Source organism: Perna viridis, chromosome 12, assembly GCF_037379345.1.
Source record: "Perna viridis isolate PV_CMFRI_1.1 ecotype Kerala chromosome 12, ASM3737934v1, whole genome shotgun sequence".
In the NCBI taxonomy this organism is placed as follows: Eukaryota; Metazoa; Mollusca; class Bivalvia; order Mytilida; family Mytilidae; genus Perna; species Perna viridis.
Window position 1 is genome coordinate 2,269,921 of NC_142456.1, and position 144,179 is coordinate 2,414,099.

Here is a 144,179-nt window from a genome sequence, read left to right on the forward strand (position 1 = left end):
ATCCGTAACAACCCATCCACACCCCACACCCCCCAACACACACACACACAACTGAATGGAATTCAACGAAACGTATAGAGAATCTTTATTACAACATGTTCCCATTGATCACCTCCCATTTTAGATTTTAAATTTGGAAGTCAAAAGGTGCATGTTATCAATAGGACCGTAGGGTTATGGTCAATTTAGTGATTATGCTAACAGAGTTTCTTGTTTTATTTTGTCTGTATTTGAATTTGAGACAATTTTAAGTACAAAGGCAAAACAGTCCATATAGAAAAGAAGGACGAGAAAGAGTGTGCCAAGTCATGTAGGGAGGAGAAAGAGTGTGCCAAGTCATGTAAGGAGGAAAAAGAGTGTGCCAAGTTATGTAAGGAGGAGAAAGAGTGTGCCAAGCCATGTAAGGAGGAGTGTGCCAAGTAATGTAAGAAGGAGGAGAAAGAGTGTGCCAAGTCATGTAAGGAGGAGAAAGAGTGTGCCAAGTCATGTAAGGAGGAGAAAGATGGTTGTCCGGCATTATTTCTGTCAACCAAGAAAATGTGCTTCATCCCTAAAGTTTAACTGATGCAAAAAAAGGACATTGGTATAAATTTTGTGGAAGCCTTGTTTCTTTGGTTATTTTCTTGTTGATTATGAGATGTTTGTTTTATTCCCTATTTTACAAACAGCGTGGAACTGTTATAAACGTAAAGAAGTAGATTTGTAAATGCAAGTCTAAAATATTGTATATAATAAATAATGATATGTCAAATATCTTTAATTATGTATTTGAAATATAAAGTTCATTATAATGAAGCAGAATATGAGTTTCAAGTACTGTTTTCTGGTCGGACCCAGGATTTCAGTTGAGTAAGGCGAAAATAGAATGGAAGACCGAGGAAAGCAAGGAAATGGATTTTTGAGGGTAGAATTTATGCAAATTTTAGATTTTATGCCAAATGATTTCTTCCCAATATAGTGGGGGAATGAATCAGAGATTACTGTTACTTATTAGGTCTATATATTAAATGAAAGCTGTAGTTTCCGAACACAATGCATCATATACTCTTGCAAATGCAATATAAGATCTAATAAGACTTTAGGCCTAGTATTTTGTGGAAATGCCTACTTCCTATTCGGAAATATGACATCGATTCCTAGCATACAATTAATAAATGACGACATTAAAAACTACCCTTATATATAGTTTTTAAAAATTTCGTATGAAAATAAGTTTTCAATCAGACAACATACATAATTTTATTTGAATGCAAGCTTGGACAACAAAATATTTAGCCGGAAGTTGTAGCAATAAAGGAGGTTGTTTTTGTGTAATAATTTAATAACAGTGCTCTATTTTTTCCTGCATAATGTCTTGTGAAATACACCTGTTTTCAATAATTTGTCTGAGTTATCCAATTTACTTCATTTGCGTCTTAAGTTTCAGTGAAACATGCACAGCAATAAAACTTTGTTTCCAATGAAGACACATATTTTACAAGTGAATTATGAAATTTATAGAGTACTTTTGTTTGGGGGCTGATTTTAATACTTCCTGAACACACTGCAGTTAAAGTGTTTATTTGTAGTTGTATCATGACATTTAACAAAGTAGTTATAAATAACGTTTTAAAGTAGAATTCTTTATGTCCAAGGTCGGTAATAATGGCCCTCGGAAGATTGTAATAGTACGAGGCAATGCCGAGGGTCATTATGTTGGTTAATAAAACTTCGGCAGATGTATGCATAATGTAATCAACTTGTTAGTATCAGACAGGGGTGAGTCATGTGTGTCAAAAATTATTTTAATTCAAAAACAGTTATAGACCACAAAACGGGAAGTTCTATTTTGTCTTTTTATACAACAACGTACTTAAATAATGATTTTATGTACAAATATAGATTGTACATGAAATTGACACTTAGCAGTAGTTATCGTACTTGATTTTGTTGATACTGTACATTTTCTCCCATATACATGTACAATGACCCATAATTAGTGGTGTAGAATTAGTCGGCAGTATTGGAAACAGAGCAGAAATAGCATTGTGGGGTCATGTCTTATGACAAATTTTATAATTAGACTTTATGCAAAAAAGGTAGATCAGTAGGACCATTATAGTTAAATGACGTATGTTGTTCCAAAAGGCCTTTTTTTTCATCACTGCCTTTGTCATTGTTTGAATCATAAAATAACTTGGCATTACTTTCCAATATTCACACTGTCAACCAGAAAATGTAACAGAAAATCCAGATTTGTAAAATTCATAGTTAAACCAATTGGAAATTAAGTAGCACTCCAGTTAAGACTCATACAAAATGTGATTCATGGGTGAAAAGCCTACATATTTTTATCTTTGATATTTTGTTTAAATTGCCATAGTAAACAGAAATTAACATTCGGTTTTTCATATAACCCGTGTTCTTAGGAGATAAAAATTATGTAGAATGCACTGTAGATTTCAAAATTAAGGAAGATAACTCTCCAAATAACACTCAAATACAATGGATTTTCAGTGTTGATTATCTCTTAAGAGCAGACATATTGGAATGAATAATTACACATTTCATTATATAGACCCATAAGACAACTTAATTACAAAAACAAAAATATGTAGCCCTTTTTTTTTGGGGGGGGGGTGTATCACATTATTCAGACTTTGCATGCTTCTTACAAAGTCTGCTATTAAATCTTTAAAATACTTCAATCTAAACATACTAAAAATAAATTGGTCATTTTGTTATCATAATATATAAAAAGAATGATTGAGTGTACGTCAAAAAGACAATAACCCCTCCGGGCTGAAAACAGTCAGTTCAGGGCCACCCATGGGTGACAACGAGGTTAACCTCGTTGTGTTCGCAGAACGTACTAACCTTTTCACAATATTCAAGTTTAGTAAATCTATGAATCAACTGAAGCCATGTAAAATTAATCCTGAGGTGTAAATAAATACCATCTTTTTGACATATGACTATTGTAAACTGTTATCGCAGAGGTAATAAAAGGTCAACAAATAATCATAATACACGAAAAAAGCAGATGATCATGTTGGTACAAGAATAAAAAAAAAGACCACAACAATGAGTAAGGCATTGGTAAAACATCTTAAAATAGTTGATCAATTAAAGAAAATTAGACAGAATTTCATTAAGGTAGCCCATGTAAATTTTCTCTGGTATAAATAGCCTCAGTAATATCGAAGATGCGTTCCATTAAATCAGCGGTCTTGCCAATACACTCTAAAACGTCGTCATGATCAGCGTTTTGATCGGCAAGTTTTTCTGAAATTTTTTTTCTAGTTGGAAGAGTGAAGACAGCCGCGTGGACAGCTTTCCTAATAAGCCAAGGATGGTGCATGGCTAGAGTATCTTCGTAAGCTCTTTTAGTGATTCGAGACATTTTTTCATGCTCTTCTGTCACCTTTACATCACGCAGTAGTCGATAAATAAATTTTAATGAACGATGAAGCCGCAGAAGTGTTCTTGACCCCGATGCTTTTTTCTTGTTATTGGCTATTTTGTTAGCGACTTCATACTGGATCATCGTTTGAAAAGTTTCGTAATCAACTGCTACTTCGGATTTTCTGTATTCCCTCATAATGCCAACCTTTTCAACCACATCTGATGTTACAAAGTTAAAGACTGGCCCAAAGATTATATCAATCCTGAAAATGACAAAACAAATACATGAATCTATTTAACGCACATTGATTTATGACAAGCTTGCTCAATAACCTACCAAACATTTCGTTTTGGAACACGTGGTACTTTGAGTTTGTAAGTCTCGTTCTCAAATTATTTTTCATCTGGAAATTTCTACTGTTGATAGCATTCAACGTACAGACCGATTTGTAGTTAGATCGCTCCTTTCGGTACGTCAACATTGGGCTTTCTATTTTGATCGTTTGGTTGTTGTTGATTTTTTGTTTTTTGTTTTTTGTTTTTTTGTTTTGTTTTGTTTTTTGTTTTTTGTTTTTGTTATATTTTGTATTGTTTGACAAGTACATGGAGCTGTAGCTAGGACACTCATACAATTCATAAAAGCAAAATCTGAATTCGAGTTTGTCCATCCAACAAATACGACACATAAAGAAATCACTATATGATGCATCAAACATACAGTTATTGCTAAAATTAGATATAAGTGTTTACATCAGGCTTACAACTTAGAAATGCTTGTAGAATGGACTCTTTTGAACAGTTTCTGTATTTTTACTATTATCAATTGAGATACCTCACTGATAAAACCACCGAACTAAAATGTTAATGAATACCCTGCTTCTGCATTTTTTAAAAACTCATTGCATTAGATATCGGAAGAATATACCGAAGCGTCAACAGTGGGATAATTCAAATAAGTCAATAAACATGGCCTAATCGTGAACACAGGAAATAAAGATGATATAATCCACAATGTAGTGATCCGAATAAATAAATTACATATTAACACTGAAGAAAAGGAGAACAAAAGGTCACATAAAGTGTAAAGCACTTGCAGCATGAATTCCCACAAACTTGAAACGAAAGTGACATCAGGTCCTCCGAAATGGTAAGTGTGGTTCACTTTACGTAAAAGGCAAACGAGGAAAAAATCCCAACATCAGAAATCGCCTCGAAGCTAGGTAAACCATAGACAGTACAATACCGATGTACGAGTGTTTCATATGATGGTATGGCTTAAAATATGGAATCTGAGCTCTACGGGTTCAACTGATCTGACAAGATCGCCTAATGCATTGCTTGAGTGTTGTCCGCTTGAATGACTAAGATCATGATTAGTCTTGTATCTATCACCAAAACAAAATTAAACTAATAAAAACTAAAACTACTTCATAAATCCAACATCTTCCAGCTCGCTCTGCTGCAGCTGGCTACGTATCTCACTTACTACACGACAAAAACATGTCCACTAAAAGTAAATGCAGAAACCACAACTTTGTCCAAAGCATGGCGCCAAAATATAATTCTTAAATACCTCTCTGTCTAAGAATCATGCAAAATGTGTACACGGATCGGCACATCAATAAAATACGCAGAGATTTTATTGCATTATCCAAGTATTTAAACTTCATATTCTTCAGAAATAACCATCAAAGTGTTTGTAAACTGCCTTTCTAATGTATTGATAGGTCAAAGCTCACCAAATAATATAACCAAACGGTTGAATAGGCTCATTCGTGAGGGATATAGTCATGATACTGCTGTCAAATCGTTAAGGACAGCATTTTTTGGTATTAATATTGATTTACTCATAGGGTCTAAACATAGAAATTAAAACATTGAATTCTAAAGCAGTTTTTAGCATGACATGTGGGTTGTGTCCTTATTGTACAAATATACGATTTATGATGTACCGTGATTCATAACCCCGCATGGGAAGAAGTGGGATTGATTTTACATACGATGGGGACATAACGTTTTGTAGATTTAAACGTCTGGAGTTGGTATGTAAGCTAACTGCGATAGTAGTCTTTAGTTTGTACATTTGTGTAATTTATATTCAGTTTCTTTGTTTCCGTTGTAACATGGGATTCATACCTTTTTGAACTGATTTGTAGGTGTGTTTATTGTGTTCCACACTAGCCCGGTTTTAAAGGGGGAGAGTTGTGATGACGCCAAAGTACCGTAACCCTGCTGCATTTGTTTGTGTCTGTCACAAGTGAGGAATTTCTGGCCTCTGTATGTCTTGTTTCGTTTTCATCTTCAGTTTATCTTCATGTTTCTTGAGTATATATGGGCAATTGTTTCGCTATGCCTGTGTATAATGTTGTTTTGGGACCAGCTGCAGCCCACTCTGTGGTATGAGGGTTTCCTCGTCGTTTATTGAAGATCAATGGGTGGCCTTGAGCTGACATTTACATTCTGGTGGGTTTGTTGCCTCTTTGGCATATTGACCATATCCATTCGTGATATTTTTTATACTTTTTTTTATATAACTATCCTCTCAGGGCCCTTATATTTTGCTGTCTTATAAATATTTGCTGTTTCACATTAAATAAAAAATAACTAATATAATTCATAATGGTTCTATTCTTATTGTTGAGCTAAATCATCCACACATTCGCGAACAGATTCAGTCGCTTTTTAATGTGATCCAATTTCATCCTTTGCCAGTGGGAAATGTCTTGATTTGAGATTATCATGCCCGGTTACTTGACTCTTAACTGTTTTCAGACCCACTACGTATATTTGTGCTTGCTTATATACATAAATATACTCTGCATAGCAGAAGTTAAGGTATGAGGACTCCTTACTTAAATTTTAAATATAGCTGCAGCCTGCTCTGTTATGTGAGGGTTTCTTTGTCGTTTATTGGAGACCAATGGATGACCTGAGCTGACATTCCGGCAGGAGTTGTTGTTTCTTTGACATATCCACCATACCCATTCTCGTTACAAATTTAGTTAATATGCACAATGGAAAATTTTCCCGTAGGTTTTCCCTATATAATCGTAAAACAATATCTATGTCACAGATTTAAATAACTTTTCAGTTGTTTTCTAGATGTATTGAATATATTTAGTCATGTGCATGATCCCTGGATAGTTTCGCTAAAATTCTTATAATTTCATCCCATATGTTTCTCTTATTCTATTTTCATTTCATAACAAGGCAATACATTATGTACTTAGTGCTCAATAAAAGTAGTCGACTTAATAACTCGAAGATATTGTTTGTCAACTATTGATACATTACGTATAAAGCCGAAAATCAATTGAAATTAGCGTATTTTAATGACATGCACGGACAATCGTATCACATTTTGTAAAAAAAGTAATATTAGTATAATAACAATTGTAAATACCAGTCAAGCGTTTTTATTACAAAAAGTAAATATTATTAACCATTAGCAAAAACCTTGGTTGTGTAATGTTTTTAACCACTAGCAGAGAGCCTCCGTTGTGTAATGTTATTAACCACTAGCAGAAAATTTTGGTCTTGTAATGATATTAACCACCAGCAGAGAGCATTGGTCGTGTGATGTTTTTAACATCTAGCAGAGAGTCTTGGTCGTGTGATGTTATTAACCAGTAGCAGGGAGTCTTTGTAGTGTTATTAACCACTACCAGAGATATCGAGCATTGGTGGTGTAATGTTATTAACCACTACCAGAGGTATCGAGCCATGGTGGTGTAATGTTATTAACCACTACCAGAGGTATCGAGCCTTGGTGGTGTAATGTTATTAACCACTACCACAGATATCGAGCCTTGGTGGTGTAATGTTATTTAAAAATAGCGACGAAAGACAGACATGCAAAACCTGATTGTTATGATTTAATTTGAAAAAAAAAGAATGACAATGGAACATTCAGTATAATAAAATAAATACCACATTGCTTAGAGGACTATAGAGGGTTTGGTGTATCCATCAGCACCATGAGAACTGATTTATTCAACGGGTCATAGTTTTCCTTCCCTCGTTTGTCTACCCCGGACTTGACTTTTTATGAGCAACTCGGCGGGTGTTTCTAGAAAAGCAGAGGACGCTTACTCTACCGGTGCACCTAGTCCATGCTCCCAGTTTTTTAGTGGAGTCCGAGTTGCTCATTTACTTTTGTTACTTTGTATGTATGATTTTAGTAACTTCATGTTCTTTGTTATGTATGTCTCTTTTCCATGTCTGGTCTTTGTCCCTGGATTACATTCTTTTGATTACCGCTATAACCTTGGTTCCCTTGATTACTCTTGAAAATTCTCGGGTACGCCTCTGGATGACGACGATTTTCTTGTGGTAACAAACTGCTCAAATAGTAGTGGTGGCAAAGGGAACAGAAAGTTGGTTTCATTTCACGAATATTTTTGACTTTGATTATAAAAGTATTTCAGATATTATCGTGTTCGGAGACGTATTTCCGCATTATCTATTATCACTACAGAACTTCTATTGTCGTGATCATGAACTCGTGGATCGTTACGGTGTATCGATCTTCATCATAAGAACCGATTTGTTTCCCTTTCCTCTTTCGTCTACCCTGGGCTTGACTTTTCATGAACAGCTCGGCAGTGTTTCTAGAAAAGCAGAGGACGCTTACCCCACCGATGCACCTGGTCCATGCTCCCAGTTTTCCGTTGAGTCCGAGATGCTCATTTACTTTTGCTGCTTTGTACGTACTGTTTTGGTTATTTTATGTTCGTTTTCGTGTGTGTCTGTTTTCCAGTCTGTTCTTTGTCCCTGGATTACATTCTTTTGATATCCGCTAAAATCTTGGTTCCTTTAAATACTGTTTCAAAGGCATGTAAATTTGTACAGAGCCTTGAGTACAATATTAAAAGCAAAACATCTTTCTTTAAAAATATCGATAATACTTATATGTATTCTTAAAACAAATATATATTTTTAAATGAAAAAGGGTGTTCAGAAACGAAATAAAACACTTTCGAGATCCCATGAGTTAACAATTTCGGTAACTTCAAAGGAAAACTCCTAGTCCGAGACATACAAACCCATGTACAATAAAATTAGGTGTGGATTAAAGAAGATGTCACGACTAACATTTCAAAAACAATTTAAAGAATCACTTTCTGAATTATATACCTAGATAATTCTTCGAATGCATCCATGTAATCGTCCGTGTATATTGTATCATCTTTTGTCACGCATTTGTTGAACAATTTATACAATACTTCGAAATCAAAATGTTTATGGTGTTTCCGTGACATTTTTAGACAATGAATGTAGTGTCAAAAGTAATATTTTGTCCAGGCTGTCACAAAGTAAATAAATGCACAATGCTCAACATGGTGAATGGGGAAATAAAGTGAAGGAAATCACTACTTAAACTTCACTTTCCTGGCTTAGCTAGAATAAGGAAACGTTCTTCCTGACAAAACAACAACATACTAAAAATGGTGGTCTTTGTTGTTTTTAGTAATCTTTTTAAAAGTTTTTTTTTTACTTAACTTCATTGTCTAGGAAAAATTTCACCCTATATTCTTGCTCTAATTTGCATATATTTAACACTGTGTTATAAAGTGTGTGATGGTTACAAGATTGATTGTTCACCTCTAATCACATGTAATTTATACAATTTATATACCAGTAAATGTTCTTTATAATTTTATGACTTTCCCTAATGTGTGTGCATAAAGATTCAATACAAGTAGTTTAATGAGTGTTGAAATTATTCCCTTTCCAATTGGCCATTAGCAAATTAGGTCCGATTTTGTTTTTGTTTTTTTTCAGTCGGAATTGAGTTTGCTTTGACATCACGTGATACCCACGAAGTTTAACCATGGCAACGAAACCGATTGAGCTTACAGGCCATTGGTGTTCGGAATATTTTCAATCACGTACATACATTGAATCTTTGATATCTTTTAATAACTGGAAATAGCTTACCTGTACTTGTTGAACCAAGTAAATTGAATTACTAAACGTAGCACAAAGCGAGAAAATGTGACGGCTATCTTTTTTTAAAGGTAGTACTTGTTCCTTTTCTCTTCCGTCTACACTGTATGTATCATTTTATGATCACAGTTGATCTTTTACTGTTGTGCATGTATTAATGTTCCTCAAACGTAATGGGTGACACTTTGGTTTTTGTTCTAACTTTTATATTGTAACGTGTTTCCTAGGCTCCATACCAGGCCAATTACTGGGTAGTTTATGACTATCTTGATTAGAAATGTATGATTAGCTATGCCACCTTACTGTGATCTAACGCCATTAAAATGTGCCTCTGGGTGCCCTGCGCTCTAACGTGCGCCCTTCCAATGCGTCCCTAAGTAAGTGATGTGTAAGGATATGCCGCCTTCAATATTCGGTTATAACTCTAAGCGTTATTCAGGCTGTGCGATGATACCCAAATATAACAGTGCATCCTATCCTTCGAAACGTTGTATGCCTAATCAGATACAAATCACCTTTAATAGATATGAAAATTAGCTAACTACAATCACTATAACCAGCTTGCTTTGCTAACGTGTAACAATTGCTTTTATACTACATTTGGAAGAGTTCATCTAATCATTTGGGCGGTACCAAAAGTCATAATCATATGTACGTTTCATTCGATATATTTTACTATGCCAGGGTAAAGCTTATCACTTTGTATTATCTATAGTCAGTTTCCGCGTTTAGTTATCGTATCCTATCCGGGTGTGTCTTACATACCGGGTTTTAGTTTTAGAATCTCCACAGTAATGCGTAAACAAATCAAAACCGAAAGTAGCACAATTAACTTGAATATATAACTATTATGTGGTTGTATTTTCTATTTAAAAAAATGAATGTCTAATGTTCTGCATATATATATATACAACGTCTCAGAATGTGACGACTCTATTTGCTACACTGCTCCATCGGATCAAATTGATACCGGGAAGATATGTAACTTACTTACCATACATCGTGTACTAAGTTACAGCCCTAGATTAACCCTACGAGGAGGAATGACCCGGCCAGCGAAAGCTATATTTTTATATAGCCTAGCTGGCCGAGTGGTCTAGGGCGCTGGACTTTGTGCAGGCGGTGTTGCCATAGATGTCACAGCGGTACGAGTTCGAGTCCCGCGGAGGGAACGACCAAAAATTTGCATTGCAAATTTGACAGTTCTAACATCGTTGGGAATTTTTCAGACCTTTCTATATATATATATGAAGTCTGATCTCATGATAAATCTATGAATTAAAGAGGTTATTTATGCATAGAAAATACGCCTACCTTGATACAGTTAAAAGATGTAAACGGTGACAGTGGAGAAAAACTGCAATCAATCTCATCCCTTGAAATTTTCGTCACAATATCCGCGCCTCCCAAGAAAATGCGTTCTCGCATTTATGTATATTCAGCGGATCTATCTTGCCAACAAATAAAGGTGATAAACTTCGATACTATAGTCCCTATTTCAGACCCAAACTCTATCAACATGCAGTGCAGAGGTTAAGCATTCAGGAACTGATCTCTAAAACAAAGATTACCCATTAGCATACACAGCTCGAATCCTTGTTCATCTTTAAGCACTTGTAGAACCCAATGCTGCATACCGTTCCGGTTCCAACACAGCTTATATTTCTTGAACAGATTGGAAGCAACTTATACTCCTCCATACAAAATGTATCTAAATTTCAGGATCACTGAATGAGCCTACTCTTAATGTTTTCATTTATATTGCAACTGTATACGTAATTCCGCATGACTTTTTGACCAAATAACCATTCATCAAACTAAAACTAACACATTTAAAGAGTGCCACTGGAAAACAACAAAAATACCAAAAAAACCTGTTCTGAAAGAATGTGCGTTGAAACTGGCCACTTACGGACCACTTTAAAGAAAGAGCTGTTACTAAGGGATCTTTTACATACACAGGCCGTGACATTTCCCTGCACATGGGACTTCGGATTTAACGTCCCCATCTGACGTACAACAGAAATTTGCAGTATTTAATTTGGTAATATCTTTACAACTTCAGGCATACATGTTGGACTATACACAGTAGTGAACACAATACATTACGATTTAGGAATGAAGATAACAGTCACATGGTTAACTTTACACTGTTCCTACAGTAAATATCATAGGTAAACATTGCGTCAAAAGATACTTAGAGTCTTCGTAAATTGCAAATTCGTCCTATACTCTGTGTGGACCGTCCTGATAAGTTCTTGTCACCTTCCTGACTCGTCTGGCTAATTATAATTTCCAAGTTTTGCCACACTGTGGAAATTGTTCATCACAGTTGCACATGTCCTTACCATCTGGTAATTTTTGAATGACTGGAACACATTTCATCGCACCTGTTTCAAAATGTTTCACTTCCTTACTGTCTGCTCGATCTTGTTACAGGAATCTTCTTTGGTTGAAGACTTTTTGGAGCAACAAGGGGCTTTTTCATTTCGATTATTTTCTTTGGCGACAGCGAATTTTTCCTTCTGTTTTGTTTTGATTTTCTAACAGGAAAGGGCAAAGTCGGTTTCCTTATAACTCTTCATATTTGCAATCCCGTGTCGGTTGACGCAGATTTCGTCACTTTCGATGCCACCGCCTTGTCATTTTTCCTTGATCTGCAGTCCCGTCACCCGTTGCGGATTCTTTTCTTGGATCATCCTCGTATGAGCTTTCATCGGCATCAGAGTCTCCAACTCCTATAATTTTGTCCATTGATCTAGAATATTGTGTTTCCAAATCACTAGGGCTATCTTTCCCTTTCTCATCATCCTCAGATATTTTTGTTATTCTGATGAATTCTCTTGTTGTGACGGTTTTGGTTACTAGGCTTGTACGTCGCGAAGATACATTCTTGACACCTGAACTTTTTGAATCCCTTTTCCTTCGCACAAATGGGCGTATGTTTGCCCCATTCATCCTCATTCGGAAATACTTTATTGCAAAATGCGCATCTCGGTTCATCCTCCTCCACTCGAAGCAGTTTAGAGTCATTTTGACTTTGCTTAACTTGGCGTGGTCTTACTTGGTGCCATCCTGTAACAGCAAAGAAAAACATTTTGTTGTCCACCTCAACTAGATCGAATAAAGGTCACAAAAAAGAGTTTGATCCATAGTTGACGTTAACAGTTTCAAATGAATTTAGTCCTTTAAGTGAAATCATATTATTAATTCCCCACCAGTTTTTTTTTATTTGATTATGTTCAAGGTTGGATTTTGGAGCAGGAACGTAAGTTATGCACTTCTGATTGTCAGAAAGATATTTGGAAATCTCGAAATCTTTAGTTCTTGTTATACATGTCTTTTCTGTACAAGAATGGTATTTATGCTAACTCTGCTAAATTCTGTTATACCTGCATCTTGTTCAACAGTAGCAAATATATGGTTTGCTGATAGTGAATTCAGTAAAATGATTTCAAGACAGATTTAAAAACTTCTGATCATTAAAAATTATATTACATTAATGTTTGCTTCTTTTTGAACAATAAGATTCATTTGATATCGGTTAAAGAATTGTCTTCCCTTTTTTATTAGTATTAAAGTATTTGCTTAGAAAATTACTATTTTTTACCATTTTTAATTGTCTGTAACGAAATAAACCTTTACAATTAGAAACAACCTTTGTCAATCTAAGTAAAACTAAATGTTTAATTACCCACATGGCACATGTAAGATCGGGTAGTTTAATCAGATCGTCTGAAATCAATATTTAGAAATGAAATTACAATATTAACCTCCTAGTGATCGCAGAATTTACTAATCAACAAGTTAAAACGTTTGTGAAACAATAAGTCAAATCTGACCATGTGAAATTAGTCCTGAGATGTAAATAAAAACGGTCCAATGAAAACTGTAATCGTAGAGGTCATAAAAGCTGAAAAACTAATCATAATGCAGAAAAAAAACATTATGATCATGTTTGTACAAGAATAAAACACGATCATATCAATGAATAAGGCAATGGTAAAACATTTAAAATAGTTAAAACAATTTCAGAACTAAGACAGAATTTCATTAAGGTAGCCCATGTAAATTTTCTCTGGTATAAATAGCCTCTGTAATATTGAAGATGCGTTCCATCAAATCAGCGGTTTTGCCAATATACTCTAACACCTCGTCATGGTCAGCGTTTGGATTGCCAAGTTTTTTTGAAATTTTTTTTCTAGTTGGAAGAGTGAAGACAGCCGCATGGACAGCTTTCCTAATAAGCCAAGGATGGTGCATGGCCATATTATCTTCGTAAGCCCTTTTAGTGATTCGAGACATTTTTTCATGCCCCCCTGCCACCAGTCCCTCACGCAGTAACGGATAAAGAAATTTTAATGAACGATGAAGCCGCAGAAGTGTTCTTGACCCCGATGCCTTTTTCTTGTTATTGGCTATTTTGTTAGCGACTTCATACTGGATCATCGTTTGAAAAGTTTCGTAATCAACTGCTACTTCGGATTTTCTGTATTCCCTCATAATGCCAACCTTTTCAACCACATCTGATCTTACAAAGTTAAAGACTGGTCCAAAGACTATATTAATTCTGAAAATGACAAAACAAATACATGAAACAGAACACCTATTTAACGCACAATGATTTATGACAAGCACATCAATAACCTACCAAACATATAGAACAAGTGGTACTTTGAGTTTGTAAGTTTCGTTCTCAAATTATTTTTATCTGGAATTTCTACTGCTGAAAGCATTCAAAATTACAGACCGGTATGTAATTATTTCGCTTTTTTCGGTACATCAACATAGTGTATGTTTGTTTGTTTATTATATTTTTGTATTGTTTGGCAATACATGGAGCTGTACGTAGGACACTCATACAATTCCTAAAGGCAAAATTTTAATTCGAGTTTGTCCATCCTACAAATACGACACATAAAGAAATCACTATATAATGCAGCAAACATACAGTTATTGCTAAAATTAGATGTTAGTGTTTACATCAGGCTTACAACTTAGAAATGCTTGTAGAATGGACTCTTTTGAACAGTTTCTGTATTTTTACTATTATCAATTGAGATACCTCACTGATAAAACCAACGAACTAGAATGTTAATGAATACACTGCTTCTGCGTTTTTTTAAAACTCATTGCATTAGATATCGGAAGAATATACCGAAGCGTCAACAGTGGGATAATTCAAATAAGTCAATAAACATGGCCTAATCGTGAACACAGGAAATAAAGATGATATAATCCACAATGTAGTGATCCGAATAAATAATAAATAAATTACATATAAAAACTGAAGAAAAGGAGAACAAAAAGTCACATAAAGTGTAAAGCACTTGCAGCATGAATTCCCACAAACTTGAAACGTAAGTGACATCAGATGCTCCGAAAGGATAAGTGTGGGTCAATTTACGTAAAAAGCAAACGAGGAAGAAATCCCAACATCAGAAATCGCCTCGAATCCAGGTAAACCATAGACATTACAATACCGATGTACAAATGTTTTATTTGATTGCATGGCTTAAAAGGCAGTTTGCACAAATATGAAATCTGAGGTCTACGGGTTCAACTCATCTGACAAGATCGCCTAATTCATTGCTTGAGTGTTGTCCGCTGGCTTCGCATCTCACTTACTACGCGACAAAAACATGTACACTAAAAGTAAATGCAGAAACCACAACTTTATCCAAAGCATGGCGCCAAAATATAATTCTTAAATACCTCTCTGTCTAAGAATCATGCAAAATGTGTACACGGATCGGCACATCAATAAAATACGCAGAGATTTTATTGCATTATCCAAGTATTTAAACTTCATATTCTTCAGAAATAACCATCAAAGTGTTTGTAAACTGCATTTCTAATGTATTGATAGGTCAAAGCTAACCCAATAATATAACCAAACGGTTGAATAGGCTCATTCGTGAGGGATATAGTTATGACACTGCTGTCAAATCGTTAAGGACAGCATTTTTTGGTATTAATATTGATTTACTCATAGGGTCTAAACATAGAAATTAAAACATTGTATTCTAAAGCAGTTTTTAGCATGGCATGTGGGTTGTGTCCTTATTGTAAAAATATACGACTTATGATGTACCGTGATTCATAACCCCGCATGGGAAGAAGTGGGATTGATTTTACATACGATGGGGACATAACTTTTTGTAGATTTAAACGTCTGGAGTTGGTATGTAAGTTAACTGCGATAGTAGTCCTTAGTTTATACATATGTGTAATTTATATTCAGTTTCTTTGTTTCCGTTGTAACACGGGATTCATACCTTTTTGAACTGATTTGTAGGTGTGTTTATTGTGTTCCACACTAGCCCAGTTTTAAAGGGGGAGAGTTGTGATGACGCCAAAGTACCGTAACCCTGCTGCATTTGTTTGTGTCTGTCCCAAGTGAGGAATTTCTGGCCTCTGTATGTCTTGTTGTTTCGTTTTCACCTTCAGTTTATCTTCATGTTTTTTTAGTATATATGGGCAAATCTTTCGCTATGCCTGTGTATAGCTGCAGCCCACTCCACTCTGTGGTATGAGGGTTTCCTCGTCGTTTATTGAAGATCAATGGGTGGCCTTGAGCTGACATTTACATTCCGGTGGGTTTGTTGTCTCTATAACATATTCACCGTACTCATTTTTGTTATATTTATACTTTTTTTATATAATTATCCTCTCAGGGCCCTTATATTTTGCTGTTTTTTAAATATTCGCAACTGTACATTAAATAAACAATAACTAATATAATTCATAATGGCGAAAACCTGGTTACATTTTCTATTTTTATTGTTGAACTAAATCATCCACACATTAGCGAACAGATTCAGTCGCTGTTTAATGTCTTCCCATTTTACCCTTTGCCAGCGGGAAATGTCTTGATTTGAGATTATCATGCCCGGTTACTTGACTCTTAACTGTTTTTCAGACCCACTACGTATATTTCTGCTTGGTTATATATATAAATGTACTCTGCATAGCAGAATTCAAGGTATGAGGACTCCTTACTCAAATGTTATATATAGCTGTAGCCTGCTCTGTTGTGTGAGGGTTTCCTTGTCGTTCATTGAAGACCAATGTGTGGCCTTGGGCTGACATTCCGGCGGGTGTTGTTGTTCCTTTGACATATACACCATACATATTCTCGTTACAAATTTAGTTATATGTACAATGGAAACTTTTCCCGCACTTTTTCCTTATATAATCAGTTAAAAAATATCTATGTCACAGATTTAAATAACTTTTTGAACAGTTGTTTTCTAGATGTATTGAATATATTTAGTCATGTGCATGATCCCTGGAAAGTGTCGTTAAAATTCTTAAAATATCAACCCATTGTTTCTTTTATTCAAATTTTATTTCATAAAAAGGCAATACTAAGTGCTCAATAAAAGAAGTCGGCTTGATAGCTCGAAGATATTGTTAATAATATATTAATGATATGCACGGAGTATCAGCAATTCTTTTCACATTTTGTTAAACAAAAGTATTATTAGTATAAGAACATTTAAATTTTGCAGATACCAGACAAGCGTTTTTATCACAAGAAAGTAAATATAGTTAATCACAAGCAGAAGCCCTGGGATGTGTAATGTTATTAACCACTAGCAGAGAGCCCTTGTTGTGTAATGTTATTAACCACTAGCAGAGAACCTTTGTGTTGTAATGGTATTAACCAGTAGGAGAAAACCCTTCGTCGTGTAATATTACCAACCGCTTAAATGAAGCAGAAAACTTAGGTTGTGTAATGTCATTCACCACGAGCAGAGTGCCTTGACCATGTAATGTTATTAACCACTAGCAGAGAACCTTGGTCGTGTAATGTTATTAACCACCAGCAGAAAGACTTGGTTGTGAATTGGTATTAACCGTTATCAGACAGCCTAGGTCGGGTAATGTTATTCACTACTAGCAGAAAGTGTTGGTCGTGTAATGGTATTAACCATTAACAGAGAGCCTCGGTTGTGTAATTTTATTAACCACTAGCAGAGATATCGAGCATCGGTCGTGTAATGTTATTAACAACTAGCAGAGAGCCATGGTCGTATAATGTTATTAACCACTAGCAAGGATGTCGAGCCTTGGTCGTGTAATGTTATTAACCACTAGCAAGGATGTCGAGCCTTGGTCTTGTAATGCTATTAACCACTTGCAAAGATGTCGAGCCTTGGTTGTGTAATGTTATTAACCACTAGCAAAGATGTCGAGCCTTGGTTGTGAGCCTTGGTTGTGTAATGTTATTAACCATTTGCAAAGATGTCGAGCCTTGGTCGTGTAATGTTATTTTCTTATTTTAAAGGATATTCGTATTGATAGACGACTTTCACGTCTGAGATCAATAGATGCCTGTGTTTGTAGATATAGTACCAAATCTACTATGAAACTGTACCCAAACATTTCTGTTATCAAGTTAAAAAGTGATTGCTCATCAAGAAAGAAATAATAGAATTATGTCATTGTTATTTAATTTTCTTACACTGAATTCTTGACTTTTTTTGTTTTTGTTTTTGTTTTATTTTGTTTTGTTTTGTTGAATTTTTAAAAAAAAAAGTTTTTTGGTCAATTCTGTCCAGTAAAGACCTACTGTAACAGTCGAATAATGTAAGCATATACAAGAAAACTTTAAATACATAAATGCAAACTTGAAAGAAAATAAGAAAAATATTAATGAAAAAAATAGCGACGAAAGATAGACATGCAAAACTGATTGTTATGACTTAATTTGAAACAAAAGAATGACAATGGAACATTCAGTATAATAAAATAAATACCACATAGCTTAGAGGACTATAGAGGATTTGTTACCCTTGAAAATACATTGTCATTCTCGGGTACGCCTCTGGATGACGACGATTTTCTTGTGGTAACAAACTGCTCAAATAGTAGTGGTGGCAAAGGGAACAGAAAGTTGGTTTCATTTCAAGAATATTTTGAACTTTGATTATAAAAGTATTTCAGATATTATCGTGCTCGGAGACGTATTTCCGCATTATCTATCATCACTACAGAACTTTTATTGTCGTGATCATGAACTCGTGGATCGTTACGGTGTATCGATCTTCATCATAAGAACCGATTTGTTCAACGTTTCATAGTTTCCTTTTCCTCTTTCGACAACCCTGGGCTTGACTTTTCATGAACAGCTCGGCAGTGTTTCTAGAAAAGCAGAGGACGCTTACCCCACCGGTGCACCTGGTCCATGCTCCCAGTTTTCCGTTGAGTCCGAGATGCTCGTTTACTTTTGCTGCTTTGTACGTACCATTTTGGTTATTTTATGTTCGTTTTCGTGTGTGTCTGTTTTCCAGGCTGGTCTTTGTCCCTTGATTACATTCTTTTGATATCCGCTAGAATCTTGGTTCCTTTGAATACAGTTTCAAAGGCATGTAAATTTGTACAGAGCCTTGAGTACAGTACTAAAAACAAAACCAAATATATATTTTTAAATGAAAAAGGGTGTTCAGAAACGAAATAAAACAGTTTCGAGATCCCATGAGTTAACAATTCCGGTAACTTCAAAGGAAAACTTCTAGTCCGAGACATACAAAACCCATGTACAATAAAATTAGGTGCAGATTAAAGAATATGTCATGACTAACATTTCAAAAACAATATAAGGAATCACTTTCTAAATTATATACCTAGATAATTCTTCGAATGCATCCATGTAATCGTCCGTGTATATTGTATCATCTTCTTTCACGCATTTGTTGAATAAGTTATATAATCTTTCGAAATCAAAATATTTATGGTGTTCCTGTGACATTTTTAGACAATGAATGTAGTCTCAAAAGTAATATTTTGTCCAGGCTGTCACAAAGTAAATGAATGCACAATCCTCAGCATGGTGAAGGGGAAATCACTACTTAAACTTCACTTTCCTGGCTAATTACCTAGAAATAAAAACGTTCTTCCTGTCATAAAAACAACATACCTAAAATGGTGGTCTTTGTTGTTTTCAGTGAACTTCTTAAAAGTTTTTTTTTACTTAACTGCATTGTCTAGGAAAAATGTCACCCTAAATTCTTGCTCTAATTTGCATAAATTTAACGCTGTGTTATAAAGTGTGTGTTGGTTACAAGATTGATTGTTCACCTCTAATCATATGTAATTTTATGTGCTTATTGACTGGGTATGAGGGAAATAGCAAGTTTATTGTTCCCCAAGACTGTCACTATTGACCGAGGCGTAGACGAGGGCAGTACTCACAGTCGAGGGGAACAGAACAATAAACTTGCTATTTCCTTCATACCCAGTCTATAAGTATTTTATTATACCGAACACATCAGATTTGTAATACATTTACTCCATATCCCTCCATTGTTCATAGTTGAATTATCATCTCAAAATGATAACCCAGAAAACGTTTTTTTTTTACAATATCTTCAATTTGAATGTCACTGATATTTTCCCCTCATCACCTCAAAATGTTCAAAACCCAGAAAACCATGCATCTTTTGGCAATATTTTAATCTGAATGTTGTCTCATTGACCTTTTCACCAGTAATTCATAGGAGTTTGAACTTGCAGAAAGTAGATTTCAACATCAATTACATGGTGTCTGTAAGATAAAGAGCGGCAACAATGCACACATTTGAATATTGTCTCGCAAACACTCAATTTCATCTGTATTAAAGTGCAAGACTTGTTGAAGAGGGCGCCAGTATGCAGTATTGAGTAAAATAAAAACAATAAACGGTTAACAATATTATTGAATAACCTTATGGAATAACAATAAGTTAAGGAGGCAAACCTTGCCATTTGTGATTCAGCAGACAAAACGAGCAGACGTGATAATTTCGGGGTTTTCATTAAGAGAGGGTGAAGTCCGAGCGTTCCGAATAAATATGCAACTTTTGTCCAATACGGTGACGGAACTAAAATTCCGCGAAAGCGGTTGACATTGCCGGTCAATAGTCTGAAAACTATGGACTGCTCAATAGTCAAACACTGAAAAAGGAGAAAAATAGCAATTTTACTGTAGAAAATTTTGTATTGATGTTTATATACTGAGGTATAATAAATACAATTTATATACAAGTAAATGTTCTCCATAACTTTATAAGACTTTCCTTAATGTGTGTGCATAAAGATTTGGAACAAGTAGTTTAATTAGTGTTGAAATTATTCCCCTTTCTAACTGGCAATGTACCAATTAGAATCGATTTTGTTTTTCCTTTTCTCTTTCGTCTACTTGTAAACTTGTAAACTTTAATGATAACGCACAGACACATTATATGTGTAACATGACGTCAAACATATACACATATCATACATGGCAGAAAGAACAAACAAACAATGCACATATTCAGATAATTGACTAATTTTTCTTATAAAATGAGCTAGTTTTTTGTAAACATCATTATGACAGTAGGTAAGCAATTTTGTAAATTTATCCACTTTTAGGTACTATATATAATAGTACAATGTACGTGTCATTTTATGAGCAACTCAGTGAGTGTTTCTAGAAAGCAGAGGACGTACGTTTATCCCACCGGTACACCAGGTCCATGCTCCAATTTTTTTTTAGAGGAGTCCGGCTTGCTCATTTAATTCTGTTTCTTTGTGCATGTTATTTCATATTCTTTATTGTGTGTGTCTATATTCCCCTCGTTTAGTCTTCAATAATTGCTACATCGCCACTGGAAGCGACATCTCTTGTATGGAACGTCTAGAAACTAAACGTATAGAAAGTTGATCGTCTTATAGTTGTTTTTCACCGTTCAACATTCCCTAAAATGACATTAGGTTTGTGACTTTGCCTATTTGACGATGTACAATGCGTTCGCCAAAATATTTTTACGTCGAATAACAAAATATGAATGACTGTCTTTTTCACATGCATGTTGATTACGTGTATGAAATACGTCGATCATTAAAGTTTGACTATTACTTCATTGAAACGCATTGACAAATAAATAACAGGATGAAGGTGAAACCTTTTAACGCTCCCGAAGAAACTTTAATCAAAAGAGTAATCAAGAGAACCAAGATTCTAGTGGAAATCAAATGAATATTATCCAGGAACAAAGACCAGACATGGAAAACAGACAAACACAACAAAGAACATAAAGTAACTAAAATAATACAAGTAAATGAGCAACTCGGACTACTAAAAATTGGGTGCATGGACCAGGTGCACTGTTGGGGTAAGCGTCTTCTGTTTTTCTGGAAACACACACCGAGTTGCTTATAAAAGGTCAAGTCCGGGGTAGAGGAAAGAGGGAAGAGGGAAGAAAAACTATGACACGTTAAACAATTAAATCAGTTAAATTTTCATGGTGCAGATGGATACACCGTAATGATCCACGAGTTCATGATAACCACCATAAAACTTCTGTAGTGTCTTGTAGTGACGACTTAATTCAATCTCGTAGCAACATAATCCTGTTCCAGAAGCCTAAGTGTAAGAAGTCTAGTGCGATACAAAAAGTCCTGCGTAGTTACGGCAAGCTCTGGCATAATGCATGCGACGTGATATGAAAACTCCATACGCAGGTGTTGAAGGGACGTTGCCACATATGAAAGGAAAGTTGACAATTCTGAATGAAAAGTCATCACGTTTGTCGTTAAGTTTGGTCAATACTTTTCCTTTAACATCGATCTCTAAGTGTATATCAAGATATAAGGCTGACTTCCCGAGTTGCTCATAAAACGTCAAGTCCAGGGTAGACGAAAGAGTAAAGAAAAACTATGACACGTTGAACAAATCAGTTTTCATGGCTCAGATGGATACACCGTAACGATTCACGAATTCATGATGACAACCATAAACCTTTTGTGGTGATGGCAATCTTGTAGCAACATAACCCTGTTCCAGAAGCCTAAGTGTAAGAAGTCTAACGCGATACAAAAAGTCTGCTTAGTAACGGCAAGCTCTGGTACACAATGTATAACGTATGAGTTGTGATATGACAACTCCATACGCAGGTGTTGAAGGGATGTTGCCACAGATGAAAGGAAAGTTGACAATTCTGAATGAAAAGTCATCACGTTCGTCGTTAAGTTTGGTCAATACTTTTCCTTTAACATCGATCTCTAAGTGTATATCAAGATATAAGGCTGACTTCACGAGTTGCTCATAAAACGTCAAGTCCAGGGTAGACGAAAGAGGAAAGAAAAACTATGACACGTTGAACAAATCAGTTTTCATGGCTCAGATGGATACACCGTAACGATTCACGAATTCATGATGACAACCATAAACCTTTTGTGGTGATGGCATTCTTGTAGCAACATAACCCTGTTCCAGAAGCCTAAGTGTAAGAAGTCTAACGCGATACAAAAAGTCTGCTTAGTAACGGCAAACTCTGGTACACAATGTATAACGTATGAGTTGTGATATGACAACTCCATACGCAGGTGTTGAAGGGATGTTGCCACAGATGAAAGGAAAGTTGACAATTCTGAATGAAAAGTCATCACGTTTGTCGTTAAGTTTGGTCAATACTTTTCCTTTAACATCGATCTCTAAGTGTATATCAAGATATAAGGCTGACTTCCCGAGTTGCTCATAAAACGTCAAGTCCAGGGTAGACGAAAGAGGAAAGAAAAACTATGACACGTTGAACAAATCAGTTTTCATGGCTCAGATGGATACACCGTAACGATTCACGAATTCATGATGACAACCATAAACCTTTTGTGGTGATGGCAATCTTGTAGCAACATAACCCTGTTCCAGAAGCCTAAGTGTAAGAAGTCTAACGCGATACAAAAAGTCTGCTTAGTAACGGCAAGCTCTGGTACACAATGTATAACGTATGAGTTGTGATATGACAACTCCATACGCAGGTGTTGAAGGAATGTTGCCACAGATGAAAGGAAAGTTGACAATTCTGAATGAAAAGTCATCACGTTCGTCGTTAAGTTTGGTCAATACATTTTCTTTACCATCGATCTCTATGTGTAGATCAAGATATGAGGCTGACTTCACAGTATCTGTAGTGTCCTTTATCTCAAGTTATTTGGCAATACCAACTAGATGTACATTTCGGCATAGCGTAGAACCATACTCGTTATATTTTTTTTAATTTAAATAAATAATTAAACAAAACTTTAAATAAATAAAACAGTTCAACTCAGTTTGTTTCTCGTGAACTCCATTTACATGTATACTCGAAATCGCTTTTGTGAGGCGCCTTTATATTTTTACCACATCAAGTTTACTATTAATACTATTTTGTTAAATCACAAGTCTTTTTCTCCGATACTCAGGCTTTATGGTAGGTTTTATGGCAAACAAAAAGCTCTCAAGAGCCGGACTCGCTCGCCTTGTTTAATAGCTTTATAAAGTTGAATAAAACCTAAAAATGATCAAAAACCTTTGACCAAATTTGCAAAGATAATATTTGTCATGATACTGAACATTTATTATTAATCATCATAATGATTCTTATATGAACTGAATAATATGTTAATAGTGCAAACAATCATTTTAAAAAAATCAATCGACAGATTTTTTCACAAATTTGCACCAATTATAGATCTTAACATACTTTTACATATATGTTTTGCAATTTTACATTAATAATCAATCTGGTATTGATTTGTTAACAACAAGCAAAAACTGGGAAAATGGTCAAAATGACAATTTCAAGGGCCATAATTCCAAGAAGGGTCGACAGATTTTTCGGAAATTTGCACCAAAATAGATATTGAAATACTGAACATTTTATCAATTTAAATTTATCATCAATCTTCTTTTGTTGTCTGAATGATTGGCAAGAAGTGATAAAAATGGCACTTTCAGAGGCCATAACTCCAAAAAGTGTCAACTGATTTTCCTGAAATGGCCACCAAAATTAGATATTGAAATACTGAACATTTTATCAATGAACATTAACCATCAATCTGCTTTTGTTTTCTAAATACAGGCAAAATCTGCCAAACAAGAGGCTCCCAGGAGCCTGAATCGTTCTCCTGGTTAAATTTTGTCTTTCAATGGCGATAAATTTAACAAGACGTTGTCTAACAATTTTGAATCAAGAAGACTTTGGTAGGACTTACCATAGGATCATTTCAGCAATTGAAAGTTTCTTTCTATCTATTATAGTTTTCAAGATATTGGCTGAAAACTAAAAAAAAAAAGAAGTCATTTTTCATCTTTCAAGGGCAATAACTCTTACAGTTGTCTGACAACTTTGATCCCTGGAGACTTTTGTAGGCCATATAATAAGGATCATTCCAACAATTGAAAGAATTTGGCTAAAATAAACCGTTTTGGAGATGTAATATGAAAAAAAAACTACTGTCTGACCCTATGTTCTATTTTTAGTAAAGGCGGTCATGTTTTTGACAGATCCGATCAAATACAGAACATTTGTGCAAGATACCCCAAGGAACATTCATACAAACTTTGGATCTTATTGGTCAAGTAGTGTCAGAGGAGAATGTCTTTGAAAGAAATAACATCAAAAATAGCAATAAAAAAACATCGAAAAAAGGCAAGAACTCCATACAAATTGAAATGAAAATTAGACCACAGATAGATCTCATCATGCTGAAAACGTTTATAAAGTCAGATTTAAATAAACCTAACGGTTTTGGAGATATGTGTGAAAAACTATTGTCTGACCCCTATGCTCTTTTTTTTTAGTAACGGCGTCCATGTTTTTCAACAGATCAAAAATCCCCACATCAGTTCTATGCAGGACACCCAACAGACAGATCTCATCATGCTGAACACTTTTATGTAGTTAGAATTTAAATAAACCTAACGGTTTTGAAAATATACTAGTATGATAAAACCTACTGTCTGACACCTATGTTTTATTTTATGTAACGGCCGCCATGTTTTTTTAGATGAATCAAAAATCAAAACACAACTTTTGTGCGAGTACCCTAAGGAATATAAGTGCAAAGTGTCAAATTCTTATGCTCAGTAGTTTCAGAGGAGAAGACAACGGGCACCAAGTGATGGCAACAAAAAGGTAAAATTAGCCAAAAAAGGGCAATAACTCAATAATTAAAGGAACCATTTTCTTGAAATATTCAGGGAAGAGAGACCTCTTTGAGTCAAAGAACTTTAAGATGTCTCAGATTTCTTCTGTTATGGTTTTTGCGATATAACAAAAATATACCCGTATGTTCTATTTTTAGTGAAAGCTGCCATCTTTTTCGGGGAGGGATCATAACGGATACAATTTGTGAGTAGGCATGCCAAGAGTGATTGTCACCAAATTTTATCAAATTCTTTACAGTGGTTTCAGAGGAGAACATTTTTAAAGAAAAGTTAACGACAAACGCCAGACAGCATGCCGCCATTGGGCCAACGTTGACTGATGCCTGGATCATTGGCTTTTAGTTGGCGTTGACAGGACAACGTTGGCTGATGGTTGGATCGTTAGCTTTTAATTGGCGTTGGCAAGACAAAGTTGGCCAAATGTAGTAGTCCGTTGTTAGGGAAATATTTCTTCTTGATTTATTTTTAACCAAAATGATTTTTACTTGACAACCAAAATGATTTAACACGACATTTTGAAATTTCAAATACTTTCATATCAATAAAAGGTTCTACGTTGGTCCTACTATATTTGAACAACCATTTCATTTTATGTTTCTCTTTAAAAACTTGTTTTAGAAGCGAATTCTGCGTGAGAGTATTGTTAAATTTTGATTTTCAAATCAAAACCATGATTAGACGATTTGCATTATACTACGTTTGTCCAACCAAGAGCCAACAGTGAGCCAACACTGAACCAACATTGTACCAACGTTGAAACGACTTTAGTAAGTAACATGTTAAAAAGACTTAAATTATTCATGATGCAAAAAGTATGTCGGTCTCAAGAAAGGAAAACTAGAAAGCAAATCCGGATGTATGAAAGCAAATATTGTATTGCATCTAATCTGCGATACTAAGTTGAGCCAACGTTGAAACACCAAAATATATATATTTATTAATATAATTGTACTTCTATCAAAAAGTATTGTTGGCTCTGATCTCGAATTCTGTTAACTGCATGTTTAATATTCATGCAACACGTATTGGCGTTTAATATTTAGAACTTAATAACACAAGAAAATTATTATGACTAACCAAATCTAATTTATGAAAAAATAGTGTACGTGATTATCCCCCCTCTTATGCAGCTTTGTAACGGAGAGCGTAATACACCTTTTACGAAACAAAAGTTGTCTTTTATTTTGATGAAATGTGTACATATTTTCAATGTAAAGTCATTCTAAACACAAAATAGTGACAGGCATTATCATATGTCTATTCAATGCAAAAAATTGCAAATTTTCAATATTTAGTATACCAATGCTCGTAGTATCTGCTAATGTTATAATTGATTTTCTTGTTTCAATCTTGTAAACTACAATCAGTTTGTCATTGGTATAATCTTACTGTTAAGAATTTATATAATAGACAGAGGGGAAAGTGAGCACTTACTATAAATACAAGTGCACATCATCAGCATTCAGGACATGACCAGGAAATACATAAAAAAATTATGTTCTAATATCTTAAGGAATACAATGGTCTGACCATATGGTTGGGTTAATGTAGAGCTTATGTTGGGCCATTATTGGAGATTCGCTGGGTCAATGTTGGCATTACGTTGGGGCAACATTGGCTCAACTATTGTTTGCCTCCATTGGCTCTCTTTGCACTTCCAACGTTGGGCCAAAATTGGGTACCCAACTTTGGCCCAACATATGAATGCTGTCTGGGTAATGAGAAAAGCTCACATGGCCTTTTAGGGAAGGTGAGTTGAAAATGAAAATACATCAAAATCTTTCAATGGATTTAATACATTCATCATCAAATTGCACAAGACAATGTCTTAAATCCTCATTACATCTGAATAAACTAGTATCACACAATACTATTAAGAGATATAAAATTATAACAGTTTGTTCCTTATCATAATACCTGTATTAGTGGTTTTCAATGGTTTATGTCATAACAACAAATTTTTATAGCAAGGCATATTCTTAGTTTAAAGCACGTTGATTTCATGGCCTCATCTTGTTGAACTTAAATGGCCCAAATCAAACACCAGTTTAACAACTAAACTGGTTAATCTAAAAAAATTGCCACCAATGAATTTAGTACTTTAATTGAAATCATAGTATTCATTCCCCATCAGTTTTATTATCATTTTTTGATGTTCAAGGTTAGATCTTCCACCAGGAAAGTAAGGTATGCACTTCTGATTGTCAAAAATATATTTGGAATTCTCTAGTTCTTGCTATAGATATCTTTTGTGTACAAGAATGGTATTTATGCTAACTCTACCAAGTTCTGTTAGACCTGCATTTTGTTCAACAGTATGGTTTGCTGTTTGTGACTTAAATAAAATGATTACAAGGCAGATTTCAAAAACTTGTGATTATAAAAAAAGACTATATTACACTAATGTTTACTTCTTTTTGAACAATAAAATTCATTTGATATCTGTTCAAGAATGGTCTTCCTTTTTCATTAGTATAGTATTTTTTTTTTTTTAATTGCTTTTTTAAAGGAAAATTTTGAACCATTTTCAACTGTCTGAAATGAAATAAATCTTTACAATTAGAGACACCTTTTGTCTGGTTCTTAATCACAATCTAATTACATCTACTGAAGCATGAGCATGTATATATGAGCTGCACAAATCAATACTGTGAAAGTACTATTGTTTGTGGGGTGTCAATTTTCATGGTTTTCGTGGGTAGACAAGACCACAAAATTTGGTTTCCAAACAGAAAACATTGAACCCTGTGAAGTATCAGAGCTGCTGAAACATTGGGAGCAGAAATTCATCAAATTAAAGCAAATAAACATCTAAAGAAAAGGACATTCATAAGTATAATACAGACTTGAAAAAAAAAATGGAATTCAAATCAAAGCAGATGGATGTAAGGTCTGAAGAAATCGTTATTAACATATTTCAAACAAACTTTAAAACATGTCATGTTATGAGTTATAATTACACTATACATACATACACTACTGTCAACACAAGTTTTAATTTTTCCATTCTCCATAGTGAAGATATTTTAAGTGTCGCACAGTGTCACCACTTCAAAAATTATCTGTAATAAACTTCCCCTGTCTTTAAACCAAGGTATATTTAATGGCTAAGGAATGGGGCATTTTATTCTGGTTTTTACTTTGGTGGAGTCACAGTGGAGGACATCAGTGACTGCCAAGAGTGGAGAAATTAAACTTTTGGTTGACTGTAGCGTACATACATACATATATACACTGAAAAAAAAACCAATAAAGTAATGATTGTTCATGTATGTGTATGTTACATTTACACACGCCAAGATATAGTCCTTCTAAAATTTGTGAAAAGTCCTGAAACATAAAAAAATTGGTCCCTCTACCAGTATTAGTGAACAGAGCATTGTTCCTTACACATAGTATGTGAGGATGTGGGAAATTTCACTTGTCCATCTAGCAATAAAACTAACAATAAATAGTATAACCACAGCAATTCACAACCCTTTTATAAAGAAAAAGCTTGTTAAACTTAGGAACAAAAAGTCCAGGAGTTTTAATATTTCTCCTAACTGACCTCTGACCTGAACAGATATTTTACCCAAAAAAGAAGCAGGTAGTTCAATGTAACCTAAAACAAGTGATCCATGTAACCTAGAACAAGTGGTCTAAGTAACCTAGAACATGTGGTCCATGTAACCTAGAACATGTGGTTCAAGTAACCTAGAATAAGTGGTCCAAGTAACCTAGAACAAGTGGTCCAAGTAACCTAGAACATGTGGTTCAAGAAACCTAGAACCCTCATCGACAAAACATAATAAAATATGATTGTAAGTTACTTAATTAATTCAAAGCTTAGGCCAGTATTTTTTAACATCCCTTATTTCCTATTTTGATAGCTATACCAATATGTAAAAAAAAACATTGTAGGTCGATCACACAGGGCTTCGCCAATGCCATAATTTGCATTTTTTTTTAAATCTGGCAACAAAAATAACTTATTGGTAATTTTTTTGGTTAACTAGGTTGTATATATTCAAATTGACAGGAAGCATTTCATCAACAGGACATCCCAAAACCCTGATATCGAGAGTGAATCTGGGGATAATGTATGTACGTCATGAATGAAGGTTTATTATCAGCAGACTACTTCAAAATATCACTTCTGGTCCGTACATTGTACGTTGTATTGGTGATTTTTATGGTAATGAACAATGTATACAACACTCTCATCACTTTACAAAGAAATCAAAATATATAAAGACTTGGCTTTCAGGAAAATGGCATATGAGAACCAAGAGATTAAATTTAAATGACCTTCAAGCATTTATTGTAATTTCAATTTCATGGCAGAACCTTTGTAAAATACTCACATTAGGAAACTAATTCTCACATTTAAAAAAAAAATATGCATATATATATTTTTGTGTTACAAATTTACTTACCATTTAGGATTTTTTCAAAGGAAAAAAATAAGTAAATTCTTTGATATGATAAGGAAAATTGGAAAGAAATAATAATAATAAAAAACCCACATATTTTTAGTTTGTGTGAAGTGTGTTCCTACTACTAGAAATTGCACAAAAAATGATATCACAGAAATTACATCAAGCAAACCATTGTAAATCTGATTTACTATTTTAAAAATAACAAGACAGTACAAATACCTTGAGGTCAAGAATAAGATCACAACAATAAATAAAGACAATGGTCAAAAATCTAAAAATAGTTAACAATTACAAATCTAAAACCAATTGTCATTAAGGTAGTCCATGTAAATCTTCTCTGGTGTAAATAGCTTCCGTAATATCAAAGATACGTTTCTGTAAATCAGCCGTCTTACCAAGATACTCTGACGCCTTTTCAGCATCCTGAACACCTAATTTTTCAATGAAATGTTTTCTAGTTGGAAGAGTGTAGACAGCAACATGGACACCTTTCCTAATTAGCCAAGGATGGTGCTTTGCCAGGGTTTCATCATAAGCTACTTTAGTGATGTGGGACATTTTATCATGCTCTTCTGCTACTCGAATATCATGCATTAGTCGTGATGTAAATTCTAATGCACGATGTAGACGAAGAAGTGTTCTTGATCCTGAGGCTTTCTTCTTGTTATTGGTTGTATCGTTAGCAACTTCATATCGAATCATCTTTTCAAAGGATTCATAATCAGCTGCTTCTTCAGATTTTCTGTATTCTCTCAAAATGCCAATCTTTTCCACCACATCTGAATTTACAAAGCTAAAAACTGATCCCATTATTCCAAACATCCTGAAAAATGTCAATAAATAATGACACTTGTGAGAAATTAAGAATCTAACAGGGTTGAAAATGCAAAACAGAGAAATCTAAAATTCCAAACCGTAAGATTTTAAGTCCTCTAATGACGCTCTATTGATTTAAAGAACATTAAAATCTTAATACAATGTAATTACCCGAAGGTGTCTGAGATTTTCTGGTTGCATTTTCTGACAGTTTTTGATCCTTTTTCTCCATTTAAAAAATTAATTTTGTGCTCAATACGCTCTATTTGCTGAAATTCCTTTGTATTTACAGAATGTCACAATTGTTGCATGCTTGATCTCAACCGTGGATGAGCAGTGTTCTAGGATTCCAATTTCCTGTTACCTGGGGCAAGTGAAATTTGGGTCAGGGAAAGTTAGGTACTTAGTTACACTTTCCCATGGCAAGTTGAAAACTTCATATGCTGTAAGGATTTGTTTTGTTAGAAAAGCAGTCATTGACTGTGGGAAAGTTGATTTTATATGGATTTTTCCCGAGGAAACCTCAATTTCTGAATAATCCTAGAACACTGATGAGATAAGGATATCTCACATGGATAAAAATAAGAATATGCTGGTCTCTTTAGCGAGAAAAGATTTATACTGCAACATAAACTACTTGTTTACATACATACATGTAGGCTTGCACAGTAAGAGGAAATCCAAATACATTTTACAAAATAGTAATAATACAAGTAACCAAGGGAACCAAGATTCTAGCGGAAATCAAACAAACGTAATCCAGGGACAAAGACCAGACATGGAAAAAAGACACACACAACAAAAAACATCAAATACCGTAACCAAAATAATACATACAAAGCAGCAAAAGTAAATGAACAACTTGGACTCCACTAAAAACTGGGATTAAGCATTGACCAAGTGCACTGGTAGGGTAAGCGTCCTCTGCTTTTCTAGAAACACCCTTCAAGCTGCTCATAAAAAGTCATGTCCAGGGTAGAAAAAAAAAAGAAAACTGACATGTTGAACAAATTAGTTCTCATGGTGTACTCTAGCACTGCTAGAGATTGTCTGGCAAGCTATTTTCTGACTTGGTGCCATCCTAACCTCTAATATCTGACATGTTGAAAGCCACCACAAATGTGAATTAGTTAAACATGTGTTTTAAAATATTTTAAGTCTTTTATTTATATAAAAGAAGTTTGACCTACTGGAAATCAAGCAACCATAATCCTAAATTTTTATTAAATACCCAGAAAACATTTGTAATGAAGACAGTTATCAAAGTGACTAGTACAATATATTTTTGACAAAACGAAATTAAAGTTGGTAAAGGCTATTCGTTGGTTAATTTAGTATGTTCGTTTTGCAAATTTTAATATCCATAATTTTATCAACCTGAGTTACACATTCAAAAAGCCAAAAACCCAATGTGAAGTTCCTTTAAACTGCTTTTACAAACGATTTCCAGGATTGCTGGATTTTCTAATCAGGTAGGTCATTTGTTTTTCTTCAGACACAAAGTTCAGTTTATTCATCTTCTCCTGCATTATGGGAAAGAAACTGTAAAAAATGTTTTAAATGGTAAATATTCTGCAATAATTCTGCCGATTTCAAAGAATGTTGGAATGAGCAGTATGAAGTAAGAGGTTGGGGTATGGAGGAACGGAATTCCAACCTCTTATGTTGTAGGAGTACTCATAGTGCAGATGGTTACATCATAAAGTTATGAAGAAAATAAATCCAAATAAACTGTAAATGGCATTATCATCTTTAAAAAGTGCCATTATTCAACTTTGTCCAGTTACTGATTCTATTTTAAACAACGGAGTGGAGATTACCTGCTTTTACATTGTATTATACATTTATATAGTTAATAAATATTGTGGTGGAACAAAAAAGTGTGGAACCTATACAAAAGTCATATTTTGCACAAATTGTTGATTGAACTGATTCAACATACATGTACATGCATGTATGCATATTACAATATGATATTTACCTTGAGTTGAAAGCTTTAAAAATGAAACCATGGTAACATATGCATGATATGGGACAATTTTTTCTCCAAATTATGTCAATAAAGATAATTTACCATAACAGTGACTAAACGAAAAAAATTACCAGAACAAAGTGATATGTAAAATCAAATTAAGTGCGATTTACTAGAAACTTCGACAGTTTACTAACATTTAACAAATTAAAATGAAAGCATAATCTAATATGACTGGTCTACATTTTACATACTTAGATAATTCTTCGTATGCATCAACATAATCGTCCATATGAATGGTTTCATCTTCCTTGAGGCAGTCGTTGAACAATTTGTATAATCGTTCGATGTCAAATTTTTCGTGGTGGTGCGATGCCATTTTTAAACAATGATCAAAGTTTGAAAAATACCTGATAAAACAGTGTTTTATAGAACGCGCGACTGACCTGACAATTAATTTCTTATCTGATTACCTATAAACAATCTTTCTTCTTAATTTAATAACAACGTACTTATCGTTATTTTCATAAAAAAACTTTTGATTAATTTATTCTTGAAAATCTTTTATTTAATGGTTTGCTGTACGTATAAAATTTCATAATAAATTGTTGTTTGAATTTGCTCTAATTAATAGTCATGAAATGACAAACGCCATTTATGTACAAGACAAAATTTTCACTTGGTTATAAGATAGATTATTCGTGATACCTGTAAATTGCGAAACGAAAAACAATTTATCAATACAAAACGAAACAAAAAAATTATCGATGCGAAACGAAACAAATCGAAAACGAAATGAAACAAAATGAAATCTAAACAAAAAGAAACAAAACTAAATGAATCGAAATAAACAGTGGCGCAATATACTCAAGTACCATAAAAATAAACTAAAGGTGAAAACGAAACAAAACATGCAGAGACAAAAAATTCCTGCATTTAGACAGGAGCAAAAATCGAACGGCATGGTTAAAGTACTTAGGCGTGAACACAACCCTCCCCTTTAAAATCTGGCCACTGTGGAAAAAATTACATAATTGAACACATCTAAAAATCAGTTCAAAAATGTCTCAGTCCTTTATTACCACGAAAAAAGAAACTGATTCAGAATATAAATTACACAAATGTACAAACAAAGGACCACTAGCAGTTGACTTACATGCCAGCTCCAGACCAGTTTAAACCTATAAAAAGGTATGTCCCCATCGTATATAATATAACTCTAAATTCTTCCCATGCGGGGTTGAGAATCACTGTACATCAGAATAATATGAATGGAAGAACATTTTTGTTTTGTTTTGTTTTTTGTTTCTTTGACATGGGAAGTTTCCGTTTAGTGTAATGTGCACCCCAGCTCTCTGTAAAAGCTCCTTTTTATACATTCTGAAAGACACAAATAACGCTTTTTTTTACCTCGACTGATCGTTTAGGGAAATAACAGACTCCTTGCTGTCATTCTGAACTACATATAATACAATAGAATACGGTGATCCTACAAATTTGACAACAATACAAGTTGGTGATCGAACCCAGGACTCCTTGTACTATAAGCCCATGCCCTAGCAACTAAGCTTAAGAATTACTAACTCCACTAGCACAGCTAATGGATCGAGTGTGTGGTAATAGGAAGCCTCCGCTACATACATGTAGATGGTGGTATTATTCATCGCAATATATACAACTTATAATTAACAGAATAAATGAGCTATCTGGATTCAACTTATTTACAGATCAAGTTTCATATGTTTATTGTTTTGAAACACAGTCTTAATAAAAAAGATTACTTGACTCAACTAAACACTGCTTCTATGCCAGTTGCATAACAATAGAATATTTGATGTACACATTGAATCATTATGTCTATTTTGATTTATTTCGTTTCGTTTTGCTTTCGTTTCGCATTTTACAGGTTCATATTATTTTCAATATGTCAGCGCCCAGAGGAGCAAGCAATTTTAAGTGAAAGGCTAATACTTTTTAAAAAACATGACAGAGATTCGTGTTACCCCGTTAGGTAAATGCCATTTTAAACTATATAGTTCAAACAGGCAATTTATAGACACACCATGTATATATATGTCATAAGTTACCTGTGATTTTGTTTTGGACTTGGTTGTTGGCAAAATTGAAAAAAAAAACAGCCCCTACACCCCAATAAAAATATGTCTGTTTCCTTCTACCCTTCTTACCCTACTCTTAAACATTTTATATTGGTTTTGCTCAGGTGCTGTTGAAGTCTAAAGTCAGTAAGTGACCCCAAAAACTCACTTGTAAAATGTTTTTGAAAAAAAGAAGTTCCCTACCTACAGAGAAGAGCCATCAGTACATGTATTCTGTCACTTGTAAATTTTCCCTTTGTTTCTTTACAAAATTGCTTTAAAAAAATTATAGGAAGGTTATTTCTAGATAAATTTCCATGAATTTTCACAAATAAGGCAAAAAAAATTAGTTTTCTGTTATCAGCCAGAAAATCAAAGTACTTATGTACCAAATCAATTTATATTAATTGTTTGAATTTTTACGCTTTAAATAATTGTCTAATCGCAAAACAAGGGATAAGATAAAAGTAAAGAACTGTGATTGACTTCAAATGAATCTATAAACACAAGATTGTTGTTGAAATCAAACTCTTTAATTTAAATTCACCATTCTGATTACCATTGATAATAAATTTATTGAATTCACATGGTATCATAGCACTTTGTCAGTTCACATTGTATTCAGATTCGTCGTTGGTTTACATGCAGTTGAACACAAAACTTTCATTGATGTCCTGCATAATTGACCTATGTACAAACTACTATTTTTGGCCTTTTCAAGTTTCTAAATTTTCAGGTCAAATTCAATTTAGAGAATTCCAGATCTAAATTGTCTCTCAAATTATTCAAACTAGTGTCACAGTCGTTCAAATAAGCTTGCTCTTGTCACTTCTCATCTAGCTGCAGTTAATTCTCAGTTTATAAGTTATACATATAGTTCAAGTGTTATAGACTTGCAGAGACACTTACATTATACAGTTATTAAATGGGTTGGATGCAATAGACAAGAATATTTGTCCTGAGGTACTGAGAATGATCAAGTGTTCTATTGCACAAGGCCAACGAGTGCAATAGAACACTTGATCATCATTCTCAGTACCTCAGGACAAATATTCTGGTCTATTGCATCCAACCCATTTAATAACTGTTATATTACCTAATTTGTCTATGAGATATGATAAAGAATGGAAATGGGGAATACCTTAAAGAGACAACCATTCGACCAGGAATAGGAAATTGACCGCTCCATGTTTACGAATTGGCAGACCAGAGTCACATCTACGTGCAATAGATCGCCCTGTCCTGAATAAATTTTGAAAATAGAGAAAAATATGTGTATATATAATAAACAAGATAAAACCTTATAATTAGGTAATAAATATTATTACAAATATCAATAACACTAGACAGTAGACTGACCCTATTCATGGAAAACTTGCTTTGTCAAAATTACTATGCCACTGTCTTAGCAAAGTTCTATGTTTATTTGTCATCTCCTTCCGATGTCATCATCGAGGCTATAACATTACCATACTAAAATCTTTCTAGATTCAAATCAGTACACAATTGGTTTTCAACCCAACAGTCAGCTTTTAGTTCCTTTGACTCAATGTTTTTGGTTGTTGTTTTTTTCATTTAAGAGTGATATGGTACCATAAATAATAGAACACACCTTTTTGGTATAACAGCCTTATGCAAAGAAAGGCTCCATTTTTTGTATTGCTTGGCCAAAAACAAGCAAATAATAGCATGGAACCCCTTTCTTTATGGCAATCATTGGATTATAAACCCCACATAAAATATGAAGACAGCTCTTTTGATTGGTACTCAACTTAAGATTGTTGATTTCATTCCCAGCTTAACATGAAATAGCTTATTTTGTGTCCAACAACTTGAATATCGGAAGTAAATGTAAATGCATGGAAATGAGCAACTGATAAGAGATTAGAAGTCAACTATATTTTTAATTGGATCGTTGTTAATTCAAACCAAATTATTCAGCATATTAAGTTCAGATTAAAAGTTGTGTATTGGTTTTGTTTATATGTTAAATAATATGAAATATGTGAAGTAAATCTTAATATTTTCGAAATAATGGTAAAGGATATGTTAGCGTTTGCATTTGTAAATCAGTTGAACTATTTTCCTGCAGCGGTGTAAGAGATAGTTGCAGATGCTAACAGGCTTCACAAATCTATTGGCTTTGGCGACTGCTAGAGCAATTCTGATCTCCAACCTAATTTGATAGAAATAGTGTTGGTAGCTATAGGTCAGAAAATAATTTTGTTTTAAAATTTTTTTGGTGACATTTTTATGCACACGTGATACATGTGCTTTACCACAGTAATATGATTTTATTGATACAATGTTTTTTTATCTTTTGTCACACACTCTTTTTAAATTACTTCTCTTTAAATTCATATGCAATGACAATGTATAGGGCTTGTTTCAATTTAAGCCACCATTTTATCGTACAAAATGTACATATAAATGCTGAAACTGAAGACAGTCATCACCAAAAATCTGGAAAATAGAAGTTAGAGAAGTTTGATTTTTTTACATTTCGCAGAAAAACTTTAGAGTTTTTCAAATTTTATATATATGAAGTCTTATCACTGGATATCTGTCTGAAAATTCCATGGATAAAAGAATTTTATGTGCAGATTAGAGAACCAAAAGAAGTTTTCAATTTTTTTCCCAAAAAAAACAAAACAAAACAAAACAAAAAAAAGGTATGATGATTTTGAGTTGATGTCTCATGCCCCTTAAGGCCCCCTCCAAAAAAAGTTTTGTTTCCTGTTATACCAGAAAAAATAATAAACATCTTATCAGAACCAAAATTGGATATAAAATATTTAAGTCCATAAAGTTTTAAAAATAGAAATTGTTATCCTGTTATTTATAAAATTGTTTTTGCTGTTTATTTAATTTGTACAAAGCAATTTGACACAAAATGACATTCAAATTAGCGAAAAATAAATCACAACTTAGATAGGTGATTTCTTGTATTGATCAAATGCTACATGTATTCTAAAGTTCTATTTCTATTTTGAGCTCACCTGGTTCAAAAGGCCCAGTAAGCTTATGCCATCACTTCACATCCATTGTATGTCATCTTAAAATTTTTCACATTTTGCTCTACTTAACTGTATGAAATTCCCTAGACCAATTTTAACCAGACTTGGCAGAAATGATGTTGGCAAGAGCTTCTACAAGATATCTACTTTTGGTTCTATTTGTATCAAGTGGCTCTGGAGATGGCCTCTCAAAAGTTACCATTGTAATCCTATGTGTGGATCAAACTTGCTTGCTATATACATGTTAAAATTCAATTTTGCAAATAGAAATTATTTCCACTAGCTAAAATTTACTTTTGAATTCTATATTTATCATAAGTTCAGTTAAAAAATAACCAAAGAAACTTTGATTTAGCAAGTTTGAATTGTCTGCGCTTGCTTTATAGAGCTAGTGGAAAAAATTCTTAAATTCAATCCCAGCTATGGGAAAACACATTTAGGCCTTTATCTCTGCCTTTATGTGACACAGGTGGTTCAGTGGATGGCAGGAATAATGTAAGTATAGGAAACTCTCTTTACCTTTTGTTTAAATGATCAAATATTACCAGTCAAGGATATTTCAAACCAACAAACAGTGGCCCATAATTGTAAGCCCCATTTCTATAATGTACCATGCATAACAATTTGATGTCAAGTCTGTGCACGGTTAAACCAGGAACAATTCACTTTAATTCCATATTTTATTAGAAAGAGCACGTATAATGCATGCATGATCCAAACACATAGAGCATAGATACTACAAAAACATTCAACACACAAGTAATCTCAATATATACATATACATTTGTATGATGTATACCAAACATAAAGTAGCTACATGTATAGTCAGAAACCACTATTTACTGTTATGTTTTTACATGTATGTTGTTGTAAATATGGTCTACTCTAAATATTAGTCTCTTGGTTCATGTTGGTATCTTGATGATTTGAATCATTATTAGTTTCTTGCATTTGTTTTTTCAAGAATGTATATTGAAACATTTTTGTTTTTTTTGTTTTTAGGAGCTGGCCAAGGTAAGTTTGTACATAGTCATAATTATGAATATACTGAAAAACAACATTAGTAAATCCACATAAAAGCTTTCTGTTTTTGTGGGTAATCAGGCACAGATTCATAGTTGGCTGACACTCGATACACCACCAAGATTGAAAAAAACAAAAATTTTGTGAAATCTTGATTTTTAACCAACTCTACCCCAAAAATAATCTTGCTTCGCTTGGTCTTAAATTCTATACCTGAAATCCTTGATCTGCCTCTGATAAGTCAGGTTAACATTAAAATGAATGTTTTGTTATGTAGGTACATATGTACACACATACACTGTAATATATGTAAGGAATGTAACTAATATCTGAATATTTTGTCTTGTATAAAGATCTTTGGTTCGATTTACGCAGAATAAACTGTAAAGCATTAATGTTATGCGTAAATCGAACCGAAGTTCTTTATACAAGATAATATATTCAGATATTACTTAGTTACACACCTTATAATTTAATATTTTGGCAAAAAACTAAGATAAATTCATAATAATTTATTCCAATACACATGCCACTTGACATGATTATTTCATTGATAAAAGTAGTCAGGTTAAAAGGGGCATGGTTTAAAGTTCATGACCATTAGTTTTGATCAGGTGATAGGACAATTTTTTATCCAAGATAAAATAAAACATTGGCATCCTTTCGAACAGTAAAATTTGTCATATTGAATTACGTAGATATACATGTACATGCATAGTATGTATAGTACAACAGTTATCATAACCCAAAACTACTTCATAGATAGAAATAATTTTTTTACAGCAGATGAATCTTAAAGAACAATTTTATATTCGTATTGCTCCTGAAAGATGTGTTCACAATATTGAAATTCAGTGGAATTTTACCACATAATAATCAAGAAAACCTCCATGAGAATCCCTTTACTACCATATTTACATGCGCATTAAATAATTATAACATGTAACTTCTGTGTTTTTCTGGAATTTAGCTGTTTGTTTTGACAAAATCTTTAACACATGGATTTGTTTCTTTTGATACAATCTAGAAGATATGTTGTACAAGATGTACTTTAGTCAGACTTACTTTTGGTGATATCAGATTTGATAAAATACTAGAAATTCTTTGTGATCTCACTTAAAAGCAATGTAAAAGATTATTTTAGCTGAAAAATAACTGTTTTCATATATACATTAGAAAAAGGACCAGATATGGTAAATGCTCCATTGTATAACCTTAATGAAAAATAGTAAATACTTTCATATATCATTCAAAGGTCTTCAACAAGCAAAAACACATCATTAAGTAAGCTCTGAAAGGCCTGAAAAACAAAAGTAATAATATCCGCTGTAACAGATCAATGACATTTTGATTTTTTTGTGGTTTTGAAATTTATTTTAGGTACTGCTTGTATCATTTCATTACAATTCCATTCACTGACATCGCCACTAAATACAAAGTTGAAAGCATATTGTTGACATACGGATGCACACAACTTTCGGGACTTGATACAAGCAGTTGAGTTATCACATATTTGATTGAAAAACATTGTTTTTGCATATGTGATAAAGGCATTATTTTATGTATGTTATCTGCCCCAGGGCAATAACATATTATTAGGGCAATATCTGCCCTTTTGTGAGCTTTACTGACATCACTTCCACACAACTGTTTAGAATGTTATCCTGTTCATTGGCAATGTCACAGTTGATTTGATGTAACGTTGTCTGTTGTAGATCATGCACATTATTTGCTTGTTTTTTTTTGTATGATTTCATTAATAATTTAATTCATTTCTGGTATGAAAATATGTGGTAAACAGATTAAAAAGTGGCCTTTTAGATATTGCCCTTGTTGTCAGCCATTATTGATATCGTCACTCAGGCTAAGACCTCAAGGCCAATATCAAGATCCCAGGCTGATAACAAGGGCAGTATTAAAAAGGCCATGTATTAATCTATAATTACATGTTATGATTTATTTATGTAATGAGTATTTATATCAACTATTTTTATAGATGTTGGTCGAAGCTGTATTCTCATCACCATTGGTGGAAAAAACATTATGATGGATTGTGGGATGCATATGGGATATAACGATGATGTGCGTATATAATCTACATTTTAGTAATTGCACAGTGTAGTGATAGTGTATAGGACTTGTGAGCTAGATGAAAAAATAACAGTGCTATAGGATTTTTGAAAATGTTAAGTTTCATTGGAAAACTCCAAATGAAAATAACTTGTCCATTATTTAAGTCTGCTTTCAATGTTTCACAAAACCTTTCAGAAATTCAACTTTCCTGATTGCTGAAGAAAAGTTGGAACTTCATAAATTATAAATTTCCTCACTGTAGTGCAATTAGTACACTCGCCCTTGGTGATGGGATATTGGAATCCTAGAACACTGAAAATGCAACATATTATAAATCTGATAAAATGAAATAGCAACTATACCTGTAGATGTATTTTGTGATTTCTGCTATTAAGGAATAAAACTTTTTCACAAGATAAATAAATTTCACATCAAGGTTTTGATTTACAACAAAGATTTAGATAATGGAAAAGGAATGGATATTGTGAAATGTAACAAATGCACCAGCCTATGAACTTAATCCAAAATAGTAAATACTTTCTGAGGTCACCAAAAGGTTTTCAACAAGTACAAATACAACTTTAAATAACCCGACGAGGAAACTAATGAAATCTATGGTAACAGATTTGTGAAAATTTATTAAAAATCAAACTAAAAAAGTAATACACAAAAACACTTAAATGACAGTAGTTTTTTTTCGTAGGGATGCAATTAGGGTCAAATATCCCTGTTTGCCGAAACAAGATTAAAAGATTTAAAAATTTGGAAATTGTAACCTGCTAAGATCTAAAAAAAAAAAGATAAAGACTGTCTAACACTGTTAGCAAACCCAAGGAGTTGCTGTTTTGTTATTGAATATTTTCTTCTAATTGCAGAGAAGATTTCCTGACTTTACATACATCACACAGACAGAAAGGTTAACAGACCACCTGGACTGTGTTATCATTACGTAGGTCTATTATTACAGTATAGAACAGTGCTAGTTTGGAGGTTAAGACCATAATTATTAGCAGAGTTTGTTACTGTGATACTTCATCTCAAGACCTCATAACTAGCTTAGTAAATACCCCCCATTCATTGAGTGAGTGGTATTTTACCCACACTGCCTGCAGTTGAGTGTGGTATACTAGATTATCACACAGAGGAAGAATATTGCCCAAGGCAAAGTTGAGGTTGATATTCTTTTCTGAGTGTTGTGATCTAATATACCACCCTTCACTGCAGGCTGTATGTGTTATGTTTTACTGAATATCATGAAGTTTGTGTTTGGATAAATTCTTGAAACTATCTAATGCACCATTATTTAATGGAAACTTGAGAAAATATCTCATTCCTCTTTGCACAATTTGTTGTGTCTCCATTGTGTCCTTTGGCCAATAAATTACTTACACTTTCTTTATTTACATTTGCAAAATCCATTGTTCAATTAATTATGAAGGAAGGGTGGTATCATCCACCTTTTCAAAATATATTGGATGTAGAATCTTGTTGTTATAAACCTGTAAAGTCAGGAAGAATTGCATTACAGTTACTTGTCAACTGGTAGGATAGGTATTACATTCACAGGTGTACTGGTAGCACAAATTTCCCCTGCTATTGAAGTCACTGGTAGGACAAAACTCCCCCGCTGTTAAAGTCACTGGTACACTGGTATGACAAATTTCCTCTGCTGTTACAGTCACAGGTGCACTGGTAGGACAAGAGTCCACTTTACTTTGTTACACTTTCATTTATTTTTTTAGACATTTCCATTTGGACCACTGTGGAGCCCTGCCATACATGTCAGAAATGGTTGGATATGATGGACCAATCTATATGACACACCCAACAAAAGCTATTTGTCCTATTTTATTGGTATGCTTTAATTTAACTAAAATCTCTTTTGGAAAGTTGAATTAAACTGATACTAGTTACAATACAATTTTTTTTATTTTTTTGAGTACTTTTAAATAGTTCTAAGTAGAATTTTGTCCTATGTTATGACAATATTTCTTACTTCATTACAACTAAACACCTGTGTGAACTTTTGAACAATGTCATTCTTGTTTGGAATATCTGCTAACTATGTTGACTTTAATCTCGATATTTATCTATTTAAACTTGAAAAAGCTACATACAATGGTGAAAAGTTATAACAGAAACAGATCCTACACTGTGTTTCACCTGTTAAACTACCCAATACATTTCTACTCTCAGTAGAAAAGTTTTCAATTTAAATGCTAGTTAAATCTCGTACTTTAAATAAGAAAATTAAGTGTAGAAATGTTGTTTTAATCCAGCATAAAATTTTCCGTTAATCTGTGAATGTAACTTTTAGACACTTCGTTGAAAATCTTGAACAAATAGACATTAAAAAAAATTTAAATAAGATTTTTCGAATCACAATTTTAGTTACTTTGCCTTTTTTACTGTACATTTACTTCCAATTTCCTCAATTTCCAATTTTTTGTTTGCTTAGTAAAATCATGTCTTATATAAATGTATGTACTGTGTACAGTGATCATGTGCATACAAGATATGTTGTAATTTTTGTTTTATTTTCCATCCCTTTTTACATGTTACATGATGAATGGAAATCTGAAAATATCCTCTTTTTTATTGCTGTAGGAAGACTACAGAAAAATAACAGTAGAAAGGAAAGGAGAAACAAACTTTTTCACATCAGAGATGATAAAAAGTTGCATGAAGAAAGTTGTTCCGGTAAATCTTCATGAAGTCATCAAGGTATGCTGAAAATATTTAATTCAATTACTTTTTCCCAAAACTTGTCTTCTCCAGAAATTAAGATTAAAGGAAAACAAATATTTCCTTGCTGATTTCTTTAATAATTTAGAATTTACATTTCATCACCTTCTGGATTGGGGCAATAACTAATACTACTGTCTGTCTCTGTAGAAAACAATTGATCAGCTGAAGTTTAGAATCCTTTGGAATGATTTTAAAATTGAAATGGTACTTAAGTTTATTGGTTCGTAAAGTACATAAAACTTTGGTCTCAGTTTCCTGTCTATTTCTTTTAGTTTAAATCACCCATGTTCTATGGACACATTTCTTTAAATTAAGTTTTACCATAGGTTAAATATTATTTGAGTGTAAAATGTATTCTTTGTGTTTCTGAATGATTTGTCAAGTTATCTTCAAATAATCAACATTGTATTTTTTAAACTGGCTGTTGTTTCATAAATATAGACCTATAGATGTAATATACATTGAAACTGAATTAAACAGAAACCTGGACAAACCAGACAACTTCTAGAGGTTCTTTATATAACCAGTGTTTATCTCCCTAAACCCAAGTAATTCATTAGCCTTAATGTGGTTGGTTCGACAGATTTTACTCTATAGATTATAAAAATCAGTTGTGATTATTGTTTTATTACCATTCTTATGTTTAATCAGAAAAAAACATTTGTATGTCAAATTGAAATACAAGTGAAGCAAAGGGTTTGTATGACATTGTTGAAATTTTAGTACTCTTCTGTCTAAGAATCAGGCAAAATGTGCATAAGGTGTGATACATGAAGAAGAAAAAACGTACAGAGATTTTATTGCATAATCCAAGTATATATGCCTCATAACCTCCAGATCATCAGTCTGTAAAGTTTTTATGATTTTGATAGGTCAAATTTAGTTGAAATACGCTGTGGAAAAAGGACAAGGACATTTTCCTGCAGTTTCCCCCATATGATCAGTCAAAAAATATCAGTCACAGATGATTCAGGATGAATTTAAATAACTTTGAGATAAATGATGTGCCACCCATTGTCTGATTCTTACACAGAATGGTACTTACAGAAAATAAATAATCAGCAATTTTGAAGAAAGAGAAAATATTTGTTATTTTTAGGTTGATGATGAACTAGAGATCAAAGCTTACTACGCTGGTCATGTGTTAGGTGCTGCTATGTTTCAGGTTAGGGTGGGACAACAGTCAGCTGTCTACACAGTATGTATTAAATCTTTACTTCCTGTCCTTACATTTACAGTTTTATGGGAATTGTAATGGCCATGACCATTGAGATTACATTCTACTGACTGGTATATGATAGAGAATAACACCAGCATTACATCCCATTGTTTCAGACTGGCTGTGGTTCTTTCTGTCCTGTAAAATACTTGCAATATGGCTTAAGAAAGTCAAAACTACTAATTGGGAAAGCTTTGACAATAAAAAATGTTTGGAAATGTTGTTCATGGAAATCATGAAAAGAAAGTTGTGACTAATTGTTAATTTATTATATAGAAACAAAGCAAATGTTCCATGTGTAATAAATTTCAATAATTCACATTCAAAATAAATTCTGTAATTTCACTCTTAGATAATGTCACAACAGTAATATCAATCTACCAATCACAAAAATTAAAAATTATGATGAAAACAGCAATGAATTATTAAGAAAATCTATAATAAATAGAAAAATCAATTGGTTATAATGAATAACCAAAATATAATTACTAAAAGAATGCATGAAGATTTTTCTCATACACAGAATAAATTCTGCTTGTTAAATCTTCATTGCTTGTAATCATATTATGATTTTCACTCTTTAAGTTTGGTTTATGCATCTGTATTGACATCCACTTAGAGATATATAGTAATAAAAACTCATGACAAAATCATACAACCAACGTGATTACATCTACTTCCTTATTGTCAACTTTCCTTTCATTTGTGGCATTATCCATCCAGCACATGCATATGGAGTTTTTATGAACAACTTACACATTATGCCAGAGTTTGCAGTAACTACACAGATTTTTTGTACTCTGCTAGACTTCTTACAATTAGGCTTCTGGAACAGGGTTATGTTGCTACAAGGTTGAAGTTATCATTACAGAAGTTTAATGAACCATAAGAACAGTGTCATAGTTTTTCTTTCTTCTTCCCTGGACTTGAGATATTATGAGCAACTGAGCAGGTGTTTCTAGAAAAGTATTGGATGCTTACCCTAACAGTGCACCTGGTCCATGCTTCCAGTTTTTAGTGGAGTCTGAGTTGCTCATTTACTTTTGTTTCTTTTGTTCATATTATTTTGGTTACTTCATGTTCTTAGTTATGAATGTCTGCTCTTTGTCCTTGGAATAAATTCTTTTGATTTCCACTCTTATCTTAGTTCCTTTGATTTCCACTCTTATTTTAGTTCCATTGATTTCCTTTCTTATCTTAGTTCCCTTGATTTCCACTCTTATCTTAGTTCCCTTGATTTCCACTCTTATTTTAGTTCCATTGATTTCCTTTCTTATCTTAGTTCCCTTGATTTCCACTCTTATCTTAGTTCCCTTGATTTCCACTCTTATTTTAGTTCCATTGATTTCCACTCTTATCTTAGTTCCCTTGATTTCCACTCTTATCTTAGTTCCCTTGATTTCCACTCTTATCTTAGTTCCCTTGATTTCCACTCTTATCTTAGTAAAGATGCCACGTTCCTTGCACGTTAAAAAACCCTACTGTGGTATTCTCCCGGAGTAAGAACCATTTTCCTATTTCCAGTGACAATCAAAATTTGTCGACCCCATTATCCTTGTGTCCTATCCCATTTTTCATTTCATCATCATTTCATGTTCATTTTATCATCCACTTCATGTTCATCACCTGAATATAGCTGAAATATTGCTGCTTGGGCATTAAACCCCAACAAACAAACAAACTGTTACATGTATAATAAAACACACTGCCTAACTGCCTAACTATTTTGTAACTAGGGAGATTACAACATGACCCCAGACCGTCACCTTGGTGCAGCATGGATTGATAAATGTCGTCCTGATCTACTTATATCAGAGTCTACTTACGCCACAACTATCAGGGATTCTAAACGATGTAGAGAAAGAGATTTCCTGAAGAAAGTTCATAGCTGTGTAGAGAAAGGCGGGAAGGTTGCTGAATTTTTTTTTTATTGACTGATACTTCCCTTTCTTTGTAAAGAATGAAAATTCTAATGCAGCATTTGTTGTAATGTTGAATTTCATTGGATAACACCTTCAATTTCATTGGATAACACATTCAATTTCACTGGATTACACCTTCAATTTCAATGTATCAGTTCCATATTTGACTGCTTCAGAATATTTTAATGCATGCACAAATTGTATTTTTTAAAGATCTTTAATTGTTACTTTCACAGATATTTTTAAGAGTTACATTAGAATTGAGATAGTTGTATTTTATTTAAAGATTTGTATTTATTAATTTTGTTTGGTTTGATAGTGGCAAATCTATGATCAACCCAAATCAATAAGTTATTTTATTAATATCTCTAGAAAAAAAGGTCACAGTTTTACAGCTGTCAATGTAAATATCAGCATCAAAGACAAAATAGCATTTAATATTGGGGATGATTTTGAACTTTTTCAAAAGGGTCTACCATCAGTTCATTTGGGAATATTCCCTCGGAATCGGAAATTTTCAAACTATAAGACACAGAAATAACATGACTCCTACACTATGAAGTAAAATAATTCATTACACATTTAATTTTATTTTAAAAAATAACCATCAAATAATAAAAGTACCTGTCTCTGTTCATAAACATGGTAAATCCTTCAAATTTGACCAGAGTGTGATTTAGATGTAAACTTTTGGTTGATTTACAAAGTAGATCTGGATAGGAAAGCAATCACGGACATGAAAAAAATCCAGATTTAAAAACTTAGATACAGACAATTAGGATTTTTCCAGTCGGGGAATGGGGCCTCCAGGAGAGAAATGAGGCTGCCGGATGGCCCCAACTGTAGTAGCATCATCCCTGAATACACTAAATGCTGAATACTTTATTGCCACAAACTCAGCAATAAATGGTTAAGGCCCAATACAGATAACTGTTATACATGTTAGTGAATATGGTTGAACATTATTCAGATAATATGGATGACATTATTTGTTCCGCTTTTTAGCAGAATTCTTCTATTTCAAACCTGGATTTTACCATTAGGAATAATTTTTTACAGTATATTTACTTGTGATTTTGCCAATTTTTCGCTTTCTTTGTTGACCTGGTAAATTTAAACAGCAGTAATAATATGTATTTATAACTATAGTAGACTTTTCCTAATGTTCAAACAGTTTACTATGAATGAGGATGTCAATCTGAGAGCTTTATACAAATTATGGTTTAAGAGAAGACATACTGACCTTTTTTCTATCTATTATATTATCCTCAGTCATCTCTACTGAAAAATATTTTATTGCTAAAATGAAAATTAGTCTATCAATATTAATTTCTTAGTACTGAAATCAGTCTTCTATCAGAAAATCTGTTTAAAGCCAACATGTTTATTTTACCAGAGTTGGTAGAAGGCCCTTTAACCCAATAAGATGTTCAGTGTACATGTAACCTTATTAAATTATCTTCAGGTTTTGATTCCAGTATTTGCTCTTGGAAGAGCACAAGAACTGTGTATTTTATTGGAGAGTTACTGGGACAGAATGAATCTCAAAGTACCAATATACTTTTCCTTGGGATTGACTGAAAAGGTGAGACTTTCTTACAAGTATAATGCTTTAAATTTCTACATCAGTCAATGACTGAATTTCCAATATATTTCGCTAAGTATAGTGAGAGAGGACTACCTTGAAATTTCAAGTGGCAGTCCTTTAGGCTACCTAGGCTATATTAGTTCTAAAAATAGTATTAGACCAGATGAAGGGACCGCAAAATATGTTTGAGTGCTACCTACTTTAACTATCAAATAGTCCTGTGGGTAAAATACTGAGAAAACTTAAAGCCTGAACTATATGTGACGAAAATATGAGGAGAATGGATATGGTGAATATGTCAAAAAGACAATTACTAAACCAGGATGATAAATGTCAGCTCTAGGCCATCCATGGGTCTTCAATGAACAATGCAGAAACCCTCACACCACTGGACAGGCTGCATCTGGCCTCAAAACCATTTTTGACAAAGTTTTAAGATATACGGCTATATTTTACTTTGATATTTAATAATACACATATTCATTGATTGGAGCAGAAATTATGTGAGGTACCAAACATTTATAGATATAACTTTTTACAAGGTGTGACTTGGTGGACCTTTTGTCTTAGACTATTTTCCTCGGTACATTTTTTTTTGTACATAGTCTAAAAAGAGTAAAATAAAGGGAATTTGTGCAAAAGACTACAGGGTTAATTGAGTGTAAATAGGAGGATATCCTGACTGGGATTTATGTGGGGTTGATCCATTGTAAAAGTGACATAAATGTTAAAGATCTTATTTGAATTCTTTTTTTTACCAGGCAAACCATTACTACAAGCTGTTTATTACATGGACCAGTCAGAAGATTAAGAAGACATTTGTACAAAGAAATATGTTTGAATTTAAGCACATCAAGGTATTTGATTTAAACTAGCTAGCCTTAAGATAGAGAAGTTGAGTGATCCACCCTTCCCTTTTATATGTCACAATGCTCTTGACAAGTTATTTCAGCATTAATAGTATTTCTGTATCTAGTAAACTCCTGTTTTAGTTGTATTTCATTTAAATAACAGTCTATGCAAGAATCATGCAAATTCTGTAATATGTGACACACCCCAAAAGAGGCTACATAATTTTATTTCAACAGTTAAGTTGCTTTATAGGTCTATATAATGGAATAATCACTCATTCCAATCTATCTGTCATTAGGAGATAATCTACATTAAAAAATCTAAAAGTTTCTATTGCATTTTAGTGCCATTTACAGAGTTATCTCCCTTAATTTTGAATTCTATAGTACATTATGTGTAACTTTTATCTCATATGAACAAGGGTTATATGAAAATATGCTAATTTTTGTTAAGTATGGTATTATACACAAAATATCTAAACTAAAAATATGTAGGCTTTCCGACCATTAATCACATTTTGCATGGTTCTTAGTTGGAGTGCTACTTAAATGTTCACTTGAACTGATAAATAATCAAATAGACAATAACAGTTCACTGACAATAAACTCATATAAAGAAAATGTGAGGCTATGACAAGCATGTGCACCAGATCGAGCCAAATTTGTATATTAAAGTTTTATGTCAAGTCATTTTTGTTCAGCTTTATCAGTTAAGTTTCCTGTTTTACTAGTTTGTACCAGTTCATTTTATTTTTTTCCACTAGATCACTGTTGCAAAATTCAAACATATTTAGAAATTATGCTAAGCGTTTATGTATGACTCTCACGAAATGTTTCAAAATTTCAACTTTGGCAATTTGAAAACTGGTTTTCAAAGATTCTGTCCAAACAAATTAAAATAAAAATCTAGATGGTTTTATTTTTTCAAAGAAATTGGTTTAAATTTATAAAATCTGTGCACAGTATATACAGAAAGTAGTTGAAATTTTCTGATGAAATCTTTGACAGTAGAGTCTAAAAATCAATTTATATTTGCAGCCATTTGACAGAGGATATATAGAGAATCCTGGAGCCATGGTGGTATTTGCTACACCAGGAATGTTACATGCTGGTCTTTCTCTACAGATATTTAAAAAATGGGCTCCTAATCCTAATAATATGGTTAGTGTGTTATGTAGTATTGTTACAAAAAAAAAATTTAAAGTTTAAATTTCAGAAATTATAATTGTCTTGAATTTAGTAAGTGCTTGTATACTGTAAAAGTACTGTTGTTAATTGGGTACCAATTTTCATAGTTTTAGTGTGTAGGCCAAACCACGAAATTTCCTTCCAAACAAAAAGCTTTCTATTGATTTGTTTACTGCAAAATTCAAGAATCTGCAAACTTGTGTTTCTTCCCTAATCCATAAAAATTGGTATCCACAAATAAAAGTACTTTCACAGAAATTTAGACACAATGTGCCTTATATACATATGTAGATTATGTAGAAGGTAATTTCTTTTTAGTTCTTGTTGGAGGAGTCACAAATGGTTAAAAGGATATAATATTGAATGATTAAGATTAAAATGATAAGTGATACAATCTAATTAATATTAAACCTATCCATTGTTCCATTCAGTCATTGCATGTAGGATCTAACACTTTCTGTTCTGATTACCTTTCTGATTAGCCAATCAGAATTCATCTTTCTTGATTTTGAAAGTTCATCTGTTTAATCATTCAATAATGTATTGGTACCCCACAAACAATAGTACCAGGGTACTTTCACAGTATTTGCAATATTGTAGCAAGAAAATACATTTGTAGTAATTTTGAAAATGTTGAATTAAAAAAATTATAAGGTCTTTTCATGTGAGATCCTTAATTGATAAGTTCAGAGTTTGTAAGTTTAAATTTGTCGCTAATAATTTTAAGCTTACAACGTTCTGTAAAGTAAACCACAGAATGCTAATACACCTAAAGGCAGTCACATTTTAATAGCAATAATATAATCATTGCAATAATGTCCAACATAAATAAAAGTAATGTTTGTTACTGAACTTTTCAGGTAATAATGCCAGGATATTGTGTGGCTGGAACAGTAGGGCATAAAATATTGAATGGAGCACGGAGACTGGAGATGGAAAATAAGCAAACTGTAAAGTTTATATACATTATATATTATATACTGAAAACATATTAATTATTGTGATATACTAATTTTCACTATTCTCGTGGTAGACAGAAAAGCCTGAAAAATAGTATATGCAAAAAATTGACTTTTAAAACTATATAACACAATATTGTTTTAAATCACCAAAATGTTCACAGAATTCATAAAAATAAGCAACTCAGAAAATTCATTCTTTAACAGTATGTAGATGTACCTGTTTCAGTACATAAATAAGTTGTACACATTTTTATTTCCATATCACCCGAAGTTCTAATTTAATGGGATTTTTAAATTAACAGTCTTTGTAAGAATCATGCAAATTTTTTAACGTGTGATACACCCACAAAAACAGCTACACATTTTTATTTTTGTTCTTAAGTTACTTTATGGATCTGTGTGATAAAATGTATAAATGCATTCAAATCTGTCTGGTTTTAGGAGGTAATTCACCTTGAAAGTCAAATAGTGTATTTCATAGTAATTTTATTGGGTTATCTCCAATAGTTTTGAATTCTACAAAACATTCTATATGATTTATATCTCCTTACAACAATTAAGCCACATATTAATTTCTGTTTACTATAACATTTTAAACAAAACATCAAAAAAATATGTAGGCTTTCAAACCATGTATCACATTTTGCATGATTCTCATCTGGGGTGTTACTTTATATGTAAAAATACAGTCATACAGAAAAAAACTACATTGTAACTATTTCTAAGACAATGTTGGTTACTTCATGATTGGTTGCTTAGATTATAACATCTATGATTTCTCTTTTTTACATAATTCACAATATTCAAGTTCTGAACTTTTGGTAGTATATTTGCCTTCAGTATTTGAGGTGGAGGGTTTTATCTCTAGTTGAGCCAAGCATGTGACATACAGAGTTATGACTGGTTACCTGGGGGTCAGGATAGTGTGTCCAATTGATGTGGCATGCCTACCTATACACTGTTTCTTCTGTGAGCTGGCACAATAAAAATATGGCTCAGCTTGTTTTACGATTGCAAACAGGGTTTGTTCAATATATTAAAATTTCTCATCCTGAAATGCACCAAATATCTGTCATAGGACATCAGTATTCAATTAATGAACTTGTTACATGTCATTCACTGCTCATCTTAGTGCCATATTCTAATATGACATGCTTCAAACTTTAGACCACACCCATGGTAAAAAAGTGATAAACACATAACCAACATTTAGTGCAACACATAGGCTGTATCTAATCAAAACTACGAAGAAACTGGTCCTATGAAAATCGAAATAAATCATGGAAACTCCATTTTTCATTGTTTTACAATGGGCTGGCCATTTATGTTCTTATTTAACTCCTCGCTATTGCTCGGTGTAGAACAATGCAACATGAATGGCCACCCCATGGTAAAACAATGATAAAATGGAGTTTCCTTAATTTATTTCTTAATTTTTTCTGAACTTCTATATTTAGTTAGAAGTAAAGTTAAGCGTACAGTATATGTCATTCAGTGCCCATCACTATGTCATATTTTTCTGAACTTTTATTTTTTAGTTGGAAGTAAAGTTAAGCGTACAGTATATGTCATTCAGTGCCCATCACTATGTCATATTTTTCTGAACTTTTATTTTTTAGTTGGAAGTAAAGTTAAGCGTACAGTATATGTCATTCAGTGCCCATCACTATGTCATATTTTTCTGAACTTTTATTTTTTAGTTAGAAGTAAAGTTAAGCGTACAGTATATGTCATTCAGTGCCCATCACTATGTCATATTTTTCTGAACTTTTATTTTTTAGTTGGAAGTAAAGTTAAGCGTACAGTATATGTCATTCAGTGCCCATCACTATGTCATATTTTTCTGAACTTTTATTTTTTAGTTGGAAGTAAAGTTAAGCGTACAGTATATGTCATTCAGTGCCCATCACTATGTCATATTTTTCTGAACTTTTATTTTTTAGTTGGAAGTAAAGTTAAGCGGACAGTATATGTCATTCAGTGCCCATCACTATGTCATATTTTTCTGAACTTTTATTTTTTAGTTAGAAGTAAAGTTAAGCGTTCAGTATATGTCATTCAGTGCCCATCACTATGTCATATTTTTCTGAACTTTTATTTTTTAGTTGGAAGTAAAGTTAAGCGTACAGTATATGTCATTCAGTGCCCATCACTATGTCATATTTTTCTGAACTTTTATTTTTTAGTTGGAAGTAAAGTTAAGCGTACAGTATATGTCATTCAGTGCCCATCACTATGTCATATTTTTCTGAACTTTTATTTTTTAGTTAGAAGTAAAGTTAAGCGTACAGTATATGTCATTCAGTGCCCATCACTATGTCATATTTTTCTGAACTTTTATTTTTTAGTTGGAAGTAAAGTTAAGCGTACAGTATATGTCATTCAGTGCCCATCACTATGTCATATTTTTCTGAACTTTTATTTTTTAGTTAGAAGTAAAGTTAAGCGTACAGTATATGTCATTCAGTGCCCATGCTGATGCTAAGGGTATAATGCAGTTAATATCATGGTGTGAACCTAAGAACGTCATGCTCGTTCATGGAGAGGCAGAGAAAATGGAATTCTTAAAGAGTAAAATACAGCATCAGTTTGGTAGGTTTTAATTCAAGGGCTACTCCTGTAATTTAAGAATCAAATTCTAACTTTTTTGAAACCATATCAATTTCATATATGAAATCCTATTGAAAACATATAAACACCATGTGGTTTTTATTTAATTGTTTTTGTGAACTAATTTGTTAGTCAGAAACATACGTTTTCCACATTTTTTCAATGGTGGTCCTAGACATATGAAGAATATATGTTGCAATTTTTCCTGTGTACAAGGAGAAAAATAACTTTGAATATTGTTGAAAGATTATATCAAAACATTAGTTGGTAGAGTCCCTGAACTGATCGATGCAAGTAACCTTACCAACGACCAGCGACTGATCTGATCATGTTTATGTTATGTAAAATGACGGATGTTCAGTTCATGTGAATTTCAGAATTTTGATCAGAACAAATCAAATAAAGTGTGATATTAAAAAATAAATCAATATTTTGTATTCAATTGAAAATACTGTATATATTCACCTATATGTCAGATTTTAGGACTAAATTTTTAACTGCTGGGAAGGGTTTCGACTTATAGATGAGATCTCACTTATGAACCTAATTTTCAGCTTGAAAATATCAAAAGCTTGATAACTGACATGAGTATGACACCAACGTTGAACAGTCAGACCAGCACCGTTTACCCCAGTGTTAAACGATGGTTTTAGAAAGACTTGTCTTCATCTTCTATCTTTTACAGCTAAAATATGATGCAGTAAAAGAATATTTTCTGTTCAGTCTTTATTTTGCAACAATACTGGCCTTTAATGATTTTATTTCCAACTCATCTATTTGGTGTATTGATTTTCACCTGTGCTCCCTAATATAGCCAAAGATGCAAGGGTATTATAGAAACATAACCCAATAATGTACCATAATTCATGACAAAAGTAATCAATATTTAGTTGGTAATGACCTTTCTTTTTATAAATTTCTTTTTCGTTAGATAAAATCTCTTAACTTTCTAGAATATCTTCAAAAATGAGTTGTATCATAAATTTTCAGTTTTGTTCTTTGTTGTTCACTATATTTATGATTTTAATTTGGGTTATTGGTTGTACCTAAATTAGAATGAAGGAAAAAATGGCCGTATCAAAACAATCCACATGGCTTGTCAAGAGCTTAATTACTTACTACATGTACTACAAAAATGACTCTGGCTTGTAATTATTTATTTAAACTTTTATTGAAGTTATCAAAACGTACAGATGTACTCATTGTAATTAAATAATATTAGCGATGCAGCGGTCAGAAATCAGTCCAGCTTGTAAATCGGTCAAGGCTTGGTTCCAGAAATTTTGGATTAAAACCGGGGGTCCGAATTATAGGCGGATCGACTTATACTTGAGTATGTATGGTAGTAAATTTAAACGACAAGTAAATTAATTAATGTCTGAATTTATTTAACTTAATAAATTAGTGTAAAAATGGAAAACGGAAACAAACCAATCCATAAAATATGTGAATTGATCATTAGTTACATAATGTAAAAAGGAAGCGATTACTGGTTTAACGAATCAGTTTCACTGAATGATGACTGATCGAAAACTCAGTGGTTGGTGAATAGTAGCAATGAAAGTTGCATGGATTGGTTCAGGTACTGTATTAGGATCAAATACATTGTATTTACTTTATTGATATTTTTTATGGATTTTTAAAAAATCAATTTTGAATTTTAGGTATTGATTGTTTTAAACCAGCCAATGGGGAGACAGCTATTATACACACACAACACAACATTCCTGTGGATGTATCACTGCCCTTGCTGAAAAGGGAGGCAGCAAAGTCAGGTACTTTCCATATATATTTTAAAGTTTCCATGGTTACTGCTTTTTACTTGAAATAATTTTTACTGTTACAGAGAGGTTTAGATGTTTCATTACATGTAATATGATTTTATTGATTACTTTTTTTACTCTGTTTTGTCTATAATTATTTTTGTTGCTCTTGAAAATTTAAAATTGTCAGGCAAATGTTAAGGAATCCTTGTATTGTTATCTCATTCTTTGTTTGGTTTTGTATTGTAGGTATCTGTACTCCTTGGGTGCTTGTGTCCAGTTATAAGATTTGAACTTTTCAGACTTTACAAAAGACAGTATAAATGGACTGTTGTTCATGGCTATTTGTGCTTCATTTAAACAACAAAAAATAATACCTACTTAAATATTTTCATTACACTGATGAATGATAAAGTTACCCTTAATCACAAAATTTTAAATAAGTAAATTAGTAGAAATGTAAATACAAAATATTAAAACAGAGATGTTGGGAAAATGCCAATAAGACAAATACCACATAGGAAAAATTGCAACATATGTGTTCATATGGTTCAATACATATGGCAACATGTTTACGACTGGTTTTGAAATTTATCTTTTTTGCCAATTAAAACTCAAACTTAATATCTTGCCCCAATTCAAATGAAAATAGTGATTAAAATCATCTGGGAAACATTTGTTAACCTATTGATATTTAAATGACATTTTTATTTTAATTGAAAACATATGTTTTTCATGGTGGTCCTAATCATACGAAAAAAAATATGTTGCAATTTTTCCTGTGTACAACTGCACATTTCAGATCAATTATAGTGAGAGATAACATTTTTGGTCAAACTCATGTCTTCAGCAAAGGGCAATACTCACTCTAAACATAAGCTCTTATTGGGGGTCTATATGTAAGTTAGTATAGAGCTGTACTCACTTTAAACACTAGCTCTTATTGTGGCCTATATGCAAGTTAGCATAGAGCTATACTCACACCAAACATAAGCAATTATTGTGGCCTATATGCTAGTAAGCATGGAGCTGTACTTATACTAAAACGTAAGCTCTTATTAGAGTCTACATATAAGTTAGCATAGAGCTATACTCACAGTAAACATTAGCTGTTATTGGGGTCTTTATGTTTGTTAGCAAAATTGATCAAGACCCTCAACCTTTCCTAGAAAAAGGTCTATAATGACCAACAAAGTCCTGAAATGTGACTGATAAATTTGTTATGAAATGTTCTATAATAGAAATTCCTTCAGTTTGTCCATTAATAAAATCAGGATTCAATTTCATTTAGAAAAAAACAAATTTTGTTGCTCAACAGTTTTGTTAAAAAATATTTTTAGGAATGTTCCCACCAGACTCTAAGAGACAGAAATTATTCCATGGTGCATTAGTTATGAGAGGCACTGTAAGTAATAATAACCTACATCAGCCATTGATTTTGTGGTAAAAATAGCATTAAGTACATACACAGGCAAATATTTTTCATGTGAAGTTCATGTTAATCAAGCTTCACATGAAATTCACTTAACACGACTTTCATGTTATCAATTCATGTGAATTTCATGTGAAGACTCGATTCACCTGAATTTAAGGTGAAATTCATCATGAAGTTTATTTGCTCAATTCAGGTGAAAATCATGTGAAATAATTTTTCCTGTATATAATATGGAAAATATGTTCCATCAGAAATACTAAATTAAGACATTTAAATGTTCATATGCTATAGTGATTATTCTGAAATATCAAGAAAATTTTGTGTTTTACATATATAAAATTAAAAAATGCCAGTTTAGTTACTTTAAATACAAACTGGTTATATTTTTCACATTTGTTACTATGAGAGCAGGTGGGTAGATAAAAAATGGTTCACAGTGTATATTTAGACCTTCGTTGTTATATCAACACAGAAAGACTTGTATCAAGTCAATATGCCTGAGTTTGTTTTGTGATATCCTGTGATATTCATTGTGGCTACTTCCCGTCTGTAGAGCTCATGATTTCCCATTTTTTCAGTCCATGATAGTCAAACTAACTAGAAAATACAAATAAAAAAAAAAACATGTTTGCTTCTACATTTTTTGTCAAAAGGATAATTCATGTTTCATGCACATGATTTAGAAGACATTACAAAAATATACATACATATAATTCTTACTTTAATATTTATACATTCTATCTGTCCTCAGAAACTACAGCTGATAGACCCAGGACAGGCCCTGAAGGAGCTGGGATTAGAGGAACATAACCTCAGATTTACCTCAACAGTTACACTAGAGGAGGAAGGACCTACTAGTCAGACAGCAGAGAGGATATATCAAGTTGTCAAAAGGTGTCAGATTATTTGTTTCTGACTATTTCCTCATTTGTGGTACTTGTTTAAAAAATGTAAAATATCTGTAACAGGAATTTATTTATAGAATACTGTGAAAGTGTTATTGTTCGAGGATTTTTTTAGTCAACCAGGAAATTTGGTTTCCAACAAAAAGGAAATGTTCCATTTGTTTGTCTGATAGAGTTTCCAATCCACGTATTCAAGAATTCATCCATTGATAATTTTTCCCTTAAACCATGAAAATTTGTACCCATAAATAAAAGTATGGTCACTGTAATACTTGGCTTTTTTATACCCCTACTCAATGATTGGGTGGTTTATTGGAATCACTTTATCTAATATTCTGTCTGTCCTTCCAATTGTCTGAATTTTTATTTTGGTAAATAAATACTTTTACTGAAGTCTTTAAAATTGTATCAAATTAATACTGCTACTAAATTTAGCCTTGAATCTTCGTTACAATTATTCCAATATTTTTATTCTCATTTGCAAAAACATTACAGCCTTAACATGCTGCCAAAAATAGTTAGTGTTAAAATCCAAAGAAAAATAGAAGGGTATAAATATGTCTTTCTCATTATTAACCTGATTCTTAGGTGAACTTGTAAATAAAAACTCCAACATTAACTTCATTCTAGTACCCTGAAGGAGTTTCCAGTGAGTTATTCATCAGATGGTTCCATCAGTATATCTGATTCTGTGTTGATACAAGTTTCTGGTGATGAAGAGTCTAAGTCTGTGCTGGTTTCTTGGTCACATCAGGTATGTTATTTTTGGACAGTTTATTCATGAAGGCTGAGACTGATTTCCTTGAAGTGATGCATACAATGTACCTAGACTCTGTTTCTTACTGACACTTGAAATTTGTTGGTGATGTAATATCACTTAGAAATGAAAAAATCAAAATATATCATCTCCAAATTGAAAATTTGATCAGCTTGCTCATACTTCATACGATATGTCAAGAGTGCTTGCTGGGATTTTGTACTTTTGTAGATTGAATGATGCTTCCTTTCCATTTTCATAAATTATGGAGTTGTTATTTAACTTGCAAAGCTGTTGGACAGGCATATCATTGCCTTAGGAGTTCTACTGGCAGTGCTGAAGGAGACATGCTGAAAGGCTTGCAGATAATGAGATGTATTAGTATTAAATTCTTGATGTGTCATAGATCAATCTTATGTTTCAATGCCCTCTACTAATTTCTGATTAAATTACAGCCGTTAGGGGACTGTGATATTCTATGTGCAGTACTCTCAATATTTTTGTGAATTTTGCATTTATTTTCAGGATGAGGATATCGGAAGCTACCTGCTTACCATGCTGAAGACACAGCTAGCAACATGATATGTTAAAGTATTGGCAATAGATCTGATCATTATGAACCCATTAGGGTATTACATGGTCTGTTTTACCAACCAAAATAATGAAAACAGGCAGTTTACATTGAACAATTACAATGTTGTTTGGACACTGATGATTAGTTTTGTCTTGCTGTTAATTTGTAAGACATTGATAGATGTAGATTGATTCATCAATCAAAGATTTGAACTGTTTCTATTACCATGCTGAAGACACAGCTAGCAACATGATATGTTAAAGTATTGGCAACGGCAATCCCAGTTTGAACCAGACAACAGTAACTGTTTGTTTATCTTATTATCATATGAATGGGTATGTGATCAAGTTGCATTATCCATTACTCTGTGATCAAGTGGCATTGTCCATCACTCAATGCTCAAGTGACATTGTTCATTACTCAGTGATCATATGTGTTACTTTCATTGCATAATGGATGAATAAATATATGATATATTTATTCATCAAAATGACTATCTCAGTCTGTGTCAATCAGAACTACTAAGCAACTTTTACCATTATAAAAAATCATCTGGGAAACAAATACTTTTTGCAGAAATGTTGCAATCTGTGGATCAAGGTAGTTACCTCCCCTAGGTGGTGCTAAAGATTAGAGTTAGATATCCCTGCCGCTCAAGAACTAATTTCCCACAGACGTTCGACATAAACAGAGGAACAAAAAAGTAGTTAAAAAAATAGTCAAGTATGGTGAAACAAAAGATATATACTTATAGGATCAGGTTTGAAATAAATGCATGATTTTTTTTTCAATTTGTATAACAAAAAAGGCTGAATAATCAGAATGATTTTTTTTGTCATCTTTATTTTTACCTTTATTTTTTCTATCTACTTAAAGATCTTTTTTAAGGTTTTCTATGCTCTCTTTTTTATTATCAGAAAAATGTGCAAGCAGTATAAATCCATTCAAGTCATATTACCCATGTTTTTTTACCATTATTCTTGAGTATATTGCATTTGAGTAAATGTTTGTACATTTTTTAAACTTTGTATATTCCATGGACTTTCATCAACTCAAGATCTACCAACTTCTTAATTCAATTTAAACCTTATTTATTTATTTTTTTTTCATTTCTTCATTTGTTATGCATTTCAACTGATTAGTTCTACATTGCTTCACCTAACTGTTATATTTTCCAAATACTTTGTATAAAAAATTGAGTAAACAAATAAAACAAAATTTTGTAGAAATTTGCAGTTGTTTAATCATTATACCCTCTTCTGTGAGAAGTATTCAGTGATCATGGTAATGTCTGTTAATCGGTCTACATCTTTTTAGCTCACTTGGCCATAGGCCATGTGAGCTATTGCCATCATTTGGCGTCCATCGTCTTCCGTCGTTGTCATTAACAATTTTTCAAAACTCATCTCCTCAGAAACTACTGGACCAATAAGAACCAAATTTAGTATGAATGTTCCTTGGGATATCGTGCATAGAACTGATGTGGAGATTTTTGATCTGTTGAAAAACATGGCCGCCATTACTAAATTAGAACATAAGGGTTTGAGAGTAGTTTTTCACATATATCTCCAAAACCGTTAGGTTTAGCAAAAATATTTTTATAGCTGAAATGACCCTTATTATAAGGCCTTCAAAAGTCTTCAGGGCTCATAGTTGTCAGCTGACTTCTTGTAAGAGACATTGCCCTAGCTTGGAAGATGAAAAATGACAGGGGTTTTTTTTTGGACAGTTTTCAGTCAATATCTTGAAAACCATAATAGACAGAAGGAAACTTTCTATTGCTGAATTGATCCATTTGATATGCCTACCAAAGTCTTCTTGAGTCAAAATTTTTGGACAACTCCTTGTTAAATTTATTGCCCTTGAAAGACAAACATTAACAAGGTGAGCGATTCAGGCTCCTGGGAGCCTCTTGTTCATTACATCTTCTCTGCAATTACTTATCACAGCCATATAGCTTTGTAGGTATGCCATTTGGGATTTCATTTCAGACTTAAAAGTACTTAGCTGTAATATCTTCAGGCTGACTGACATGCAATGGCTAGAAATGGCTAAAAATAGTTCCTGGTTAACAACAAAACCCTTTTTAAGGCTATAGTATCAAGCTGTGTGTCATGGAGCATCTTGTTCTCCTTTCAAACATGAATTGAAACAAAATTACATTACGTAATATTCGAAAATTTCATTACACCATAAACTTTGATTTGATCTCTTTTGATACTGTAAAAAAAGTATTTTCGGCCAAAGGTTATAAAAATGATCTCGTCTATTATATGCAGATGATATCATACTACTTTCTAGCAGTTATATTGAATTACAATGTAGTCTTAATATTTTAAGTACATTTTGTAATGACCATAAACTACAGGTCAATATAGAAAAGTCCAAGGTAGTAGTTTTCAATTTCAGTGGTATATCATGCCAAAGTTCATTTGTATTCTATGGTAATATTTTAGAAACAGTGTCCAAGTACTGTTACACAGGTATAGTGCTAAAACATAATGGCAAAAACTTGGCCATTGCTGCTGAGAGACCACTAGTAAAAAGTCTGCTGGTTTGTCTGGGTATTTAATTTGATAGTATTCTATTTAAAATGAAGTGTTCAAAAATTTTCCCAAGAATGAAGGAGATAGTGATACCTAGGTCTGTTTTTCTTACAAACAGCATTTAAAATACCTGTCTTAACTTGGTTAGGCACTTTTTTCTCAGCCTGAATTTGATTAAATAGCTTAATATCAGAAATGGAACAACATCTTCAGCGCATTTGAAATGTTCGGCTGAAAGACCATATTCATCACATGCTTTACCGGTATTCAGATTGGATATAGCTTTTGAGATTTTGTCACTATACTGAACCCCTGTGAATTTGAAATTTATAATTCATCCATAGCCTGTCTTAAGAAGTTTGTTCTTCTATGGCAAGCCAAAGTGGACAAAAATCAACATTTTGTAATATAAGAAAATATTTTTTAATATTAGAAATTAGTTTTATAATATTAAAAATTCATTTTCTAATATTACAAATTCCTGATTTAGTACTATTACAAAATATCACACATTTAGTAATATTAGAAAATGATTTGTAATATTAAAAAATGAATTTTTTAATATTAGAAAGCAGTCATTTTTGTCCACTTTGGCTTACCGCATTCTTCAGGATTGAAGTTTGTCTGGCCATATATAGAAAAGTATCATCAATTTCAGATCTACTATTAGTATTTCGGCTAATTGGAAGAAGTGTTTAGAACATGGTTCTTCCTCTAGTTTTTTTTATCAAATTTATTTTGCTCCAAAACTCTCTTGCCTTTATCTACTTCTGACCATCTTTTACACATCTTCATTTCAGCTCACCTTTTATCCTCCCCTCATTTTCTGCCATCAATGTCCCATAATCTATATTTCTGTTTACTTATGGGTATTAATTTTTTTCTGCATGAGTTGATACTTTTAATTTTGGATAACTAAGTTTCAAGATTTTTTATTTGTTGGGATAGTTTTCTTAGTTGCCCTTTTCTGGGATTCCATTACTGGTTACACTTCCCTATCTCAAATGCTCTCTTCCAAAAAAAGATGTGGTAAAAAAAATTGCTGTGTGCCTTATTTAATTTTCAAGCAATGCATTTTTAGTTAGGAGAAATAAGTACAAATGTCAGCGGTAAGTCGATCATGAGTGTACAGTTAGCCCGGGAATCTTGCCAAGGCAGGCAAGGTAAAGAGTTAGTCCTATAACATATTAAGACTTCGTTGTTTTTCAAATCTATCATATTACCCAAAATGCAAGTATTTTGTAAAGGAAACCCTGACCATGCAAGAATAGAGCAAGAACATGCGGAGTAATGTGAAAGATACGTACAACAAACACATAATTTCTTTTTAATAGATCTACAGTACTGTATATATCAATTCAAAAATTTACATTCTGATTCTCAAACTTCTGGAAAAGGTCCAATTTTTTGCCATTATATACATGAAAAAAATTTTGGTGGAGGGCTTTCGTGGGGGCTTATTTCGGCAACCCTAAACCCCTGCCTTCTCCATCTTAACCCCTTAGTTACGGCCATGTAAATAGTGAATTATAATAACCTTGAACCTGGAACATGTCTTCTCGAAATCTGGACCTACATTCCTCTCTTTTCTTTGTTTGATTTTTTACTTTGGTACCTCAATCCTTTGCATTGTGTATGATAGTTGCCCTTGATTTATTTTCTTCTAAACTTTTCCATTTTTAACAAAATTTGAAAAAAAAACTAAAATTTTTTAATTTTATGGTATGAATAGAATAATTGGAAACATCCGATATTTCAGATGTAGATTTTTCTTTAACATGATCCCTATTTCAACATTATAGCTATGTTATATTGTTAAGAGATCCAACCTGAAAATGATCTTTATGATAATATACAAATGTATAGGAAAATTTGCCAATCTCATTAGTGATGTCATATTCATTAATTTGCATATCATAAAGTGTCAAATTGGTTGGCAAATAAACAATTGACAATTTCATGATTAGAATCCCACTTTTCAAAACTTTATAACTTTTTTATTCTATATCCAATTTAGGTTCTGTAAAATGTTTCATTTAGATAAAATAATTCATATTATGTACGTGTGAAGTTATAATTCTTTTACTTCAAAAATAAATTTGAAGTGATGTTTACATGTAAACCTCTATTTTTGTATAAAATTATAATTAAAATCTTATGTACATATAGTCTAATTACTGAATATTTACTTAAAAATTCCATGGATAAAAAGAATTTTATTTGCAGTGTTGGGAACCAAAAGAATTTTTCAATTATCAAAAATGAACAAGTTATGATGATGTAAAGTTGATGCCCCGTGGCACTCAAAGGATTTTTTGCCAACCAAAACCATATCACAGGTAAGTGATGACATCACGAAGAACTCTCATATATAGGCTTTTGCAGCCTATGAAGGACAAAATTATTTGTATTGAACCTCAAGCTAAAAAAAACCAAATAAGAGTTGCACATTCAAAGCTGACTTTCCTCAGTTGAAATACATGTTTACATGTATAAGTAAATTATGCACCAAAGTCATACCACTGATGAAGTAAGTCATACCACTAACGAAGTTCTCTCGAAAAATAAAATGATCCACTTGTATGATTCATTTTGACCAAAGATTTATATAATTTCATTGCTGATTTAGAATTTATATTATATTGTTTTATTTTTTACTGTTTTCCATGTATTTTTTTGTATGTACAATACCAAATACCCTGATTATTGAAAGAACAACTGTTTTGATATGCTACTTTCATCTTGTTGAAAACCAATCTTTACAGATAAGAGAAATCTCATCATCTGAAGGCATCAAGCTGTGAAATGTATTACACTATCTCCTAACTAAATGTACCATAGTGATATATTACACAGGAAGAGAATTACGGAGAAGGAATATAACTGTTTATAGGTATGAGAAAATTTTTCTGAAATCAGTTAATTTATCAGTAAACAATTGCTTGAGTCAGTAAGAATCAGGCAAAATTGAAAACTAATGAGTCATTCTAAAAAAACACACATATTTGACAATGTTGGGACATAGTTAATCAACAGTTTGTGTTTGTTTTAGATTAGTGTCAGTGGACGTGGAAAATTACAATAGAAAAAAGGGGAAAAGTGAGTTATCTACCTTTGATGATGAAACTACAATCCATATTCATATAATCCTGATAATTAATGCCTTTTTCTACCACTGCCGGATTCTTAGAGAGAATAACACTTGAAAGTGTGTACCTAGAGAACTTTATTTTTATGTAACAGCTTGGTACAAATTATTTAAAAATTTGCTGTAGATAACTTATACAAAGTCTTATTCTCCAGTAGTGGTAGCCAGAATTGACCCACTTATTCATATTTGAAAGAATCTTTCTTGAGAATTCAATTGATCAGGATGCTATTTCAAGCCTTGGTACAACAAGCAAAACTACAAAAATACTTAAGTCTGAGAATATTTTTAACTTCCATGATAACTCCAATGAAAGTCTTGAAATTGATGATGTTACTAACAGTTAAGAATTTTCTCAGACTGATGTAAATTTTTATGTTTTGTGGTGCTGGGGCTTGAGCTTTTTACAGGCATTAATTGTTTTCTTCGTTTTACTAAGATCATACTGGACCAGTGATCAGAAACATGCTTATAGACAAACACATTCATGTAAAGCAGTACTGGGATATGTTTTATCAGATATTCGATTACATACATGTATTTTTTACATGATGATTTACATTGTCTAATTAGTTATTGGTCTATTATTATTGATTTTTTAATGGTTGTAGCTTCTATTGGTACAGCAGTAATTGAATTCAGGCTTTCAAGCAAGCCCTTATTCGCCTAGTTTGCCTTTTTTTTTTTACAACAACCCTTTTTAACCTCACAATTCCTGATTTTTTTTATGAAAATCCCACATTTTTCAAATATTAAAAGAGCTGTAGATTCATATACATGAATCATCAAGGATGTGGCATACAGCCTTTGCCCTAAATTATGGATAATATATTTGATCATGAAATCTTGATTTTCAGCTCAAATTTCACAAAAAATGCCCTCTTCACTTAGCTCTTCTGATCCTGAAATCCTGGGTGCTCATCTGTTGAGATGCTGACACATTGTTTTTGGTTTTTTTTTTCAATTTTAATGGCCAGATATGGGCCCTTAATCATTTGCCAAAAAATTTGTTAAAATTTCTTAAAACCTTACTTTTTTTTATAATTTTTAATAGATGTAAAATATGCCCTTATCCTTAAAAGTCTTTGAATTAACTCCCTTTGAACATTGTTGGGTGTTAATTTGTTGACTTCTGTACAACAATGACATTTGATAAATACTTTGAAATTACTGAGATATTTTTACGCTTAAAAATTTTAGGGTCAATATTTGAAACCCTTAATCAAATTTTAAGTAGCCCTTAGTTATTTTTCCAAGAGTAAAAGTAACAAATTTGTTGGTAAGGTTAAAAACAGAATTCTGATATTTTGTATGTGAGAGCATGAATAGAACTTTTACACTATTAACCTGTATGCAAAACTGTAGATTTCTAATCTTTCAGATTTTTAATTTAATTTTGATTAAACTACCAAATATAAATAGAGTCAGTTATGTTACCTGATATTTCAACAAACAGTTATAGCCAAGTTCCCTGCTAGTTTGTGTGACCTTATGTTAGTTTACCAGTATATAATTCTTAACCTCAATCACAAAACTAATTATATAAATGGATATCATGTTGTGAGGTCTTGAGATAATATGCTAACTTTCAAGCTTCTAATTACATTCATTATGTTACAGAAATTGTGATGTTTTACACCTGAACTGTGTTATTTAATTAATTCCTGGAACCTTGAACAAGACAGGTTCTCGATTGTGGAAAAGATGAGTTAATCGACATAGGTTTTGCATGTAAAAGTGCAACGAACTTGAACCCTGAATTTTATCTTCAAATATGTCAGATTTTCAGCATTCATTTAGCAGACAGGAGCTCTTGAGTCATATAAGTCTACAGTTGAAGATGAAATGGGAAACTATATGTCAGTAATTAATGATAAGAAAAGTAGCCCATTGCTTTAGTATTATAGAAAATTTTAGCTATTCATGGAAAAATGAACTGTCCCATGACAGAATTAAATCATTGTCCAAAATATACAAATATTATTTTCTCTAGGCTAGATTTCACTTACCATAAGTAATGATAAATGGAAATTCTAAGCAGCATTCTTTGTAATGAGGATTTCTATTGATAACATTGTAAATTTCAGGATGTCAATTCCAGGATTGACTGTCACAAATGTATTGTGCATTTTGAATAGTTATTTTATTATATATAATTGGCAGTTGTATTAGAAGGGGAGGTAACCATATTGTATTGGAAGATTTGTCTTTGTCAATCTTAGATTTGACAGCGGTAAATATCCTTTTACTGGCTCCACTTACAAGTCACCAATAAACTTGATTTGCTACCATCAAATGCACAATTGATGTCTCCGAATCTTCAAATAAAATACAGTTATCTCCTAATTTATTGCATGACTATGTCTCCTTCAGTACATGTACTTTTGCTTTATGAGACATGTAAATATACTGCCATGTATCAAATTATATTTGGTTTTAAACTATAATCATTATTATATCATGGATTTTAAGAGGCTTGCCTTGCACTAAACTGTTGTATAAACAATGACTCATACATGTATCTCCTAAATTAATGTACATGTAGTTCAAAGCAAGGATAAGTACATGTTAGTTGTCTGATAACTGTTAATTTATTTTTAGTGTCCTCCATGCACAATAAAGTATTATGCAACATTGTCGTGTATAGTCATGAAAAATGCCAAAGGTGACCACATTGTTTGCTGGGACACTTTTACATTGAATTTTAAAGACGCAATTTGAATTTTTTATAAGTGAAATTAATTACAGGACTTACTTAATTGCGAAAGACAGGTGTGTCTTCCTTGGCATATATTTTCAAGTACAAGTATTAGTCATTCTAAGGATGAAGAATTTTGACATTGCAGATGTTTAAAAGATGCTTACAGATTGTTTAAAAGTCTTTTCTAAACCAAAATCCTTTTGCCCTAGTCACTATTAAGGCAGTAAATTTCTTGGTTATCAGACCATTTTACATGACAGCTAATATTTGTTTTAAGTACTGCCCCAAAAAGTCGAGAGGGAGTTTTTACATACACATAGTTTATAACCAGAAAAATAACAAGGAAGGTGTTATAACAAGAATAGGTATGGTGTATATGTCAAAGAGACAACAACCTGACTGGGATGTAAATGTCAGCCAAAGCCCACCCATTGATCTTCAATGAATAATGAGGAAACCCTCATACCACAGGGCATGCTGCAGCTGGCCCATAATAATCATTATACACAGATACAGCTAAAGAGTTCTAAAGTCTGAGATCAACCTCTCAATATTTTATCGAACTGGGAGATTTGGTGAGGTTTTGTTTTCGTGTCATGTTTCAAGTTTTACAATGAACCTTTTTTGAACTTAAATTAAGTTTTTCTGCAGAGGGTTTAGTGTCTTTATAGACAGTTTTCACAGTACACGTATGTCACCATTTTTGCAGGATTGCAATATCCTTTTGAGATGAACAGAAGTTATATACAATCAGCTGTGTGAAATTACAACATTCTTTCTGATTAAAGGACTTCAGAAAATTCCAATGTTAATTGTTTTGGCAGGTATCTGGTTTATTCAGGGTCTATTTAAGACAGGGTTAACTGCATAAGTATTCTAGCATCTCTGAAACCTTAATGACACGTCCATTATTGCAGGCCTGCAGTATCTTCTATGTATACAATCAGCTGTGATGTTACAACATCTCATCTGATTAAAGTGGTACTAATGACATTAGCACAGTTCACATTACTACAACATGTTGGCATGTCATTATCGGCTATATGTAGGTGTTCAGTTTCTGTTTCATACATGTTTTGATGATCATGTTACAAATAGCTTTTTCAGTAGTTAATGTACATGTAGTATCAGCTCTGATGGAGTAGTGGGCATCAAATATATAGAGCCTTTTAATAATAGTGATTCTTATCTTCTTTGTTTGGAGGGGCTACTGATGTACAATACTAAAGCAAGGTTTCTCTAGCTATGGAATAGTTCTAGCATACCTCCATCCAACCCTAATGTTGACAAAAAACTGGCTTATACAATTTTGATTTGTTCACATTTTTTTCTTATTAACACTATTTCACTAGAAATATCCCATAGGTTTTAAGTACTACAAGATTACACCCTTTATACTGTTAACATGATAAACTATATTTGAGTGAGAATTGATTTAAAGGGCCACAACCAACCTAATTGAATTATGTAAAAACAAAGTTATCTCCCTTAACCAATAGGATTATTTAAAATAAATATATCTTACTGATCAGTTATGTATTGTTTGGATTAAATATTTTTATCCAATAAAGAATTTGAACAGTATCTTGACCCATAACAATGAATAGGCATAATCCTTTAAATACTAAAATAGACTGGAAGTATAGGACTGTATCGTAGTATTCAATTTATAGATGGGTCAAGATAAATCTGGCTTGTAAATCATTGTATCTGTACGTGACTTCTGAACATTTTTTAAAATTTCTGTAGAAACTCAAAACCTTTTATAGGTACCAGGAAACAGAGATACTTGAGTTTTAAAACTCTCTAACAAAAATATATTTGAATGGTTTATTGTCCAGTAATTGATATGTTGGAAATAAATTGAAGTTAGCAATTAACCATCAGAAGCCAATCTTTATTGTTTAACTGTAATGCTTTAAAGGCACCTGTCATAAATTTCACACTGTACCAATACAACAATGACTATATAATATTTGTTTGTTTCGTGACCTACAATAGTTGTCATATATTTGTACAGGTAAACAGATGGATAATGGCATACAGACAAAAGGTAAGGTACCTAGTATTGTAAAATTGTTAAGCATTGAAACTTTAATTAGTGAAAATGAAAGGACTATTAATATCACTTCTTACTTTTGATGTAGTATTTTGTTGGAAATCTGAGACTGATTAAAATCAAGGTACAAAGTTCAAAACTAGTATTTTTGTAGTAGAGTTATAGTAAAAAAAAAACTTACTTTAATTCAGTGTATAGTAATGTAGAATTCTGAAATAAATGGATTCATTTAATTATTGTTGCAATTTTGTAATTTAAAACATAAAATCAATTGTATTTTTTTTGCAATTTCCAGGAAATTTCTGTTTCACTTGAGTTAAAATACCGATTTTGGTTATTTTTATCATAAAGGGAGTAATTTTTGCAGGGTTCTAGTTTTGAAAATTTTTCCAGTAGTCCTCTTCAAAATTAGGGTGGCACAAGACTATAGGACCACTGTTAGTGTTGATCTCTGCCGAAAACCCTGAAATAAATTCTGCACAATATTTACTCCAGGCTTAAGTATCTACCTCTTATTATCCACCAACATTTTTCGTATACCTTTCTGCTTAAAATTTGCCCAATTTTAGTATTTGTTGCAAGTAATTAAAGCCCATTAGTTACCCCAGAGAGTGAAGGATCAATTTTATCTTTTATTTTGTTTTTTATAATTGTAAAGTCATATTAGTCATGTAATACTGCTGGATTTGTTAGTTCATATAGAACTTTCATTGGAATCAAAAGAGTTAGCTACAAGTATGGCATGCTTTTGTTTGAAGATAAAAAAAAACAAATACAGTCTTGTTAGAGTATGCATGTATAAATTCACATAGCCATTAAGCTCAGGGCACACTAATATTCATGGCTTGAAAGAGTAATCAAGGGAACCAAGGTTATAGCAGTAACCAAAAGAGTGTAATCGAGGGACAAAGACCAGACATGGAAAACAGACATACACAACAAAGAACATGAAGTTACTAAAATCATACATACAAAGTAACAAAAGCAAATGAGAAAATATGTTTTGTGTATTTTTTTGCCCAATAATGTATTTATTTTTTTTTCATGGAAAGGGAGATAAATCACCTAAAATCTTGTAACAACAGCAAGACTATTTTTGTCCAAAAATGTATTTAGATTTTAAGTGCTTATTTAAATTGCAGATTGTAAGTTTTTATTACTCTAAATGTAGTTGTCACATTAAAGAGGGATTGTAAATATTCTCACCGAGGTTGTTGTTTATTTCATCCGTATCAATATGGGTCGCAATAACAATCTTATTTCACACATTATACATGTAAGGAACAATGTAAGACAAGTTCATATAAAACCTAAGGTTGTATGTGAGGGCAATAATATTAAAATTTCAAAGCGCAATAATTTAACTTTTTCAACAAACCCTATTGTTAAGTTACGTGTCTACCCTTCTAACATTTCATGTAAGTATACCCTTGTGTATCAAATTATTGACGTTGATTTAAATATAAGTAGATACTTTACTGAGAAAATTATGGGAATTTAATGAAAATTAGTATGTGTGAATTCAACGTAATTGCCAAATTTTTCATGTGGCCTTCAATTTGTAAGAAGTTGACATAATTTAACTTTTATTCTATTTTTCTGACAAGTTGACACCTGGCTTGAAATTGGATATATATTTTTCGGACTGAAATAGAATTTCTGTTTTTGATTGAAAATATTAAATTTTCCATTGCATTAGGTCAAGGTCAAGACACAATTTAACATTATTGCAATTTTTTGTTGTGATTCATATCCAAAAAAAATGGTGAAAATTTGGAAAATTCACATGAAATTTGATAAGAGGGAAATAACTGCCTCAGTTTGGATTAAGCCGTTATTGATTCAGATGGGATTTGGGGAAAGATTGTATTTGTAAACCATAGGAAATATTTAAGAAAATAACTTAATAAGGTTAATAAAGGGGGAATACAAAACAATGAAGCTCTATTAGACTTATCCATGATAAAATTTAGGGTACTTAAGTTGCTGTTCTTTGTTTTCCTAGGGCTTTCATTTTTCTAATGAGACATTATTCACTTGAAGATGATTTTGCATGCTTCTTGTAAATTTGTTTCCATCAGAACCTATTTTTTGGTTAGTGATAAATATATAGACATTGCTAACTTGTATACTCTGAAGCAGCTTCCAATTCATGGAAAATAGGGTTATAATTCCTACTTCCTGTTGGCAACATATGACGACCTAAGCATTATATGAGTCATGTACTAGTATGATACATGTACGTGACACCAGTGTAGGCTATACTTTACATGTTATCAGTTTGTCAATACATGCTGTCATTATTCCTAGCAATACTATTATTGTTGAGTGAATTTGAGCTTGTAATTGAACCTGAAAAAACTATCTCTTAATTGATTGCAGAGTTACTGCGTTGGTTTTCTGTTCAGCACATTTATTACTCGTAATACTCTGGAGTTTTAATTGTTACGATTTAAATGAAAATGATTTGTTCCACTGCAACACCTCCATGTCAATAAAACATTAACAACTCTCTAAGCAGGAGGTAATATTACACTTTTTTGTACAAACTTTTCTAAGACTCATGCATGCTTTAAGATATTGGTGATTTACGGTTAGGGTAGCTATTCTTAAGGTAGAGTTGCCAAATGTTTTCTACTTTAATTGGCTCTATTAGTACATTAGTAGTCACAAATGTCTTTGGTTCAATCTTATTTGGTTGAGTTCATTAGAATGTCTGAAGGCATATAGAAAATGAATTGGGACATTATTTCAGACCCATGAATGGTTCTTTTTTTTACATTGCTCTCTATCCATATTTGGTCAACTGTTTAGCATCAGATTCATTCCATTGAAATATTGGGTCTGTTTTCCATTTTCACTTCTACATTTTTAACTACTTGTATATAAAATGTATCATTCATAGCTTAGTATGTTTTTAACTTAATGCATGATATATAGAAAGGTTGACATTTGAATTTAAAATGCACTGGTAACGATTATGGCTTAATTTCAACTGGGACATAAATGGATTTCTCTGAAATTATATGATACGATTTTCAATAAAACAAATCAATATACATATAATTGTTAACTTTTAGGACAATAGGAAACTGAGAATAGTGGAATCTCATGCCACTATTTAAAGAATTAATGTCAATTTTATGGAAACAGGTGATGGATATAGCTTCTAAAGTGGGTTAAATCATCATTAATGGTTCTGTTGGACTAAATTGAAGACAAATTGACTTGCTCTTGGAAATTATGTATTGGGGCTGTTGAACATTGGATTTATCTTATATGTGTACAATTGAATGTTTGATTAACTTCATTTGAGTCAGTTTTATTGTTCATTGCCCATCAGCTGCTTCATGGATACTGTGCAACCACTGTCTGTTTGTCTGTTTTCATGTTTTTCCATGTTGATACTTGATGAGCAGTGAGTGTTGTACAAACTATAGGTAACAACTTGATACATTGTTACAGGAAATTTACTACATTTATTTGTACAATAGAAGGTGTAAATATTTAAGAGGCTGGTGATCAAAGTAGGCCAAGGTCAAGGTGATTTTTCTATTGTATGGTATATATGCAATCTTTGCAGAAGATTTTGATACAGGATTGTTCAAGTTTGAATGCCAGGTGGTAATTATCTTTTTCTTTAGAGAGAGTTTTTTCCCTTTGTCATCTGTCTATAATTACTATAAAAATATTTTGCAATCATTTTGTGGATCATTTAGACCAATGCAGTGATTATTAGAACGATTCCATTGATTGGTACTCTAAGAGCTTTTGTGAATTACTGTCTTGTGGTGATGAAAATATTATCTTTAACATCTGCATTTGTTATTAATAGGGTGACTTGGTGCTTTGTATATTTGACCACAGTGATGGTATTTGGACATTTTATGGAAATTAGTCTGAGATAACAATCAATATTCCTTTGTTGAATTTTATCTAGAGGGTCAGGAGTGCATCATGGTTCCATTCATACTGTATGGAGATCTATTTTCAAGAAATTCCCCTACTAATTACAACTATGCATTTAATTAACGAGGAACTAATTACAGTAGAGCAATTGTAATTTGGATGGATAATTATTCTCTCTCAATTGGAATATTGGAAAACTTCACTTTTACTTCATGATGAGTAAGTAGTGTTGTCTTTATGGCTTAAATATAGATGATTATTTTGTGTAGCAGGAGTTTATTTTTTACAAGCTTTTTTATATGATTAAAATTAGCAGAAAACAGTAAGGAATTTGATTGAGTATGTCACTAATATTAGGATTGTTAGAGTTTACCTCTGATTTACACAGAGTACTTACATAAATATTGTAATCATGTTTAGCAGATTGTGCTTTTTTTCCTATCTGCTTTTTCTGCATGCTTAATAGCCATCTGTCTTTGGATATAACATAGTATAAAAATGTGTTAACACTTGTGTAAAGCCTTCTTCAAAAGGATAGAGTATGGATCAAAGAAGCAAATCTTATTCAGGAGCTTTTGCGAGAAATTAACTTCTGGAAAAAACAGCTACAAAGTGGTTTTGCACTTTAATCTAATTTCTGCAAATATACTTCAAATTCCTCCCTGGTAGCTTACTTTATAAAGGTAAAAAAGTTAAACTGAATAAGACCTTAAATGATATCGAAATGAATTGAAAGCCACTTCAAGTTAGAGATTTTGGTTTAGATTCTACCTTCATAACTGGAGCAAATTTTTGCATGCCATTCAGTGGAGTCTCTCCCATTTTCTGAATTTCTGGATCTGTCACTCAATGGAAATCACCGGAGCTGGCCTGTCCAATGCCAGTCAACAAGAACAACAGGTCCCCTTTCCAGTTTTATGGATCTGTACTGAACAGGAGCTAATCATACCAGTATTCTTCTATACCACCCAACCAAAGCATTCCATTCATCATTTCAACACCAAATTCTAAACAGAATTGACAAGTCTATGTTCTATTTATTTATCACAACTACAATGTAAATATCATTATGTAAAGGACAGTGTTAGTTTAGAGTACCCATCAGGATTGTCAGGACTTTGATAAACTTGTTCCCTCTATCTATACACCTTGATATGGACCAGATTGATTTGATTTTAATTCACTTGATATGAGGCACTTTGTTTATTTTTGGTGATAGGTCAGATTTGTTGTTGGAATGGTATGAGGTTCTTTTGATAAGGTACTAGTACTGGGGGACAAAATATTGGACTTGGAATGAAGTAAAATATTTTCTTTGGTATGTTTTAATTTTGTGTTCTTTCTCAGTATTTTAGGATTTTTTTTTACAAAAGCATACATTTTCTCATCAGTTAAAATCAGGCTGATTGTTAAGTGTCATAGAAGATCCTGGAGTCAGGGAAATTAAAATAAGTGTTGTGTTTTCACAACCTTTTCCGTAGCACTTTAAATTAAATGATGTGGCAGATTTCCATAAAAAAACAACTTTTATTTGAACTAGACTGTTTAATGCATAATCTTTCAGAATAATGTATAATCTTTCTGAATAATGTATTAGTGAATGTGTAGTAGCTTGTTCAAGTTTTTTTTTCTGAGGACCATATTTTCAATGACTATGATAAGTGTATAAAACTTCCTTGGTAGTATTAAGTCCCTATCAATATTTGTCATCCTGGTAGTGTTATATTATCTATTCCCTAGCTTATACTTTTCTTTTACTCCAAAATGCTATGATTATAGCTGCCAATTATAACACTTTTAATTCTTTTTAGTCCCTTGCAGGACACAATTAATTAGAATATGTACCCCTTCTTAGTTAAAATCAAGTTCTGAATGTTCCAACATAGTTTTCTTAATTCTTTTCCTGTACATTCAAGTACTAAGTTTAAAAAAAAAACACAATCAACCACCACAATATTACTATGCTCTGAGTCAGAGCTCTCCTTTACTGCTCTCCCACTGGGATGCAGGGTAGCTGTTAATCTATAATTCATATTAAATAGATATTAATCAACACAGAAGATAGATCAATCTTCTAGATATTGGAAGTGAAATACCATTACACTAGATCTGTATTCACTGGTTTAGAATTTCTATATTAATGATGAATTACAATAGATACCATATGAAACTCACATTACAACATGCTACTGTCAAAACTATGAAGTTATTGTCAGGTTTGTGTCTGGTAGTTTGGTCTCCTTTAATATCTCTGGATTAATTGAATCTTTGTACCACTTCATTCGTATTTGATGGAGTATATTGAGTCAAAGACCTGCACCTTAGAGCTCATTTGTAATGGTGGCCATAAGAATGTGTATCCTGTTTTCATACTGTTTCACTCATATTAGAAGAAATTATACCTTAAGTAAACTTGATATTTTTCAAGAAAGTTCAAAACTCATGATTGATATTAGCAAAAGTGTTTTTGGACCTTTTTATTGATAAAGTCAACTTGAGTCTGCATTCACAGGTCCAGAATTTCTATGTTGCAGCTAAATTGATGCAACCATACAAAACTCTAATCCGTCATGCCAACATTGTACTTATGTCAGACTTTTGTCAGTAGATTTTAGAAATTTAGGATCGAGATTAAGTCTTGTTTGGTAGATGAAAAGATCAATGCTTCAGTATTGTTATACAAATGTAATAAAGGATCTACTTAAAATTGTTTTAGGGTGATTTGCATACCAGGCCACAAATATTATAGTCTTAAGCTTGTTTCTTGCTACCTGCAGCAAGAAAAAAATAGGGTAGGTAGTGAAATTATTTCATTTTTTAAAAACATTTTACATTGAGTTAATGGGGAAACAAACAAGACTAAATAATGCTTGAGCCAAAATGCCATAAAATTATTTAAGGTAGGCACAAAAAACTAGAGTAGGTAGAGTAGCAGGAAACAGACATGTTACGTTTTTTGGGCCTCAGATGGAAGAGTAATCAAGGGAACCAAGGTTATAGCGATAATCTAAAGAATGTAATCCAGGGACAAAGACCAGATATGGAAAACAGACATACACAACCAAGAACATAAAGTAACTAAAATCGTACATACAAAGTAACAAAAGAAAATGAGCAACTCGGACTCCACTAAAAACTGGGAGCATGGACCAGGTGCATAGAGAAATAGCATGGAAAATAGTAGTTGTATCGGGGAGTATGCTGCTGACTCTGTAATTAGTCTATGTTTCATATTATGACTGATTTGAACTGTTCCTTTTAAATGAAGTTGACTTGTATTTTTTTATACCCCTGCTTGATTAGTTTGGATATGTTTTTGTCATTTTCATGTCAGTTTGTCTGTCTGTCCCTACTTTTAATTTCACTTTTGCCTCTGTTGTCTTTGATCGTTTTCTCATATCTCTTATTAAAAATATGAAATATAATTGACCATAATTGAAGTGGGAGGTTTTAGAGGTAAACCCACCATTTCCATTAGAAATGCCTGTAATAAGTAACCATTGCAGTTGTTTCCAACCTTGATATTTCCATTTTTTATACAGACCTTCCATTTTGAGTATTGCCTAGAGTTTATCAGTTTGGTGACTTTATTATTACCTTTTATTTATAAGTTCTTAGTAATGATCTTTTCCTTGATGTATCTCACTTTAACTTTACTGCCTGAAGATCAATATTTGCCAGTTTAACTCCTAAAATTTCTTTCCTACCTTATAAGATTAGACTCATGATAAAAGGAAAGTTCTTAGTTTCTAAAGGATTAGCTTCTCAATTTCAAAGTTTCTCTCTTCAAAGTATCAACCTTGGTCCACCTTTTAATGAAGTTTACAATTTACGGTACCATGAGTAAGCACTTTAAAAGCATATAAAGGACCAAGTTTACATTGAAAATGCAGCACTTCAGAATGACACACAAGACAAATTACTCCTGTATTCCACACAATGGAAATAGGAAAGAAAAGATACAATATTGAAGACCTTTAAATGACCTTAAATTGACTGAAGTTATATTCATCTACTCAGAGAAGACCCTCATAGATATGTGGTTATTTTAAGAGGTGATAATTAATGGTATTTTGTGATAGAAGAATTTTATGGTCCTCACCAGTTTATTGATGGTAGATTTTGAAGGGTAATTTACTTTACATCAGGTAGATTAAGTTTAACTAGGAGATTTTATAATGGTTCCTTAAGTGTTGGAACAGGGCAGGGCATGTTAAGTAAGAGGGCACTTGACCAAAAATCATGTTTACCTAATGTATTGTGGTTTTGCCTTTTGAGTAAGAAATGAATGTCTGAAATATACAAAGAATTAATATAGTGAATATGCCAAATAGGCAACAATCCCATTAGGAAGAAAAAAATCAGCTCAAGGCCCCCCATGGGTCTTCAATGAATGGCGAGGAAACCATCACACCACTAGGCATGCCTAACTAAAGGAGTAGAGTGCCATGTATGTAAACTTTGTAAGTGTGGTTTGTTGTTGTTGTTGTTTTTTTGGTTTTTTTTTTGCAATAGTTTACTATTCCTTACATTCATGGTAGATTTCAAGACATGAAAATTAAAGCATGCAGTTTCAATATTTTCAATCCATGAAAAAACACTTAAATGGTAGTGATAGAAAGAGTCATGATTTTTGTTATGCTTTTGCATATTAAAAAATTATTTTTATAGGGTACCAATAAGTATGGATTTCTTCTTTAGTCGACATACTAAGATAAAACTCCATTAAAATGTCTTGATTTAACAGAGCTTACAAATTTGATGATCAACAAACTAAAACACTTTTCAGAAGCTAGAATACAGATCACATGACTTTAATAAAGAAGTCTAGTACCACATTCATGGTCCATTGTAATGGTGTTTCAGGGTCTAAGCCCATTAAGTGTTATGGTGTTCCAAGGTCTGAACCCATTAACTGTTATGGTGTTCGAGGGTCTATGCCCATTAACTGTTAAGGTGTTCCAGGGTCTAAGCGCATTAACTGTTATGGTGTTCCAGGGTCTAAGCCCATTAACTGTTATGGTGTTTGAGGGTCTATGCCCATTAACTGTTAAGGTGTTCCAGGGTCTAAGCGCATTAACTGTTATGGTGTTCCAGGGTCTAAGCCCATTAACTGTTATGGTGTTCCAGGGTCTAAGCCCATTAACTGTTAAGGTGTTCCAGGGTCTAAGCCCATTAACTGTTATGGTGTTCCAGGGTCTAAGCCCATTAACTGTTAAGGTATTCCAGGGTCTAAGCCCATTAACTGTTATGGTGTTCGAGGGTCTAAGCCCATTAACTGTTATGGTGTTCGAGGGTCTATGCCCATTAACTGTTATGGTGTTCCAAGGTCTGAACCCATTAACTGTTATGGTGTTCGAGGGTCTAAGCCCATTAACTGTTAAGGTGTTCCAGGGTCTAAGCCCATTAACTGTTATGGTGTTCCAGGGTCTAAGCCCATTAAATGTTATGGTGCTCCAGGGTCTAAGCCCATTAAGTGTAATGGTATTCCAGGGTCTAAGCCCTGAGATTTCATGTTCTCCACAAACCCCTGCCACTTGGCTAATTATGTTGTTAATCCCTTCAATTTTACTATGGTACATGTAGTCCACACAAACCCCTGCCACTTTGCTAATTAGGTTGTTGATCCCTCCAATTGTACTTGTAGTCCCACAATCTCTTTCCACATGTAGTCCCCACAATCTCTAGCCACATACTGTGAAGCTTTACTTGCCTTAAAAAATTATTGACCCCCCATTTTCCTACAAGTAGTAGCATATCTTTCCCTTGAACTATTTTTATTTTTCCAAAAGGTTTTTAATTCATTTAGTTGATATTGCTTAATCAGAGGGAAAAAATGTACATACTGTGGCCATTACCCTTTTCTCATTAAATTTGAATATATTGCCACTTATGACATTACCACTCAAAACACTGGTTCATTTTCAGGTTGCCCTGAAAGGACATTTACCTGAATGAAAACTTAATATCATCAAATATTGTTCCTATTCAAGGTGAGAGATGTAATTATCATGGTATTGTCATCAGAACAATTTAAATTGAATTATTGAAGTAATTCAGTCAGGAATTTCAGAAATGTTTATATTTGTGGTATTCATTGTTCTATACCATGAAATATTAAGCAGCAAGAATTTTTACAAAAGTTAATACAGATGACCTTGATTTTTAATCTAATATTTCTTTTATATTTTACATGTTAAATGTTATATTGGGATCCTGTACTGAAACCCTTAAACTACATATAAATAACTCCTACTCAGTGAATTATTTTATCAAAGGAAATCTTGTGCCTTAGAATTCAAATTTAAAAAAATCGTAAAAATGATTTTTTTTTGTTTTCAGTATGTTTCATTTTAAAAACAAATGCTTGTGATATTTTACAGTAAGTTGCAGGATTGTAGGATTGGCTGCTACAATGCAGGTTCTTGTACAGATTTAAAACAACAGACTTTCTCCTGAGTTTGATATTTATTTGAAATGTGGGACTCAAAACCTTCAGCTAATAAAGTCACCTTGTACTTATTTAGATCACATAGGAATAGCACTGGAGAACCTTTCCTTATTCCTTCAAATCATATTTAGACTCGTACAAGACTTTTTTTTTCATTGGCTATGCAAGGTAGAATTTACATTACTTGAAATGAATGTTCATGCTTTTTGGGTCTTACTTCTTTATTTTAGACCACAGAGGAACAGTGCTACAGAATGTGAGATATAGACACAGAACAACTTTATAAGTAGTTGTTTATTTATCACCTACACATTTTTTGATGTAGTGATGACCTATAGAATTTCAAGGTGTAACTTAAAAATGGGATAAATTTGTGGGTGGATTGCCGGAACTTAATTTGTTTTTTATGTAATTCATTGATAATATTGGGTGATTCTGATGGAGATCTGTAATCAAATATTAGTATAACCACAAAGGTGTGACATTGATTTTTACCTGTAATTGAAATATATAGATGCCTTTAACGAGGTAAAATCAATTCAAATTATTCTACAGGAATTTTAAATGGTTTGTATAGCTGCTCTTTAACACTGGTTTATCCAAACATATTTTTTCTGGCCTCAACAATGGATTTATTATAGAAATAGTCAATCAAATTTGATATAAATAGGATGGTATAACTCTATGATTGGCAGTTTGTAGTTCCCCCATGAAGAAGTAAAATGTCAGGCTTTGACCCTCTGAATACTGATATTCGCTAGAATTTTTTGTCTGACCTTGATTCAGTATGAGTACTCAAAAACCATTTCTTTCTAGTGCATTTGTAGTATGATTATAACTTATTTTACAGACTGTGATATCATGATTAGTGTAATTTAAGAGATTGTTACAGTTTTGCACTTTTGCCATTTTTAACCAGACTTGAACTTCCACTTTTGCAATACCTGGTAAAAAAGATGTTTAAGTAATGCGGTAGAAAATGCATCGCAATAATTTCTTATTGTGCACAAATTGACTTCCTGATATGAATGTCTAGATGATGGACAGATCAAAGTGTTCCATAAATTTACAGTATCATGTTCTTTTAAATAAGCAAGTCCTGCAAAAAGAGGGGATTGAAATGATTTATCCCTAGTATTTCTGGGAAAGAAATCAATCTTTTATAAATTGAATCATTTTTTTAAACACTTTCATGCAAATTTAGTTTCACAATTTCTTGTAGTGCAAGGTTCCAAAGAGATAATTAAACTTGATGAATTTGAAAAATTGTTTCCCAAAAAAATCAAAGTTATTCAAATAGCACCTCTTATATAACTCTTTATATAAAATCTGTATTTTAAGTATGGTTTCTGTCTTAAAACCAGGCAGGGGGTGATTCATTCACAAGAAATTCAATGAAACTGTTCAAATGCATTTGTTTCCTTCGAAATAAATAATTAATTTTCTTAAATCTGCTATATATTGTAAGATATTATTTGACTTATTATCGTAAAAGTTCTGGTTGGAAATTTTGCAATACTTTTGTATAGTAGAATGTAACCAAATTTTAAGTGTTAATATCTCGAGTGGGCAATTTTCATTTGCATACAGTTTCTATGAAGCCTTAATGGAGGATTTCCAATAAAAAAAATTTGGGATTAAGAAATGCATGGATCACTAACTATAAGTTTCTGCCTGGTTTTAATGCTGAGCTGTACTTAAATCATTGACCTTTACACTGATAAATTGATCAATTCTATGGTTCCTCAGACTAGGTATATTATATACTGTATGTCTATGAATTGATCAATTCTATGGTCCCTCTGACTAGGTATATTACATACTGTATGTCTACTTATTACCTCTATATGTTAAAGATTTCTTTTAGTCTTATTTCAGTACATTAGATCAGTAAAGATCATTTCTTCCCTGAGGTTATTGACAAAGTTGTTTACAGCGAAAATTTTTATAATCTTCTTCCCAGGTTTTTAGTTGTATCATTTGAATTTTTCATCCGTAGCGTTGGTATAGAATTAGAATCACCTCAGGTAAGGAGATTTTTTCTTACGATAACCTTGTCACTTATTTTCTCTCATTTTCTCGTTTTAAAAAGATGAGTCATATTTCTTTTTAACGCGCACTGTCAATATTTAAAAATCAATTGAAATTTTAAAGTAAGGATCATATTGTGTTTACATTTTTTGAGTTAGCGTGGATTTGTTTTAGACAGGAAATTTGTTGTGCAGTTAAAACTTGTTGCATCTTTCAAGGTAGGGCTGAACTATTTATACTCTTAATACCTTATATGGGAGGAAGTTTTAAGAATTATAAAACGTTTATTATTTAGATAAATTTTGAAATAGTTTTATAGCATGGTCTTAAGTATTTTATTACAAATTTCTATTCTATGACTTGGAATAGGAAAAAGCTGAGTCTAGAAAATTGAAGTGGGATTTGATTGTTCACACCTTTATACATGATCCTTTTTTAAGGGAGTTTATTATTTTTTTTTCAGCAAAAGGATTTCCCCTTTTTCGTACATTGAAAATATCTTGAGGAACCCCTCCTTTGATGTTATTTATAATTTTTTTTTAAATCATTGCATCTTCTGAAAAGTATTTTTATAACAAGTCTCTTTTCTTTATGGGAAAAATAAACATTGAATATAGAATATTTACTTAAAGCACTTTAAGTAATATAGAAGTCAGTTTTTTTAGGTACATCCATACTCTAATACAGATTTTTTGGTGCTCTTGAGCTCCTTCCTCTGGAAACATATAAAACTTCTTGAGAAACCTCCTCCCTAACTATTACACATGTGTTAAGTGTCCTTATAAAGGAGAGCAAAATTATGGTCACTTTAGACAGGTTGTCTATACTAACAGGCTTTTTTTTTTTTCTCTGTATAGATAGGTTAATGTTAAATACAGGTAGTCACATAGGCAGGTTTGATTTTACATGTATTTGCTAATTTGACAGGATTTGGGAAAAACTCTATTTTATATGTCACTTGAGGTTCCAGGGAATATTTCCACTGTCATTTACCTTGAGTTAGAATTTGTTCTGTGATACATAACAGGGAAATTTTCTTGTCATTTTTTCATGGTTTCTGTGATCGATCTTATTATGTGCAGTTTTAAATTTGTGATCTTTCCGCACATTGTAGTATACTGTTCTTTGAAAAAAATATTCACGAGTGTTATTTTTGCATTGCAGCTCTTACTGCAAAAATGAAACTGCCAGTACAATTTCACGTTTACAGTTTCTTGGCACATTTTTGTTTGTTTTGAGCAAATGTTTACCAGAATAGATGCAGTAATATACATGTATGTAAGCCGGTGTTTAAGTTTGTGTAAAGTACTATTGACTTGTAGTTCATTGTCAAAATTGGTGCAGGTGTTTTGTGAATGCTTAGTGAATGCAGATGGTATGGTGTCCTATAGACGTTACTTACTATTTGGTGGATGACTGTCTCAATTGGCAATCATACCACAGCTGCTATTTTTATATATTAGGCACTTCAGTGTAATTGAAGCATGATTTGTGCTTATGTTTTGCCTTCCAGAATGAGTACACTCTATCTATACTTTGTAAAGGAAGAACTACTCTTTTATTTTTCTTATGATTTCAAGGCAACAACTGCATCTTGGGACTTTAGCCCTTTAATACCAGCTATAGAAAATCTTATAAATAAATCTTTCATCCATGTGTACAAACCTCTTAAAATATAAATCAATTGCCCTTTCTCTGACATTTCACACAGGTCCTATTTATATTTGCATATATGTGGTTTTGTATAAAAGAGACTAGTTACCAGTGAACCACAGTCAACAATACATACTCTAATATCAAATTCTAACTTATCATAATATACTTAGTCAACAAAAGAATATATAACTTTTTTCTTGTGAGAAAATGTTAAAATGTTAAAAAATTGATGTTTGAGAGTCGACCTAACAAGGAAATGTGGAGTATCAAATATAGGATGGTTAGATATACATAGATCTGCCGTATTGAAATGAGTTTTTGAACGTTGTAAATGAAGTTATTCAATGTTGAGTGCACCTCTTTCATAGTAAACAGCTATAGGTCTGTCAGTCTGTTTGTCTGTTTAAGTGTCTTTTGAGAGGATTTGTAGAGTGTCTGATAGAAAAAAGGTTCGATGAATCTACTGTCATTTGAATATCAGAATGAGTTATTAAACAACGTGGATGAAGTTGTTTCATTTTGAATGCCCCACTGTAGATAAATGTATCACAGTAGTCTGCTGTAGGTCTGTCAGTCTGTTTGTTTGTCTAAATGTTTTAAGTAAATCAAAAGAATTTTAGTGAGTTTTGGTAGATATAATATTTTAGTGGAAGGACATCTCATTTTGTTTTCATTGCTTTCGAATATTGTTCAGTTATGTGGTACTTATTGTAGAACTTTGTGGAAGGTGGATCATGTGCTTTAAATCAGGTGTTTTCAGTTTTTTGTCAATAGGCAGCTAATAAGAAGAGCTTAGCTGAACATTCTTGTGTTGTATGGTAGCAATACATATAAATGAACTGAAGTTCTTGGTATCTAGTACAATGAGCTTGTAGGACCTTATGTTTAAGAGACAAGGGTAAATCATATAATGCTGAAAATTTGTAGAGACCTTATCAAATATATAAACTGTCATGTTTGCTTCTCTGTCTTAGGTAAGTACTCAGTAAGCTCATCATTTAGTTCCTTTAAAAAAATACCCTGTTAATTGTACTGTTGCTCACTTAAGTACTGCAAATTCAGAAAATTGAAAGAATCAAATTTTGCTTCATTAAATTTTCAACTATACTGATACATCATTTTTAAAAAAAAATCTACAAGAATTAAAATGAATATGGCTTATAAACAATTAATGCATGCAATAATTTTGGAATTCACAATTTTCTACTGTCCTGATAATTGTATTTTGTATAGCCAAGACTTGTGAATTGATTATTAGCAGAGGTTATTTGTTCTATCCAGCACTTACCATCTTGTATGAAAATTACTTATATACTCCCCACTTGTATGGGGGAGGGTATATAGTCGAAGGGGTGTCTATCCTACTTTTCCTCTGTACTTCCATAAATTACACAGAGGGTTACTCTCTCTGATCCCCCACTACTCCTTTACAACACTGAATGGAATTTAATGAAACTTTCACAGAACCTATATTACATATTCTCTTTGTGCGATATGTTCTTACATTTTGATTAAAATTGATTTTGAGGTCAAACGATGCATCTCATCAGATGGGGGGAGTGGGGTATCAATTAAGTGAGCATTACACAGAGTTTTTCTCTTCATGTCTTTTTTTGCTTTATGAGTTCCTGAACTTGTCTGAAAAAGAGAACGGATTAAATGATGAGTGGTGAAAGAAAGAAGTTGAGATGGGTAAAAAGACCTTATTTAACACCTGTGTCTTAAATTTACTTCAGAAAAATAAGTGTAAAATGAAATATGTTGCTCTTTATACCTTTTGATAATTACATATGCTTATATGTACTTTGAAAGTTTTCATTTATTTCAATTGAAATATTTTTTCTCACCTAAATGTGAAATTAAATAATTCATTGAAGAGGTGAACCTACACCCTACTAATGAAAACATTTTTATTTCTTCTCCATTTATTTAAACTTTCTAATAGCCTCACTTATAACAAATTACATTTAATCTAAACTCAATTAAGATATAAAGGTTTCTTTTACAACCTTAATATTTGGGGGAAAGTTCATCAATTAAGCTCAAATGTTCAAATATCAGCAGTTCAGAATTATGTCTCGGTATTTTCAATAACCATTTTATATGTCCTAATCTCTATAATTCAAATGCATATCTGGATAAAGACATAAACTATAATCTTCAGAGAATTCCCTCTGATGTAATTTGATGTATTCTAATGCACAAAGAGATGCATTCTAATTTTTAATGTAGCTGTGTATATTCAGCTGTATGTTGCTTAGCTACAGATTTTGAACAGTGATTAGTCATTAAATCTATTTGCTTTTCAGCAAGTATTTTTGTGTTCGATTTTTATTCAAATTTTACATAAACCAGAAATATATAGATTATATAGATAGAAAGTGAAATACCCTTGATTTGAGAGAAGGCTATTAAGAACATTTTTATGCTTCATGTTTTCTTAAAGAATAATCTAGGGAGTCAAGATTCTAGTGGAAATCAAAAGAATGCAATCCAGGGAAAAAAAACCCAACATGGAAAGAGGACACACACAACAAATAACATAAAATAATCAAAATAATAAGTACAAAGCAACAAAAGTAAATTAACAACACGATTTTACCCATGAGTTTCCCCTCTTTGGTATCCCCACCCCTACTTTTATTGGTATTTTACCCATGGGTTTCCCCTAATTGGTATCCCCATCCCTACTTTTATTGGTGTTTTATCCAAGGGTTTACCCTCTTTGGTATCACCATCCCTACTTTTATTAGCATTTTGATAATTTTGCTTTTCTTGCTGCTAGTGTTTTTGTCTGATGGAACCTTGCATCTTTGTTTTACTCTCTATTTCTAAGCCTCCATTTTAGCAATTAAAATTTCTCCCATTCTAAGCCGGTGATTAAAAATGCAGGTGACTATTTAACCACCAGGTGGTGTTTTAATTTCTATGTGAGCTTTCCCACCATTTTACATTTTCCAAGACTTCCACTGATTTCATTGGAGAAACAGATTCTCCTTCAGCCTACTTTTGATTTAAACTATTTTACCACACTCTATGGTAAAATTAAGATTTCAACATGCTCACCAAAGCTCCCCTGTGGAGAAATGATTTAAACCACTCATTACTGAAGGAGAATTATACATGTACATGTAGTCAGTACTAGTGAAGATATTTATATATAGTTCCAGTATGATAAGTGAGTTTTGTGGACTTTTTTGGGACATTAAAACAGGCTTTTACTGTATTACAGCCAGACTTGTAGATTTTCTACCTTTAGTTGTCAGTAGCATTTATGTTCTGAAAATAGTCCATGGATTGTTAGGTGATTGTCATTTAAAGGGAGCAATGAATTATGATATTTGAGTCTTTTCTTCTATTGATTTATAGGCAAGATAGAAAAGTATTTTTTCTTTAATTTATCATCTATGTAAGGTATAGAGGTGCCTGTATCTATAATCTCTCTAGTATTATTTAGGGCATGCCAGATTATTTGAGAGTACTTAAAACATATTTTACTCTTTATCAGAAGAGTATATCTTGACATTTTATCAATTTGAAATCAGAGGAAAAATAAGCGTATTGTAATATGAAGTGGCTACAATGGGGTTAGAGGTAAAAAAAGGAATTAGGTGTAATTGTTCAGCTTCAGAGGATGTTTACTTCAAGGAAAATAATGCATTCCTTCTTCACTGGCCTGTATAAAATGATATTGACTTCCTGTTTTAGTTCTGAGTAGTACAGATACATGTAAATACATCCTACAGATCTTTTGGCATACTTTAATTGAGTTGGCAATTTTGGGCTTTGAAATTAAGTGATATTAATTATAAGATAGTTTGAAATTTAGGTACAGTAGTAGCAAATGCATTCCAAGGATGATATACTTATGAATATTTACGATCAATTTAAAAAAAAAATGGAATTGTTACCAGCAAAACAAAAAACAATACGCCCATTTTGTACATGTGCTTGGAATACAGACTGTTATAATATTTATGTCTCATACATATGGAGGTTTTCATATTTTTGCAAATATCTTTTTTTCTCACAATCAAACTTCATGGTTGATTTGTAATTTTTTTCTTTTTCAGAATAATACTGAACTTGTACTTCTTTAAAAGATTGAATCAACACAGCTGAATTCTTGTGGTAAGTTTTTTGCAGTCTAAATTGTTCACATACCAAGAAATAGTCAGCTACTGAAGTTTAACAGAAACCATATAACTGTGTCTCAGTTTCATATAAGAAATCTGGAGTTCATTTTTCCTAAGCTCAAGTGGAATGGCTCTGCATGAATGATGATGAGGGGAAATTTGAAATTTTGTTTCGAAACTGTACCCAGTATTGCAAGGATCTTGGAAGGGCAGGTTATGATTTTTATGATATTTTATGTTGGGATCTTTGAAGCTTACCATTCTAAGTATTATTATTTTGTCAGTTTCACTCTCTGGACATCACGGTCAATATGACTTTAATTATAATGGAGTAATTGATGACAGGAAAGGTATTGTTTGTTGATCTAAATAAAATCATTGTCATTCCTGACTAATAAGTTGGGATTTTATTCTATCTGATATTTAAGCAAAACAACAAAAACAAAACATAAAATATGTTTTCATTTTCAGTGCAATATAATCTTGGCTTCAATCTGGTTCAAAAAGAAAATATTGCTGAGTTAGAATTTTGAGTAAATATCTCAGCAGGCTATCTTTGAAGATTCCCAAAACAAAACTAATTATGTCTTCAATAACAAATGAAACACCAAGAATTAGGTATTGAAGATAAAGTTTATCTATATTACTATATCTATGCACCTCTGTAGGTGTAGTTTTCAATAAATCTTTTATTTGACAATTCTTTTGATAATTCTTGCATTCCAATAGAGTATAGTAATAGTGGTAAAAACAGATATGTTTTTATCTGATATTGGTATGCTCTGTTTAGGATTTATATATTACACTTAGTTATACTATCACTTCTGTAAGATTTCCACTGGAATTCTGTTTAAGGAACATGATGGTAGTTTTATCCCATACTTTCCTGCTGAAATTCGGTGTTGGCTTATTATTCCAATAATGTTTGTACCTTGTATATCTAAAATTTACACTAGAAATTATTATAAAAAAAAACAAGCTTTTTGCATAGTGTGCATACTGGCCCCCTTTAGCAAGCTCTCTGATTTGCCTTACCAGTGCACATAAAAGGCCTTGATGTTCTTGATAAACACATTTATACCAGCTTTGAGACATCTGACAGAACATCACATCTACCTATTAGGCTCACAGTGATATTGACTTCAAAACTGTTTTGATTCTGTATTTTCACATATTAATAACATACTATGGTGGAGTCTTATACAATTTTGTACAAATTTTAGTAAAATGCATCCTTTGTCTTTTATGAGTTGTTGTTAGCTTTTAAAACACACCCAACAGTTTGAAATATAACAAATATTGATATGGAATACTTGAAGGCTGTGTACAAAGTGATACTTTGACAGATAAATCATTGTTGTGAATTGGGATTTATCAAATCTAAATAACAAAACAGTATGACACAAGACAGATATAGGCTTTATTGTTACAGAGTGATGTTAGGGAGATATGTTATTGTTTGCTGGGGACATCTCTTAGTAATAATTAATGTCCATTTAAAAATAGGTCAACTGTGTTTCATAGTAAAATTGAGGCATGTGGTAAAATAATGTCAAAATACTTAGCCCGGAAGTGATATCAGGTTTACCAGCAATAGTTTTGAATTTTCAGTGCAGTGAAACTGAACACTGAAAAATCTGAAAATCTGTCTACAACAGACTGTTTTTTCAGTCATTTACAGGATTTGACACAAATTTTCTTGCTACATATCCCTCAGGTCTTTCTCTCATTTTAGGTAGGCTCAAAACTATTATACTGCTGTTAGCTGCGACCCTGATTTATATCATTTTAAATGTATTATGTAAATTGGACACCCTCTAAACTGAACCAGTTTTTTAAGTCCAAAATGAATTCTATCAAGACAGACCTCTTTTTTTTTTTTTTTATTAAAAATGATATTTCCAGTGTTCTAGGATTCCACTTTCCTGTCACCCGGTGCAAGGAAGATTTTAGTGTGAGAAAGTTGTATATTATGTTCCATTTTCCCTTTGACAAGTAGAAAACTCTAGTTTTTGAAAGGTTTGTTAAGTAAGGAAAGCAGACTTTAACTGTGGGAAAGTTAATCTTTATTTGGTGTTTTCCTGTGGAAACCTAAAATTTTCAAAAATTCTAGAACACTGTATTCCACAAAATAAATCCAGTCCATGTTTATGATATGCCACCTCATTGTAAAGTACAAAATATCTCTCTTTATTTGATCATTGTAAGACTGTGGAGAAAACCTATCATTTGTCAGGTGAGAATAGATTGCATTTTAATGACCATTATACCAGGTGTTTTATCATTTATTTACAAATTTTCTGTTTAGAAATCTTATTTTTTTTACCTGGTTGCTTGACCTGCAAGGCATCCATAAATTTATTTTTGGTTCAGGTTGGCTAAGATTATTTATTGTTTGGCATTATTTCATGGTATCTGCTGAACTACTTTTAAGTGCAGTGCAACTGTATAGTTTTATTTTTGAAAACCCTGGACAATCTATAGTGATAGGATTGTGTAGTACTTGTATATCATTTCAGGGCAATGTGAATACTTGTAGTATAATGTAAATTAAGAAACTTTGGAAAGTTTTAACTAATTTGAAAAATGCCACTGTCTCATAATAGTAATAATAAAACCTGCATTATGGATTGAACTTTTATCTTTACTTATGTGGAATTGACAAAAAAAAACCCAGAAAATAATAATTGCTTTTCCTGGGATCTAACTAAAACCCAGTAATTGGCTTACATTAAAGGCCTAAGGTTTGGTATCATCTGTCAATGTTACTTTCTAATGGTAGCTATAAAGATAAATGGTGAGATTTAAACTTTATAGTGATGTATGCCTGACCCAAGGTTGAATGATCTCATGGCTTTATACTTGTATGTACTTGTAGCAAAATAATTTCTTGAAATAATTCTGCAAGAATATATATACTACACAAGTTGTATTGAAGGGTTATTGATTCAGCCAATATCTGTCAACACCTCTGAGTTAGGCTGGTGTTAAGGCATACCGGTATCTATAAATACAGGGTCATACCTTCTGTCATGTAAAAATGCCTTGAAGATGATAAATTTCTTTAAAATATTAATTACACAGGATCAGATAATAAAATAATACCATCTTGATATGAAAATTAAAATTTCTGTTAACACAAGATTCTTATATAAACTGCCAATTTTCATTTTTCCAAAACTTTGACTACACATATTTTGTTAAGTCCCAACTGTTTTCGGTACCAGTGCACCTGTTAGACTTTCCAAGTGTATATGTATTAGATTGACTCAACAATCTTTGCCTTTGGATTTTTAACTTGAGGCTTCCTGCATTGATTTTTTTGGCATATAACCCCTACTAATGAGGGCTTATCTTCTTTAAAAGGCATTGGTCAATGAGTCGTTTTTCAAACTTGGTCAAATATTTGTTCAGGGGCAAGTAACTCTTTAGTTGGTCTAATCTCATTAAGATATTACGACGATGAAGGACATACATTGTTACTTGTATTTGACAAGAAACATTGGCCAGTATATACATAGAAAGGTACCCCAGGAATTATCTACTTTAATTCAGTTATAATCATATGAAAATATTTAAAGTCTTCTTACTAGGAGTTTATTAATTTCATTGATTATGGAATTATTAAATGGATTTTGTGTCAGTCCAACCCTAGTAAGTTCACTTCGGCATGAACATTTTATCAAAACATTATGTTGATCTCTTATAATGCAGTTACATGACCTTTAAAAGTGTTACATGGCTGTGTTGTCAGTTGGATTACTTGTCCATTTTCTTGCTCTGCTGTGGATGTTATTGTAATGGATTTAAGTTCTTTTTTCTTTACGATACCTGGTATGTTGAATTGTATTTTTTTTCCAATTTTACAAATTTAAACTGATTACATGTACCTGTGTATATCTGAAAAGTACTCATGATTTAAAAATTAACTAGACTTTGAAATGGAACGAAACATAAACATCATGAAAAAAGCAAACAAAGTACGTATAATCACCAAAGTTAATATGTCATAATAAATACCCTGTTTCAGACTAATATGTTATAATAAATACCCTTTTTCAGACTAATATGTTATAATAAATACCCTGTTTCAGACTTACTGATATGTTATAATAAATACCCTGTTTCAGACTAACATGTTATAATAAATACCCTGTATCAGACTTACTGATATGTTATAATAAATACCCTGTTTCAGACTGACTAATATATTATAATAAATACCCTGTTTCAGACTTACTGATATGTTATAATAAATACCCTGTATCAGACTAATATGTTATAATAAATACCCTGTATCAGACTAATATGTTATAATAAATACCCTGTTTCAGACTAATATGTTATAATAAATACCCTGTTTCAGACTTACTGATATGCTATAATAAATACCCTGTATCAGACTGACTAATATGTTATAATAAATACCCTGTATCAGACTGATATGTTATAATAAATACCCTGTTTCAGACTGACTAATATATTATAATAAATACCCTGTTTCAGACTTACTGATATGTTATAATAAATACCCTGTTTCAGACTGACTAATTTGTTATAATAAATACCCTGTATCAGACTGATATGTTATAATAAATACCCTGTTTCAGACTTACTGATATGTTATAATAAATACCCTGTATCAGACTGACTAATATGTTATAATAAATACCCTGTTATAGACTTACTGATATGTTATAATAAATACCCTGTTTCAGACTGACTAATATGTGATAATAAATACCCTGTTTCAGATTTACTAATATGTTATAATAAATACCCTGTTTCAGACTAATATGTTATAATTAATACCCTGTTTCAGACTGACTAATATGTTATAATAAACACCCTGTATCAGACTGACTAATATGAGACAAAAAAAAACAGAATTTACTTTTATTTCTGATTCAGAAACCGTTACAGATTTCATAATATGTCTTAGTTTTTCATTTAGTTTTTACACATTTTAGATAAAGTTTTATTGATTTTACATGAAATCAGTACAATTGTGGATATAGTTGGTTTAAGTGCTTTTATCTGAAATATAGAATTTTATACAGAAAGGACTATACTGGGAGTTAAGTGAAAATATGGTGTAAATTGATAAAAAAAGAGATCATTTGAATTACCTCTACATTAGCAGTGCCTGAATTACCTCTACATTGGCAGTGCCTGAATAACCTCTACCATTGGCAGTGCCTGAATTACCTCTACCATTGGCAGTGCCTGAATTACCTCTATATTGGCAGTGCCTGAATAACCTCTACCATTGCCAGTGCCTAAATAATCTCTACCATTGGCAGTGCCTAAATAACCTCTACCATTGCCAGTGCCTAAATAACCTCTATCATTGGCAGTGCCTGAATTACCTCTAAATTGGCAGTGCCTGAATAACCTCTACCATTGGCAGTGCCTGAATTACCTCTACATTGGCAGTGCCTGAATAATCTCTACCATTGGCAGTGCCTGAATTACCTCTACCATTGGCAGTGCCTGAATAACCTCTCCCATTGGCAGTGCCTGAATTTTATATGGATTGGCACTTATTTCTGTGTTCTATAAGTGTTATCTTACAACTGTGCTGCAAACTGCTTAAACTTACTCTTGTATGAACTTATCTCACAGTGCTTGCTAGGCTTCTTGAAATATACATTTATATCATAGGCATTTTAGAATAAAGATTTTACATTATCAGTGTTGAGCACAATAAGTGGTAGAAAAATCTTGAATGTGTTGATTTTGAAAGAGGGGGTAAAAAAATATTCAATGGTATTTACTGAATGAAATAATAGATAGAAAACAAACTTAAATTGTCAAAAATAGGAGATGTGGTATGATTGCTATGAGATACTCATCCACCATAAGTCAAGCAACAAACCATTAAACTTCTACAGGTCACAACACGGTCTTCAATGATGGGCAAAACCAATACCATAAAGCAAGATGTAAAAGGCCCCCACAAATATAGGAATCCATGAACAATGATTTGTCTTGCAATTCAGGAAAATTGATATCCACGAATAAAAGTACTTTCACTGAAGTGAATAATACTGGCATGATATGGTACTGGGAAACATGTCTATCAAGCTTGCCATAACCATGTAGACATTTTGTACCATGCTAGACTTCTTACAATTAGGCTCCTGGAACAGGGTTATGTTGCTACAATATTGAAGTCATCACTACAGAAGTCATGAACTTGTGGATAATTACGATGTATCCATCAGCACCATGAAAACCAATTTGTTCAGTGTGTCATGGTTTTCTTTGGTCTACCCAGGACTTGACTATTTATGGGGTGTTTCTAGAATAGCACAGGAAGCTTACCCTACTGATGCTCCTGGTCCATGCACACAATTTTTAATGGAGTCTGAGTTGCTCATTTACCTTTGTTGCTTTGTATGTATCATTTTGGTTATTTTTTAACATTTGTTGCATATTATTTTTATTTGTATTTCATGATGTGTATCTGTTTTCCCTGACTGGTCTTTGCCCGTGGATTACATTCTTGATTTCTGTTAGAATCTTGGTTCTTCTAGATTATTTTCAACCCCTGTTGGAATGAACTATTTGTTTGGTTAAGACAGTTTTTCAGTTTACACAGGTTTGAAATACAATTAAATTGTTATGGAAGGGCCTTAGAAGGAGTCTGGTTTGGACAGGTTGTATTCTTAAGAAAGGTTCTTAGATGGAGTCTGGTTTGGGCAGGTTCTATTCTTAAGGAAGATCCTTAGAAGGAGTCTGGTTTGGGCAGATTCTATTTTTATGGAAGGTCTTTAGAAGGAGTCTGGTTTGGGCAGGTTCTATTGTTATGGAAGGTCTTTAGAAGGAGTCTGGTTTGGGCAGGTCTATTGTTATGGAAGGTCTTTAGAAGGAGTCTGGTTTGGGCAGGTTCTATTGTTATGGAAGGTCCTTAGAAGGAGTCTGGTTTGGGCAGATTCTATTGTTATGGAAGGTCCTTAGAAGGAGTCTGGTTTGGGCAGATTCTATTGTTATGGAAGGTCCTTAGAAGGAGTCTGGTTTGGGCAGGTTCTATTTTTTCCAGTTTTTGTTTGTGACAGGTTTCGATGTACATACAGCACAAGGATCTTCAACTTTAAGCCTGAGTTAAATTATATCTCCAATTAAGAATTGCAATAATAAAAAATTTTTCTATTGAAAAATAACATAAATTTCCATGTGCATATTGTCTATTGAGCGAAGTGCAATAAACAAAATATGCACATGGAAAATTTATGTTATTTTTCAATAGACAAAATTTTCATTATTGCCAATTCTTATAAATTAATTTTAAAACATATTTTTATCTTTAAACATGAGAAAAGTAGCTGTGAATTTAACTGAATAGGGGTGTGTCAATATTTTTTTTCTTCATTGAGATATAACAAAATTATTTTAATCAATCCGATTACAGTATTTATCTCAAATTAATTTATGTTAAAATATTTTCAACATGCAAGCATGTTTAAATCTTAATTTTACCACAGAGATTGGAGAAATAATTTTAATCAAGTATAGGCTTAAGGAGAACCGGTTTCTTCCATGATATATGTAGAAGCCTTGGGAAATATTAAATGGCAGGAAAATGCTTGCAGAGTAATCAAGGGAACCAAGGTTATAGCGGTAATCAAAGAGTAATCAAGGGAACCACGGTTATAGTGGTAATCAAAGAGTAATCAAGGGAACCAAGGTTATAGCGGTAATCAAAAGAATGTAATCCAGGGACAAAGACCAGACATGGAAAACAGACATACACAACAAAGAACATAAAGTAACTAAAATCATACATACAAAGTCACAAAAGTAAATGAGCAACCCGGACTCCACTAAAAAGTGGGAGCATGGACCAGGTGCACCGGTAGGGTGCAGAAAATTGAATTACTGCATGGTGGTTAAAAAGTTTCATGCATTTTTGATCACCTGCTTAAAATGAGAGAAATATAAATTATAAACCTTCCATGTTCAAACAGATAGATTTTAATCACAACCAAAACCTATTGTAACAGTCCAAAAATTGGATATAGACTGAATATAAAAATAGACCAAATATTTTTTGACCACCTAAGGTTTCCAGATCTTATTACATTATAACACAAAAAAAATATCTCTCATTGTGCTGTTAATTGACATCTCTGTCAAATTAAATCTTCTGTAAAAAATTGAATGGGGCTTATATAGTTGTAAAATGATTAATTCTGGACAAACAGTAAATATCTATTATATACTTAAATATTTGAATAAACTAGGTATTAGGGTATTACTGGGACAAGTGTCTCTCTAAATTGACAAACTATCAAATCAATTGTAAGGCTTTCCTGTTAATTCATTCATGCCATTGGATCATACTGTTAAATCACAAAACTTAATATTTCAGTTTTTAATTTATATGAAAAAAATGGAAAGTGACATTAAATTCAAGTTCATAAACCTAAGGTCATATGATGGTTTTAATTTGAATATTAAAATTTGTTGGTTCAATGTTAGTATTCATTGAAAGAGGTCTTTTTTTTATATTTCGTGTTCTTAAAATTTTGTTTGTAGAAAACAGACTTAAAACACAAAAGAAGAGGGTCAAGCATCAGATGGAGAAAATCCAAATTAAAGATTTTTCATTTGAAAACCTTGTAAGCATAACCCCTCTAAACCTTTCAAGGAATTTTGCTTAAATTTTGTAGGAAGTTTGGGCATCATATGTAGATATGCATGAAAGAATATTTTTACTATCAGAGGACTCCAATGGAGATAATCCAAATATAGTGTTTTACATGTTAAAACCTTATAAGCACAACTACATTTTGACAACGGGAAGGATTTGGATGTTATTTTATAGGAAGTTTGGACATATGTAGATGTACATGAAAGAACATAGTTACTGTCAGAGGACTCCATAGGGAAACAATCAATATTAAGGGCTTTACTTGTTAAAACCTCCTTAGGCAACTCCTCTTAAATCGCTGAAGGAATTTTGATTTTATTTTATAAGAAGGTTGGGTATCATGTGTAGATGTGCATGAAGGAATATTATTACTGTTGGATGACTCTGTTAGATGACTCAAAACAAAGATAATCCAAATCAAAGGTTTTTAAAGTTAATTCCATTTGAAACGGGGGTATTCTGTTTGTGAGCTTGCTCACAGCATTTCTAGTTCAACTATTATTCAGTTGATGTTTATTTAAATTACTGAAACTTTGACTTATACCATTCTAATGTTGAAAATCTCTATTTGAATAAGACTCTAAATTTTCCTTTACATTTTAAACATGAAAATACAGGTGCATAAAAATTTCCAGGATTAAATTTCTAATATTGAAAAAGTTTAAAAAGAAAAAAAATTGTCTTAAGCATTTTTACCGCTAAAATCAATTTTGTGCAAGCAAATCTTTTAATCTGTTAATCTTGCTTTGTCCTCTTACATAATAAAATTGAATGATCTCGTTAAAATGACTATCTTCATGTTGTGTTTAGCTCAAAAGATAAAAGATTTTGAAGGTTAGTTTAAATATCTGATGACAATTATGGCTTTGCAAATTGATCTGCCAAGAGAAAAAGACAGAAAAATTTCAATCCTGCCTGTAATTGTTCTCTATTGTTATGCTGCACAATACAATACACAAGACAAGCAATTTTTACTACCAATTTTTAGCTGCACACTAAGGGAATGTTAAGGTACTGGCCCATCTAAACAGTAGGTGTAATAGACATTAAAGATTTTGCTTTGGGTGGATTTGTCAACTAATTTCAATGTACTTCTACATTTTTATGCCTCTAATTTGAAAATTTAACTTTGATAGCCCTAATTGACAAATGGAAAAGAAACTGTTCTTACATAGTACTCAGTATGTTCTAGAAATTATGTGAATGACAATTTGTCATGTTGAAATTTTGAACCAATCATTCATACATGCAATAAATTTTGCATCTTAAAAAACTATGAAACAATATTTAAAAAAAAACAAAAACAAAAACAAAAACATATACTGCAAGCAACTCAGACAGGGCTTGTACTAAAATAAAACCCCTCTGAGTGTTTAAAAATAGAACAAGGTGATTTCATCCAGAAAATATGTAGTAATCAGTCTTGGTGTGAAGGCAGAAGGCAATAAACACACCAGAGCCTAAAGGGAGGTGATTTACATGATCGACATGTATTGATTAATGTAATTAAAGGAAATTAGTCTGACCTGGTATATTTTGTGTTTGTCCAGTTGTGAGTTTTTGTGTGGATTTTTATATTTCTGCTTTGAAATAGTGAGTACCGTCCATATTGTGTTGTGATGCATTATTTGTTTGTTTTTGTTTTATTTTTAGAATTTTTTTTTTTTTGTACATGGCTTGGTTTAATAAGAGAGACTGGCAAATTAATATTTTTTTTTTTGGAAGATTTGTATTTTTTTTAGGATTTGAACAGATCTATGTTATATATATGCAAAGAAAAACAGAGCAAAATATGAAACCATTGAGTTAATTGTATAACAGACTTAGTAAGAATCAGATTTTTTAATGAACTTCCTCTGCTGTTTTCTGTTGGGAAAAATTATCCATACAAATCAGTGCATTTACAGTCAAACTTTAATTGTTTAATAGCAAAGCTAACTCATAAAGATTTGCTATAATTCTTAACTCTTGATTTTCAGCAGTCATACATACTATACATGACACTTATGCTTTCCATTCAATTAGCAAGTATATATGTTTGGGGGCATTTAAAAAACTTACTTTTGCACTTAGCTTTTCAAAGTTAAAAGACCGGAGGTTTGAAATCTTTCAAATTAAGAAGCTGACCAAAATGATCTGTCTATTTTGTTCTCAAAGTGTCATCTTTAATGTTATGAGTATATTCTGAGCGTTAAGTGAATCAGTAAACTTTTGTGAGGTATTTTCTGTCTTAATGGGGGTTCTTTAATTTGCGCTTAAACATAATGTTCATACCTTTGACTATTAAATGTAAAATATATAACACTCATGAATACATTACCAGGAGCTATATATAAATGATAACCATATATATCTATGTAAATGTAAAAAATATGGGATTTTTATGGAAAATGTATGAGATATAAAATAGATTATAGTTTACTTTAGGTTACAGTACAGCATTTAAATCTAATGCATTAGTGACTTGTTACAAAGAGAGAAAAACTTGAGATAGTTTTATATATTGATAATCTGCAGAACATATATTTTGCCATCACATAAGTGGTCTGCTACATACAGATCAATGTGTTGGTTTTTTTTTTATTCCCACTCAATGAGTGGGTGGTATATTGGATTGTTATTTCATCAAAATTTTGATGTCAGAACTCCCAATGGATGGATTAATTGAGGTGGAGAGATACAGATCCTGAGTTTTTAGTGGAGTCGGAGTTGTTCATTTACTTTTGTTGTTTTAGTTACTTAATGATCTTTGTTGTGTGTGTTCTCCATGTCTGGTCTTTGTCGCTGGATTGCATTCTTTTGATATCTACAAGAATCTTGGTTCCTTTGATTACTCTTTTAGAATGTCATTATTGTAATGTTTTGATGTCTTGTTGTCTTTTATGTTTTTGTTTTTTTGTTAATTAAAATGGTTAAATTTCAAATATTTTTTAATAAACTTAAAAAAAAGTTTAACTGTAAATTACAATGTAATTCCCCATTGTTGTCACATGATGTCATGTAAATCAAGTCATTGATGATTTTACAAGAAATGTGAATGTAAAAATAAAAGAATTTAGTGATTCAGACTTGTCACCATAAATTACAGGAATATTTGATTACTCAATCAACCATGTCTGATCTGGTGTCATTCATTTCTAAGGACATACCAATGTAATGTTTAGTGGTTAATCACAAGTTAGGCTACACCAATGTAATGCTATCTTGTGTGGTATTTATATTAGTCAAATGGCTAATGCATTTAAATAATTTCTGAAACAAATATGGCTCATGTGATTGGTTGAAATCAAATCTGGAATGTTTGTTTAAGATTTTGGAGTACTTAGTGTGTTAATTATGGATCATGTGAGAATTTCTATCTTTTACATTTTTTCCATGGTTTTTTCAAGTACATTTACTGCCAGAGGCACTTGCATATATATTGATGCATCTAATGAATATTGATTTGTTTTGGCCTAAATATTACATCTTATTTAGGATCTGCACAAAAGATTTGAAATCATACTGTAATTATGTCAATTTTCACTACCTTCCATGGAGGACTGATAAGAGTAAAAACAGTGCCAGTGAAATTGATTTTTTAGGATTGAAAACCCTTATCATTTTTGAAACCACGAAAAATTTATTTCCACAAATATGTTTACTTGACAGAATCCACAGAAATTGGCAAAAATTAATACATTTACAGTATTTCTTGTCAGCTATTTTATTACTCTGAGAGATGATATAAAGTCATTTCTACTCTGTTAAATATACAGAATAACAATTATATTCTACTGGGCATAAGGAGAATTGAAATGTTGATTATGTAAAAGAGACAACCCCCACCTGGATGAAAAATGTCAGCAGTGTTCTTATTTTTACTTTTTTTTTAATTCTCTTTACAGAATGATTCATGTCATCATTGTCTTGAAAACATGTCTTTTATCTCAAATTACACAAATTCTCATTCTAAATGAGTTTGACCTTTTGTATAGGTTGAACGGGATAGTTCTTACAACTGCACATTCATAATAAAAACATGCAGTTTAGGAACTGCATTTATATCCTGGGATCTCCCATTAGAATATGGTTATATCCCCTGTCAAGCTGACCAATCAGATTGTAGTACCAGTATCAGGTGGCATATTTCAATCATTCCAGTAGAATATCTCTCTTTTTAATCCTGGACATCTTCTGTTAATTGATTGACAGGTGATGTAAAGGTTGTTGACAAACAATTTTTGTTTACCTGTGAAATAGACAAATTATTTACATATTTTATCAATGGATCAGATATAACAGGATCAAGTTGAACATTTTCTATGGTTTAACATGATTTGTAAGTTACTGCATATTTGTTCTGTCATGCTTTAAAGGATTAGCTAAAGCTTGTGCCTTTCTGATATTGTAAATGCATTGTTATATTAACATATCAAAAGATGGCATTTTATTTTGGTGTAGATTCAAAATTTTCAGTTTGAGGGGGTAGCAAATTTTTGACATTTTCAGTGTTATTAAATTTAAAATCACGTCTTTCTTAAAGACTGCACTCAGTGTACCTGTACTAAATGTTTTAGTCTGGATCCACTCCTACACATTGGTTTAATATGTAAAATGTTCGAATTTTATTGTTGATGTTTTTAGAAACTTTCAAGTGTTGACCAAAATGCATTTTCTGAGACATTGATCAGCTTGGATTTATCGTTTTCTATACTTCAGAAGTTCTACATGCCACTCTTGTTAACACAGTACTTATGCATTAATATGTATGTGAAACTATAAAAATTGCTCATAATGAACTTAACACAGTAATGATTTGTTACATATTCAAGAGTTATCCCACCTTTTTTTATTTGAGGCTGCATTGTATGGTAAGATAAAGCTGTTTCATCTTGAATATCTGGTGAATAATGGAAATTGTTGATTGTTCACAGTTTTGATTGCAGTTCATCAGAGTTTTGGCTAATTTGCAAAATTTTCAGAAATACTACAGCTGGATGTCTCAGAACAAATCCAGGTGTCCATGCTTTCTGCCTTTGGCATTAGCAGCTAATTTCTTGTCAATAAACTCTATAAAGCCTTGACATACCTACAGTTGAATTACCTGTGAAAATAATTAGCTTAACTATCGTCAATTTATGGATAATTACAGTGTTCCCTTTATGATAATTGTTGGTGTATTTTAACACATTTCACACATGTCATGAGGTTTTAGTTAGCTATTACTAGAACATGATTTGGCAGGAGGTTTGTTTATCTTTATATTGTTTATTCTTAGTGCAGTATCAATTATTTATGGGATGCTGTACATAAGATAAGTGCAGTGTTATGTAATTATGCATATTTAATATGCGCATCAGTAATTGCTATGATCACAATGGTAAGACATTACCTCTCTACCATAGATGCTAATTACTAAGCATAGTGAATACTAGTTGTTATCTGTGATTGGACAATTTAACCTGAATTGAAAATAACAGTAAGAATTTCATTATTTTAGGGATGTACTTAATGAGCTATATTTTTGCTAGACTTGCATGATCAGCTTTGACAGGTTTAATGAGTGCAAACACAAGGCAATGCTTCAAGTAATTGGTCCACAAACATTTTTTTAAATATTTTACTAGTTCTTGAAAGCTTCTACCAGTCTGGGATATCAAGAAGTACAGATAATCTGTGCAGACTTGTCTAACACTACTTTAATAATCAATAAATAGTTTCAATCAGTGTAAAGTATGAATCTAGCTTTAGTTTAGCTGTTAAGAATATTTTTTCCATTGATTTGAAGGTAAGAAAAAGTTATCATTTCTATGAAAACCATAACATTTGAAGATTTATAAAGTATTTAGAGGGTTTGAACCTCCTTTGTGTTGGAAAATTTTGTTAATTTTGTACATCATTTGGGAAACCAAGGACCCATTACGACCTGGAACCCACCCTTTTCAAAATCTTAACATCTTTGGTCCAGTGAAAAAGAATTGTAATGTAAAGGAATTGGAAATAAATCTGAATGGACATGTGTTCCTCATTTAGTATTATGCTGAATGTAAAACAAAATCTTGTTCTATGAATTGTTGCAAATTTATATTTTTAGTTTTTGAGAAAGTTTGATAAGAATTTATATGTAGCCTACTAATGATAAACTTATCATCTAGATTTGCTAGAAGTCCTTCTAATAAAATAGTTCATTGTTACCTGTATCAGCATGTTGTTTGACACAGAGAATGAAGCCTCTTTATCTTTTAACAGTAAGCAGAGAGGTTAACAGTATAGTCATTAATTTTAAAGGACTTGTAACAAGTACCATGGAATTAAGGACATCTAAATTTTATAAATAAGGCAATAGAAATGTTTTACGGGTTCAAATTGACTTTCTTTAGAGGAAAGTCCTGGAATCAATTTCACAAAAAGTCGTAAGTTATAACGTCACAATACTATTTTAGGTTGTGATGTCAATACTTACGATCAGCTTTACTTTTACAACTTTATGAAATTGACGCAAGGACTTTCAAGTTAATGGTTCACTTCAGGAGTTTATAATCTACTATTTAGTTTTAATAAAATGGGTTGAAGGTTTGGGACCCAGGTAATGGAAATTTCAAAGGTCCTGGCTCAGAAATTGGAAGTCCAGGACTTTGGACTACAACCAATTAGAATCCCTGTGCTCACATTTTAAAGTTCTAATGCTGGCTTGTAAATGTTATCTGAAGGTGACGAGTCTTGCAACATTTGTTTTCTGTAATTGGTATATTATTACTATAAGAAAATCTTTCCAAACTACAATGGTCTTAATGTTCCTATGATATATCGAGGTTAAGAGGACAATTTTAGCCTGGAGCAATAATAGTATACAACAATTGTAGGTTGATATTTACAAAAAGCCGATGGTAACAACTTGTAACACTAAGTGACTAGCGTAAGGGTACTTGTGGGGACATTATTTATGAATGTGCAATAAATTGTTGAGGGCGATGATTGTTGTAGGATGGTAAAGTGTGAGGATCAAGATACACAATTGTGCTTTTATATACAAGGAAAACAATACTGGATTGTAAAGTTTGTTATTTTTTCCTTCTAGAAAGGTTAGTTGTTGAACTAAGTCATAATTGTAATAATTGGGATAGGTGTAATGTACTACAAACAATCAGGGACAAAAAAGACTGGGATTTTATGAGGTTTTCCATCTTTTAAAGGTCAGCTGTTAAACTTGCTTTTCATGATTGATTTGTTTAGTGGATGGGTTTTGTGGTTTCCACATAAAATTTTTATTTGGAAGTTTTGTTAATGAAGTTGAATTTTGTTTATGCTATGATGTTTTTACACTCAGATATTAGATACACCTTGTAACTTTTATTAACTTTATTATGCCAGTTGCCTTATCAAAACATTTCAGTTAAAGTGCTTGCTAAGCCTTTTTTTTCTTACCTGGTCATTAGTTTTATGAGGACTCTCTCTTAAATAAAGTTTTCTATCAAATTAGAACTATAGATTCCTATTTATCTTAGTTCTTATTAGATTTTCATAACAAAGATGAGAAATCTGGCTGAAACACTTTTGACACAGTCATCCTCTTCTATTGGTATCCTGATGAATGTCATATGGGCCCATATTGAATCGCTTTACAATATTCTATACATTGATTAGATTAGAGAATTGTAGGGTTGGGGAGTGCAATGGTTAATAATATGTTAGATAATTGACGAGAATTGACAGCTCTGCTTTGTAGTGGTGGTGAAATGTACATGACAATTATTACAATCATTTGTTCCCAATAAAACGATATTACTTCATTTGTAATATTTAATATGTCTATTAGTTAGCTATTTGGCAGATATTGCTGAAGATTTTGTGATGTCATATGGCATATTATACAAAGGGTGTCTTATTTCTTCCTCTCAACTTGTGAATCAGTTTTTATTGTTCAATATTTGTTTGCCAGAATCTATGCTTTTGAAATAACAACAACAAAAAAAAATGCCAAAATGAATAATATTAGATGGTGTGTAAGAGCTTTATGTCCTTTAATTAAGATCTTAGGCAGTTCTAATTTTTATAGATTTGTTATTTTAGACGGGATGTATACCATTGTCTGTTCACGTGTCTTTCACCCTTCAAACAATAGCTAATAAGAACTTCCAACAATTTTCAATAATTTTTTGTAAATTGTTTTTTTTTTACTTTAAATATGATTATCTTTTTGATTTTTATATAATTCTATAATTTATGGGACTTTATTTTTAAATGGATGTCAGATCCATACCTTCTGGATAAATGTATATTGTGGAGAAATGCTTTTTTGGTGGATGGTCTTATTGAGCAGTGATCTCAATTCAGAGATCCAGACACTTTAAAAAGGAGGGCTGCCAGCCAGGGTTCCAAAAAAAGGGGGGTGCCCTTTTTTGTCACTTTTACTTGTGAAAATTATTAATTTTCCACAAAAAATGGAGTGGTGCCAACCCTCTCCGGAGATTGGTCAGTGCAACCATCATTAGTTAATGAATGTTCATATTAATTATAAAGATGAGGTAACAGTGAAGGGCATATCATTCATCTATGATGGAGTTTTTTATTTTCTTCTGAAATTATAACTTAGGTTAAATATAGACTCATCCATCAGTGCCATTTCTTTCTATAGTAGTATATAGTGTAACCTTGGTAGTAAGAGACTTTTATTATGTAGGAGAACCTTCAATTCAGTTAGTTGATGTGCATGAAATTAATCTATCAGCTGCAGTTATCTTTTATGTTTTGTTTCATCTGATAAATTAATCACTTGCTCATTGAAGAGATTTGCTTGGCAATATTACAATTCAGAAAGTAATGAAACATTTCTTTGTGTTGGAAATAAATGAAGTAATTGAATTATAGTTATAGGTTTTTATTGGGAATGTTATAGTCTAGACTTGTAGCTTGCCCAAGTATGAAAATAAGTTATTGATTTTATTTCTTCTATAAAATTTGAATCAACATGGGATAAAAGTTCCCTTGCCAGTCTGTATATTCCAAAGTAATTTTTCATAGAATTGTAATGTTAGACCACATCTTAAAAACATTCCTTATGGAATACGGCCAGAACCATCTAAAATACCCAAAAAAATCCTTATGGAACACAGCACACTATAGGTTTGATTTTTCAAATAAATGGTATACTAAGGGGAAAAGGTGTAATTTGATAAATCCTTCAAAGATAAGTTTTTTTGGAGAAGGAGAAATATGGACAATAATAGAGTTCTAACCATTAGTTATAGTCACCAACGAGGACTGAAGTTTTGATTAAGGGAACTACCATTTGATTATTAGTGGGTAGGATGAAAACAGGATACAAATCTTCCTGAAATAAAAAGACAGGACAGGTCATAAGGAAAAATTAAAAATATAGGATCTTGTGTTTTCATAATATTTGATTGTTTATGGAGAAAGAAAATTTCAGCAATAAAATAAATTGACAGGATAGGATTTTTCATCTATAGGCACCCTCGTTCTGATAAAAATCAAATGATTACTCCCTGCTGTTGATACTTCAAGTTATATACAGACTGATTTAAGCTGTCTTTGTAAGAATCATGCAAAATCTGAAAAATGTGATACACCCCAAATAAGGCTACATATTTTTATTTTTGTAATTAAGTTGTTTCATGGGTCTATACTATGAAATGAGTAATTATTCATTCAAATCTGCCTGCTCTTAGGAGATAATCCACATTGAAAATCCAATAGATTCTATTGTTATTGAGTGCCATTTACAGAGTTATCTCCCTTAATTTTGAAATCTACAGTGTATTCTATACAATTTTCATCTCCTAAGAGCGCAGGTTATATGAAAATCCACATGTTAATTTCTGTTTACTATGACATTTCAAACAAAATATCAAAAATAAAAATATGTAGGCTTTTTACCCATGAATCACATTTTGCATGATCCTTAGCTGGAGTGCTACTTAAATGTTATTCTGGCCATGTTTTCTTAAGATAGTAGTTTTATTTTGATTTAGATTTTTTATATAATGTTGTAGGCAAAATCAGTGTGGAAGCCTTTTATAGTACAGAAAAGAGAAAGGGGTATATTTTGGTTGGTTTCTATTGCCAAAATGCTTAAGCATTTGCTTCCTGAAATACATTGTAGCTTCACCAAAGTGATGAATACATTTTGTTTTACAATAGGTACTAAACCAAGACCTTGAAGGACCTGAAAGTAGGAGGTCACATTACCTTACCCTGGGTTGACCTTCATTCTAAATTCTCAAGTTTCACTCAGTACCCCCTCCAATCCTTAATTGTCTTGCTTCAGTTGATATGTGGAATGTTTTTACACATCAGTGTTGTCTTAACTCTCCCTAAGGGTGTTAGGATGAAGTATGAGGTGTCAGCCTACCTGGTTTTTCACCTGTACATCAAAGGGAAGTCATTAACAGGTAGCATGTTGATGGTCCAGGACAAGGTGTTCTAAGGGCTTATTCTTGTACCATTTATGAATGATATGTCATTATGGATTGTATCTGGACAACTGAACATGTATTTCGGGCATGTTTCTTGTAATTGTAGATTGTCTTTGATAGGAAATACACAGTGTTTGAATAAGATTTGCTTCAAAACATGGCTTTCCTGTGGTAGTTTTTCTGTTTTCCATGTATTTCATTATGTAACCTGTTTTTAATTAATTTTATTTTGTTTTTTAAGGTTTACATCTTGTAATTGGTAAATATATGATTTCACTGATTTTTATGTACCTTGTTAACAGTTCTAGCATGCTCAAATATTGTGTAGAGGTGTACACATGTTTTTTTTTCATAGATATATTTTACTTTTTTAACTTCTTAGACTTGAATAAAATCATAAAAATGGGATGATTTATATAGTTACCATCTTTTCACATTTATTGATGAATAGAAAACCTTATGTAGATATGTAGTCTTTCAAAGAGATATTCTATATTATGGCATCATGTATTGATATAGGATCACCAGGGTGTGTATAAGTAGGTCTTAGGATTGTGCAGATTGTAAACATGCCTGTAATTAATTCAAACCTGCATTTAAAAGTCAATAGTAAGGCATGTCATATTACTTTATATTTGAGGCTAATCTGAAGTGGGAGAGTTTGTATTTGTGGTGGATGAATCCCTTCTATAGAAAAACTTTCAGATTGATAATTAATTTGAATTGATCAGGTGTTAAGGCGTTGATCATACCTATTTCATAATATTGCAAATATTGTCTGTACAAGAATACAGTTAGTACATGTACAGAATACATGTACAGTATACAGTTACAGTATACATGTACAGAATACATGTACAGTATACATGTACAGAATACATGTACCGTAAATCAGAGAATGATTGCATGTTTTTTTTTTTTTTTTATTTCTGTTGCTCGTCTGAATATAGCTGAAATATTGCTGCTCGGACGTTAAACCCCAACAATCAATCATTTATTTCTGTTGCTTAATCTTCTAATCTTACTGAACCAGGTGTTTTGAATATATATATATAAAAAAAAGAGTAGAATAAGGTTTTGTAAAAAGACAACAAAATGAAATAAAATAATACACACAAAAATTTGTGAATGGATCTGAATGAACCCAGACATACAAGTGTTTGTTATGAAAGTTCCATGTTATAAACTTGGAAAAAAATATGCTGGATATCTCTGGTATAATAAGTCCTTCGAAATTTGAAATTATCACTTGAAGGATACATAATGAACAAAAAAGAGAAATTCTATTTCCCAGCTGTGCTGGGTATCTCAACCTTCATGTTCTTCATAACAAAAAATGTTCCAATATGTTTATTTTTTCTATCTTCTCATTTCAGATATATAAAAATTGAGGGAGCCAAGCATAGCTGACAAGAAGCCATTCAAAATCACTTTTCGTTGGGATACAAACATCTTTTCGTTGTATTCAGTCAGGGATTACTAATAATAAGATTGGAAACAATTTGCAACAAATATAAATATTTTTTCGTAATTTATAGTTAATGCAGCGTGAATTGTGACCTATTTTCATTGAAATATTGGATACATATTATTCATAAATTATCGAGAGGAATGTTAAAACTTCAAAAGCACCAAACATAAAATCTACTTTAAGGATGAAATAAAGTTAACTCACAACTGCTTTAGGAAAATTAGATGGAACGAGGGAATTATAAGTGATTTGTGGGATATAAAACATCGTGTTTAATTTTTTTTTTAAATCCAAGCTTGTAGTATATGAATTTTATATGAGGAAGAAATAGTCACTGCACAAGGACATATTATACAAGTGATATTTGAGGTTTTTCGCCCTTTGGACATGCAACAGACGTAATTTTGTAAACAAGCAGACGTCATGATTCAATTGTTTTTAAAATGGATGAATTTAAATCTAGATCACCAGACTGATATTGTTTTAATTATCTGATGACAATATAACAAATATGGCAAGCAAAGTTAGCTCTGGGCAATCTGAAATATATCGTGCACGTATGTTGCCAGTTGTTTCCTCTGCACATGGCTCATTGCCTAGGGATGCTCGTAAAGATACTCATAAGACAAAAACAGGTAGTGATGTTAGTGGACGTAAAACTCAACCACATGGATTTAAACCTTTGTTCCCTTTAGACACAAGTAATTTTGTGTCCAAAATTGTAGATAGAAATTCTCAGGATCAAAGAGAGGCTAAACCTAGGTTGGTATCAAATGTGTCATCTGCCATTGTGAAACCTTCACCTTTGTCAAAGGAGACTCGTAGTGAGGTGAAGGTTGAGGAAAGAGAGGAAGTTCCACCTACACTACCTCCCCGTAAAAAACTGCCGCAAAATCCACCATCTCCTGGGACAGTGAATTATTTGGGATCACAAATTCCAATCTCTATGAGACACCATGGGAGTCAACTTCCTGTGAGAACAGAAAGACGAACACTTCCAACACCACAAACTCCCAATCAATCAAGTGTAACTAGTGGGACCAGGAAACTCCCGTCTAATAGATTTGACAGACCAGTAGGGGAAACCTCCATCAGAAGAGAGGAGATTTCTCATTCTTACAGGAATAAGAGTGAATATAATTTGTCTAAACCTGATAATAGTGAAAACCTCAGAAATGGAGAGGCAAAGACTCATTCAAAATCTAGATTAAGTCAAAACTCAGTTGGTGATTATCAAAATGCTAATGAAATAAGAAATGAATCTAAGAGTGATGCAAGTTCATCGGACATAAACTCAGATACCAAGCCACTTACTAGGACTAATGTCACACAGCATGATAAAATTTGGGTCAAGGAGGAGCCTAGACATCCCCCAGGGACATTGAGTCCTCCTCTTCAGGAAATAACTCCAGAGACTACAGAAGAATTGTGGAATAATTATGACCCATTGGACAATTTAGATTCTGGTAGTGAGTCATCTGCTGATACCATGATTATGATGACAACTGAGGAAGAGCAAAAAAATGAAGAGAAAATACGACGAAATCAGAAGCATTTCGAATCATCAAAAGGAACTGTTAGTGATACGACTCTGACAAGAGAAGAGTCAAGGTTACCCAATGTTGGATCTTATTACCCAAAACATTCAAGTAACATTGATTTATCACCGAAAAGTTCAGAGGAAGATGACGGGTATGGTACTAATTCTAGTACCAGTACAAACTTCTCCTCATTATCTTCTCTTGGTATTGGAGATGTAGAACAGAAACCCCTTCATGGGATTCTGAAAAAGACAGGACATTCAATGCCCAATGGGCTTAATGGGAATGCTATATACACACATACCTCACAAAATAAACCTTCACAGAGTACCTGGGCTGTTAAAAGACGCACAAAAATAGCGGAATCACAAGACAATTCATTACAAGAGAAGTTACGTCAGCTCGCCATAATTGAAGAAGAAAATACTCACGATGAGATCCATGAAGATAGGCTAGGAATCGGCAGACGGAACTCTGATGCTGGGAGTTTTGGTTACTCCTCAGATAATGATTCACATTGGAAAAGTGTTGTGAATTCTGCTCCACCAAAATGTGAGAGTCAAATGATACATAGAAGTCGACCTTCTGAGGAAGAGGAAAAACAGGAGGAGGTTATTCAGAATGACTTAAAAAAGTTTGAAGGTGAGTTGTATGATAAATTGACTGATATGGATTTAAATTATCGAAATTATTACGGATTTGACAATTCTCAGGCTGATGACAAGGATAGTCCAAAAGTGCTTTATTTTAAGGATAAAGTTATTAAGCAGCAATATGATAGTGACAATTATTATAATCCAAGTTCTTATCAGAATGCTATGCCTCCATCAGACTTTCAACATTCACAAACTCTTCCTTCACAATCACACAGAAGAAACATGCCAGAATTGTGTCAGCGAGCATATTCAAATAATCCACATCAACCTCAGAACTATGGACAAATGAATGGCTACGAAAGTCAAAATGCCTCCTATCGCTCGTTAGCTTCCTCAACCTCGGGACATCATTCGTCGTATGACTATGTTACATCAAGCAATGATAATATTAGCATACATTCAGGTCATTCCATGCCAGGTAATTTATACAAAACAAAATATGTTTCAGTAGATAATATAAATCAAAATGGAAGGAAAACTGTGTTTGCAAGTTCAGCGGACATCTACAATTTATTTCAAAGCAAGGAAAATTTAGCTACGCAACTTCAAAGGCCAGCCTCTTACAGGCATAGTTTTCATGCAGTGCCTGTAACTATTGCAAGTGGAAAAGCTGATCCAAATGACATATTTAATGAAAAGACTGAGCCTCGACCGAGATCTTCTTCAACTAGTGTGGGTTCTAAAAATAAATGGAACCCTTTTGGTAATTTGTTTGGAAAGAAACGTAAATCTTCCACAAGTGGTGAAAATTCTAAATCTGACAAAAGTAAGGATTCAAATCAAGGAAGTGGACGAAAAACTCAAACACTGAGAAAAACTGATGTACACCATCCTCAGCTTGAAAACAGAACACCTGAAATGTTGCCACGACGACAACTTGTGGAAGAAAATGGACCAATAGTGCCTCCTGTAATTAAATCATCAACACTTCCAAGAAATGTGCAAATAGACAAAGTGTTCCCTGATAAGCCATTTAAAACCATGGCACTTTTTGAAGAATCTGGAACAAAATTGTCAACTTTGGTGTGACCCATGATTGTATATATTCTACTAACCTATAAATTATTTATTTTTTTATGTTCATGTAGGCTGTTAGAATTAAGGTTCTGTGTTAGGTTTATCATAGAGTTAAAGCCATAGGATAGATATTTACTTTCATCACCAGATTTTCATGGAGGAGAAAATGTGTAAAATATTATTTTCCCTATGTTCTTTATTACTGATAAGTTCTTGGCTATAAAAAAAAATTGTCATGAAGTTTATTTAAGCTTTGAAAAAACAGTCCAAATTTTGAACTATATTAATTTCTTATGATAAAAACTTGTGCTTTTCTTAATCTATGACAGAAGTGCAGTTGATTAGAGCTTGTAAAAAGATCTAGGTTATAATGTTTAATAAACAATAAATGTTAACCCAGATTTATGACCCAGATGTTGATGTCTTGTACAGTCATACCTGTCTTAAGTGACCTTCCAAGGGAGAGCAAGATCTCAGTCACATGGGACAGGTGGTCTTTATATTCAGGTTTATTTTGCAAAGAATGCAGTTCATAGTCTTTTATGACAGGTCAATGCTGAATACAGGTGGATCCTGAGACAGGTTTGACAGTACCTCAGGATTAAGATGTCACAAGAGTTTAACTTAACCTGTGCATTTTATATAAATGTGATATAAATGTTTTGTATTGATTAACATGATTAAGTTAATTAGGTTAAGTCATATTTTTGGTCAGGATTTAACCCTCAACCCTCTCTTAACGCAGATTCGAAACTTGGTCCACCCTAACTTCTAAAATAGAAAACTTTACATTTTTTGTATCAAATTTGAATTTTCTATAAATATTCCCCGAAACTGTTTGGTCTTCTGCTCTGTATTTTCTTTTCACACCATGTTTTCCTGATATGCTGTATCCTTCCCTTTTCTCTTGACTTTTTAGAAATATTGCATGTCAAGGAAAATTAAAGTATTACTCATTCCTTTTAATTTCATTCCCATCTAATCAATGAGTAAGCATTTATTAGAAATGATTTTTGTCAATCATTATGCTGAAATTACGGAAAAGGTACACATAATTAAAAAATTCCTAGACCTGATAAAAAATCTCCAAATAATTTTGATTTGCCACTTTGTGGTCAGCATTATGACTCGTTTGAAAAAATTTTTTTCCTCCAATTATCTGTCAATATTTCAAGTGAAATATCAATATTGATCTTGATTTATTATCATCCAATTTTACAGTTACAAATGATAAAATAATATGTATTTCTGTTATAGATCTTATTACTTTCTAAGAACAAGCTGTGTGACGTCATTTATACAGGGCAATTCTGTAACATTAAATAAGAAATTGTACTGGTAGATAAAATTCAGGATTGGCTAGAAACTATTTCTATTTCTATAAGGTGCTTTAAGGTTAACTCGTTGTCAAGTTTTTTGTTGGAAGGGAGATAACTCAATTTGGTTAAAGTGACTAAGTTATGAGCATATTTTTTACACATTGATAATTGAGTATCCTAGTATTCTGCTATTGTAATTTCATTTTCATTATCATTTTCGTTTTAGCAATAGGGTGTTATTGGGATACAATGATAGATCAATCTTGTACTTGTACACTGTACAAGCATGCATTTAACATTGTTCAATTTGAGGTCAGTCATGTCAAGATGTTACATACCTAAGGTCATATTTTATACATTTACAACACATTTTTACATAAATGAATAAAATTAATATTTTTAATGATAAAATCAGTTTTATTTTATTGTTCAATGTTGGAAACATTCTAATGCACTTAACTAGCCATTTGTTACTTACACTATTGCTGGAGGTTGTTTTGACATTTTCACTTATTTTTGGATGGAAATTCTTAAGTTATGGTCGAAGGGGCATGACACGTTGATTTGACATGTTAGTTTCATTTATTTCAACAAGTTGATCATTTAAATGCTTAATGTCATTTCTACAGTACCACTGTCAATGCATAGAGGATTTCCTTTCTTTCTTGTCGTGCATAAGAAAATTATATTTGATTAGGTTTTTTGGACTGAACTTTGTTGATATTTTTACCTTTACTTGTTTTCTCTGCTCCTGTTTAAGATCATCGGGACTTAGGATTATTAGAATAAACTATTGCAGGGGTCCATAATAGAAGTTTAATCAAATGTTGTGAAATTTTAACAAAATACTGTAGAACATAATACATAGGTTAAGATTGATTATAGGGTAATATTGAATTTACTGTCATGTGCTTATTTTGAAAATTAAGAACATGCGGGGACAGATCCAACATTTCAGATTATGGGGTTGTCAATATTAAGTAAATAATTACCAAAAGATCAACTTTGTTCCACCAATATCCATTGAAAATGATAAAACCCTTCTATGCTCTAGTGTATATTTAGCATTTGATGAAGGAATTTAGGGAGCAACCATTTTATTTTAGAGGGGCTAGGATCAATCTTGAAATAAAAAGGCTGGACCAGGATGAGCAATTTGGGTAAAATAATAAGCCAGGATGCAAGTTGTAGAAAAAAACTAGTATCTGGTTTGAAAAAAAAATCCAGGACCGTCTAGAGTAAAAATGAAAAAGCAGGTCAGAAATTATGCTGAAAAAAAACCAGGACACTAAATTTGATCCTATCCCCCCACCCCCACATAGAAATCAAATGGATGCTCCTTTAATACATTTCTTGGCATTTATCACCTCTCGTTTTGTCTCCACTTTTACAAGCTGTTAAGTTGTAGTTTTGTTTTATTTTTTATTGCTCAGGGGTAATTTATTGTGTAACTTGCATTTTGACATAATTGAATTTCAACAGCAATATTTCAAAACATAAAACAATGTAATATATATACTAACATTTTCTAGGGCAAGGTTTTATTAGGCATATGATTTTCATCTTTGGTCATAAGAATGAGCATCCAGGCCTCTGAATGGCAAAACTTGAAAAAATACATCTGGGAAAATTCTTAATTGTTTGTGATGCCATCAATTTCAAAGACTTTAAATCAGAGTTACCATGGAAATTAAGAATATCATCAGACTTAGATATTTTTAAGTATTGTGGCACTGGGGCCAGGTTACTATAAGCATTTAGCACATTACTATTTATTTATGATTTTGTGGCTTTTTACTTATTGGATAATTCGTTTTGATTAATTTTTTTATCTCAAAACAATTTCTTTTTTGTAATACGAACTCTTCCTTCGATGTTTGTATTAATTTCTCTGTCTGGTGAAGATTCCTTTAAATCTAGATAAACACCTCATTAGTCATTTTTAAATAATTTTTTTAGCCTCTAAGTTGTATTTAAAAAAATATATATATTTTTTAATTTTTTTTTAATTTATTTTTTTATGCTCTTCACATTTTACAAGTTCTAGGTATATCTCTTTGGGATGGTCTTGACTAGGTGTTAATTATTATAATTGTTCTGCATTTAGACCTGTTGCATTTTAATATTTATTCAACATAAAACTGCAAGTTTGGTAAAGTTCCATACTTAAACCAATCAGAGTTTGAATATCTACAAATCCACATAAAAAATTGGCAGAATCAAAAAAAGTAGACAATGCAGTTTTTTACACATAAAGACAGCTACTTTACAAATAAGTCATTATAATAAGAAAATTTCAGGAACTTATTCATACCAATATTTTTGCATTATAACCATAACATTGATGTGAAAATATGAATAATATCAAAAGAAAAATATGCACAGACAGTTGTTTATTGATGTAACTAGAATTTTTCCAGAATCTTATAAGGATTTGTACTTTTTTAAACTTTGCTCTTAAAAGATTTTAGTGACCTACTTGAAAGTTTGCACATGTCAAGAAGTTAAATGTCAAACAAATGGTGCCTATTGAAGATTTTTTTTATTGCATTTTTGGAATGTTTTAAAGTAATTGAAATTTACATTTATTTTGATGTGTGCACATTTTGTTAGAAGGATTTAGAAATGTTACAAATTCTGAACTTCCTAAATATAAGTACCTGTATCATTTTGAATCATTAGGCATATACATCAGTGTTTGAGGGTTGTAACTTTAATTTATATACTGGTAAATACAATTAAAGTTCGGTTTGAAAATTCAAAGCACTGGGCATACTAATGTTCCTTTAGCAGATCATGAAAATTTCATATAAAAGGTTAATTTTCAGGACATTACATGATGTAGGCTAGCTACTGTGATAATATGTATGAGTTGTGTATATTTTATGTGTACATCATTAATGTACAGGGCAGTATTATATCATACTCATTGTTCATTCATTACTTACTACTACTCTTTCTCCTATATCAAATCAATAAAATATTTTAAAATAATGGAATGATTTATATGCCCATCTTTTATAGTGTATACATCTTCTGATAGAGATAGTATGATACTCAACCACCCATTTGTACTGGATCTGACTACATGTACCATTACTTTAAAGCAAGGGTTCTTAAAATTAGTTTATGGTACAAGTTATATCTTCAATATTAAGTCTCTCCCTTTCATTTTTATATGTTCTTCTGTTTAGAAGGGACATATTATGGTAGCCAGTTTCCATCTGTTGTTCACACCTGCGATTAAATATTACTTTAATTAGTCCCAATATCTAAAAATGCTGCTGCCAATTTTTGTGAAAGTTTGGTGAATTGTTTCTTTCTATTGATGTGAGCTCCAATTTGATTTTTATTAATTTCCATTACTTCATTTTTGAGTTATAGGGTTTTATTCTAACAGAAATGGAGTGATTTGTGTCCCCTACCACTACATGGAAAGGGACATAGAAATATACTGACGTCTGTCCACTCACACTTGTGGATGCACCTCATAGGAGATTTGAGACAGATTTTGTTCAAATTTTGCAGAAATGTTAGTCACCATTTGTAGTTGTTCATATTGTGCTGCCATTTTTATTTGACAAATTTTACAAGAGTTATTGAACTTTCAACTTTATTGTGGTGGCAGGGAACATATGACCAAGAGTTAATTGTATGTTTTTGGAGAGAGTGATCACGGGAACCAAGATTTTAGCAGAAATGAAAAGAAAGAAATCCAGGGACAAATACCAGACATGGAAAACAGGCAAATCCATCAAAGAACATAAAGTAACTAAAATAAAACATACAAAGTAACAAAAGCAAATGAGCAACTTGGACTCCATTAAAACTTGAAACTTTGATAAATAGTTTATTGTTATGAATAATAGCTCCCTCTTCAGTTTTTATGAATTTCTGATTTTCTGTTTTGAATTTTTTTACTTTATTCGTAGAAGTGGCAATTTCCCATAATTGGTATTAATGTAAACATTTTTATTTTTATATATTTGTGTCAAATATTTAATCACAATCAATCCAGAGCTGTATCAACCTTGAATTTTTTGTCAATATTTGCTCCATCTGTTCAGGTTGTGGCTTCTATGTGTGTATCTAGTTGTGCTTCTTTAAGTATTTTTAGTCATTGATGTCAAAATTGAGGACTGAAAGCACACAAAAGGGGGTATGATGTAGTATGCACAAACAGGTAATTTATTTTTATACTTGTTGATAAACTATTCCCCAGACAAATCACACAAGTATATATTTCTTGTTGTATATTGTTTATTTCTTAATACAGTCATCAAATCAACAGGCACAACAAAATATATGTTAAGCCCTTACAGTTTTATTTTTAGGGAAGACAGTGAGGATGTAATGTAGTCAGTTAATAAAGAAAAGTCTAAATGAAAAAGAGGGGAACATTATATTCCTGCCAATACTTTGTTAGTTGCATGTGTAGTAGAGTTACATAAGAAAATAAGATCGAGATCAAAAGATATAAAAAGAGGAAGAGACCTGATGAAACGCAACAAATGCACCATCGTATAACCTTTATAAAAACAGTATACACTTTTAGAGATCACAAAACAAAAGGTCTTCGATAAGTGTAAACATATCTTAAAGTAATTACAACAGAGATATTAAAATCTACGGTTACCGTAACAGAACGATGACTCTACTTCAAAATAAACTAAAAAGCGAAATAACGACACGAAGAAACTTTTACTATTTGTGGTGGTTTTCACCATGATAGCTCCAATTTAAGTTAAGATTTGTTTTGTCATAAATAAAGCCAGAAAAGTACACTTTGATGAATTTGACGGCCCTTATTTTATTTTATTTTTTTATTTATTTATTTATTATTTTTTTTAATTTAATTTTTTTTTTTTTTTTGGTGCTGAAGACTAAAATGCGTTGAAATTTTCAAATGTGACAGATAATAAGTAGAGTGCACACAGAATGAGAAACAGAAATGAGCAACACAAATTCAATAAAACTTACAGTGCTGCAAAAGGGAGAAACTAAAGCAATGAGAAAGGTCACATTATAAAAGTTGAGTGGTTCTACAAAGAACATACAGTGTATAACAATCTAATTAAAACGAAATCTTGTAATTTGTCCACTACGTTCCCGGGAACAAATTACAAGATCTAGTTCCAATTAGATTTATTGTTTAGTAATTGTCGGTAATGGCAGTGACTAAAAGATTAAGCAGACCATCTCTCTATGAATCGTTTGTCAGGGAAGGGCAGTAAGACCATGCGTCCTGTGCATAGAAAAGGGGGAGTTTTTAATGGAAACAAGCATCTAGCTGATATGAAAGTGAGAAAAGGAAAGGAAATGTGTCAAAAATTGGCAACAACCGTACCGAAAAAATCATAGGTAGTCCATGGGCCTTCAATGAACTGAGAAAAATTCCAAACCCGGATTTTCCATTCGAAACCATAACTATACCGGTTCAACGAAATGAACATCACACTATACCCTAAACCAGGGACTAAGACACTTTTGTAGCCACAACCCTAGTTTTAATTAAAATTCGGGTGATAATCTTGAGATGATTGAATATCATTTGAAATAGGCATATTTTATGTCGAAGGTCAGGAATTATCAATTTTACAATTTAATGTTTTGGACATTTAACCTATGGTCGCTGAACTTTTGATCTTGAACTTGATAATTATATATTTATTCAAATATTATGAAAACATTATAATCTAACCTTTTAACAGGCTGTCCTTGTAAAAATCAGGCAGCTAGATCCTATGATATGAGTGGCACAGGATAAATTTTATCCCACTGATTTTTTTTTTTTTTTTTTTTTTTTTTTTTTGTTCCGATTTGTGGTTTTACGGTCTTGACTCTCCTTGCGGATCTCGCACGAACGCCCTTTGCGGGGGATTGTGTTAGTAGATGTCTGTTAGTAGTTTGAGGTAGCGGAGTCCAGCCTTTGGGATACCTGACTGAAGAATTCAGTCAGAGTATGTCCTACTAGCGACTGGGCTGCTGTGTTGACGCTCTGATCTACTCCCAGACCCCACGTGGGTCCGAGAGCGTTTCCCCACTCTAAGTGTTTGGGAGTACGTCAACGTAAAGAGTTTGATTTTTTCCCTACTACTAAGGGGGTTTTTTTCCAATGTAATGCATGAAAAAGAAGTTTGTATGCTCCATTGCCGTAGCCATTGGCGGCAAAGTTTAAATTTGTTTCCTCTGAATTTTAATATCAGTACTTAGTTAAAAACTGTGAAAAAAATATTATATCAAAAACTTCTGTAAGCCTTTGATCAATGCCTTTAAACCTTAACTTGTGCCTCTGATCTTGGAATAATTTAAGGTTATCGCACTAGTTCCGTCTGTCGCACTATATTCACAACTTCATTAATGTCATACGGTGGACATTATGAACTTGTGGATCATTGACTTATGGTGTGGCCCATCTCCACATTGGGGACAGTTGAATTTATGGTGAGGTCTTTGGTCCTTTCTGCCATAGGAACAGTTTAACTTATGGTGTGGTCCTCTCCACCGTAAGAACAATTGCACTTACGTTCGTTGTTGCCATCTCCACTATAGGAACAGTTGAACTTATGGTGTGGGAATCTCCACCATGAGACAGTTGAACTAATGATGTGGCCATCTCTATACCATGAGAACAGTTAACTTATGGTGTTTCTGTCATCATGGGAATAGTTGAACTTGTAATAGTACGGCCATCTCTACCTTGGGTATAAGAACCTTGGAAACAGTTGAACCTTTGGTATAGCTATCTCCACCATGACATCACCAATGTTTAACTTATGGTGTGGTCCTTTCCATCATGAGAACGGTTGAACTTTTGTTGTGGTCATCGCCACCATATGGAAACAGTTTAACTTACGTTTTGGCCATCTCCACCATGGGAACATTTGAACTTAAGGTTTGGTCCTCTCTATCAGGGGGACAGGTGAACTTATGTTGTGGCCATCTCCACCATGGGAAAAGTTAAATTTGTGTTGTGGTCCTCTCCGTCATGGGAACAGTTGAACTTATGCTTTGGCCGTCGCCATAGGAACAATTGAACTTATATGGTTTGGTCTTCTCCATAATGGGTATAAAGACCTTGGGAACAGTTAAAATTGTGGTGTGTTCATCTCCATCTTGGACATAATAACCATGGTACTAGTTGAACTTATGGTGTGGCCATCACTACGGACACAGCTGAACTTGCGGTGTGATGCTTTCCATCATGGGAACAGTTGAACTTAGTTCAAAATTTGTCTTAGTATCCTTCTTCCGTTTATACCCAGATTTTACGTTGTATATAAGCATTTCTATAGAAGCAAAGGACGAGTACCCTACCGGTGCACCTGTTTCATACTCCTAGTTTTTAAGGGAGTCAGAGGTGCTCTTTTATTCTTTAGCTACCTTTTGTAATCATTTAATTAATAGGTGTTGTTCATGGTGTTTCGTCTGTTTTGTCTATTTTTTGTTTGTTTGTTTGTTTTTGTTTTTTTGTTTTTGCTTTTGATTTTGTTCTTCAATAATGAATATTATGTTGTTCGTTGTAATCATGCCATTATTTGTTCGTCTATATACATGTACAATGTATTAGAATATATTATAATTCCGTTAAGTTTCTTGACTTTCAATCACTAAGTACAGCTTCGTCGTAAGCTGGATACGTGTGTTTTCAACGCCATTAAAACTATATAACTTGTACTTTTTGAAATTGGATGATACATATATAGAATTTTTTGCCGACTTTAAAAACACTATCACATGACACACTTAAAGCTCACTAGTCATGCATTGGCGCCAAGATAAATTAAAATTAAAAGTGGAGTATAAATAGAAGCTAAGAAGAATAAATAAATCGAACTTTGTTTCTAAACAAGCACCATAGACTTATGCATAAACTTACCACGAATATGACGTTAAATAGATTTCTTTTTGCATCTGTTCGCATTTTTTGATCTGCAACTGACGAAGGTTGTGCTTTCGATATGCATTGCTGATTCGTTGAAATATTATTTATTTCTCTTCATAATTTACTAATATATATTATATAACAAAGTGTAGCAACATTTAATAATTAAATTCAATTGAATAGAAATTAAGAATGGGACAAATCAGTGGCGGATCCAGAAGGACGCAGAGGTACTACCGCCCCTTTTTATTTAAAAAAATGTCATTTTGACTATACTTGTTGATCTCGTCCGACCGCCCCTCACTAGGATTATGTTAGTAACAGTTGTTACTGTTTGGTGGCGGAGCCCAGGGATACCTGACCGAATAACTCGGCCAAAGTATGCCCTGCTAGCGACTGAGCTGCTTTGTTAGAGTTAGGCCCAATCCCAGACCTCATCAAACGAAGAATGTATTTCTACTGACTGAGGGTATTTTAACGTCCTTTGCTATATACCCTTTCGGGTTTTGCAAATGTAAGACGGAAGGACTTTGTATGCGTTAATAGTCAAATCGTTTAGTAAGGATTTTCATAGTATCCTAGTTTGATTTCAGTGTACATCTACAGATGGCATACAGATTTAGTTGTTGATAATGTTAAAAGTTTGATAACAAAAGATGTATATGTTTATTTTGGGTGCCGGAATTATAAAGTATATGCAGAACCAAAGAGTGTATGTAAAACCAGTCGAGCGTAGTTCCCAGATTACACCGTGTTGACAGACGGCTGTATATACTGACTCTACATGAGAGCGTACCAACTCATGCTTTTTGGTGTAAAAGGGCGCACAATATAAATATTGTTTTAGTATACTGGTATATAAATAAATGATGAATTTGTATCAAGCTTTATGATTGATTGGTTCTGTTTGAGCAAACTAGATAATTTTGTATAACCTGATTTGGAACTGTAGCATTCAAATCGATTGGTCCACATGCACTCTGCGAATGAAATAAATTGTTAGGATTATGAGTCGCGGTTTACAAGTGTGAACTACTGCAAACCAGGTCATTCCGCATAACCTGTTAATTAAAAAAAGGAAACATTATTGATCGTAAGAACTTGTATAAAAACATAGTTTTACAGGCCAATGGGTCAAGCGGGTGGTGTATGAAACAATGTTCTAAAAAATATATCCTTTCTCATTTGAAAATTCCGCGGAAACTCAGAAAACAAAATGTTCTTAGTTGGATATAATCAAGCAAATTCGTAAGTTTTAACATTGCATCCATAAACAGAAACTTATTTCCACCGATGACCATTTGAAATATCATATTTGCAACGCAACTTTGATATAGATGCAATCCTAATTCGAAAATAAAATATCTTGTTGATAGAGTAAAAAAGCAGAACTTTGACACAAATAATTTTTAAATTCTTCTAAAGCCTGAGGCGGTAGGGGTCATATATTTTCATTAAGAAAATTAAATTATGAAAACTAAACGAATTCGCATGTCATTTATTGGATCCTCAGATTGAATCATAATATTTTTTGAGTGATTTTCTTGTCAAAACATTTAAAAACGAAATCATACTTTTACTGAGGTGGTCCGGAAGATGTCTTTGATTAATCTTCTATAGCTTTTTTTCGGTGAAGGACTAAATCACTTTTATAAACACGTACGCACGGGGTTCATGTATTACTTTCTCCAATTTTATTTACTCGCCCCAAACACCGCTTCCGGTGTAAACTGAAAATGGCGACAAATCAGCCGAACTTCTTTGTTTTGTAAAACTTGCTTTCTTGGGTTGAAACTAGGTAATGGTTTTAAATTTTTGCCCAGAATACCTCATAGACTCATAGCTTCCACTTTATGTATATTTTTGTCAACTGGGCGAGGCGAAAAGTCACAAATGCAAAGTATAGACCAAAGCAGCAAAATGATTGTTTAAAAAAATTGTGTAGCTCAACTGGTTTCCTATCTGTAACAGGGCAGAATTTCAGATTGATAAGAGAATATGAGTTAATTTCTTCATAATTTTGAATTACAGGACTGTCAAGCTTTTTCGCAAGGGCCTAATGAATGATCATAATGAGGTTGAGGTCTATATTTTCTATCGCAAAAGATTTTGTGATTCTGTTTCATTTGTCTTTTATTTCAATGTTTTATTCACTATGTGTAAGGCAAAGCAGAATATGTTCGTTTCCTGCCTATCCTAGACATTTTATGCTCATTTTGGCTCAAGCACTGTTAAAGTCTAGATTGTTTTCACATTAATTTCCCTACATACAAATGTACTTACCTATTTTTTCTTCTTGCCAGTAGCAGAAAACAAGGCTATTATTTTTTTTTTACTTAAGTCTTGTTTTCAATCTAATATTGATCTCAAAATTCTACTGTTGAAAGCATTCACAATCACAGTGATTTTGTTACTCTTTTAAAAAATACCCCTCTTGTTGGATTTTGGGAAGAAAATTGGCTAGTGGGAAACAGAATAGGTGGGAGTAAACTGGAATTTTTGGGAAATTTGCATAATTGCTAGGGGACACAGCCTATATTCTGAAGTAAATTCAGGGTAACAAAATCACTTATTCAATGCCAAAGACTGGTTCATTGTTTCTAAACACTAGAGACATTTGTTACATTTATATCCTTATATTTTCATTAATTTGTATGAATTACATTTTTTTCATAAATTACACTGCTTAGCATTCATGCAATAATTGTATCTACACTATCATCAACCTTTAAAACCTTCATGAAGTTCATGTAAATCATGCTTATGAAGTTCATGTGATGCTCAGTTCACATGAATTTCATGTGAACAATATTAGCCTGTTGAAGCATATTGTTTGATTGACAACCTACACAAGGGTCTCAGCTTTCCTAAATAATATCTTCTAAAAAATAGAACCGACATGACTGAAGAGGTTTATAATAGACATTTGAGAAATGCTCAAGTACAAAAATTTACAAAATTACATATATGTAACAGGACTAGTGCTCTTAAAATAGAAAATATTGCCCTCACGGACCTAATATTATTTTTCTTTATTTAGCCAAATTTTACTGTTATGATTTGATTTTTTGCTGTACATTGTACTTTTACATTACATGTAACTTCTATTTTTATCATTTTATGTTTTTTTGCCAGGTTTTTGCAAACAGGTATATGCCTAATGTGCATGTAGAATCAATTTTTTCTATTTTCTCCTTGCATAGAAGAATTGAAAACATGACAGAGCAACAAGGGCAGCCTTCACAGGGCCAGGCTTCCCAACAGTCACAGGCCAATCAACAGCCACCTCAACAAGCACCTGCATCAGTAGCAACAGTTTCTCAACCACAGGTTACCAATCCTCCTGTACAAACACAGCCACAAACCACTCAGCAACAACCAACTGTTGTTACTGTTCAACAACCAACTCAACAAATACAACAACAGCCAGCAGTCCAGCAGCAGGTATTTAATGTAAAGGTTAAGATGAGGCATAAATTTCCAATAGGAGAGGGTCCTATGGCATGCCATGCCAGCAGTACAACAGCAGTTTTTTTTATATAAAGGATAAAAGTTAGGGGGTGCAGTAATTTTTAAAAGAGGGGATGCTATAGCATGTCCAGCCAGCAGTCCAATACCAGTTTATATATATACATGTACAACGTCTCAGAATGTGACGACTCTATTTGCTACACTGCTCCATTGGATCAAATTGATACAGGGAAGATATATAAACGTATAGAAAGGTCTGAAACATCTAAATGAACTGTCCCGTACCACCGTACATCGTGTACTAAGTTACAGCCCTAGATTAATCCTACGAGGAGGAATGACCCGGCCAGCGAAAGCTATATTTTTATATAGCCTAGCTGGCCGAGTGGTCTATGGCGCTGGACTTTGTGCAGGCGGTGTTGCCATAGATGTCACAGCAGTACGAGTTCGAGTCCCGCGGAGGGAACGACCAAAAATCTGCATATGGCTATGTAGATTTTTGCTAAAATTTGCCAGCCATACCAAAAAATAGCCAGTGTCGGGCTGACAGGCAGGCTACTATTTCTAACTATGTAAGACAAGGAGATGCTGGTGCTTAACAAGCAGTTCAACAATAGTACAATAAGTATTTGATGTAAAGTTCAGGGGTGGATGCAGAAATTTTGAAAAGGCTGCCAGTGGTCCAGCAATATTTATTTGATATAGTGGTTAAGAGGATGCAGAAATTTTAAGTGGATGCTTAATGCAATACCCATTTGCACGAGGCTGAAGGATTTATGAATTAATTGTTATTATTATTGGATATGTGAGGCCACTATTAAAAGAATCTTTGTTTCCCCTTTGTCCGAGTCATGATTTTGAGGCAGTCCAGGCAGGCAGCTGTTTTTTTTTGGCTTTTTTTTTTGTGATTTGATCTTTTTTTCTGACAATATTGTTTTCTTCTGTCAACATTTTGTCTAATACATCTCGCCATATCAAGTCATCTGCAAATTATAGTAACCGATTAGATTTATTCCTCTCGGCTTGCCTCTCAAAGCTGGCAGAAACGCACAGCGTGAGGTATCTTACACCACCAGTTGCCATGCTTTGGCATTTAATCAACCTTCATATTTATCACTGGAACACAAGGAAAAAAAGATGAAGTGTTTAAGTGACTGCCGGAAGTGACTTACGATTAATTCTTGTATCAGACCAATGACGGACACATTTTCTGGAATTACGAAAGCAAAAAAAAAAAGACCAATTTTCCCAAAAATAATTGTTTGACCCGGCGGCTTTTTACAGACCTGGTCAGCAAAGGGGAAACAAACTTAATTTTAATTTGGCCTAATACCTTTATATACATGTAAAGTAATTACTAATTAAAGGTTCAACAGGTACAGCAAGTTCAACAGCAGGCCAATCAACAACAACAGACAATTCAACAAGCACAACCTAGCATTCAACAACAACAAGCCATTCAACAACAACAGTTACAGTCACAACAACAAGCACAACAACAACAGATTCAAAATGTTCAACAGGTATATATCAAATATTTTTGTTTGGTCCTGGTTTAAATTCGAACTGAAAACCTGCATGGTATCAAAAGTGAATCCGAGGTACATGTTTTTCATAAATTATCAGCAGACTTCCTGTTCTACATTTAAAAAGATCACTTCTGGCCCTTATGTTGGGTCTGATTTTTGAAAATTGACAACAATTGGTAGCTGCTGATAGAATTTTGGAAGCCAGGGCAGCCCTGTATTATAAGTACTTCTGTAATTTTTATCTTTGCCAATTTGGGTTTATCTTAGTTTTGACGTAATATTTACAATTATCTGTAATCTTTACTCTTTTTTTTGATCTTTTTGACTGATATTTCTCTATCTCTTGTACATTGCTAGATATTTGAAAATTTCTGTCAAAACTTTGGGTGTGATTATTACATCAGCTCTTCCTTAGATATTAGAATGAAAATAACGTCATGCACCATAGTCACACTATTAGACTTTTTGGGTGAAAAAAATAATCTTAAAACTAAATGTACATCAAAATGATTAAAAATACAATAATTAGATTACTGATTAACAGAATAATTGTTACATGTGTACTTTTGATTTTGGATCAGACATCACCTGGAACATCTCTACTCCAACTCACCAGCTCGACGAAATATTCCACATGATATTGTCAGTATCATAATCTAAATTAATTACTACGCTATAACAATGCATTTTATTAAAGGTGCAGCAAACAGGTCAAATTCAGCCTACTAGTGCAACACCTAATATCATACAGACTGGTAACCAACTGGCTCAGGCAGGTAACCAGTTGGCTCAGTCTGGTATCCGGACACCTGGTATCCCTCAAGTTCAAGTGATACCACAGTTACACAGTCCTCCTTATCAACTGTCACAGTTCCCTTACAATCAACAACAGATTATGTTACAGAATGCAATGCAAGGTAATTAATGAATATCATTATGACAGATTATCATAGGTTTTTGAATTTGTTTTGTTCTCAACTTGCACAGCTCTCAGGACTTTTTTCAATGGAGTATTATATATAGAATTTCCTTCAACTGCTTAAATTATTTTCCCTGTTTGGTTTCCTTTAATTCAGGGTAAGGATTTTTCTAGTGTATGAGCCAGTACTATTTCCACTGAGTAGTGTGGTATAGCTTATCTAAAAAAAAAATTACCTGTTTTCTACCATGCACAGAATCAAATAAGCATGGCTTAATTATTCTATAGAAAAACAAAGTAGAATATTGATTCAACCAAAACAATCAGAATTAAATTGTTGTATTGAAATCATTCAATTCATATTCCAGCACTTGGAAACACAAACAGAGAGCGTAAATATAGAATATTTTTATTTCTCTTAAATACCCATGAAGTATGTGATTTTTGGCTCTAAATCCTTAAAAACTCTCTACTTACCTTGCATACACAATATTCTGAAAAAATGCTGTTACATTATTTTGTCAATAATATAATCTCACTGGATATTTAAGCAACAAGAAGTTTGGTGTTTCATAAATATTCAAGAGCTAATGTATAAAGAGGGTGTCCATTTAGACTCAGGCAGTGAGTGGAACATGCCAAATTTTGTTTCCAAAAGAAATATTCATTACCGGTATCAAACTCATGTTTTCTTAAAAATTATGTTTGTTTGTAATTAACTAAAAAGTTAAGAATGTAACTAATAACATTTCAGTAAAAAGAATTATGTTATATCATTTACTGTGCGCCACTTGTGTCATAGGATCTATCTGGTTTCTACATGGACACTTTCTTAAACAAATACTTATGTAACCTTTTATTTATTATAAACATGTTAATTAAAAGTTAAAAACTGATAATTTTTTATTGAATGTTTCCAACTGATAAACAATTGAAGATGGAAAAACACCTGTCAAACGATGTATCAGAGATGGGGTAATTGTAATTGTAATCATTAAAATGCAGTAATTGATTACATTTCTTCAAGTAATTATTGTAATCATTAATCAGCCAAAAATCTGATTACATGTAATTTAATTAAAATAATTACTTTTCAAAATACTGTATAATTCTGATTACTTTATGATTACATTATGATTACAATGGAAATATTAAAGCCTCAAATGGTTTCTATAGATAATGCATATAGTTCAAAGATTGTTGATGATCAGATGCCACGGTTCTTAAAAGTTCAAGTGAAAGTCACAAATTATGAAAAATACAACTAACATAAACAAAATGTTCCAAACCTTTCAATTGATTCATTGTAATCAGATGTAATCTTGACTATTTGCCAATGTAATCCTTAATTTAATCAACTACTTTCAGTAATGCTGTAATCATTAATGTAATTTTATCATACATTTGACAAAGTAATTTAATCAATTACATTGAAAGTAATAAAGGAATTGGATCCATCTCTGCAATGCATCAGCAGCATAGGAGCTGTAAGGACTTGTTAATTGTCATTCTTAAATGACTTCATATACTCATACAGAATTCTTTCTCCAATTATCCTTAAAAAAATACCTCAAGGTCTTCTAAATGTGTGTATCATCCTAACCTGAAAATACATTACTTATGAAGATTGACATAGAATTTTTTTCTAACAGTGCGCAAATATAAAAGTGCATCAGGTTTGATACTCAAATTTCTTCTGTTTTTAATGTTATTTGTAATTGGGTTATGACTGTTCTAACTTACAAAAATTAAATTGTTAACATAACTGAAGTAGAATTCTTTTCAATATTATTAAAATGAAAATTGCATTTTGCTCTTAAATGACAAAATCGCAGGTATAAAGCCTGAAGTATTTCTCTGTCTACAGTCCTTTTAATGTTCTTGGCTTTGTTTTTTTATGCCCTGTATTTTCCAGTTTTCATCACTGTAGTATTACATCTTTCCTCTTTCTTCTTATCATACATGTACTTCCACCTCAGTGGTCTCATAGTAGTGTGCTTGCTTCAATTGCGGGAGGTCATGGATTCGATCCACAGCTGAGTCGGACCAAAGATTTTAAAATTTGAGTCACTGCTTCTCTGCAAACAATCAGTAGTAAAGGAGACAGAGTGATGACGGCTTGGAGTCAGAATAATGTGTTCGAGTGTGTTTACATGCCTACCTGCTGGCTGTTGCTTCTGTGAGCAAGGACATTGAAATTCCAGCTCAGTGTGTTGGACTAGAACAATGCAGGGTCTGTTTGATCAGTAAATCTGTCTCATCCTGAAATGCATGATATATTTACCATAGGATGATAAACCATAATCATACAATTGTTTTGCATTGTTTGAAACCCAACTCATTTCCAAAAGTGAATTGTCATAAATGATTACAGTATGAGTTCAATGCCCAAAACTTGTCCAATATAATACACTGAATCAATATTAGAAAGGTAACAACCATTGAATGTACAGTGAAACCTGTCTTAACCTAACCCTGAGATATTTGAAAACCCTGTCATAACCAGACCCTGAGAAATTTGAAAACCCATTCTAACCCAAACCTTGAGAAATTTGAAAACCCTGTCATAACCAGACCCTGAGAAATTTGAAAACTCTGTCATAACCCTGACACTTTCCAAAGCCTCTTTATATCTGTTCAAATGTATTTTTAGTAAACCAAACACCATGCTAAACCAAAGACCATGCTGAACCAAAGACCATGCTAAACCAAGCACCATGCTAAACCAAACACCATGCTAAACCAAGCACCATGCTAAACCAAACACAATACTAAACCAAGCACCATGCTAAACCAAAGACCATGCTAAACCAAATACCATGCTAAACCAAACTCTACAGGGGGTTTTGACTGGTTTCATTGTACAACATTTAGATATTATTTCATATTTGCTTGTAAGAGAAGGATATAAAAATCTCAAATTGGTCAGATCTAGTTATGGGTAAGCTTTTTGGTGATAGTAACCTAGGTAGAACTTCACTACATTATAGTGGTAGGTTCTATGCATGACTGGTTCAGAACACATTTTAAATCAATTAATTTCTGCCTTGTTATTAAAAGTATTCCAAACACTTGAGTTTCTCCAGAAAAAAAGAACAGATGTGGTGAAACACAACAAATGCACCAGTGTGTAACCTAAAACCAATTATTAAAGTATTTCCAAAGATCACCAAAAGGTCTTGAAGTGTAAACACACCTTTAAGTTAGCTCTTAAAGAGGAAAATTGGTTATTATTTAGGTGATGTATAGGGGGTGGACTGCAGGGCTGGTGGCTGATGACAGCTCAGCGACTAGTAGTTTTCACTGTTAATTTATTGAATAAACCTATTTGTCTTCCTCCTCAGCTGCAATGCAAGCCAGTGCTATGAACATGAATATGACACAACAACAACAACTTAATATGGCTATGGCTATGCAGGGAAGACCTCCTTCTGTTGGAGGTATAAACAGCCCAGGACTACTGTCTCCAAGTCCTACCACACCTACACAGGTAAACGAAGTAATGTATACATACCAGTTTTGATGTTAGAATTATCTCTCTGTATGAGAGAATGAATTGTTCTAATACTCTCCTTGAGACGTTCATGTTTGCCATTTTAGCGTTCGTGCATCTATTATCGTGCGTTAACACATTGTTTTGTGTTCGATTAAACACACGATAAATGCATGACAGAAGCGTTTGTTTAAACACACGCTAAGAGCGTTCATTTAAATGCACATTAGAAGCCTTTGTTTAAACGCACTCTGGGAGCATGTGTTTAAACGTATGATAGGACCGTTTGTTTATTTTTGTACTTTAATTATTTCCTTGATTTAACTGTTATTTTTATATTTTTTGCTATTATTACTTTATACAATTTCATTAATTTTTTTTCTATTTTTTCTGTCTTCATTATATGTCAATATTATTATTTTTCGTCGTTTGTCTGTTTTGAGTTTAAACATACGATGTGAATGTTCGTCTATTGTGCATTTAAACGCACGCTAGGAGCATTCGTTTATCGTGAGTTTGGTGAGCGTGCGTTTGAGTTTCGTGCATGTGGGAAACCTAAACATCTCAAGGAGTGTATATGATTTTTTACACATTCCTAAGCTCTTTTATTGATGAATAAAAATCTGTTAATTAGCAAAATATTGTGGTGCTTTTATCATTTTGACAAATGTGACTGTACTCTGGGTCACCGGCCTACTTTTTGATATACAATGTAGATAAAAACATCGCTTTTGGTCAGTTGAATTTGCAACTACACCTTCTTAAAATTCCTTACAGGGATTTCCAGTGTAAACTTATTTCTATCATGGCCAACTTTGTCGCCTAGCAACAACTAATTTGCATAATTTATTTCTGTTTTTTTTTTTCAAGAAATCCTGTAGACCAATCAGATCAACTTCTGCTAAGATCGGAAAATTACGTGCCATTTCCACTAGAAATGTTCATTTAATAAAGTCAGTCAGTTTTTTGCAATCTCAAAATTTGATGTGTCAAGTTGAAGGTGACACAGAGTATAGTTTGCAACCATTGAAACTTGCATTATGGAACTTTAAATTAATTTAAAAGGCCAATTATAATATGACAAGTGATAAAGGACAATAATTTACAGAACTGTGAAGAATCCTTGTTCATTGGTATCAATTTCTGTAGTGAGACAACATTTCCGTGTTTTGCAGATTTTTGAATCAACAAATTTTACTTGGCTTCTTAAAAAACACCCAAACAAAAATATCTGTACAATTCCCTTCAACTTTATTTCAAGCTTTTACATAGGTTATTGTTCATGTTCTTGGTAATGATTTTTAATGTGTTTCATTGTTATTGATCTGGTTTAAACTTGTAGGTTTGTGAAAAATACTTTAAATTTACAATGACCAATTTGTTTCCTGAATCCCATTTTTAGCAAGTCAGTATGAGTTTTGCAGCTTCAGCCACACAGCCAGTAGTATCAAGTTCTCCATCACAGGTTGTCAAAGGAATGAATAACAAAGGGCAGACAACTACAACACAACAGGCTCAAGCGACAGCTCTTGTGGCGGGCAAACCTATCATGCCCACACAGGCCATGCCAGGGACACCTATTGTTCTTGGACAACTCAGTAAGTACAAAAATTCGTACAGTTGTACATGGACGACTCAGTAAGTAAATAAATGTTAATATAGACATCTCCATGAGTACATTTATGTTTATTTACACACCTTAGAACTAAGTCTGTTAATGTTTATATCAACAGCTCAGTGAGTATATTTAAGTTTATATGGACAATTCACTGAGTATATTAATGTTAATATCATCAACTCGTCAAATTGTAAAAAATTACAAATACACTTATTATCATCCTTATACCCCACCCGTAAAATGTGTTTTCCATTTTTCACTTTTTGGAAAGAGAGGAGCATATAACCTACAAATGTATCATAACAAAGCATACAACTTCATATCTTGTTTCTTGGAATATAGGGAATAAAGCAATTTGATTTAATTCTAAATAGGTTTTAATTAAAATTTCATCATTTTCAGATATGCATATAGAATGGTGGTTATATTTTGGAAGGGGAGATGATCCAATTTAAGAGTTTACATGTGTAGAGGAGATCCTTTTATTTGTCTGCTTACAGTTTAAATTTTTATTGAAAATTATGATTTATGATAAACATGATGATGACATCAATAGTGAAATATTATGTTTTCTCTTTTGTAGGTGTCCTCCCAAATCAGGTAGCTAATTCTCAAGCCTTTGTGACTTCTGTAAGTAATGATTTTTATATAAGTTCAATGACATCTCTGTGTATTTGTCATACCTACTTGTCAGAAACCATTGCTGAATTGGTCAATATTCCACTTCCCTGTTGTTGGTTTTAAATTGAAACTAAAATGAGTTTGAAATAAGAAGTACATTGTGCAGACATTATTTTCTTTTTTTTTTTGTTATGAAGCACAATGTTGCTTTTCAGATCGTGCTGTTATAGTTCTTTTTTACCGTATGTTTACTTTCAGATTTTGGCAATTTCCACTTTCTCGGTTGGCTTTGTAAAATAGTGCTTGATTGTGATTACCCCTTATCATTCAGATAAAGGGTTTTCACTCATTCATTACTTTTATACTTTGCACAGGAAGTTTAAGACATGTCATATTAGGATAAGCATATTGTAACTGACTGCATAAGTTATCTTTTGGTCCTTTTTTAACTACATGTATCAATTATTGCACACAATTTTGGCTCAGGTAATTTGAAATAAATTTATTATTTTATTTTAATATAGCTTTGAAAATATACACCCTCAGAAATTTGACAGATTTGTCATTAGTTGAGGAAATTTTCATTACTGTTCCTTTACAAAAATAATCTGACAATTTTCATTCTTATTCCTTTACAAAAATAATTTGACAATTAATTATGTTTACAGAAAGGACAGACATTTTCAGTTGCTGTTGCTAGCAATGGCCAACAGATGCTGACCTCCCAAGCAGCAGCAATCAGACTATCTCAGCCACAAGTTGTCTCCAGTAATAATCAAATCATCAACTCTCAACCCCTGTACACAAACCAAGCAATGCTGCAAGCCATGGCCAACCTTCAGCAACAAGCTGCTATTCCATTGGCTACCCATCAGCCACTACTGTCAGGGACTGGCCAATCACAAGGGATCTTAGCTGGACAACAGCTGTTTATTAGAGCAGCTAACCCTTTGCAGCCCCAACAGGGAATTATAACAGGGATCCAGAATTTAGGTGCCCAGAAAGCTGATGCTGTGCAAGGGGTACCAGGAAAAGCTGCAGTGGCTGGAATACAGGTAAATATTACTCGAGGGCAATACCACAATAATAGATGAATATATTGATTTTCTAAGTGTAGTAATTTTCCTTTTTTTGCAGAGGGCAGAAAAGGGCAAAGAATAGTACTCGCAAAATTTATTTTTTTTAAAACTATATAATGCTTATCATATTTTGAAACCACAAGATTGAATTCCCCTGAACATGCTTACATGACAGAATTCACGAAAATTAGCAATCACAAAAACATGGTAGGAAACTTACTCAAATTCTAGCCAGCCCTGAATACAATTTTTCAATAAATTTACTATATGGCTACATAAATTTTTGCTAATATTGGCCAGTCCTGCCCAAAAATAGCCAGTCAGGGGCTGACGGGCAGGCTACTATTTCTAACTCTGACAAAAACTAATGTGTCTACAGTATAACATGTATGTTTATAATTTTCTTCAGAATGAAGCCATGCACTAAAGTAAAACTTATTGTCATTCAATTTTGTAAATTTTCAAGTCAAATAAACACATAATGTGCTTTTTAAGGTTGTTGGTACTCAGGCAGGCAAAACCATGATAACTCCATTAAACAAAACAGCAACTGCTAGGATCAACCCAACTGTGACCCAAAGACCGAGAGTGACTGCCCCTACTCCTGCAAAACATCCTAACAGAGGCAGACCAAGAAGCCAGAGTAAAGGAGCTCCTGTTGCCATGGCAACAGCTTCTACAAATACTGTTGCATCTGCTCTCTCACAGGCAAGAGCATCTGGTTCTTTGGGCCAGTCCAAACCTGTCACCCCTGTGAATCAAATGAACCAGTCAATAGTCCTCAAGAGCCAATCAGATTCAGAGGTGGAGACTTCCAAGAAAAATACCATAGCAGAGTTGAACAAAAAGCTCCAAGATGAAAAGGTGACGTACAGAAAATAGAAAAAGATTTTATTATGTCACAGTTTGGGTCTTAAACAATTTTTAATTTGTCAGTTGTCATTACCTCTCAATTTCGGTTAGAGTTTATTGTACTGTGAATATGGGGGTAGTCTGTGAGTCCAATGAATATGTTATTCTGACCAAAAATAGAAGTCTATATATGATAATACTTATCCTGATATTATAACCTATATTTTATGATTATTGAATACAATTACTGAAAGCCGTTACCTAAAAGCCTTAAATTTTAATATTGATAGCTTGACTTGATGACTGCTATTTTACCAATAGTCTTGACATTGCAGACGGTATTGAACAAAATAATCTTTTAGGAAATTATTGCACCTTAGTACAATGTAATGATTTGTATCATCCAAATTTGCTGTGTTGTGTGATGAAATTTTAGTATAAAGGATATGTGATTGGTAAAGATAACAAAATTGTAATAAAATGTACAAGCTATTTCTGAATTTACAGTTAACATGGTCTGTTTTCTATATTTTGCAAGTTGACCTTTTTGTGTATATTTTAACAGGACAAATTACCAAGTGCTATAGATAAACCTGGAGATGTTGTCATAGAAAAACAGAGGGCAATAGTCAAGCCACATATACTGACACATGTTATCGAGGGTTTCGTCATACAAGAGGGGCCAGAGCCATTCCCGGTAAGTTAAGCCACTCATACTGACACATGTTATCGAGCCTTTCGTCATACAAGAGGGGCCAGAGTTTTTCCCACTAAGCCACTCATACTGACACATGTTATTGAGGGTTTCGTCATACAATAGGGGCCAGAGTTTTTCCCACTAAGCCACTCATACTGATACATGTTACAGAGTGCTTTGTCAAACAAGATGGACATGGGTCTAAATTGTAACCAATCATAAGTAATTACATTACAATGCTTCATTCATGATCACACCCATTGCAGTTGTCAAAAAATATATAATATAATGTTGATTATTTTCATATCACATGCCATAACAACCATGAGACACTGACATTAACCTTAGATTTTGCCTGAGGTTATATATATGGGTTGAGAGGTGTTATTACATATCCATATCATATTCTGTTTATCTAATATTTCAACACCTTAACATTACATAAAGTCAATTATTTGGTCTGTGTTGTATTTGTTTCTGGACTGATCTGGACTTCAGCCCACTCTGTTGTTACCCATATGTATGTCTGACATCAATATTTATAGATCTATCAGTGATTCATCAAATGTTCCCTATGTAAATGAAATGGAGATAATTCACAGTGTAAAATAAATAAGGCAATTTCACTTGTGGACTTCTCCATCCAAAACATCACAACTGGAATATCAATATGCCGATCACAAATTAAAATGGATGTTTACAACAGCAATCAATAAAGGAGAAAAACCTATAAAATAAATAGGATAATTAATTGTTAATGTAAATAACCAAATATAATAACTTGTGCCTAGAATACTTGAAAATTTAACTTGTGCACGGTTATGTGGAACAAGTTCAGCACACTCATTAAACATTCTTAGGCACTCATGATTATAATTCAGTCATTCACTCTGTCCAGTTTATCATCGTATTTTTAATAGAACCTGTATTTGACATTTGTTGCACTAAACACAACTGACATAAAATTGTATTGAGTCATCTTTAAGAAAAGAGCCCACATACATACTTTACACAGAATAACTACTTCCATATACATACAATCTGTGTCTTATTGAAACACTCCTAATAAGAAACTGATTGGTTTTTCATCAAGTTTTGACAACATCTTTTTTGAGTAGTGACAAATTTAATACAAGACCTAATTATAACTATTTACTTATTAATTGATTCTCAACATGTTATAACTGTCCCAAACACAGTAAATGTTATAAAGTCAATCACTTTTAGCACCTGATTGGTAATTTTTTTTATAAACATTGCAAAAGTGCTCTTAAGTAATAGATATTTATAGGTTTCTTATTTAGTGAAACTTAGATATCACAAAATTTTAACTCAGTTTATTTAATATCAACATCTAAACCAACGGGTATTGACAAATTTGTCTTGATTTTGTAAATGTAGAAAGTGAGTTGATATTTTGCAGCATTTAGTTTCACAAGTTTTAAAATCTCTTTGTGTTGATCACTTGACATTCAGTTCTGCCATGGCAGAAATTTAGCAATTATGTGTTTACAATGTCACCAGTTGTGACTGGAGAACAATGTTAGAAACATCACAATGTTTCTTTAACAAAGCAATCAGATTTTTTTAAGTCAGTGCATCCCAAACTCGCTGCCACCAATCGTGCATGTTTTCATATCACTAGTTCATATCATCCCATGGTGTCGTATCACAAATATCTAAACCATGAAGTAGATAAAACAGCCATACCATAGAACAGTACAGAATTTCTGCAGTTTTGAAGTTGTGACAAAAAATATGACAATGAGTCTGATGCAGTGTTCTGTTGAGATGTCAAAACTTGCATTATTTTGTTAATTAGCAATGTCATAGTCATTTAGATAAAACATTGTCATTGGAAAAATGCCAATATTTTCTAATGTCATGGCGAACACTTAAGATCAAAATATCAGGCAGTCAGAATAAATGGAAAGTTGTGTTTTAAACATGAAAATAGCAAAAACTTTTAAAACTGTACCCTGAATGAACTGTTTGCCTTCTTCTTAATGCAGTCGTGTTGTTAAGTCCATTAATGCTAGGATAGAATTAAAAAAGAGCAATAATTGAAATCCAGACTATTGCACTCAGCCTGAAAAAAAGCATAAGTTTACTGTGACAGGTTTTAACTTGGCTAATGAAATATAATTTTGAAGCCCAAAAAGGATTTAGCATTTAGAGCCCAAAAAGGATTTAGCATTTAGAGCCCAAAAAGGATTTAGCATTTAGAGCCCAAAAAGGATTTAGCATTCAGAACCCAAAAAGGATTTAGCATTTAGAGCCCAAAAAGGATTTAGCATTTAGAGCCCAAAAAGGATTTAGCATTTAGCCCAAAAAGGATTCAGCATTTAGAGCCCAAAAAGGATTTAGCATTTAGAACCCAAAAAGGATTTAGCATTTAGAGCCCAAACAGGATTTAGCATTCAGAGCCCAAAAAGGATTCACCATTTAGAGCCCAAAAGGATTTAGCATTTAGAACCCAAAAAGGATTCAGCATTTAGAGCCCAAGAAGGATTTAGCATTTAGCATTTGCTTTTGTTCATTTAAGCAACTATAAAAAAAAATACTGTTAGATATTTCTGTTATGTGTTAATGAATAACTGTCACGTTAAAAGCATAAGTGTGTTCATTTTCGTCACAAATATACACAGTAATTACATAAACCACACAGATGTTAGAGCTAAGGTGACTTGACTTACACATTTTGTTATCATTAAATTTTAAGTATTAACTTGTTCTTATGGGGTTAAACTTTGTGAGGCCTGAATTTGCAATAAAGGCCATTACATATTATAAAAGACTGACACTTGAAATCCTGAGATGGATTATTCTGCTACTCATATTCTGTTTTATATTTTCGATAGGTTCAAAGGTCATCACTTTTGACAGAGTTCATCCCACCCAAGCCAGGTCAGGTTCCAATGGATACAGATAGTAACTCCCCTGGAATGTCTAATAGTCCTGTACAGTCACCCCCAGAGGTTAAGAAAAAAGGTACACTAAAAAAGGAATCTGAAGTACAGTTGATTACTAATGTCAGAAGAATTTTTGACTTGCACTGGAGATGTTTACAATAGCAAGGCATTGTCACTAGTTTAGCTGAATTAGGTGAAGTGAGAAATGAAAAATTACAGTGCGTTGACTTGGCTGTCTAAGGGTATTTTCACCAGCTGAATTTAAACATAAAATTTTTGTCAAGTTAATGCACTGTTATTGTCTTAATACCGCCATTAAAAAAAATCAAAGAAAAAATAAACATTTTTTGCCAGAAAAACAGTTTGATTTAAAGATGGTATCATCTTGACATTTTGTGTAAGATTTGTGGCATCTGTAGCATCATTACAGAAAGTTGTTTTCATTCAGCGACAAGTATAGTACTTGTAAAAATATAGTCAGTGCAATGCGACTGCTCATATAGAATAGTGGCATTTAAAAGCACTCCTTACATAATGAGTTTTATAGATAAATAATTTGATAACATCTTTTTGTGGTCTTACATGTACACCACATAATTGTCCAATTATGAGTAGGTTTGAATCCTACTTTTTTCCTCTCAGTTGTAAACAAATTCCAAAATATAATGTACATGTATATCGAAAATAAATGATGCTCTGGAAATTGAGTACAAACCATTGATCAAAATTAGTACACATCAACCCTGTACAGTCAACAATGATAAATGTTGAACAAGATGAAATAAATAACATGAATAATAAAAAGTTAAAAGTATTTTTTTTAACATTTCCTCAGTAGAACAACCAGCAGTGTTTGAGAAGTGTGAGTTTTGTGGTACTGAGGAGCAGATGGCCAAGTTCAGTAAGAGATCCAAACGATTCTGTTCTATGATCTGTGCTAAGAGGTATAACGTGGCCCATAGAATATCACAGATGAAACCAAGAGGTCGAGGATGTGGTAGGCCACGTAAGTAACAATTATAGACCATAATCTTTGTATTTTCTTTCATTTAACTCTTCAATATTGCTTTTTTTCCTTCTTATACCAGTTCAGTGTTGTATACTAGATTACCACTTGAAGGAAGAATATTGCCAGAGACGAAGTTGAGGGTGATAATATTATCAAGTATACCACCCTAAACTGCAGTCAGTATGTATCATACTATACTGATTAGCATTTAGTTTGTGTTTGGGTAAATTCACTAAATGATCTGATGCATTGTTCATTAAAAAGAAACTGGTATAACAAAATCACTCTTCTTTGCACAATTTGTTTTGTCGCCTTTAAGTCCTTATTTGCCAAAAAAATACTGATATTTTCTTCATTTTATTTTCAATTTTTAACAATTTATAATCTGATAACAAAGATAGGAAAATTTTCTGGTTTGAACAGGAAGGGTTTCTTGGTGGTATTCAGGAAGTAAGGGTAGTATTCATAAAGGAAGAATGATATACCACAATGATTATTATATAAAAAATTATGAAAAAATGTAGAATTTAAAATGAAATTTATATAGATAGATGACTTACTTTGTATTGGCTGAACAAGTGTTGCACAAATAGTTTAATTGCCATCTTACTTAGTTATTAGAAAAACAGACATAATATGAAAAAAGGCTTAACAGACATGATAATTTTGCTATATACATTTCAGCTCTTGCTGGTAGATTTATGAGAAAGAGAGGTAAACCTCTGAACATTAGGAAGGGCTGGAGGCCAGGTAGAGGTGGAAGTAGACCTGCTTATAGTCCTAAGGTAAAATCAATTAGATGTTTAATGTTTACTTCTGTTGATATCAGTCAGATAAAAAAAAGCTTCAATTTTTCTGCAAGTTTCTTGTTTTTTAACCATTTATTTCTGAATTGGTATACTGTCTGAATCATTCTGAAATCTGAACTACTGATCCATGTAATATGATAATCTACATACCTTATCTGCAGCTTATTGCTAACATTTTTACATAGTTTAAAATCAATTTGTTTAGAAATGTTAATTACACAGGTCAAATTATACTTGAGTGGGATGTATTTCAATTCATTGTGAAGACATATTTGAATGCAAATTTTTATTTTAAGCTCAAATGTGGTGTAATTTTGAGAAAACTTTGCAAGTATCATTTGCTTCTAATATTTTTTGATAATTTCCAATAGGTGGGTATTAATTCACTAAATATTATGCTTAAACTGCTGAAAATGCCTAAAAAATTGAAACCCATTTATTCTTGAATTGTAACATTGCCTCATTAAATGTTAAATCTGTATTACATGTACTTTTCTAATTAAGTGAAGTACCTAAATTTGATCCCATTATTGATAAAAAATACAGATAAAGTTATGTATATGATATAAATCTTTGCGTTCTTTGGCATGTAGGAACAACTTCATTAGTGTCATAATTTTACCAACAATCTATATTTTTGTAGTCTCCTCTGGATTCTGATATGAAAGATAACCAATATGACTTGGATGATATGTCTAACTCCTCCTTATCAGACAGTAGTGCTACACCTGAATCTCCACCACCCCCTCCTCATCTACACTCGCATAGTGAAACAGATATGGAAATAGATGCTCCCAAGTCACACCCATCTAAATGGAATGTAAGTCAGATACTGAGAATATACTATTTTATGTAGCTAACAACTATTTTTGTGGTGCTTTTAGCTTTTATAACTTGACATTTCATTTGAAATCTTAATTTGTTGTTGTGACAGAACCATAAAAGACCATGAATATTTAAGTCTAGAGGGATGATTTTTTTATGCACATAAAGGATGCATAAGGTTACTTCTTGTATGACCACAATAATTAAATGAGTTGTGTATGTCTCAGTAGAGTTATTGTCGCTTTTTCATTAGATTACACAGGAAAAAATGCTTTAAATGTTTTTCATATGTTTTGAAAACACCTGAAATACACATGTTTATCATGTTTTTTCATATGTTTAGAAACCACCCTGAAAAACATATGAAAATCATATGTTTCTGAATAACTAAGTAATTCATGAAATACAAATAAATAAAAGACACATGATATTCACTTTCACATATAAAAATAGTATGGTTTTCATATTATTTCGAAAATGTAGGATTTCCTGTGTTTTTAAAAGCACATATTTTTATCATACTGGTCCTAAACATGTGTTTCAATTTGTTTTAAAACATGAAAACATATAATGCAATTTTTCCTGTGTAGAATATGATGAACAACATCACTTGACCTTTGACCTTGTTTTAACAAAGAATATTCATCAACATCTACTTTCACTTCTTTTGTTATTAAGACATGGATCAGTTGAATACACAAACAATTTTACTTTCATAGTAATGTATAGATTTGGCCAACTTAATTAAATGGCAAGATTTTCAACCAGGAGTTGACAAAAATGTGAGATGGGTGGGAGGATTTTATTTTTTTTTGTCATGTGACTTGTCTAAATTACGAGATACAGATGGAACTATTAAACACGTAAAACATAGCTAGCGAGATATTCTTCCGTACATATTGATAGTAAGCCGTATGTTTAAAGCTCTAAAACCCACGCCGCACCTAATGGGGACATGTAAACAGTCAGAAATCGTAAATTTGAAAAAATAGAAAAAATCAAGGCAGGAGTATTTTCGAGGGATGAGCAGGGATAAAAACTTATCAATTAATTTTTATTGGCTTTTTAATTAGTTTTGATTGAGTATTTCCTGTTATTTGTAGGTTATTGAAGTATATGAGTTCATCAAATCTCTACCAGGATGTGCCCCCTACGCTGAGGAGTTCAGGTCACAAGAAATAGACGGCCAGGCATTAATGTTACTGAAGGAAGATCATTTAATGACAACAATGAGCATGAAACTTGGGCCTGCCTTAAAAATCTGTGCCAAGATTAACTCATTGAAAGATGGTCATGATTGAAAATTTCTTTCATAATGAAATTTTCAAATTTAAAAACTGTATATTGCACAAAGATCTGACATGACGAATTGATATTGTTTTATCTGGTGCAAGACGAGCTGTAAAATAGGCTCAAAGAATGGAATACATAATCAGTTGTTTACCTGTTTTTATGGTATTTTTGAAGAGAAACTATTAATCTCATGTAATTTGCTATTTCCCTTTTCACTGCAAAAATAGGCACATTATGAACAGAAAGCCTTCTTTATTCTCTGTTATACAGCATATTAAGTACTACTCTTTCTAAGAATCAGGCAAAATGGGTGTAAGGTGTGGTACATGAAGAAAAAAAAAACAAATTTGTTTTTATTATCCTAGTTTTTATGCCTCATAACCTCCTGGAATATCCATCAAATGTTTGTAAAGTTAGCTTTTTTAAGATATTGATTAGTCAGATTCAGTTGAAATACACTATGAAAATTGGCGGGAAAATTTACCCACACTTTCCCTAATATAAGCAGTAAAAAATATCTACGCCATAGATACTTCAGGATAAACTTAAATAGGTTTTCAGTTGTTTTCTAGATGTATCGAATATTTTTGAGGCAAAAAAAAATAAATTAAGAAAAATAACGTGCACCCACATCCTGATTCTTACACAGAATGGTACTTTGGCAGTTGTTTTAATCAATTTATTGTATCATTTGAGGATTTATTGTATAATGCTATAATTATTACCACAGAAAGCATGCAGTGATATTAAAATTGCTCTTGTGCAATCAAATCGTCCAATATATGATGTCATCTGTAAAAAATAGGCAGGCTGTACACAATTAAAAAATTGATGCAAGTTAGAAAAGGTTACTGCATTGAATACTTTTTTTCATATATATATTCAATTGCATGTTCTTGCAGAATTAAAAAAAAACATTTCAGGACAGATTTCCCTTAACTTCATAGAACAACCTTATGTCACATGGGAAATTTCAAAAGAAGTGATGAAAGTGTGACTGTTTTAACTTACACGACTGAGGAAGGAAATATCAAAGTTAACTTGAGCTGTATTGTACTCCTATAAGCTTATTAGGCCAAGTGAAAATGATTGTTACATTTTCATTCCTGTCTGCTACTCAAATATTGGCCAAATTTTCTGTGTAATAGTTTTAGCCTGTTTAACTGAAAATCTAGTTATTAAATATAGTTGGTCTTTCAGATCCAACAAGTAATATACATGGTCCATCTACACATATTTTTTCCATCATGAAATTATAGAGTAAAAATACCAAATTTAATTTTATAAAGCTCTGTACATATTCAATGCAGCCTTATGGATATAAATTTTGAATATTTCTTGGTCAATTTTTAAAGCAAGTGTTGGAATGTGTATTTGCCCACTTGCCTTACAGAAAGAGGCAAGTAAACCATTAGGATATCTTGCCCACATATAGAGTCCTTCCATGTACATTGATCAGTGGCTTTAAATTGATGCAGATTATTCTTTCAATGTTTGTAGATAGCTTTCTTGTGTTTTTTTGTAGTCCCAGTAATCATTTTTGTTATGTTAATTAAAAATGACCTTGACTTCACTGGTTTTGACTTAAATATAAAAGATTGGCTGTTTTTCTAATGACATTTAAATGGGCTGTTAGCAAAACATTATTGTATAAATTTCTGATTTTAAAAGAACATTTTCAACCTGAATTTGATAAATGGTACATGCCCTCTCTTTATATCTCAATCACTGATTTTGGTTGTACTTAAATGTCATCTTTTTTAATTTATTCATGAAGGGAAAAACAAAAACATTGCTACAACTGATTGTCTGAGGTCCAGACTCCTAAGTTTCCTTTAGTTCTTCACTCTATGTAATATCTATTAACATAAGGATTTTTATCCTGTGTTAATTGAGTGTTTGGACTTTTATTTCTACTGATGAGACTTTCATCCCACGTTATGTATTTACAATAGGTATACTGTATGTACCCGTAGATGTCCTGTTTTGTTTTCAATATTTGGTCATTCATAGTATTATTTTCCATTTAAAATTCATTTTTAGTGATTGTATGGGTGAAAATGATTAAATTTATTCACCAAGTCTTGTTAAAATTGTAGTAATGATCTGTTGAATGAATGAAATTTTTACTTTTTGCATGACTTCATTATATATAACTCACATTGTAGAAGTTTGAATGATGACATTTTTTATGGTTGCCAGATGGTGCCATTTGTTGCTTTCT

At 32.5% G+C, this 144,179-nt stretch overlaps 6 protein-coding genes across 22 annotated transcripts; 3 read left to right on the forward strand and 3 right to left on the reverse strand.

Moving 5' to 3' along the window:
• Positions 1 to 1,539: 1,539 nt before the first annotated feature.
• Positions 1,540 to 8,750, reverse strand: LOC148600748 (ceramide-1-phosphate transfer protein-like). The gene is made up of 2 exons (XM_088555115.1): positions 8,521 to 8,750; positions 1,540 to 3,647 (listed from the first exon to the last, which is right to left on the reverse strand). The coding sequence occupies exons 1-2, from the start codon at positions 8,643 to 8,645 to the stop codon at positions 3,131 to 3,133; spliced, it is 642 nt and encodes a 213-aa protein (XP_088411241.1). The 5' UTR covers positions 8,646 to 8,750; the 3' UTR covers positions 1,540 to 3,130.
• Positions 8,751 to 11,355: 2,605 nt separating this feature from the next.
• Positions 11,356 to 20,146, reverse strand: LOC148600749 (ceramide-1-phosphate transfer protein-like). Its single transcript, XM_088555116.1, has 3 exons — positions 20,078 to 20,146; positions 18,966 to 19,217; positions 11,356 to 13,903 (listed from the first exon to the last, which is right to left on the reverse strand). Exons 2-3 carry the CDS (start codon positions 19,088 to 19,090, stop codon positions 13,387 to 13,389), a joined length of 642 nt encoding a protein of 213 aa, XP_088411242.1. The 5' UTR covers positions 19,091 to 19,217; positions 20,078 to 20,146; the 3' UTR covers positions 11,356 to 13,386.
• Positions 20,147 to 27,064: 6,918 nt separating this feature from the next.
• LOC148600750 (ceramide-1-phosphate transfer protein-like) lies at positions 27,065 to 32,937 on the reverse strand. The gene is made up of 2 exons (XM_088555558.1): positions 32,752 to 32,937; positions 27,065 to 30,532 (listed from the first exon to the last, which is right to left on the reverse strand). The coding sequence occupies exons 1-2, from the start codon at positions 32,874 to 32,876 to the stop codon at positions 30,022 to 30,024; spliced, it is 636 nt and encodes a 211-aa protein (XP_088411684.1). The 5' UTR covers positions 32,877 to 32,937; the 3' UTR covers positions 27,065 to 30,021.
• Positions 32,938 to 34,400: 1,463 nt separating this feature from the next.
• LOC148600751 (integrator complex subunit 11-like) lies at positions 34,401 to 60,459 on the forward strand. The gene is made up of 18 exons (XM_088555137.1): positions 34,401 to 34,508; positions 38,613 to 38,624; positions 40,630 to 40,715; positions 41,582 to 41,655; positions 42,449 to 42,560; positions 43,314 to 43,430; positions 44,554 to 44,652; positions 46,410 to 46,583; positions 48,061 to 48,180; positions 48,945 to 49,040; positions 50,073 to 50,195; positions 51,083 to 51,172; positions 53,614 to 53,776; positions 55,459 to 55,569; positions 56,898 to 56,962; positions 57,744 to 57,886; positions 58,528 to 58,651; positions 59,180 to 60,459. The coding sequence occupies exons 1-18, from the start codon at positions 34,481 to 34,483 to the stop codon at positions 59,234 to 59,236; spliced, it is 1,794 nt and encodes a 597-aa protein (XP_088411263.1). The 5' UTR covers positions 34,401 to 34,480; the 3' UTR covers positions 59,237 to 60,459.
• A 4,011-nt stretch (positions 60,460 to 64,470) lies between these two features.
• Positions 64,471 to 115,937, forward strand: LOC148600752 (uncharacterized). 11 transcript variants are annotated; one of them, XM_088554607.1, is made up of 4 exons: positions 64,471 to 64,667; positions 69,644 to 69,676; positions 87,803 to 87,860; positions 108,316 to 115,937. In XM_088554607.1, exon 4 carries the CDS (start codon positions 108,922 to 108,924, stop codon positions 111,634 to 111,636), a length of 2,715 nt encoding a protein of 904 aa, XP_088410733.1. In that variant the 5' UTR covers positions 64,471 to 64,667; positions 69,644 to 69,676; positions 87,803 to 87,860; positions 108,316 to 108,921; the 3' UTR covers positions 111,637 to 115,937. The 11 variants fall into 11 exon arrangements, with proteins under 11 accessions (XP_088410733.1, XP_088410730.1, XP_088410734.1 ...); XM_088554608.1 differs by lacking the exon at positions 64,471 to 64,667 and adding an exon at positions 79,520 to 79,584 and having other exon boundaries at positions 69,641 to 69,676; XM_088554604.1 differs by lacking the exon at positions 64,471 to 64,667 and having other exon boundaries at positions 69,580 to 69,676.
• A 6,594-nt stretch (positions 115,938 to 122,531) lies between these two features.
• LOC148600753 (uncharacterized) lies at positions 122,532 to 142,572 on the forward strand. Of its 7 annotated transcripts, none has more exons than XM_088554648.1 (16): positions 122,532 to 122,626; positions 124,032 to 124,272; positions 125,667 to 125,822; positions 126,526 to 126,745; positions 127,116 to 127,139; positions 130,092 to 130,237; positions 131,643 to 131,838; positions 132,442 to 132,488; positions 133,148 to 133,534; positions 134,054 to 134,422; positions 134,976 to 135,107; positions 137,969 to 138,098; positions 138,855 to 139,025; positions 139,713 to 139,813; positions 140,481 to 140,657; positions 141,766 to 142,572. In XM_088554648.1, exons 2-16 carry the CDS (start codon positions 124,045 to 124,047, stop codon positions 141,961 to 141,963), a joined length of 2,682 nt encoding a protein of 893 aa, XP_088410774.1. In that variant the 5' UTR covers positions 122,532 to 122,626; positions 124,032 to 124,044; the 3' UTR covers positions 141,964 to 142,572. The 7 variants fall into 7 exon arrangements, with proteins under 7 accessions (XP_088410774.1, XP_088410776.1, XP_088410777.1 ...); XM_088554650.1 differs by having other exon boundaries at positions 138,858 to 139,025; XM_088554651.1 differs by having other exon boundaries at positions 125,676 to 125,822.
• The last annotated feature ends 1,607 nt before the right edge of the window (positions 142,573 to 144,179 follow it).

Bases quoted from the DNA above. Each gene is read 5' to 3' on its own strand.
- LOC148600748 (XM_088555115.1), bottom strand. From the start codon at position 8,645: ATGTCACGGAAACACCATAAACATTTTGATTTCGAAGTATTGTATAAA. The intron at 3,648-8,520 runs GTATATAATTCA...TGTCATTTTCAG, and splicing joins GCATTCGAAGAATTATCTAG to GATTGATATAATCTTTGGGC.
- LOC148600749 (XM_088555116.1), bottom strand. From the start codon at position 19,090: ATGTCACAGGAACACCATAAATATTTTGATTTCGAAAGATTATATAAC. The intron at 13,904-18,965 runs GTATATAATTTA...TGTCATTTTCAG, and splicing joins GCATTCGAAGAATTATCTAG to AATTAATATAGTCTTTGGAC.
- LOC148600750 (XM_088555558.1), bottom strand. From the start codon at position 32,876: ATGGCATCGCACCACCACGAAAAATTTGACATCGAACGATTATACAAA. The intron at 30,533-32,751 runs GTATGTAAAATG...GACATTTTTCAG, and splicing joins GCATACGAAGAATTATCTAA to GATGTTTGGAATAATGGGAT.
- LOC148600751 (XM_088555137.1), top strand. From the start codon at position 34,481: ATGACAGAGATTCGTGTTACCCCGTTAG. The intron at 43,431-44,553 runs GTATGCTGAAAA...TGTTATTTTTAG, and splicing joins ATCTTCATGAAGTCATCAAG to GTTGATGATGAACTAGAGAT. The intron at 44,653-46,409 runs GTATGTATTAAA...TTTTGTAACTAG, and splicing joins AACAGTCAGCTGTCTACACA to GGAGATTACAACATGACCCC.
- LOC148600752 (XM_088554607.1), top strand. From the start codon at position 108,922: ATGGCAAGCAAAGTTAGCTCTGGGCAATCTGAAATATATCGTGCACGT.
- LOC148600753 (XM_088554648.1), top strand. From the start codon at position 124,045: ATGACAGAGCAACAAGGGCAGCCTTCACAGGGCCAGGCTTCCCAACAG. The intron at 133,535-134,053 runs GTAAATATTACT...GTGCTTTTTAAG, and splicing joins CTGCAGTGGCTGGAATACAG to GTTGTTGGTACTCAGGCAGG. The intron at 140,658-141,765 runs GTAAGTCAGATA...TGTTATTTGTAG, and splicing joins CACACCCATCTAAATGGAAT to GTTATTGAAGTATATGAGTT.